At 46.2% G+C, this 144,179-nt stretch overlaps 1 protein-coding gene across 5 annotated transcripts; it reads right to left on the reverse strand.

Annotated features, from left to right (window-relative positions):
- Positions 1 to 11,719: 11,719 nt before the first annotated feature.
- ESRP1 (epithelial splicing regulatory protein 1) lies at positions 11,720 to 95,457 on the reverse strand. 5 transcript variants are annotated; one of them, XM_073679662.1, is made up of 16 exons: positions 95,090 to 95,457; positions 94,743 to 94,871; positions 80,285 to 80,398; positions 54,962 to 55,076; positions 37,522 to 37,620; positions 35,320 to 35,374; positions 33,854 to 33,961; positions 33,099 to 33,231; positions 32,972 to 33,014; positions 31,794 to 32,095; positions 30,858 to 31,076; positions 24,442 to 24,640; positions 20,472 to 20,643; positions 16,587 to 16,740; positions 14,896 to 14,967; positions 11,720 to 13,510 (listed from the first exon to the last, which is right to left on the reverse strand). In XM_073679662.1, exons 1-16 carry the CDS (start codon positions 95,222 to 95,224, stop codon positions 13,469 to 13,471), a joined length of 2,091 nt encoding a protein of 696 aa, XP_073535763.1. In that variant the 5' UTR covers positions 95,225 to 95,457; the 3' UTR covers positions 11,720 to 13,468. The 5 variants fall into 5 exon arrangements, with proteins under 5 accessions (XP_073535763.1, XP_073535764.1, XP_073535766.1 ...); XM_073679663.1 differs by having other exon boundaries at positions 24,454 to 24,640; positions 33,854 to 33,964; XM_073679665.1 differs by having other exon boundaries at positions 14,856 to 14,967; positions 24,454 to 24,640; positions 33,854 to 33,964.
- Positions 95,458 to 144,179: the final 48,722 nt, after the last annotated feature.

Below are 144,179 nucleotides of genomic sequence, written 5' to 3' on the forward strand. Positions count from 1 at the left end.
TAAATAGTACACGCAAAACGCCAGTGTCAACGTCTACAGTGAAGAGGCAACTCCGGGTTGCTGGCCTTCAGGGCAAAGTGGCAAAGAAAAAGCCATATCTGAGACTGGCTAATAAAAGGAAAAGATTAATATGGGAAAAAGAACACAGACATTGGACAGAGGAAGATTGGAAAAAAGTTTTATGGACAGACGAATCAAAGTTTGAGGTGTTTGAACCACACAGAAGAACATTTGTGAGACGCAGAACAACTGAAAAGATGCTGGAAGAGTGCCTGACGCCATCTGTCAAGCATGGTGGAGGTAATGTGATGGTCTGGGGTTGCTTTGGTGCTGGTAAAGTGGGAAATTTGTGCAAGGTAAATGGAATTTTGAATAAGGAAGGCTATCACTCCATTTTGCAACGCCATGCCATACCCTGTGGACAGCGCTTGATTGGAGCCAATTTCATCCTACAACAGGACAATGACCCAAAGCACACCTCCAAATTATACATGAACTATTTAGGGAAGAAGCAGGCAGCTGGCATTTATCTGTAATGGAGTGGCCAGCGCAGTCACCAGATCTCAACCCCATTGAGCTGTTGTGGGAGCAGCTTGACCATATGGTGCAAAAAGTGCCCATCAAGCCAATCCAACTTGTGGAGGGGCTTCGGGAAGCATGGGGGGAAATGTCTCAAGATTACCTCAGAAAATTAACAACTAGAAGCTAAAGGTCTGCAATGCTGTAATTGCTGCAATAGGAGCATTCTGTGATGAAAGCAAAGTTTGAAGGAGAAAAGTATTCTTTCAAATAAAAATCATTATTTCTAACCTTGTCGATGTCTGGACTATATTTTCTATTCATTTTGCAACTCATTTGATAAATAGAAGTATGAGTTTTCATGGAAAACACAAAATTGTCTGAGTGACCCCAAACTTTTGAACAGTAATGAACATAATGAACCTTGCAGTCCCCCCCCCCCAAAAAAAAAGGTTTGTAGCATTGGTCCTGCACTGAAGAGTTCCTGTACATCATTCAAGTGAGCACTGCAGCCAATCACTGGCCTTGGTGTTGACATTTGCATGACATGCGACCGCTTAGATGAGTTAATAGCTGCATCAGTTACATTACTGTTGTACAAGACGTCATCACCGCAGGACCAGCGGGGACCACATGTTATCCTTATCTGTGGAGACTTTGGATTCTAAAATTACTTCTAGATATATCCATGGTGGTTTAGGGTGGTGCAATGGTTATATTAATTCCATTTACATGTCACTTTTATAGGTACACACACATATATATATATATACGTATTGAAGTGACATGTAAATAGAATTAATATAAATATATATATACAAATATATAGTCATGGCCGAGAGTGTTGGCACCCTTGAAGTTGTTCCAGAAAAAGAAGCATTTCTCCATGAAAATTATTGCAATTACAGATATCTTGTTATACACATGTTTATTTACTTTGTGTGTTTTTGAAAACACAAATAAAACAGAAAAAAGGCAAATTGGACATAATTTCACACAAAGCTCCAACAATGGGCCGGACAAAATTGTTGCCACATTTCCAAAATTGTGGGTGAACAACTATGTTTCTAGCATGTGATGTTTGTTCAAACTCCCCAGTGGCAAGTAACAGATGTGGGAAATATGAAAATCACACCTGAAGCCAGATAAAAAGGGGAGAAGTTGGCTCAATCTTTGCATTGTGTGTTTGTGTGTGCCACACTAAGCATGGAGAACAGAAAGAGGAGAAGAGAAATGTCTGAGGATTTGAGAACCAAAATTGATTAAAAATATCAATAATCTCAAGGTTACAAGTCCATCTCCAGAGATCTTGATGTTCCTTTGTCCACGGTGTGCAACATAATCAAAAGTTTACAGCCAATGGCACTTTAGCTACTCTCCCTGGACGTGGAGAAAAGTTGATGAAAGGTTGCAACACATGATAGTCTGGATGGTGGATATGCAGCTCCAATCAAGTTCCAAAGAAATTCAAGTTGTCCTGCAGGCTCAGGGTGCATCAGTGTCAGCGAGAACTATCCGTCAACATTTGAATGAAATTAAATGCTATGGCAGGAGACCTACGAGGACCCCACTGCTGACACAGAGACATAAAAAGCTAGACTGCAAAGAAAAGAACACAGTCCCTACAGTCAAATATGGTAGAGGTTTAAATATGTTTTGTGGTTGTTTTTCTGCCTTTGGCACTGGCTGCATTGACTGTGTGCCAGGCATCATGAAATCTGAAGATTACCAAAGGATTTTGAGTTGCAATGTAGTGCCCAGTGTCAGAAAGCTGGGTCTGCGTCTTAGGTCATGGGTCTTCCAGCAGGACAATGACCCCAAACAATACTTCAAGAAGCACCCAGAAATGGATGGAAACAAAGCGCTAGAGAGTTCTGAAGTGGCCAGCAATGACTCCGGATCTAAATCCCATTGAAAATCTGTGTAGAGATCTTAAAATTGATGTTGGGAGAAGGCGCCTTCAAATATGAGAGACCTGGAGCAGTTTGCAAAACAAGTGTAGCACCCCGAGGGCTCAGCTGCTACAGGGGTATTGCACCTCAAACCAGAGGTGTGATATTCCACTCCCGGGTAAGGATGGAGTGTGGACCAGGACTCGGTAGGCTGCATGCACCACACACACCCCATTTCTGAGGGACAGTTCAACGGTGCTCCCACGAGACAGGAGTGCAGGCACGACAGCATCTGTCCCTGTCTGGAGTGGGGAGGGGAAGGAAAACCCAGTGGTGTAGGAGCAGATAGGGGTGGGTCTCTGGGCATAGGTAGGAGCCCATTGGTTGCTAGTCACCTGGGCTCATACACAGAGAGGGAGGTATAAGAGGTGGGCACCATCTTAGAACAGTGTTCAGTCCGGGGAGTCTGTTCAGTGAGAGAAGGAGTTCAGCCAGAGAGGGCTGACAGGGAGCTGTGGCTCAGTCTGGGCCCCGCTCCACGAGGCAGGCCTAGGGTGAAGGCCGGAGCCAGAAGGAAGGAACAGAAACAGAAAGGAAAGTAAGAAAGGAACAGGAACACGGAGAAAGGCCCAGAGACACGAGGACAGAAGGAACCCCATAGGCCCAGGAGATTGCGGGTGACGGGTTGGCAGAACAGGGTACCGGAACCCAAATTGGTGGAGGCAATAAATTCCTCAGCCAAAGACCGGAGGTTGTGACCACAACTTGGTGCGACCCCTCACTACATCCACCAGGAAGGCATACCACATAGGGTCAGGGAAACCGGAGATAGGTTTCGCCAAGAGAAGGCCCGAGGAAGCTGGACAAAGGTGGGTCACTGGTGGGGACGGCCAGAAAAAGGAAGAGAAGGGAGCCCTGTGCCACGCTCTGGAATTGCCTGGGAGTTGGTCGAGCCCCTTGCCTGGTGGCCGCAGCACGGCTTGGGCAGTCACCGCCGGTACCGAGGTGACTAGGACCAGTAAAGAACTGTGAGTAAAGCATTGGAAACTGCAACCACACGTCTCTGTGTTTCATCGCCGCACCAGCACCATCAGTACTGGGACGCTCACACCATCACTCTCATCATCCACATTAGCTGCCCTGAGGCAATACTTCTCCCGTGGGGAGTTATCCCATACTTGGCTGCGCATACAGCATCAGCCTCAGCGGTCTGCAGCGCAGCGGCGGTCCCCACTGATCGCAATCCACGGGTGGCGTAGTCGGACTATTATCTCACTAATAAGACTGCCACTGAATTGACCACCCTGGGCACGGGCCGGGTCAGCGCCACGGAGACTACAACCCCCCAGCGATCCGGCTCCGGGTATTCCCTCCACAACACAGGCCCAGGGGGCGCGTCAGAAGCGTGGTCCAAAATTCCAGTTGAGAAGTGTAAAAAGCTTGTTGATGGTTATAGGAAGTGATTGATTGCAGTTATTTATTCCATAGGGTGTGCAACCACATAGTAAGTTGAGGGTGCCAACAATTTTGCCCGGTCCATTTTTGGGGTTTTGTGTGAAATTATGTCCAATTTGCCTAATTTTCTCTTTTTTTTGTGTTGTTCAAATACATACAAAGGAAATAAACATGTTGTAAGGTGGCTACCAGACACACAGTGGATGGGAGATATGTATCACAGAGGTGCATGTCCTCTGTGATATAAATCTGGAATAATGCTCTAGTACATATAGTACTAAGATGAGTTAATTGACCATGTTAGGGCCAGGTCTTATTGTGAGCATCTGAAGAGTTAGGGTGGGATGGCTGCTCACCATATCTCCACTCCTGGGTGTGATACACATTGTAAAATGGGACCTGTTTATCTGAAATTTGGTTCTGTGTATGGAGGTGTGTAGACCTCCTGGATTGGCTGGTTTTGCAAAAGGACTAAGAAGCTGAACTTTAAGCCAAGCGGGCAAACCAGCACTATTTTATGGACTGTTTACTTTAAGTTTCACTCTGTTCCGGACAAGGGCTGTATTTAAGTTTTCCTGTGATGTGGTTTGTGAGGACTGAAATAAATCAGCCCGACTTTTAAATAGAAACGGTTTCTGTGATACCTCATATCGCTCTCAAGTGAGTAGCATTGTTACATTTGGTGTTAGAAGTGCAGGCAGCGTTCCCAGGAACATGCGTGACTGCTACAGAAGTACTCCATATCTTGGATGAAGGTGGCTACAAGCCAGGAAGCAACGTCAGACAACATGGAGGACCTGATTAAACATCTGGTGCAAGCCCAGCAGCACCAGCAGCATCTGCAGCAGCAGCAAGAGCTGCAGTAGGAGCAACAACAACAGCTGGCACAACAGGAGACAAATAAGCTGTCTATACAACAGCTCCAACAGCAGTAGCAGCAACAGCAACAGACCTAGCAGCAGGAACAAAACCAGCAAAGAGAACAGCAACAGCAGATTGAATTACTCCCGGAGGCGGTTTATGGCATGGCAGCAGCTCCGACTCCAAGGTCAGCTGATGATTTCTCTGTCCAGTAGGCGGTGAGGAGGGCCTTGCTATAAATGACCGCGGGTGATGACATAGAGACCTTTTTAACCGTTTTTGAAAGAGTCGCTGATAGGAAGAAATTCCCGCCAGAGCAGTGGGCGGAAGTCCTGGCATCATACTTAATGGGGGAGCCACAAAAGGCCTACTATGATTTAGCCTTACAGAACGCCAGAGAATATGCAAAATTGAAAACGGAAATTTTGGCGCACTTGGGGGTGACAATGTCTGTCAGGGCACAACAGGTTCACCGCTGGGCATATCACCATGACAAACCCCCTCGCTCCCAAATGTTTTATCTGCTGCACCTCATCCAAAAGTGGTTGCAGCTAGAGTCCTCTACCCTGGTGTAGATGGTGGAGCGAGTTATAATGGACTGGTTCGTGCACTCCCTTCCAAGGCCGATACAGACTTGGGTTGCCTAGGGAGATCCCTGGAATGCTGATGACTTGGGCGGACTGGTCGAAACGTATCAGGGGGTCGTGGGTTCCTTGAGGTTGCAACCCACTCCATACTGGGGGTCCTATCAGTGGGCGGATGCTCAAAAGGGGGTGGGGCATCCAAAGGGGTGGCGGAATTCATGCCAAAGGTCCCATCAGGGGATGTCATTTGCTGGAAATGTCATGGCCCAGGTCATATAGCTGTCAGTTGTCCCCTGACCACTGAGCAAATGGACTGTAGCACAGGACACCGGTGTTCGTTCTACACATATCTGGCCTGCAGTGCAGACTGTCCACCTGGCAGGGGCCCCAAGCTTGTCCCGTAAAAGTGAATGGTCTGAAAATGATTACTACTAGATTCAGGGAGTTTGGTGACCCTCGTGAGGGCCATACTCCCTCTCTAACTGATCGCTGGGAAGAAGGTGGGCATCCGCTGTTTTCACAGGGATGCTAAAGACTCTCTGGTGGCCAGAGTGGTCATCGAGATGGCCCAAGGTACTGAGTCCCATGAGGTCGATGTGGTCCAGGATTTATTGCAACCAATTACTATAGGCCAGGACTTTGTGTTGTTTTAGGATTTGTGTTGGAGGGAGAGGCCTCGACTGCTCAGATAAAAGACGGGTTGCCCCTAAAGAAGTCTCACCACACCCAGAGACTGACAGGTTTCCCTTCTGTGGAATGGTGGGAGATGAGCAGTTACTATCCCCTGAGGCCAACATTCCTGAGATAGGGGTGACCAGATAAAATTTTGGGTCCACCAATATCGGGACCTAACTCTAAAAGAAGCGTTCAATAATGTAATCGTTATAAACGGCATAGCGCAGGAGCCTAGGACTGACACCAGATTTCCTTATTTTATGAGTGGAGACTTATTGTACTTAAGGTCAGAGAGGAAATAGTGGAACAATTGTTGGTACCAGGACCCTAGAGATGGAGGATGTTGGACATGGTCTATTCACATGTCTTGGGTGGCCATCTGGATGACGACAAAACCCAAGAACAGGTCATGCAGAGCTTCTATTGCCTTGGATGTCACCGAGAAATCTTAAGGTATTGCAAGGCCTGTCCCACCTGCCAGTTAACCGCTCCCACCTCTCACTTCCAATATCCCTTCGTGCTGCTACCCATCATAGAGGTGCTGTTTGAGCAAATTGCCATGGACCTCGTCGGGGTCCTCGATACGTCTGCTCATGGGCATCAATATATATTGGTTGTCCTTGACTATGCTACGCGGTACCCAGAAGTGGTTCCCCTGAGAAACTCCTCTGGAAAAAGTATAGCCCTTGAGTTGGTCCACATCTTTGCTCAGACAAGACTACAGAGGGAGATCCTGACAGATCAAGAAACCCCTTTATGAGTAAGGTGATGAGGGAACTGTGTATGACCTTGCAAATTACACAACTGAAGATGTCAGTTTATCATCCACAGACAGACGGCCTTGTGGAAAGGAGCCCAAAACTGGATCCCATATTCTAGATGTGGCCTTAAAAATGCTTTATAAAGGGGTGATAGTACACTGCTCAAAAAAATAAAGGGAACTCTCAAATAACACATCCTAGATCTGAATGAATGAAATATTCTCATTGAATACTTTATTCTGTACAAAGTTGAATGTGCTGACAACAAAATCACACAAAAATCATCAATGGAAATCAAATTTATTAACCAATGGAGTCCTGGATTTGGAGTCACCCCCAAAATTAAAGTGGAAAAACCCACTACAGGCTGATCCAACTTTGATGCAATGTCCTTAAAACAAGTCAAAATGAGGCTCAGTATTGTGTGTGGCCTCCACGTGCCTGTATGACCTCCCTACAATGCCTGGGCATGCTCCTGATGAGGTTGTGGATGGTCTCCTGTGGGATCTCCTCCCAGACCTGGACTAAAGCATCTGCCAACTCCTGGACAGTCTGTGGAGCAACGTGACGTTGGTGGATGGAGCGAGACATGATGTCCCAGATGTGCTGAATCGGATTCAGGTCTGGGGAACAGGCGGGCCAGTCCATAGCTTCAATGCCTTCATCTCGCAGGAACTGCTGACAAACTCCAGCCATATGAGGTCTGGCATTGTCCTGCATTAGGAGGAACCCAGGGCCAACCGCACCAGCATATGGTCTCACAAGGGGTCTGAGGATCTCATCTCGGTACCTAATGGCAGTCAGGCTAGCTCTGGCGAGCACATGGAGGTCTGTGCGGCCCGCCAAAGAAATGCCACCCCACACCATTACTGACCCACTGCCAAACCGGTCATGCTGAAGGATGTTGCAGACAGCAGATCCAGACTGTGTTACATGTGCTCAGTGTGAACCTGCTTTCATCTGTGAAGAGCACAGGGCGCCAGTGGCGACTTTGCCAATCCTGGTGTTCTGTGGCAAATGGCAAGCGTCCTGCACGGTGTTGGGCTGTGAGCTCAACCCCAATCTGTGGACGTCGGGCCCTCATACCACCCTCATGGAGTCGGTTTCTAACAGTTTATGCAGACACATGCACATTTGTGACCAGCTGGAGGTCATTTTGCAGGGCTCTGGCAGTGCTCCTCCTTGCATAAAGGCGGAGGTAGCGGTCCTGCTGTTGGGTTGTTGCCCTCCTATGGCCCCCTCCACATCTCCTGGTGTACTGGCCTGTCTCCTGGTAGCGCCTCCAGCCTCTGGACACTACGCTGACAGACACAGCAAACCTTCTTGCCACAGCTCGCATTGATGTGCCATCCTGGATGAGCTGCACTATCTGAGCAACTTCTGTGGGTTGTAGAGTCCGTCTCATGCTACCACGAGTGTGAAAGCACAACCAGCATTCAAAAGTGTCCAAATCATCAGCCAGAAAGCATTGGTACTGAGATGTGGTCTGTGGTCCCCACCTGCAGAACCACTGCTTTATTGAGGGTGTCTTGATGATTGCCAATAATTTCCATCTATTGTCTATTCCATTTGCACAACAGCATGTGAAATTGATTGTCAATCAGTGTTGCTTCCTAAGTGGACAGTTTGATTTCACAGAAGTTTGATTTACTTGGAGTAATATACTGTTGTTTAAGTGTTCCTTTTATTTTTTTGAGCAATGTAAATTGGCATCCCAGGATTTTTTCTCTCTTTTGATACCCCCTAAAATCTTGTTTGCTTTTGCAGTTACTGCCTGACATGGAGTACAACTGCTCAGCTTACTTGTAACCAGAATACCGAAGTCATTCTCCTGCTCTGTAATACCAAGTATGCTTCCATTTAATGTACCGTATTTTTCGGACCAGAAAACGCACTTTTTTCCCTCAAATTTGGGAGGAAAATGGGAGGTGCGTCTTATGGTTCGAACATTACCTGTGGTGGTAAAGCGGGCTCATAGGGACCTCCCTCCTTCAGGAACGCGGTGGTGGTAGCGGTGGCAGCAGAGATGAGGCAGAGCGTCTGGGGCCGGGACCTGTGCCTGGCCGGTACTGGGGCTGGTGTCGGGCTGTGAGCGGCGAAGCAGATCTGCCATCATCCTAGAGCTATGATCTCACGGAAAATGGCTGCCTGAGCCAGCACATGTGCAGACCGGGAGCTCTGGCAGCCATTTTCTTGTAGATCACAGCTCTAGGAAGATGGCCACGCACACAGGAAACTGGCGCAGGCCACTCTGCTTGGCCGCCCGGACAGGCCCCAGCAGCCGCCACAAGCCCCTTCACAGGAACCGGCCAGGCTAAGGGCCCCAGCCACGCACAGGCTCCACAGCATCTCACCTCTTCTGCTGCAGCCGCCGGCTTCCTGAGGGACCCTGCCTCCAGTGACCCTCGTTCCACCGGCCCCAGGTAAGATACCGGACCTATTCAGACTATAAGATAGACCCCCATCTTATAAAAAATATTTTTTTCTATTTTCCACCCCAAAATTTGGGGTGCATCTTATAGAAAAATACGGTATATGCAGAAATACGATTACTCTGGCTGCGATGCATTACTCCACATTTATCAACATTAAACCTCATCTTTCATGTGTTTGCTCATGCAGACATCTTATCCAGATCATTCCATAATATAGCTCTGCCAAGCTGTTTTTATTATCCTACATAGTTTGGGGTCATCAAAGTGTGACACTTTACTCTCCATCCCATCCCCATGGTCATTAATATGGAGAATAAATGTAATTGTTTCCAATACAGATCTTTGTGGTCCCCACTGCTGAGTTTCTGCCATTTAGAGAATGTACCATTTACAATGATTTTTTGAATCCTGTCCCTTAACCAGTTTTTTACCCATGTGCATATAATGTCACCTATGTATACAAATAACCAGGGCTGCCATCAGGGAATTACTAGCCTAGGGGGCCCAGTGAGCAGAAGCAAAGAGTGGGGGGCTCACACTGTGTGAGATACGCTGACAGCATATCTCAGCCAGTCCTGGCCACCCCTTTTTTTACTTCTGCTCAGCGGGCCCCAGGGGCAGGGGTGGGTTGGACCAGTTTAGTATTCAACTGAACGTACATCCTAGGATCACTGCCATGTGCCTACTCATCCACACTGCATAAGAAGGAAGAGGCAGACAGGTAAGAAGAAACTTCCTTTTTTTGTTTTAATTAGTGAAAAGCAGCAATATGGTGGACAGGGAGACATCATGGATGTGGGGCCAGGAGGATGGAGACTAGATGGACGGACAGATGGATGTGGGGCCAGGAGGATGGAGACTAGATGAACGGACGGATGGACATGAGGCCAGAAGGATGGAGACACGATAGACGGATGGACGTGAGGTCAGGAGGATGACGACACGATAGACGGATGGACGTGAGGTCAGGAGGATGACGACACGATAGACGGATGGACGTGAGGCCAGGAGGATGGCGACACGATAGACGGATGGACGTGAGGCCAGGAGGATGGCGACACGATAGACGGATGGACGTGAGGCCAGGAGGATGGCGACACGATAGACGGATGGACGTGAGGCCAGGAGGATGGCGACACGATAGACGGATGGACGTGAGGCCAGGAGGATGGCGACACGATAGACGGATGGACGTGAGGCCAGGAGGATGGCGACACGATAGACGTGAGGCCAGGAGGATGGCGACACGATAGACGTGAGGCCAGGAGGATGGCGACACGATAGACGTGAGGCCAGGAGGATGGCGACACGATAGACGTGAGGCCAGGAGGATGGCGACACGATAGACGGATGGACGTGAGGCCAGGAGGATGGCGACACGATAGACGGATGGACGTGAGGCCAGGAGGATGGCGACACGATAGACGGATGGACGTGAGGCCAGGAGGATGGCGACACGATAGACGGATGGACGTGAGGCCAGGAGGATGGCGACACGATAGACGGATGGACGTGAGGCCAGGAGGATGGCGACACGATAGACGGATGGACGTGAGGCCAGGAGGATGGCGACACGATAGACGGATGGACGTGAGGCCAGGAGGATGGCGACACGATAGACGGATGGACGTGAGGCCAGGAGGATGGCGACACGATAGACGGATGGACGTGAGGCCAGGAGGATGGCGACACGATAGACGGATGGACGTGAGGCCAGGAGGATGGCGACACGATAGACGGATGGACGTGAGGCCAGGAGGATGGCGACACGATAGACGGATGGACGTGAGGCCAGGAGGATGGCGACACGATAGACGGATGGACGTGAGGCCAGGAGGATGGCGACACGATAGACGGATGGACGTGAGGCCAGGAGGATGGTGACACGATAGACGGATGGACGTGAGGCCAGGAGGATGGCGACACTGAGTGATGGGCTGTGGGCGGGGTTACCCCGCTCATCACACCCAGCATCCACCGTGCACTTTCCCAATGATTGAGGAGAAGGAGAGCACGCGGTGGATGCTGGGTGTGACCCCGCCCTCAAGCCATCACTCACCGTGGAACGCAGCACTGGGTCACGCCCGGCTGCAGACGGAACTTGAATTGACATCAGCGGATGTCAGAGCCGGCTTCAGCCGGGGGTCACGTGATGCCTGCGAGCGGCCAGTGATAGCGCCGCTCACAGGCTGTAACAGAAGCGCAAGGTAATTACAAATAAACTTATTTTCAACATAAAAATACATTGGGCCATTATCAAGAGTACTGGACAACCCCTTTAAGATAAACATTACGTGCTGTAGATGGGTTTTTTTGCAACACGTTTCCTCTTACATTATGATTTACATACTAAATTTTAATGTCTAACAACCCCTTTAGTTGAAGCAGCAGACGAACAGAATTTTATAAGAAATTATGTTTTTTGATCATTTAGCTGTCCTAATGCTGGAAAAGGTCTGTAAATTGTCTGCAGATACAAATAGACAATATTAATTCTTTAGTCACTGTGATTACAAGGAGCACTGAGGATCCAGAAGTATTTGGACAAGCAGAAAAAAAGCATTTTATTATGTGCACATGTAAACAGTTTATTCACAGACAATTATTTTATCCTATTTGTTTGCAGTTCGTTTGTGCAATACAGCATTAATAAAACAGTCATGTAATCGGTACAGAGCATAAACAGAAACAAAACTACTTTTTATAGCACAAACTATGATAAACTTATCTAGACATGCAAAGACACACAAATTTATATAGTCACTTAGAATTGTTCACTTTTTTTGCCTTGAAACCATCTGGTCAATGTTCTCAATGATGGTTTAACAAAAGTGGTGTAAATGTGACAAGAACATGCAAGTAGCTTCCAAGTCTTCAAGACGATTGGATCAGGGGTTGACACCATTGGGTTTCATTGGCTTCCCACCATGCCTGGATGCCAGCGACAGGGAATCTGCTTCATGGTGTATCCATAAATTCCCCAAGTCTTGGTTTATAGAGATACGAACAACCTAAATCTCAGCATTCACTAAATCATCGCTCCGTGAAAACCCAAAGAGCTCAGGTAGTGTCCTGTGTAGGGGAATCTTTATATGAAGAACATCCGTACAGTATTGTATATACACGTCCTCCTTTCTTATGTTGCTGGACTATAAGTGGCTTCTCACCATGGATGTACGTGGAGTATGGACCAGGAAAAAAAAAAATTCAGAGGAAGCACAATGTTTGCTCCATGGACAGGACCCTCAGCACAGAATGATCCAAATATCTCATGGCAGTAAATAGGTGCACAAGGGGGTTTCTTTTGATGAAACCCAGAAAAAAAAAAAGTTTTTTATTTAGAGAATTATATTAATAAAAAAAATTTAAGTGAATAATTAAAGCGCTAATTCATACTTAAGCCACTTTACTATAATATAATGTTCACAAGAGGTTCACAAAATATGTACAAATATTTAATATATAAATGTAACAAATAGTGTTTGACAAAAAGCAAAAATAAATGACGGGAGTGCATCATGCGAGGGCATTTGCATTCACAGGTAGAAATCTGCTTCATGTTGCCAGCACACAAATTCATAATTTTTTTTTTTTGTATTTTTTTTTCTTATTTTAAACTTTTTTTTCCACCTTTATTTTTTTATTATCATAAACTAAAAAGGTTACATAGAATATTTCAAAGCTTTTTAGAAATTTTAAATTCTGATGTAGAAAAAAAAAAATGTATGTTGCATCATATACAACACACAATGTATGCAGATATGGAACAGCCAGCCAGTCTTCTCTTAGCAGGGCAAGTGGTCTTATTCTACAGAAAGTGAACCTCTCGTTTCCTAAATTGAACAAATAAAATATGCATAAAAAATATCATCACCCGCTGTATTAACACTTTTGGTGCAGCAGTGGAAAAGACTTAACAGGAAGTTCAAAAATAAAGGTTTTTTTTTTTTTTTTTTTTTTTTTTTTTGGGTGTAGAAATTCCTCATACTTGGTGGTTAGTGCCGCTTCTCAACATGTCAAAAGAGGTTGATAGAGAAGTTATCCCGCCCTAAAATGGAGCGATGAGGTCATCATTAAACGTCTGATCTCATCTCGGGGTTAAACCATCTTACACATTGAAAGATCTGTCCATCCGCCCGGTCTACGTTACATATAAATCTACATCAAATCTTGGGATAGGCTGCTTTTTCCATGGAGTCATTCTGCCCAAAATTCTTTTCTGGCCGGGTTAAGAAATTTAAAAAAAAAAAAAAAAAAAAAAAAAAAAATGGCCAGGTGCTTGCTGCTTAGCAAAGTGACAATGTAGGATTAATCTGGTTGAGGAAAACCTGTAGAAAAAGAAAAAAAAAAAAGATGATAAACATGTGAGGTCAAAGGGACATTCAGTGAGAACACCAACCTTGCTCCCTTTGGGCCACTCGTCAGGACTACAAATTAGTGCAACAGCATACAATAGTGCAACTTGAAGCTCGTGGGCCTCAATGCCAAATCTCTAACAGGGTTCCCCCAACTTTGAATTAACATTGCCCTAAAACCCCTGCACCCACTATAATTACACCCCCCCTGAAAGCAGGGACATACGATCCATGGCGGTAGATCACGTTGCCAGTATGGGGTCTCCTCCACCTGGCTTCTGGATTTCAACAGTATCAGAAAGGTGACCGCTGAATCCCTCCTCTGCCATTCAGCCTGTGCATCTGAGGCTCTATGCAGCAGGCGCGATGATGTCACTAGAGCACACCTGCAGAGTGGAGTGTCAGACCTCACGCTGCACAGAGCAGAGCATAGGGGCCTTTGGCTAGGTTTTTTTTTTAATATTATATTTAGTCGGTCATCACTTGTGGAGACCATCAGTGCATGTACATGAATCGTAAACCATAGAGGTTTACGGGTATCATACTTTAGTGGGGGCTCCCTCTAGGGACATCATAACTTGCTATGGTCACAGAGTATCACACTCTATGGAAGCCATGAAACATTGTATTGTAGTGAGCGAGAACACTAATGGGTTTCAGTAGAGGCACAATTACGGTGTATGTGCCACAACAAAATGTCCTTCTCCCAGTCTATGAAAGTTGGGAGACGTGTCCCTCTGTGACTGCGTATATGCAGTGTGACTTCACTAATTATAAAAAAAAATTTTAAAAAAATTAAAGCACATGTAAATTAAATGGACTAGGAGTCCAGTGGGTGGTCCTACTCTCTATGCAGTGTGATTCAAGGAAGACCCACTGGACTTTTAGGTATAGAAACCGGTGACAAAAGTACAAATTTTTCGTTCATATTTAATTTCCTAGAGGTCAAGTGTTTTTTTTTTTTTCTTAACCACCAGAGCAATGTTTAAATGACACTTGCCCTGTGGATTTTTCCTACTTTTAGCCTAGACCAGAACACTGGTGCTTTAAAGGAAAATATTTTTTTCGCTGTAGACCGTTCTCCTGTGTGTGGCCCTCGTGGTTTATTATATAGTCATACATCTATATATTGTAAATCTTAAATATTCCAAAATCATGGAAATAACTTCTTATTGACTCCTGTGATAACCAGGCGGTTGCCAGTACCATCTACCGTACTTTGCATTTATGTAATATACTTTGCAAGCGGTGAAGCTTCTCGACATGACCGCAGAAACGACATGGATATCAGTTAAGCGCGAAGCATGATTTAACATACCACTTCTTTATAAGCGCTGAAAAGACCTCTATATACAGACCCATTCTTTTGGGTGGGTGATCAAGGTCCTGGCTTGGTCAGTGACTGGGAGTAGACCTTCTTCCGGAGAGTACTAGGGTAAAAGAATAAGTACAAGTGAATATACAGATTTATTAGAGTCACTTCTCTTAGCAGGGACTGCAGACTTGGGGCAGGAAATATAACTATACATAAAAGGTGGAGTGCAGCTAGATACCAGCAGTGGAAATGCAAAAAAAAAAAAAAAAATCCCTTGAAATTATAAATAAATGGGTGGTTGAAGGGGGAGTTTATTATCACTGGGGGCCGACCACTGGGATCCCCAGTGATCCAAAAATCTGGGCTGTAGAAGCCAGCTGTTTTAAATGGAGTGGCGGTGCGCTCAAAGTCCTCTACATACATTGTCTATGGGACTGATGGAAATAGTGGAGTGCTGCACTCAGCTTTCCCCCGCAGTCCCTTACACAATGAATGGAGCAAGGGTTAAGCGTGTGCACTTCTCGATGGGGCTCTGCAGAGGCAGATTCCAGAGCCCAGATCTTGGGGTAGCTGGTTCCTTGCAATTGAAACCCTCCCAGAGATCAGCAAATTATTCCCTTTCCTATAGTTATTATTTCCGGCATAACCCTCTTTACATAAATCTAACCATTACAGGATCATGAAAAAGCTCTACAACTTTTGGTTCCTCACCATTTTCAGCTTTGCTTGCTGACTTGTTTACATTCAGAGACTTTTCTAGGCAATGCTCTGTGAGCTAAACCAATTGTAGCAAACCCCTAAAGAGCAATTGTTGATGTATTTAGCTCACAGAGCATTGCCTAGACTGAACATAACTGTATCCACTGCTTCACTAACAGCAGCATGCCCCGTAGGGGGTCTGCAACCCCCGAATGTAAACACGTCGGTTCTCATTCACCAACACATATCTTGAAAGTAAGAACCCGAAATACAAAATATATTAAAAAGTTGCAGAACATTAATACTGTGATTAAACGAGAACACTCCTTTAATAAGTTTATTGGAGGTCAGAAATTGACCAGACCACCACACTAATGGGATTATCAGTGGCTCTCTGCACAGAGAAGGGCCAGAATCATTGACACAGGAGTCCGTGCAAGGAAAACTGCACTGTAAAGCTCATGATCGTCATTGTACCGATGCCCAACAGTTAACATAACTTAAAATCAATACATGCTGCAGTGCAAAACACCAATCCAAAAACAGAAGCAACCACATAAGCGAGCTAGCGTCATGTCAATCATCTGTGTGCTGCAACATGAAAACTATTGCTTAGCAGGAAGGTTGTGCCTCCATGTTTGCTGCAATCCCAACCTGTTCAGGTGCATTAAATGGATTTTCGTTTTCAGAAATTTATGGACTAAAGCTGCCCACAAAGACTAACATTTCAAAGTCAAGCACCTATTGGATAGACAGACATACACAAACAGCATTTACTTCAACAACATACCTGCCAAATGTCCTAAGTTTTCCAGGACTGCCCTGATTTTTCCAACACAATCCCAGAAACTTTAGGGCATCCTGGACCGAATGGGAAGGGAGGGGTATCTTCTATAAACCGCACCCAAAAGCGGCCGTTCCAGAGCAAGGAGGGCGTTAAACATCCATATGCCCCTCCCTTCCCCACCAACAGAAATGTATGCAAGTATGTGACAATATAGGGACTAGAGCCTAGTTACACCCCAGGCCGCCTACCTGATAACCTTGGAAGAAATTCAAAATCTCTTTTACACCAGAGTTGTAGGCCAGTCCTTGCATGCGGACCACCGCACCGCCGCTGTGAGGGGGGATACTACTGGCACCAGCTGTGGCTGGGAAGAACCCAAGATTGCTTGGAGAACCTGGAGGGCTGAAGAATAGAGAAGACAACATGAGTGAAAAGAAAAAAGCCTACTGATTGGACATTTCACTCTTATATTCATATAAATATCTGCTGTCCCTCCATGACCAGTGAATCCTAAAGTTTACACAAGTGATTTGTGAAGGAGTCAGCTTAAAGAGAAAACCCAATCCCCATTTCCTTTAATGCCCTTGGTCATTCTGGAGATCTCAGAGGGTCTTTATGCTCTTCACATGCCACTTTATGACTTGACAATGCAGGAAAAGTCTGATGTGCTGCTGCCCTCTACCAGGTACAAAAATCCTTATTATGGCCACCAGGGGGAGCGGTGGAGGAGCTTACTGCATAGCGGTGTATTCAGCCAGCTGGTGGTGGCATCTAGAAATACTTTTATTGTGCAATGTTCAGGCTCTCACCTCTATAATAATCTTATGTCAATAGCAGCAGAAAAAAAAAAAAAGTCAGAACATTTTTTTAAAATTTTTTAAAAAAAAAATAATCTATATTTTCCAGCCCTAATCACTTTCTCCATACTAGCATAAAATCAATGATATCAGTAATCTAAAAATGGCCGAGCGGTTTACTAATATTATATACACAAATATTTTAGAATGTTATTTCAATTGTTTTTTATTCAACTTTGTTTAAAAGTATACTATACCATTGTCAGACAACGTTATTTGATTGAGTTACTGTACCACTCTTAAATGCATATGTTAAATTTCCTCCCTTTCCTTTTTTTTAATGCATCACTGTAGTAGATGGTAGTTATGTTTAGGTTTTGCTTACTTTAAAAAATTTAATAAAATAATTTAAAAAAAGTGGCTGAGCGGTCTGTATAATTAGGGGCATCTGTTTACCCCAATAGGCATCAACATACTTAGAAACACCTTTTTAAAATTAATTCTCTTGACTTGACGCCCCCATGGCTCCACAATACATCTGGTACTTACTTCTACAATTGAAGGCACTATGTGCTTTTCTCATGGCTACATAAAATAAGGTTCTGGGGTAAGACGCAGAGTAATGTAAAAGTCTACATAGGCTAAAAGCGAAGGGCGGGCTTCACTAGAATATACACATTCCAGAACACAAAAAAGGAGATCCAAAAAGGAGAAAAAACCCTTAGGGTCAATCTAACGTCAAAGTCAGGGAGCAAAACACGACCACAAGTCTTCATAAACCAGTGCACACCTTACAGAGCGAACAGCAAGTGAAAAGTGAGAGAATGTTATTTTGCCTCTAGTCAAATGATCCACATTCATAAAAAAAGGTGCAGAAGGAAACAAAAATTGAATTCGGTCCGTTAAAAAAGGTAAAAGTCCCCCATACAAATGAGAGAAAAAAAAAAGTTACCAGGATCGTTCGAACACCTAATGTGTATGGCAGGAAGAGGGACACTCCCAAAAATCTTTCAAGGAACAAGAGGTTGGATAAGTGGAATTCAATGCAGTAGATCTCAGAATACAACATTCCCTGGGAATGGGGAATGGGGAGAGATCGCCATCAGCCCAACAATCGGACACCAGCTTTTTTTCCCCCTCAGCATTTCACGGTTGAGATGGGAATACCTCTGCTGATCCCGTAGTCCCACCTCCAGTGGTAGGAGAGGAGATGGGAAAAGCCCTTTACCAAATTTTAGTTCTACATCTGTGCATTAATCTATGACAATACTTTTAGGCCCAAAAATGACAAAACTATTCTCGGAGTGATACCTTTATTGGCTAACAAGAAAAAAAAAAAAAAATTATATTAATCTTATTATATGTGTATGTATAATATATCTTTCAGAGCACAGAGGCTCCTTCTTCAGGCATTTGTAATCCTGCTTATTTCTGTTAATGTTGATGATTATGGCTTACAGCCAATGAAAACACAAAAGTCATTATCTCAGTAAATTAGAATACTTTATAACAACAGCTTGAAACAAGGTTTTTAAAATTCGAAATGTATGTTCAGTAAATGCCCTCAATACTTGGTCGGGGCTCCTTTTGCATCAATTACTGCATCAATGCGGCAATGTGGCATGGAGGCGATCAGCCTGTGGCACTGCTGAGGTGTTATGGAAGCCCAGGTTGCTTTGATAGCAACCTTCAGCTCGTCTGCATTGTTGGGTCTGGTGTCTCATTTTCCTCTTGACAATACCCCATAGATTCTCTATAATAGATTCTCTATGGGATTAAGGTCAGGCGGGTTTGCTGCCAATCAAGCACAGTGATACTGTTTTTTTAAAAACCCGGTATTGGTACTTTTGTCAGTGTGGACAGGTGCCAAGTCCTGCTGGAGAATGACATTTCCATCTCCAAAAAGCTTGTCGGCAGAGGGAAGCATGAAGTGCTCTAATATGTCCTGGTAGACGGCTGCGTTGACTTTGGTCTTGATAAAACACAGTGGACCTACACCAGCAGATGACATGGCTCCCCAAACCATCACTGATTGTGGAAACTTCACACTAGACCTCAAGCAGCTTGGATTGTGGCCTCTCCACTCTTCCTCCAGACTCTGGGACCTTGATTTCCAAATGAAAATTGGAACTCTGGGACCTTGTGGAGTGTGTCAATGACTGCCTTCTGGACATCTGTCAAGTCAGCAAGTCTTCTCCCATGATTGAGGAGCCTACTGAAACAGACTAAGGGACCTTTTGTAACGCTTAGGAAGCCTTTGCAGGTGTTTATTAATTATTCTAATTTACTGAAATAATGACTTTTGTGTTGTCATTGGCTGTAATGATAATAATCATCAACATTAACAGAAATAAACAAACACTCTGTAATGACTATATAATATAGGAGTTTCACTTTTTGTATTGAAGAACTGAAATAAATTAACTTTTTGATGATATTCTAATTTAGTGAGACACACACACACACACACACACACACACACACACACACACACACACACACACACACACACTATAGAATACTTTTGTAAATTTTGTCCATACAAGTATTTACATCGATTTTTCTGGCCAACACTGTACTACAATATAACTTTGTATTGCACATCGGTGCACCAATCTAGAAATACATTTAAAAAGGGATATTCCAGTTTCAGCAAATAAGTGTTGTGCATTGAATTTTAAGAAGTTATATAAATTTTCCAGTTTTTTTTTTTAATCTTTTTTTCAAGATCGCCGTTTGCAGTCACTGACCGGGAATCTTCATCGTTCACCTGTGTGACCAGTCATCAGAGCTGTATCTTATAAGGAAACTATGTTACAAAAAAAGTGATCATTTGTTGTGTAATGAACAATTTCTACATTTTTTGCTGAAACTGTAATATCTCTACAGAGCGCACCACCAAATGAGGACGACTGTGTCCTAAAGGTCTACCACACCTCAGGAGCTTTGGAAGCGGTCTCCTACATAGGTAACATTCTTCGCTCTGTACAGGAGCTGCACACCTAAGAAACAAAGCCTGACCTCGCACACAACTATTTTAACTCCAGGGCAACAATTTGGCAGGTTGAAAGATTTCTACTCCTTACAGAAGCCTTTACTCCTAGAGATTTATTGCCGCTCGCTCACCCATTAACAGTCACTGCCGCCTTCTGCCCTTGAATTTAATTCTCCAGGGTATGACCCACTACACACCGACCTGGAAGCCTCAGCTACTGTAGGTGCACAGTTGCGGATTTATGCACTACAAGTCCCAGAAGTGTGATGCATCGGCGATATCCATGGAGCATAGCTAACCTGGTATCAGTGCCAGTTCACACTGTTCCTGGCCATTCATACCTTGGGTAGTAAGCAGTGTAGTTCATGAAGAGCTGAGCGCCAGCTGGGTAATACGCTGCCGATGGTTGCAGGGCACGTGGATTGAGGAGTAGGGAAGGCTGGTAAAGGGCAGCTGCATCAGTAGGAATGACGGCGGTGGGTGCTGGAAAGGTGTACGATGGGGGAGACAAACCTAGAGGAAGAGTGAAACGCATCTATGAGAGAAGAATCCTGGCACAGGACATTTTGGATTCTGTAGAGGAGGCCCATAAAATGTAACAAGCAGATTCAAGGGAATTTGTCACCAGGTTTTTGCTATGTAATCTGAGAACAGCATAATGTAGGGGCTGAGACCCTGATTCTAGTGATGTGTCACTTATTGGTCTGCATACTGTCAGTTTGATACAATCCCTGTTTTCTCTACTGCAGGTGTGTGGTTGGACCAGGAGGCAACTAGTCCTCTAGTGATAATCTCCTGCTGATAAAACACGGATTTTACTGAAACTGCAAAACATAGCCCAGTAAGTGACATCACTGAATCGGGATATCTGCCCCTACTTCATGCTGCTCCTAGATTACATATCAAAAACCTGCTGACAGATTTCCTTTAATTTTCAGCTGTCTACACACTCACAGTGATGGGAGGAAATTGTGAAAACATCCACATATATTTCAGTGTACTGTATGCATGCATTTAAATCCTTAAGGGGTTAATACGAGACTATTTTTTCCAACCACATCTGCTGGAAGTTTGTTGCAAACATTTAGTAAGTCAGTTTCCAGATACTCCCCATGATAATAATTGTAAAGTACTAGTAAATAAAAAAATAAAACACCTGCTGTGTACATCACTGTGGAAGTGGAAGACGCTACCTCCCCTTCTTTCACCCCTGAAATCTAACGCTATGAAGGTATGAGACCCACAGGGCACAAACACCAGAACCTAAAACAGGAGTCAACTTGAAAAATCATATACAACTGGAGAGAGATCAGATTGCTAAAAAGAGTCCATCCTCCAGATAAGTTCCACTGCTCGGTTTAAATTACAGCCCTACAAAATAATTTTGGACTCCAGACCCCAGGAGCGTAACTACAGGTGAATACAAGTCCTGGGGCCTCCAGGGGCCCATTATGGCTGGAGTCACCTGTATCCTCAATGGCCATCAGGAAATTGCATAGAATGAAATTCCTTGATATTATTTTAAGACCTTATTGTACAAAAGTATAAGTCGTCATTGACACCTTATTTTTCATTGGCAAAATCAGCAGCAATCATGAGAATCGAAAAATATTTTACTAAAAGATTCATTTAAACATTTTTTAATTGAATCGTGCATGGAAATTAGAGAGGCTGTAACCGCTCCAAACATGATTATTTTAGTAAATACTTCTAATTGTGGAGCATTTTTTCCTAGAGCTCTGCATTGTTCCGTTCCGCTTTTACCCCTTCTGAACAAATGGGTGTTTCCATTCCTGTTGTCAAGGGGGTGTGTCCCTACATGGAGTGTCAGAACTGATTGGACAGTCAGAGTGCACAGGGACCCACCCTTAAGTGGGACACACCCAGTTGTCTATTTATAAAATTTCTAAAAAGAGGAATAACAGGAATGGCACAACACTGAAGTTACTCCGGAAATAAACTAATTATAATTTACTAAGACAGACATGTCAGGATTAGTATCAGGTCTTCATTGAATTGCAAAAATAATAATAGCTACATATTTATTGTGGTGGCGCAGCACAACTAGTCGCTCCCAAGATCAGCATTGAAGAGGAGTAGAAAAATGAAGTAATTTAAACAAGAAAAATCAAAAGAAGCAGTTTGCCTCTGCTCCGGGTGAAAGCTTCTAGACAACTAAAAAGGCACCTAAAGGGGAACTAAATCCAAACAAAATTTAAAAAAAAAAGAAAGTTTTTAAAATAGAAATAAAAAGGATCACACTTAAAAGGGCATCTCCTGTTTATATTTAAACAGGGTACCATGTCATAAAAATGCAAGAAAACGAGACTTACAGCCAGTGACCTTCTGCCCATTAATAATCTATAGTGTATGGTCCCTAGACAAACGAGGGTCAGGGGATACACCATCCAATCTTCATGGAGTTCCGGAGAAATCACGGCACAACATAAATGGAAGTGATTCGCTGTAAAACATTTACAGCGAATCACTCCCATTTATGGAACGTATGACAAATCACATATGATCAGAGCCATATTATCCTCTTACGGGATGAGCTCATTTTTAGTTTTTGCGCTCTCATTTTTTCATCCCCTTCTTCCAAGTTCTATAACAGTTTTGATTTTTTTTTTGTCGACATCGCTATTATGAGGGATTGTTTTCTTTTGGGTCGAGTTGTATTTTTGAAAAACACCATTCACTTAATCCTATAATGCACTGAAAAATCAGGGAGGAGAATTTCCAAGCGGAGAGGCATTTGAGGAGGTGGGGTGGGGAATAAAAAAAATTAAGAAAACCTTGCAATTCCGCTATTGTTTCTAGTTCTTACAAAATTCATTTTGCAGTAAAAAAGGGCAACTTTGTTTTAAGAGTGAGTATATATTTATTGCTTTTTTATTCATTTTTCACTACAATAAATAAATAAATAAATAAAATTGGCTTTCATCGCATTACAACTTTTGTATCTTTAGGGCAGTAAAGTTATATGGGTTTTTTTTTCCCCCCTCTTTTGTGGAGCAAGCTGTAGTATGTAGTTTTTATACCTACTACTTTGGTGTACATATAATAAGGACCTTTCTATTCCATTTTTTGGGGGATATGGTCTGTCAAAAACGCAATTCTGACAATTGTATTTTTTTACCATATTGGTAAATAAGATATTTATACATTTTATTTGCTTGGACAATTGAGCACACCAAACTGCTGAATTTTTGGGGAGTAATTCTTTAGATTTCTTTATTTATACTATGGGAAAAAGGGGTGGGTGTGTAGAGTTCAACTTGTTTTTTTGATTACCTATACAATACAGTATTGCAGTCTACTATATATTTACTGGTCTCCTATGATGCTCAGCCAAAGGCTTCATAGGAGTAGAAACATGGCAGACAGGGCCCTTCATCAGGCCCCCAACAACCCATCAGCAACTTGCAATCACATCATAGATGAAAGTTGGGTATCAGAAGTGACACCTCTCTTCCTAAACTCCCAAATACAACTGTCAAAATTGACTGCGGGATCTGAGAGGTTCGCAAGAGTTACTTTCGAGGGTGCTAGCTGTATACTAGAGCCGGGAACTGCATTGCATGGAGTGGCATATTTTCACCATACACCTATGCCGCGCAATGCCAAGGAATTAAGGTGGGCATTATAATTTTGGCAAACAAAAGTTCTTTTTATAATGAAAAATGACACAATTAAAATCTCCAATTTCAATCATTAAACAGAAACCCGGGGGGGGGGGGGGGGGGGAGCATGTTACTGTCCAGCTATTAGAGGGTTAATCAGCCATGTACCAGCGTCTATAGATTTTTACAGCAGAAATAAACAATGAAGGTTCTTATTGAATGATATCAAGCAGAGATCTTACATGCAAAGCTGCAATAATCATTTATCTGAGCTCCTATATGTCACAGCTCTAGTTGTATGATATGCTCTTGTTATTGTGGTGACCAAACACTTGGTCTTTAAACTTCTCCCCAAAACATAAATTTAAAAAAAAAAAAAAAGGAAATCCCTGTAGTACTTTTCGATTGAAAGATTCTAGAAGCGTTAGTGGAGGCTTCATACTTTAGTCAGTTTTGCTTTAGTTCCCCTTTAAGAAAAATACAAAAAGAATAAAAAGGCTGCATAAACATCCCACTGATGCCCCAAAATCTTATTCACCGCCAAGGAATTGCAGACGTTGATTTGTTACCCTCCCCAACTTCACGAATAATAAGTACAACCGGCCAAAACCCCATAAAGAAGGAAGCAGTTCCAGCACCTACCAGCTCAAAGCGCAGAGAAGCGGCAAGACCCTCAGCCCAAACTTACATGGTAACTTACATGGCGGTGGGGACAAGCCATTGCGATTTAAAGTTCCCCCCATTAAGACAAAGTTCATCTCCTCTGCAGAACACTGAAACACCTCCACATATCTGTCCTTCATGGTCTTCTTGTGACACTTCTGTGAGGCCAGAAAAGCCCTCTCTGCCGACTTCATCTGAATGAATGAGTCTCCCGATGGCCGCCCCTGGAGGCAAAGAAAAGAAATTACAAATGGCATCAACTTTTCGGATGATCAATTTTGCTAACGGGAATCAAAAACATAAAAAGGTGGAAAGCAGAACAGTGGTTCAGTGGTTAGCACTGATGCATTGCATTGCTGGAGTCCTGGTTTCAAGTCCCACCAAGGAAAACATATGCAAGGAGTTTGTATGTTCTCCACGTGTTTGAGTGGGTTTCCTTCGAGTTCTCCAGTTTTTTCCCACACTACAAAAGACATACTGATAAGGAATTTAGATTGTGAGCCACAATGGAGACAGTGATGCGGAATATGATGGTACTACACAGGGCAGTAGATAGAAGTCATGGGGCGCCATAGCAGATGTTCTAAATGGGAGCCCCCATCCCCTCACACCCCCTTCCCCCAAAAAAAGATTTGGCCGGGTCAGAGAAGGGCATCCCTCACGATTTTGCAGCCTTTACAAAGTAAATTTTCCTCCTACTGAAGCCCTAGATTCCCCTTTTATTGACCCCATAAAGAATGATGCCAACAAAAGTGCCCCACAAATGGCTGGATTATACCCCCCCCCTCCAGTGAGTTCCTACACACACACACTGTAATGACCCAACTGTACCCCCACGGCAAAGTATAGTGACCCAGACACCGTATGATCCCCCAACTGTGACCCCCACATAGCCCTCCATGCACGATAATGGGCCTCCATACAGCATACCGCACTCCCCATGGGCCTCCATAAAAAGGTAAAGGGACTGTTGGGACTAATTGCGATGCGAGCACTGCAGTCCTGGGTTGCTTGGAATGGTGGGTCACAAGGTGCGGTGCCGCTGTCCTGACCTGTTACAGTAGCGGTCAGCGAGAATGCTAGTCTTAGCGGTCAGCTAACAGGAAGTGGTGGCAGACATAATCGGCATCCGATCTGACGCTGGCACAGACATGGAGTCGCGGTTAGTTTATATAGGAGTGCATTATAATCTGATTATAGTTAGAGGCACTTTTGAATTTCTCATCTTTGCAATAAACTCAGATTCATAAACTCAAAAACATGCAAAGAATGAAAAGTGCTGTGAAGGTCATGGTGCTATAAAACCCAATAAAACCTATATTTTCCATGTAGTACTGTAGACAGTCTGCAGCTACAACTACCCCACCATTCGTGCGAGTTAGCTGCAGTCACATTTGTGGTCACAGTCACCCAGGAAGCACTAGAGAATACAGTAACGTGTAGAGAATTCTCTCCAGGACTTCCATTCGTCACCGCTCCTTGGCATTCAGCCAACAGGAAATCTTATAATGCATCTGTATCACAATCTACACATTACATAACATCACAAGTGACGGCCACCGCAGACACTAAAGTGTTAAGTGCGGGAGTGTGCGGAAGTAATCATTAAGTAAATGGGAGGTGCCCGATGCCAACAGTCTCTGCTTGGTGACCTTGGATAAGTTATTACACAGCGAGTGCAGCATCTAGACTCCCTGCGCAGAAGGGACGCGGCGGCGATATACCAATAATGGAGGGATGCGCTATACCACACCGACCGTGATCGAATAAACTCACAGTATATAACTAAAGTGACAATTAAGTGTCAGCATCAGATTGTTAATTCCAGAATATTCTAGAATCCCAGCTAAAAACGTATTTGACTTTATATATTCTATAACTTTGTTCGGCAAGCCAAATGTGAACTGTATCTCCTACAAAATTACTCCTGGAAATAGGTGAGTAAATTGACATCTGGGTGGTATATTGTCATACTGTGCAATCAGAGTGGATAATCTCAAAGCGTAATGTAGTGTTTTTTTGGAATGGTAACACCTGGTTGTCACTTTGTTCATAAATTTCTAACAGGAATTACAGAGGAGCGACAAAAATGTAGAATTGTTAAAAAAAATTAAAAAAAGGGTATTTCAGGAGTGGTGAAAAGCCCCCTTCTAAAACCATATAAATCATTAGTAAAACTGTTCTGCCAAATAATAATAGCTAAAGCTGTAGGTAGCCAAAACATTTGATAGGATACAATTGCCCCAATTCAACAAAGCAATTTAATCAGAATTCTAGTGTAAACTGCTTTAATAAAAAAAGCCTAATTTTTGTGCAACCGAGTTTTGGTGTGACCCCACAGCTCATCTAATTCATGACGAGAGGTGGTGTTGACGCGCCCCTGGGCCTGTGTCGCGCTGCGTTGCTCACGCGGGAGCCTACCCGGAGCCGGATCAGTGGAGGGTCGTAGTCTCGTGGCGGTGACCCGGTCCGTGCCCAGGGAGTCAAACTAGACGGCAGTCTATTAGTAGTAAATAGTTGATGACTACGCCACCCGTTGAGTGCAGCCAGGAAGCTGCTGCTGCAGGGCAGACCGCTGAGGCCGGTGGTAGGATTGTGCAGCGTGATAGTATAACCCCCAACGGGAGGGGTATGGCCTCAGGGCAGCCGACGTGGATGATGGGGGTAGCAGGAACCACTCAGAGACGGTACGGTGTAGTTCAGGGTCTTTACTGGTAACAACGACAGACCCTCCCGGAGTACTTGCTAGCAAACGGGGCCTGGTCAGTCTTTGAGCAGATGGGATCTCCCCTGGCCAGGCGTAGTTGTAGGCCTCCCAAACTGACTGTACTCTTCTGGCTACCTTGCTAGAAGCTGATGTAAGTAGCCCACATCCCTGAGTGTACCGTGTGGTGCTCACCCGTATGGCCGGTGACTCGGGGCCTTCTAATGGCTTCCGCTCCACGATGGCAGTGCTGGTCCCACGCGTGTGACCGTGCCTTCGGGCTTCTGGGCCAGAGGACCTGAAATCCCCTGCCTGACGGATTCTGCTGCTGGGTAGGAGTTAGTCCCCACAGCCTCGGACTCCGGGTCCGGTAAAGAATCTTCTTAGTCAGGGCGAGCGCTGCAGCTGCCAGCCCCTGACTCCTTGTAACTCTGCTGTTTCCTATGCTGCTTCTTGTCTCCACTCTCCTTGTCTCACTAACCCTGCCTCAGCCCCGGGTTTATACAGGGGAAGTTCTTCCCCTCCCAAGGCTGGGCAGGAGGTGTGGCATGCACAGGATCCCTGACCAAAGGACCTCCCACCTGCTCTCAGATGTAATATCTCTATCACTGTGACAACCAGACCCCTGGGGTGTCACAGTGTTACTTACACCAGAAATCTTACCGCAGTGAAGAGCAAGTCGCGCTGAGAAATACGCAACTCATCATATGCTCCTGATTAAGAGGTGTGCGCCTCTTAATGAATAAGGAGCACCTGACGCCAACACACGTCCTTCATCAAGACCAGCAAGAGAAATACCAGTCTTGATGACTTGGGGCCAATGACCATTCCAATTTAGTTGCAAATAGTTGGTGTTTCTAATAATTCTTAACCCCATTGATATAATAATTAGATGTAACATGCCATTTCCAGCACTTCTATCCTCTTAAAGTGGAGCTGTCATTTTTCATTAAAATGTAATTTTTCAGTTAGTTACATTGTGTAAGTGTTGTTCTCCTGAATCTGGCGTTGTTTTTCATCTTTTGTTTGTGTGCATCTTCGTTCTTGAGATATGGCTCCCTCTTTCCTCTATATGAATCTAGTCTTTTTTAGCCAAGTGGTTGTGTTTCAATTTTGCAGTTTTCTCGAAAACCACACCTACTTGGATAAAATTACCAGATTTACAAACCGGTAAGAGAAGCCATATCTAAAAGGCGTATGAACAAAAAAAAAAAAAAAAGAAAGAAAGAAATGCCAGAATCAGGAGAACAGCAGCATTTACATGTGGTAAAAAAACACCACATTAATGACAAGTGTCAGGACCTCTTTAGCTGGCTTGCACAATTTCTGCAATGAAGCAGCTCTGACTCCCATAACTTTTTCTTGGAGCCCTGTAAGGAGATGGACATACTGCATACGTTCCCCCTTGAACAAGTGTATTAATATATTATGCAATGAGAAATGTGACATGCGCTAATGTGTGTGGGGAGAGTTAGAGATAATAGTTGGGACTAGCCCATAGTGGGAGGGGCTAAGCTGAAGGAATAGAGACAGATTCCTGTCAATGTCAAATAGGGCCCAGTGTGCATCTGAACTAGAGCTAAGGCCTAGACAGTAGCAGTGTCGCATGACGTGGGAGTCCTGAAGTGAGGGGAGACCATGACTGTGGTTAGCGCGAGTTGAGCAAAGAGGAAAGGAGAACCAATGGAAAGACAGACTTTTTAATCAGAGACGGTTCTCAGGACAGGACGCCAGAGTTTATAACTCTGAGAGGTAACGGGCCAAAATGGGACAGAGGACATGAGACGAAGAGTGCCCCAGGTGGGAGTTCCAAGGAGTCCATGTCGGACAGGATAAGCATCGGTCATACTGGCAACATAGTTCCCTTGAGAGGAAAGACAACACAGAACCGTGAGTTGAGAATAGGACTCGTTAGCTAGACTGTAGTAGCGAGCTGGGCTGTGGTGAAGTAGAGTAAAACCATGAAGGTAGAGCACAAGCGAGAAAAGAGGAAGGCATTGGAATGGTGTGAAAAATGCTCTGTATTGTGAAGGAAACGTTCATAAAGTGGTGTATTCACCATCTACTGTATATGATCCCCACCTTCACGTTACATGAAGAGTACCTCGCCCACTGCTACCGCCCCGCGCCACGTTACACCCCTCATATACCATACTGCACACGCCCCACCATCCTACACCTGAATATTTATATCCTTCCTGCCCCAGACATTACTACAACTATACAGTATCACTGTAACGTGCAGGAATTGATCTATAGTACGTTTATATGGCATCTTCTATACAATTTGCTCTTGAGATGTTGACACATACAATGCAAGAGCAGACAAACCATATAATGTCCATCCACATAAATAATAACAGGAAACAAAGGAACTGGTTTATTGGAAGCCATTTGACATGATCTGGCATGTAGAAGTGGTTGTACTGGTTTTACGCCCTCGTATGAGCAAACACACCAAACATATCGCAAATCCGACACTCAGATAAATATTTCCTGGAAATGTTTTATTATAAATTTTTAACTCTGCCATTTAAAATCAAGACATTGACTACTTAATGTCACCCTTTAATTACAGAGATCACAAAAATATCAGCCAAGGTCTGGTCTATGTAGCTGAAGAAAGGTTGTAGTCGCTTCAAAAAAAATCTCCTTATAGGCGTCGGTTCTCGTCTTTTTACTGTGTGCCTTTAAAGTCGGAGTGTGCACAGTCTCACAAGTCTACGTCATTCCCCATAAAACCCTGACAGCGAAGACCAACTAGAAATCTCACAGGATTAGATATAGGCGTGATGTTAAGGCCAAATACATTACATCGAGCGTTTGTCCAACAGCTATCTCCCCCATACACTCGGCTATTCTCTAGGAGAGAGCTGCTGACTAAGGATGACTGGACTAAAGTTCGACTGAACAAAAAGTATCATGGGTCCTAAGTTCGGGGACCAGAACCCCATATAAGAATGTGGACCTGAACTTTGGCGCTGTAAAATGGTCATAGTAAGGTTTATGGGGCTGCAAAAGGAAGCAAAATGGGGGCAAGAGCAGGACAATTGCCCTGCAAATAAATACAGATAGGGAAATTACTTAAAATAAAAAAACAAATAAAAAATAATCTTGACCCAAGAGGCAGAGGTCCAAGTGGAGAAGTGAAGCAGTGCCTTGGGTGTGTAGTTTACTGTACTGTCAATAAATAATGATAATAAAAAAAAAAAAAAAAAAAACAACACGATGTGAGGTCCCCCCTATTTTTAATAACCAGCCAAGGGAAAGCAGAGAGCTGTGAGCTGGTCTTATGCTCAGAAGGGGCCAATATCCATGGACCTTCCCAGCCTATTAATATCAGGCCCCAGTTGTCTGCTTTGCCTTTGCTAGTTATTAAAGATGCCCCCCCCCAAAAAAAAGCATGTGGCCCCCCTATTTTTTTAAAAAAACAGCTAAGGCAAAGCAGACAGCTGGGGGCTGATATGAACAGGCTTATTAATAGAACTATTTGGGGTCTAAGAGTTATGACAATGGCATGAAAACATGACACAGGAAAGCCCTTGACAGTGCCTTTTTTTTAGTAATTGGGGCTCAGAAGATGTTGTGTTCTCGACCTTATCAACCTGCAACAAGGATATCTTCTAAAACTGTCTTCATGGCATGTCTCATGAAATATACAGGCGAGATTTCACACTTTGTCTTTTTATCCAAACTTATTGAACATTGCTTTTGTGAATCCAGCCTTAGAAATTTACCTGGTGGTTGAGCACCATGTGGACTCCATGTGTCCTGATATCAACTGAGAATTCACCAAGAAACTCCAAAATGTCCTCTATGGTAGCAGCATATGGAAGCCCTCGAAGACGTATGCAGTCTCTGACATTGACCGGGGGAATGAACGGCTGAGGTAGTACAGGGATAATTGGGGGTGTCGGGAGTGGGATTAGAGGTGTAGAAGAGTATCTGTTCAGAACCTGCAGGAATATGAAGCATAGCCTATTAGTTTCATCCCCCCAAATAAAACCTAAGAAAAAAAAATAAAACACTTGCTGAAATCTAGGACAACAGATCTGTTTTAACATCAGAGAGAAAAAAAAGTCAGTCACGGTACTGGACCATTGTTCTATTGTATCTAGTAATACCACTTTTTTTCTACCTCGAAAACAATTGTTGGGTTGGGCTGAAGGGCGTGAAACGTTTCACAAAGTTATCAGTGACTGATTTTGTGCTGTATTAAGACATAACATGTTGCATCCCTAGTCTAATAGGTATACGGCACATGGGTGGAACAATGGTGCGTGCAGAGGCCGAAATCGCACATGAACTGTGGTGGTTGGAGATGTCCCCATGGCTCCACACCTGCATTATAAAAGGGCAATGCTAGGTGACGAACGAGAAGCTTCAGATTACACATATGATGACAGACCTAGTTTGGTATTTTTTTTTTTTTTTTTTAATATAAAAAAGGTGTTGGTCATATATAACTGCCCATGATCTATAAGATGCCCTAAAAAGAAAGAAGTTAACATGTGCACAAAAAAGGTTCTTGGTTCTCCAATTGGTGGACCTTAGATTTTGGTGCACCCACTAGCTCCTACCGTTCACATGTCAAATATATAGCAAATTTCATCAACTATCAACCCAACAGAAGCTTCAAATGCAATAAATCATAGAAATAAAAGCAGACAGACCTGCTGCACCTCCGCTGCGGTGCTCCTGAACAGCTCAATATATCGCTTGCCCAGCAAGTCCTTGTGCTTCTTTAATGCATTCTGTGCGTATTCCTCGCAGGCAAATAACACAAATGCGTCTCCTGTCGGCCTGCCGTCAGGGTAAGTAACAAACAAAATCCCTTCTTTGCCTCCAGTTACGGGACAGTGTTGGCCAAAGAACGTCAGCACTTCCTCGGCGGTGGCAGTAAACGGCAGCCCCCTCATGCGTACAATCACCTGGTTCTCTTTAGACAAAAACTGAGCAACTTCATTGGATGTGCCTAAAGAAAGAAAAGGAGGAGACCTTTATTAAGGACAACTATTAGCGATCAATCTGTATCCAAGCACTGACGGATTACATTCATGGTTATAGACAACCATAAATATTAATGGATACCATGCCACGTTTTGCTGGAATAACAAACAGTACAATCCATTACTAATCCCATACCAGCAACAACTGATCTAGGAGGATACAAGCCAGAAGCTCCGTCATAGTTCGCTTATGGACTAGGAACTGAGAAAATCTAAAAGAGACATCTTAGGGGGTTCTCCGACAGAAAAGGGTCCCCTTCCTTCCAAGAAACCACACCACTAATGATGAGCGCAAGTGCTTGTTACTCGAGTTTGCCTAGGGTGCCCAGGTATGCACCGAGTATCACGTGTGATCAAGTGACATGTTCACGTCCCCGTGGCCAAATGTTTCTTCAGTCTTAAATTTTTTATTTTCTTTCATCTTTCAGGTGGGACAGATCCAAAATCCACATGAAAAAGCGCTAACTAAAATACTCAAAAGACTGAACATATACAATTTTGCTGTCCATATGTTCAGTCTTTGAGAGTTTTTTAACTGCTTCACGTTTCCAAATATGCCAAGAGGTTAAAAGAAGTGACCTGACCATTTCTCAGACATCTTCAGCTCTGAAGACACTCTATATGTTACATTACAAGGCAATAAGATGTCTCAAAAAAAACAAAAAACAAAACACCAACAGCCAAAAATTATGAAAGTCCAGGAAACTATGCCTGCACCCACCCCCTCAAATAAAGGATGCTTTAGGAAAAAGATCACAATGCCATTTCCACTTGGAAAACTTGATAGATTCACCCGCCTGAAAAAGACAGTGCGCGCACATACCCTTAAAGTGAATATTTACCTCCAGCTATTTTCAGGAAATCCTCTCCAGTTGCTTTATACACCTAGGATAAGAGAAGAAATTTTGATTAAAGTTTCTATAGAAGAGAGTTAAGGGAAAATACATTACAAATATTTCTGAAGCATACCTCAATGTATCTGTTGCCCATGTGATGTTTGTGTCTCTGCAGCGCCAAATCTCTGTGTTCCTCGTTGATAAATCGAACCAAAGCTTCGCCATTTCTTCTTCCCTGGGCATTGAGACATAGAGCAGCTCCACCCCTATACATGCATTACATAGGAATTATACATAGGGCACACCGGAATTACAAAGACCCCAAATTGAACCGTGCAAATATGCCAACCCATATGAGAAGTGGACGAGAATGTGCAACAATGAGCTCAATTTGAAGACCACAGTTCACATCATCATTAAGGAAAATAGGCAACCCTCTAAATCAAAAAGATCCAACCAGCAAAAATAGGTTCACAGCAAACTAAAAAAAAATATAAGTTATTACATGCATAGATCAAATAGATCATAGAACTGTCTACAAAATTACGCCAAAAGGAACAAGAACAGAATTTAAAACCATACTAAACACTGCGACCAGAAGAAGTGGAGAAGGGGTGGAAAACGCACACACGCCGCTGAAAAACCAGCAAGGCATCCTGTTTAGCAGAGACCATAACCTGCCTTGTAACCTGCACTAATCTTACCTTCTGTAACGCAGGGTGTATACAAACCACCCCTTTAAGATATGGGAATTTCCCAACTGGGAAAAACAAACAAAAAAAACAAAACAGAAAAATAACTAAATCACATACACACAGCATAAAATACAAAAAAGGAATTTAGGACAGAAATAAAAGTGAGGAGGGAATGGAAGGTGCAAAAACTCACTTTGCGATATTTAAGCCCTTGAAAAACCGGGCAATGTCCTGGTCTGATGACTGCCATGGTAAGCCTCGTGCTCGGATTATGGTGTTATCATCAATTATCTCCAGTTTGCTGCTACAAAAATAAAATAAAGCAAAAGCACAAAGAAAAATGTATCAAGGAAGCACCTCCATTATCAACAAACTTAAAAACGGTCCTTGTACCAATACCAGCCAGAGTAGAATCCCCTTAAGACCCTATGGGCTTAAAGGGAATCAGTCACCAGGTTTTGGGTATGTAATCTGATAGGAGCATGATGTAGGGGGCAAGACCCCGACTGCAGTGACGTGTCACTTACTGGTCTGCATGCTGTAATTATGATACAAATCACTGTTTTCTTTACTGCAGATCTAGCAGAGCTCAGAATGCTGAGCTCTGTATAACCCCGCCCACACCACTGATTGGCAGCTTTCTGCACAGTGTACACAAAGCTGCCAATCAGTGGTGGGGGCGGAGTTACACAGAGCAGTGGACTTAGAGCCACAAGACACCTAGTCCTGTAGGGATAATCTCCTATTAATAAAACACTGATTTTATTGAAACCGTAACATCGCTGGAATCAGGGTCTCTGTTCTTGCATCATGCTGCTCTCAGATTTCATAGCAAAAAGCCTGCTGACAATTCTTTTAAAATCAAAGCCAAGACTTAACAAAAATGTTATATTTATGACAAGTCTTCTACCTGGTGGCAATGACGCTGTTCTGAATCTGGCATGGTTTTTCTTTTGCTCCTGAGAGATTATTTTTTTTATAAAAGGGGAGAGGAAAGGGAAACTTGTCTTGTTAGCCAAGGGTCTGTGGTCCTCAATAAGACAGCTGCAGAAGAGGAGACCATGCCCCCTTGGCTAGCAAGGCTAGATTTATAGGCACAAGAACAAAAAAAAATAAACAATGCTAAATTCAGGAGAACAGCGGCATTTACTCCTAGTTAAAAAAAAAAAATATAAATAAAAAACTTCTAGTAAGTGACAGGTTCTATTTAAAGAGGTTATTTAGTGCCTCTCACTCTTGAATTAGGAAATGTAAGGTGCTACTGACATTGTGTCAGCTGCCACCTGCCCACCTGACCGGCATTGTGCGCCTGTCCTGCTGGAATAGGATGCGGGCACAATACCTGGCAAGTGTCCACCGATTCAATATTAGCAGCGTCTCATTTCATTGTGAAAGTAAGAGGCGCTGGATAACCACTTTGAGGATCCCACCTAAAGCCAAGCTTATGTAAGGCAATTGTGCATTAGGCAAAATTACAAAGGTAAACAATTTTTGAAATCCAATATGTGTGTAATATGGTGATATGAGCCGACATATCACCCCACATGATTTAGACGTAGCAGATGGTTACGTTAGTTTCTCTAAAAATAAAAAAGTTTAGTAATAATTAACATTAAATTTTAATTGCTAGTCATAAAAAAAATTATAATGAGGACTCACCAGGTACCAGACTCAAATTTGTAGTTTACTCTTTCAGGGTCTGAAAATTTGTGACCTAAAAGTTTTAAAAATACACAACTCAGAATTAGAGAATCCATTAAATTTCGAACCAAAAGAAAAATTACAGAAAAGTGTTCCCAAAAGACACCCAATATTCTTCAGCACAGGGGTGAAATTACCTTAATACCATAGAGATTTGACAAAAGAAAGGATAGGTCTGGTTTAGAAAGCTCTTTTTAGATTGCCCCTTTTGGGAATCCTCAATGATTGGGGGGACATCATTCAGAACCCTCTAATCGGTGCCCTGAAGTTGGCAGTGAGCTTACAAAAGAAGGTTTTGGTTTAGGAGGACCCGATATTTTGCCCATGTATCGCACACACAGCTCATTTATTTTCATAGGATCTCTATAATCGTTAGAAGCTCACCAGAATTCATAATACAAACTGCATGCATTATTAGATTGGTCTTAGACCTGATGGGGCTAGTGTACTCACTTTGTAAGATCAGTTCTACCAAAGCTCAAAATGCTCAGGATTATACAGCCAGGTACTCTGACAAGGATTTTCAAAACTGCATACTCCAGCCTCATCAGGTCAGAGATCATTTAAACATTGCACACAGGTTTGGGTTGTGAAATTTTGTGACGGGCCCACTTTAATTTCAGTAGAGGCGCTGTAGGTATATTAAGAGGGGGTGTGTCAACGTCAATAATGGTTAAAATTACAAAGTGCTTGTAAAAAAAAAAAAAAACCCCCAAAAAAACAAAACTTTGCAATTTTAATCTCATTTAAAATTCTCTTTTCAAGAACAGCGGGAAATTTACATTTTATTGTTTAGATTACCAACCATAGCTGTAGTCTAACAGGATGGCTGAGCAAGCGCAGTGCTTACATTACCAAAGAGGGCGGAGATGTCCTGCGCTGCTGGGATGACAACTGAATCCAAGGATAGATGGGATGCAAGTGGTTTAATTGTCAACGTGTTTCAAAGTCAACCCGAGTCCTTCCTCAGGATTACCACATCTCTTTTCAATAGAGCCCTGTAAGCAACGACCTAAACCTGGTACAAGCACATGATTTGGCAAGCTTTAGTGTCCCTGCTTTATTCTGATGCTGTTGCAGCATTAGGGAAGGACACTGTTCAGACCAGAGGAGCAACCATGCCGCTGGTTCTGACTATTAATCTTCAAGAGCGCACTGTCACTGGCAAACCGGAAGCTAGGAGGCAGAGCAGCGGTGCGCTCCCAAACACTAAACCTGAGAACAAAAAACTTTAAATACTATTTGCATTGCTCCTCCATTCGATTGTAGCGGATAACAGGATGTCCCGCTGTTTGGAGCACCAGCTATCAACTTGTTAAAAGGACTGTCAGCACAGAATGACTGTTCAAAGTACAGGCACTCTTTCGTGGTAGACTTGGCTCCCCTAATCTTTAGGATCTGATAATATTTTAGGGCCTGATTAACAGTTCTACCTCCTCTATCCAAAAATTGTTATAAAAAGGTTAAAGAATATTGTTTAAAGAATGACTTAAAGGGACTCTGTCGGCACAGAATCCTTGGCTTGGCCAACATTTTAGCCAAGGAAAACAATCTTCTCCCACCCACTTGTTTTCCCTCCAGCGCCAACCCCATCTTTATAGAGGCAGAGAAGAGAGGAGATAGAGAGAAGACAAGCAGGTGGGAAGGCGCACTAAAATGTTTGGCCACGCCAAGGATTCTGTGCCGACAGTCCCTTTAAATCATGCTCTAAACATTTTTCCTTTTTTAACCTTTATAAGAATATTTTAGGCCTGATTAACAGTTCTGCCTCCACTATCCAAAAATTATCAGATCCTAAAGATTAGGGGAGCTAAGTCTACCACGAAATACAGCATCATTGACATGGACATCATTTTTTTGCCTGGCATCAGAGCAGGAGGTAATTTCAAGCTTGTGATGAACAAGGTTTGCAAATAAGATGAAAAAAAAAAAAAAAAAAAAAGTCAGCCTGATCTTGCAGAACAATTCTGCCATTCAATCAAAAAAAATATATATTTTGGTTGCCCATGTAAGCAAGTTGACACGTGACAGATCTGCTCTAAACTTCTACAAAGGGTTTGTAGAAATCAGTGCACATGCTGTAGAAGCAACCTTGCTCATATGTATGGAACAGATCTAGAAATAGGCAACTATGTGAAGGCAATATACATCATAACTTACTGTAAGGCTTTGAAATCAGCGTCACAATAATGTCTGCCATAGCGTCCACTTCTGAGGCTCCATGGGGCATCAGCATGTCCTGTTCTTCCAGACCCAAGTCTGAAGATTTTGGGGTTAAGGAGAACTACTGCAATAACTTTTTATTCTATCATCAGTGATGGGATAAGGCAAGTGGCTACAAGGTGGCATCAATGTCTGGAGCAAAAGGCGTTAAACTTTGGCTACTTTTTAATATCCCAGCACAAATACTAAGTATAGGTGAACATTACTACAAGGGAAACATTTCTCCTTGTGGAGTGTGACATGCAAGTGTAAGGAAATTTTTTGGCCATGCAATGCTCCTTTGAGAAATAAAATATGCAAATTGCATCTTTAGAGAGGAAGAGGACTAGAACTATTAGAAACAGCAATCCTAACAGTCAATATCGACCCTTTAACGAGCCTAGTCACATAACTTAGGATAAAAACCAAACCAGAATCTCAATTTGCAGACACGCGTTTAGGGAGTGTTGCCCCTCCTCAGTACAAAGCAAGAGATCGAATTTGTCTGTATGAGAGGCCTCTGATGACTGCACATCTAATACAAGTTTGTCATAGAGACCCAGAGCTGTAACAAAGCACCTATGCACAATCCCTAACATGGCCCCCACTTAAGTGCAATTTATAAAACTCATGTAGCAGAAAGACCTTGGAGCTCCTTAAGATGCTGGGGCATTGATGCAATGACTACCTGTGCACCCCCCCCTGTACAGACCTCTCCTCCAGAAAAACTAGTATAATAATTCTACATTAGATATGGGAAGCATCCAGGGAAAAACAGTACCGATAGTATCCACATATAAAAGGAAGAATGACATTGTAAAAATTGCCTACCTAGGACATGGCAGTCATCATGCTACAACTGAAGATAGGAGGAGGGGGAGGGGGGGGGGGAGCCAGAGCCACCCAGGGATGAAGCAAAAACCAAAGTAAATTACAAGAAGCATTATTAAAATTTCACAGATAAACAGGTGGGGTGAGATAAAACACATACACGGACCTCACTGTAAATAAACAGCAGCGCACAATCACCATAATTGGTCAAATAAGGTCATGGCACAAAATAAATCACCTATATAATCTACTTAGACACCAAATGTGGGCACAAAAACCATATGCCATAGGGGGTCACCCAGACAAAGAGGTCCACCATCCATGTGGGTGGATAACCGCAAAAGTGCAAGATGAGGTTACCTGACTAGGCTGGGGACCCGAAGGCAGACAAGGCACCGGCGCTGCAACCCTGACACGCACGGTTGAGGAAGGCATTCCTGACGAAACGCGCGTTGGGGTTGCAGCGCCAGTGCCCTGTCTGCCTCCAGGTCCCCAGCCTAGTCAGGTAACCTCATCTTGCACTTTTGCGGTTATCCACCCACATGGATGGTGGACCTCTGTGTCTGGGTGACCCCTATGGCATATGGTTTTTGTGCCCACATTTGGAGTCTAAGTAGATTATATAGGCAATTTATTTTGTGCCATGACATTATTTGACCAATTATGGTGATTGTATGCTGTGCGCTGCTGTTTATTTACAGTGAGGTCCGTGTATGTGTTTTGTCTCACCCCACCTGTTTATCTGTGCAATATTAATAAAAAAGTTTTTTTGTAATTTTCTTTGGTGTTTGCTTCATCCCTGGGTGGCTCTGGCTACCCCCCCCCCCCTCCTATCTTCAATAATTCTACCTTGTATGCATCTTTAACTCACAGAGTCCATCCTCTGTCCTTTCAGCTTTCTCAAGTCACAGAACACAGGGGTCATAAATCTGCTAATTGCGCTTGGGAGAAAAAAAAAAAAAAAGTAACAAGGAATTTTAACCACTATCAAGCCAAACTAATAGTCTCCAACTTCTTAAGGCTCTGTTCATGGCAGGGTTCTTTTAATAAAGGAGCCATGACAGATGCTGGCAAATTAGGGATGCCACCTATCAGTAGAAGGCTCCGAAGCTCCTCCACCCCACATATCTATAGTGAAGAGAAGTGTTTATGAGAAGAGATGCCACACCATTCAAAACCAGTAGCACGCTCAAAAGAGCCAAATACAATGCTTTAGCTTTCAACGGACGGATCTGCAGAATGCATGCACCATTCAAACTATGGGGGAAGATCGTGGGGACTCAACCAACTTTTTTTTTTTAGTGAGTGGTGGGAGTCCTGTGTATATGATTTGGGTGGGGTTTCCCTTGAACAGTGGTTTTGCATAGGACTGCAGAAAAGTCTACTATAGAATCCCAATCCAGGCAGAATTGACAAATTCTTCTCTACTACATCGAAGAATAAAACTCAGCATTTATAGAAGATTCTATGTGCAACACGACAAATGTCAATTAGTAATCTGATTATTTTTAGACTTTCTTCATAGGTTTATGGTTTGACTTTAATTCATCGTTCTGATTAATAAAAAAAAAAAAAAAAAAAGTACAAGATGTGGTAGGAGTGAGCTCTACCCAGACTTGTTCTCGGCATAACACATTAGCATGTACCGAGACCCAACCCTTCCCATTATTACCACCACTATCTTGTCTCTGCCTGTACAAGTCAAACACATCAATTGGGTTTTCAGGACATTTGTTGTGCAATGATGCAGATAAACAAGTTTTTTTTTTTTCCCCTTCATCATCATCTGGCAGCTTAACTAGAAGCTAAAATGTTAATCTTGGCTGTGAGAATAAAGACCAAGTGCACCTTGACATGCAACAGAGTCACTAACAGAGCCTTTACAATGAAGGTCTTCAGAGTATTGTTAGCACTTGAGTCATCTATACAGTGCAAACCTGTAAGGGATTCTTCACACGTTGCAGATTTTTCAGCCACTAAAAATCAGTTCTGTTCACCTGAATGTGGTTGTTTTGGTGGCAAACCCAGATATACAGGTGCCTTTCTGCAATGTATGAATTACGCCTTATTGCAGCTGCTCGTTGGATATGAAAAAAACAAACAAAAAAAAAACACTACAGGGAAAATTTGTATGCATGCATTTTATGCTAAAAATCATTTTTTATTTTTTGCATTATTTGGCTTTTAAAGGCTTTGTGCGGCTACCGGCTGAACTATTTAATAAGAATTACAAACTCTCCCATAACACGGAGCCCAGCTAACTCATGCGAATAGATAAAAACTGGACAGACAATGAGCAATAGGGTCTTATCCGAGTTAAAAAGTTAAGATAAAAAGCAGAATGTGCTCACCTTGTGTGGTTGTGAAAGTCACAACCCCCACGTCAGCTGAAGAAATTGGCTGCTGCAGATCCACAGTATGGAGTAACATGTGAGACTGGAGGTGGATATAAATCCACGCTGCCAATGGTCCAGGATGTAGGAGACTGAATAGGTTTGACTGTGGTTTTAATGCGACAACGCGTTTCGAAGTACACATAATTATTGTGATTTGTCCTAATGAAGCAAGTACAGCTTACAAAGTTATGGGTAGAAAGTAAAAAACGTATCCAAATAAAAGAGCTCAAAAAACAGCCCTCTGTAATATGACCAAGGCCAATGTCATTGTGCGAAAAAAAAAAAAAAAGTGAAAATCTTGCAACAATGGAGAATGTGTACTTCGAAACGCGTTGCATAAAAAAAAAAAAAAAAAAAAAAAAAAAAAAGGTCGCATTCAAACCTATTCGGTCTCCTACTACATTGTGGACCATTGACCATGCAGCTTTAGTCTTACTTCCAGTCTCCCATGCAGCTAACTCAATCGGCAGTCAGCAATAGGCAGTATAACGGAGGCGAAGAGTTTTAACGAAGAAAATTGCAAAAATTTGTTAAAAAAAAAAAAACACAAAAACAAACGCCCCTAAAAGGTGTCCCTCCCCTTTAATTTATTAGGTTATTGCATTCTTTAGAGTGTCACCTACAGAACTTGCAGAAGTTGTAGTCACACCCTGGTCCTCAAGTTTGTGATGGACCAGAAGGCTCCTCTGCCACAAAAGACACCACTATCCTAATTAAGTGGTGTGCCTAAAAAGTGTACCTCTGCACCCCCTCCAAATCCATCAGGGTATGTGACAATCACCGTATGAATGTCTGAAAGAACTGGTTAAAAAAGGTGTACCAATTAATAAATATATATTTAACCAAATTTGCTGACATCTAATGTGTATGGAGGGGCTCCCAACTCTCCTAGCCCACAACATCATGGAGACAAGAATCGGACAGTCAAGATTTCAACATGGCCAATACTTGTGTTCTCAGATATAATAGCCATCGGGGTACGGAAGCAACTTACTCCCTATAGAGAACATACGTAGGCCGGACTAAGCAGAGCATTTATGTGTATGGTGGGGGTAGGGGAAAAATAGCCACCAACAAAAAGCGTTCAGCCCAAAGTCTTCTGATGTATATGGTCACCTTTAGTCTCGAAATAAAAAGCTTCAACAAAAAATGTAACACCAAAGGAGAGAAAATAATTCTCACATCTGCTGATGCTGTGAATAAATTGGGTGGATCACAGGGATCCAATTACGCACTTAAACAACATTTTCTTCTTCAGGGAAAGGCGGTTGCAAGCTAGGTGGAGTGACTCACAGGAACAGCCAAGAAAACTCCACTCACCCGCCACAAGGCATCTATAAACAAACCAAACTCGCTCAGCAGGATTGACACATATAGGACCTGTCATGTTGAATGCTGCGCTGTCCCTACCCAAATGTCTCCAGTAATAATTCATCTGACATGAGAGCACCTGAAGGGGGTGCAAGACATTATTCACCCCCTGTTTCACATTGAATATAATACTGCCTGTACGTTATAGTACCATAAAGAGCCTGACCCTCATATCCCATCTAGAACGGCTGACCAATCAGGGCTGGATTTAAAGCACAAAATGTGACACGGATGAATAAGTACCCCCTCATTAGTTGGTGCTCAACATACTAGTACCCTGTTCACTGCAGAGCAATCAACAGAAATGGGTTTCTTTCCTGCTGGTCAGAAAAGTCTTAGCTGTAACAGAGGGAAACTAAGCAGGTATTATATTGCCAGCGGCCAGAGGGTGGAGGAGACTGATTCTATCCAGAATTCTCAAAGTGGTGCAGATAAGCAGCATTACCAAGAGGGGAACATGAAATCAAAAATAACCGGAATTGTTTCAAGTCATCTTAAAAACGGGAATAAAATAACTGCAATTTAAGATAATTTGTAGCAACTCATTTTTTGTTTTCAAATGTCCCTCTTGGTGGTGTTCCTGCTAATCTGCTCCACTTTGGGAAGCTTTTGGATAGAGTCAGTCAGTCTCCTTTGCCCTCTGGCAGATAACAAAAATAAATATTATGATATATCTTGAGACTTAACTTTTGGTTTAAACATCTGCGTTATTTCAGTTTTTTCTTCAGTCATTAAAACAAAAAAATTTCTAACTGCAGTGCTGGACACATTGCATGATGATACTGAATACAGTCGAAGGGCTCATTGACCAAGGTTTGTCTTGTTTCCATTATTTAGAAACATGCTGTGCCATTTTCTGACTTTTTGCCAGAATTTGCACCCAGCACGTCATACACAAATTGTTAAACGGTTTATAAAATCAGGAATAAACACAAATATCTCCATAATCATCATCATCACCGATGCCACCTTGAACTGTAATTTCCTTCCAGCGGCAATTATTTACCAGGAACAACAAATATTACGATGATAAACATTCATCTTCCTTACTGTACACATCCAAACAATGACAGTGACTCGCCCCCACCCCAACCTCCCGTGCAATGAAAATGGAGACATGAATAAGGTTCAAAGATGGAAGGTCATCGACAGCCCGACCACAATGAAGACCTACAAGTAAAGTAGTAGTGATTACTTTTTAAAAGTTACTTCTTATTAACACCTGGGGATTAAGATATGTTGGAAGGAATCTTTCTATGACTTCTTGTAAGGTTTTCTTTTTAAAAGCAAAAACTCCAGACCAAAGAAAAAAAAAAAAAAAGAAGAAGCTGAAACTAAACCCAAGGTGGAAACTCAAACTGGAAAACAAAACAGGGATGACAAACATGGAAAAATGAGATTTACTTGAAGATTAAATCCAAAAAAAGAGTCCAGAACCAGCATCAAGACTGCAGCATTTTTTTTTTTGCCCTCGAGGAAGCCACCCAGAACATTTCTTAGCAAGAACGCTCACTGTGCAAACAAAAACCCAACACATCCGGGATGTGACAACCTAAAGTATTTAAACAGAAAGACACCAATAGCAATAGGCATTAACTCCTAGGATTATAGTCAAAAAAACATTCATTCAGAAATGTAATCCTAATGTGAAAAAAAATATATATATATATATAAAAAAGGAAAGGCTTAGGCAATTTGGAGTTGCGAATACTAATGCAAAATTGCTACGCTGTAATTATAAACAGAAATTAACAATTTCTACTGTCTTATATGAAATATCGCATATGAAAGCAAGGCCCAATTGTCTATATAGAGGTGTGAAAAGCTGGTTGGCTCCAGAGTAAATAGCTTCTGCAGTAACCGGCTTTGCCAAGAGATAATGCAATAGAGGTAAAGCAAATAATATCTCAAGGTGTGGATTTTTCCTGCACATGAGAAAAATCCACCCAATTTTTTTTCTCCAGAAGCTCAAAGTTCCTGCATGAGAGGACAGATCGTATTACTCCTTACCATTAAACAGACTCCCAAGCTCCATTCTGTGGCCATAGAAGTGCGGTCGGCAAATCTAAACAAGCCATTAAGTGTCCAATTGGCGGTCGTTTACCAACCCCAATTCTGCCATGTAAAGGGCACATTATTCAAACATATTATAATCATTTTATGTATAAAATGGACTAAGGAGTTAAACCCTTAAACATTTCTAAAATAACATTTCTATAGCGCCAACATATTCCGCAGTACTTCACATTTTAGAGGGGACTTGTACGGATAATAAAGACATTACAGAATAACACAACTGAGATACTAAAAAGAGTGAGGACCCTGCTTGCAAGCTACAGTCTATGAAGAGGATAATGACGCAAGCCAGTAATCGTTAGGCATTCCCATATTCAATATTTAATCTGCAAACATGAATAAAAGATGAACTTCAGGAATTGGCCGATGCTCAATGAGAACCATTGTTCGAGTTACTAGATTTAATTTTTTCTTAAAAAAAAAAAAAACACCTTTCCTCTATTATTTTAATAAGCTTGTACACACTGCAAACAATCCCAATAAATATAATTTTTTTCACATTAAGTGATTTATATACAGAAAAAAATATAACTTAAAATGTTTAAGATCCTGGTGATAAAAAATAAATAAAATATAGAAAATAATTAAAGACATTCAGGTTCTCACAAAATCCTTGATAGCTATTTACACATTAGATAAAAGTCGTCCAAAATGGCAAGTGTTAACCAAAACTAGCAATTCTCAGGTGGCTCGGGGACACAATCGTCTGTTTTAACCGATGCCCAACCACTGGCCGTCCATTATTGAAGACACTGGTTCATCCAGGTTGAATATTTTCCTCAATAATAAGCCATGGCCAAACAAAACAAAATACGGGAGAAAATGGTGTTTTTGCTGCTGACGAACGACCATTCATTGGACCATTTATTTTTTGGTCTATGGTGCATGGGGACCTTTACTATAAAATCTCTATTTGGCAACTAGGTATAGGCAGGATTTAATTGATGCAGGTAAAACCAGATATGTCGGGCAGCGATCAACCTTGCCGATATGTTACCAGATCAACCTATATAACACACTGCTACCCCTGATGATTCAAGCAGTGAACACTGAAGAAAAGGATAGGGTCATCTCTCTAGGGTGGCTAGTCAGCTTCCAATTGAGTTAGAGTAAGCCTTCCTTCTAGATGGGTCACATAGCAGTAACATGAATTCAATAATGCTATAGGGACGCCATAATCAGTGTTTGGAGGACCATGATTTTTAAATTTTCCATAAAAACCATTAAAGATGTCATAATTCATCAATAACCAAGTCACCAAGCAACTCCATTATGAAAAATGTTGGCTTTTGTACTGGGTACCGCCTGGGGATCATCACCCTCCCCACCTGCAAGACTGACATTACAGCTCTTGATGGAGACAATGGGCTAATGCATGGCTGACCCCGATCCATACAACCCTAACCCTACCTCAGGGCAGGCATGTGATCACTATAGGTATATGAAACTGATCTCAAGTTTTCAAGGATATATAACTAGCACCTTGGTGTCGCCCTGTATCATTAGATTATTTTCCTTGGCACATTGTTACCAGCTTGTTACATGTAAAAGGACATTGTGTGAAGGCTTGATAGATTCTGTATTGGCAGCCGTTGGTAGCAGTAAAAAGCTGTGGTATGTGGAGAAACCGGACAAGATTCTTTTCTGACAATGAACTTAGTGACATTTCAATAAGAAAATCCCCCAGAGGTGACAGCATTTTAAATTCCCCCGAAGTCAGAAATTCAGTCATTTACGGTATTCTTTTGCTGTAAGCCAATGGCTTATGTGGCACCCCAGGGGTCTGGTTTCCACAGTAACAAGCAATATTATGTCTGAGAGCAGGTGGGAGGTCTCTTGGTCAGGGATCCTGTGCATGCCACACCTCCTGCCCAGTCCTGGGAGGGGAAGAACTTCCCCTATATAAACCTAGGGCTGAGGCAGGGTTAGTGAGTAGAAGAAGAAGTAGAGACAGAGAAGCAGATATAGGAAAAGAACATCAGGAGCTCTGTGGGAGCAGTACTACAAGGAGTCAGGGGCTGGCAGCTGCAGAGCTCGCCCTGACTGGAAAGTTATCACCGGACCCGGAGTCCGAGGCTGTGGGGACTAACTCCTATCCAGCAGCAGAAACCGACCGGCAGGGGATTGCAGGTCCTCTGGCCCAGAAACCCGAAGGCACGGTCACACGCGTGGGACCAGCACCGCCGTCGTGGAGCGGAAGCTACTAGAAGGCCCCGAGTCACCGGCCATACGGGTGAGCACCACACGGTACACTCAGGGACATGGGCTACTTATACCCGCCTCTAGCAAGGTAGCCGGAAGAGTATCGTTAGTTTGGGAGGCCTACAACTCCGCCTGGCCAGGGGAGATCCCATCTGCTCAAGGACTGACCAGGCCCCAATCACTAGCCAATACTCCGGGAGGGTCTATCTTTGTCACCAGTAAAGACCCTGAACTACACCGTACCGTCTCCGAGTGGTTCCTGCTACCCCCATCATCCACGTCGGCTGCCCTGAGGCCATACCCCTCCCGTTGGGGGTTATACTATCACGCTGCACAATCCTACCACCGGCCTCAGCGGTCTGCCCTGCAGCGGCAGCTCCTTAGCTGTACTCAACGGGTGGCGTAGTCGTCCAACATCTACCGCTAATACAGCGCCACTTAGTCTGACTCCCTGGGCACGGACCGGATCACCGCCACGAGACTACAACCCTCAAGAGATCCGGCTCCGGGTAAGCTCCCGCGTGCGCAACGCAGCGCGACACAGGCCCAGGGGCGCGTCAACTTTTGGCGTAGTCGGCAGGATTCCGTGCCCGCAACCACCGGGTACTGCGTGCCTGGAAAAAAAAAAAAAAAAAAGAGACTTTTAAACTTACCATCGGTGAAGATTCCCGCCATCCGGCGCCATCTTCAGCCTTCTTCCCGCCTTCCGTGGAGTTTTCCCGCCGTTGGACGCCATCTTGAAGACGCCGCGCGGGAAGAAGATAGGCGTGGACTCCGAAAGCGCGCGAGAACTGAAGCCCCGCCTCACGTCCGGACGTTGCGTAAGGTCCTGGAAGGGGCCCAGCAGACGCCGACGTCACAGGAGCGCGACGGAAGGTCCTCAACCCTGACGATCCACTGCGGAGCAGCGGCCTACGGAAGAGGATCATCGCAAGGTAGGCCACGGTCCACTAGGGGGGAGAAGGATGTCGGATACGGAGGAGAGCTTCACCGCTTCAACCCCCGCCAGCGCCACGGCTGTTGCGGTCATGCCTTTCACCATGCCCTATATCCCGGGGGCAGCCTGGCTACCCCAGTACTCAGGGGAGTCACATACCCTGCATGACTTTAGAGAAAAGCTGGATAGCCTCTTCCAGGTGTACCCCCTCACAGAGGAGCAAAAAGTGAGCATCCTGGTGGCCCAATTAACCGGGGCAGCCCAAAGGGAGGTAAAGTCCTGGCCACCTGGGGGGAGGACTGTCGCAGGGATACTAACCCGGCTGAGGGACACCTTTGATACCCGCACCTCAGCCGAGATCAAGCTTAGATTCTACGGGTGCAAACAGCGGGCACATGACAGTATAAGGGACTATGCCCTGAACCTACAAGAGGCCCTGAGAGCCATTAAGCAGACCGACCCTGACGGCGTGGGAGACTAGGACAGGCTGTTGACTGAACAATTTATAGAGGGTTTATATTGCAATGCCCACCGAACCCAGTTAAGGGCAATGGCCTTACAGGACCCTCATCTGGGATTTGCACAGTTCAAGGACAGAGCCATCCGGGTGCTTCGAGAACCGGCACCAGGTGGCGTTGTGACCCCCAGACGCCCCACTGCCACTTACCACCAGGAGGCGGCGCCCTTGTCGGCAGGGCCTGTGGGGGCTGATGCGCAGGCTTTGAACAATGACCCGGCTCCAGACCTGCACCATCAGGTCCAAGAGCTCGCTAAAAGCGTTGCTGCGCTAACCCAAACTGTGCAGTCTTTACAGGTTTCCACTCCAGGGAAGATCCAGCTGGCATCCGGACCGGAGGACATCCCGTGGCGTCGACCAAGGAGGACCCCACCGGCCAGAGGAAGACCCAGCGACCGATACAACGAGGACGGACGACCCATCTGCCGCCGCTGCAATCAACCCAGACATATGGCAAGGTACTGTCCTTTAAACTGGCACAACCTGGGGTAGAGGGCCAACCCCCAGGAAAAAGATCACCAGGCCCATCGAACTGGCGCGACAAATATGTGGGAGGACGTCCAGTCTTACCCGTGGTACTGGATGGCATTCCTATGAGTGCCCTACTGGACACCGGGTCACAGGTCACCACCATCCCGTACATGCTCTTCAAGCGGTACTGGAATGACTCGGATATCACCCGCTACCCTGACGACGACTTGAGTATCATCGCCAGCAATGGTCAGCCCGTGCCACAGATTGGATTTAAAGAGGTGACCATTAAAATCGGTAGAGTCGAACTGGCAGCACAGGGACTGATCATTGTAGACATTGACAAACACGAGAGTCACCCAAAGATAACTCTAGGAACTAATGTAATTGAAAATTGTCTTGCAGAGGTGATTTTCCTTTTACAGCAGGTTGCCAAGAACGCCAGCTCCGGCCAGCAGCGAGTGCTCCAGAAAGAGATCCGGGCACTGATGCGACGGCAACAGCTAGAACTCTCCGGTGGTGAGATTGGTAGCGTGCGAATGTGTGACCCTTTCCCTATTGCCATGCCCCCGAAAAGTGAAATGATGATTTGGTGCCGGGCAGCTATTGGTCTGAGAGGTAGAGATTACCAGGCAATGGTAGAACCAGTTTACTCGGACAGTAGGCCCACCATTTTGACAGCACGGGGGGTGGTCAATGTACGCCATGGGAGGGTGCCCGTTCGCATAATAAATATCGGGAAGAGGGAAGTGTACCTGCCCCGGTATGCCACGCTAGCCAAATTGTATACCATCAATCAAGATTCCATACAGTCCGTAGAACCCTTGCCTCCATCTTCCCCGGAGGAAGGTAACGGCTCTCAGAAAACAATGGAGGACTGGTGTCAGCAACTACATTTGGGTACTGACTCCACTCCCTCACACCAGAAACAGGGAGTCTATCGGGTGGTTCAAGAGTACGAGAGAGTGTTTAGTAAACACCCGTTAGACTTCGGGCGAGTCAAGGGGGTAGAACACCACATCCCCACGGGAGACCATCCTCCCATAAAAGAGAGGTATCGACCCGTACCCCCTGCACACTACCAACACGCCAAGGGGATGCTTAGAGACATGAAGGAGGCTGGGGTGATCAGGGATAGCTGTAGCCCCTGGGCAGCTCCACTAGTCTTAGTCAAAAAGAAAGACAACACCATGAGGATGTGTGTAGATTACCAGAAAATCAACCGTATCACACACAAGGATGCGTACCCCTTACCAAGGATAGAGGAGTCTTTGGCTGCTTTAAGATCTGCTAACTTCTTCTCTACCTTGGATCTCACTAGTGGGTACTGGCAGGTTCCTGTAGCAGAGGCGGACCGGGAGAAGACCGCATTCACCACCCCGATGGGACTTAGCGAGTTTACCTGCATGCCGTTCGGACTCTGCAACGCACCAGGAACCTTCCAACGATTAATGGAGTGCTGTCTGGGCCACAGAAACTTCGAGACGGTCCTGCTGTACCTGGACGATGTCATCGTATATTCCAAGACGTATGAGGACCACCTGAAACACCTGGCGGAAGTGTTCGAAGCTCTGGCAAGCTACAGCCTAAAGGTGAAACCCTCCAAGTGTCACCTCCTGAAACCAAAGGTGCAGTACCTGGGACACGTGGTGAGCGCTGATGGAGTGGCTCCCGACCTTGATAAGATCACCGCAATTAAGGAATGGCCAAGTCCCTCCAGTGTAAAGGAAGTGCGGCAGTTCCTCGGGTTGGTAGGCTATTACCGCAGATTCATCCCCGGTTTCACCAAAAAGGCAGCTCCTATGCAGGACCTCCTGATGGCCAGTCCCGGAAGGCCAAGAACCAGAAGCCACCCTTCAGATGGGAGAAGTTAGAAGAAGAGTCCTTCCGCCAGCTGAAGATGGCCCTCACGGGGGATGAAATCCTGGCGTACCCTGATTACAGCCAGCCCTTTATCCTCTACACCGACGCAAGTAACATCGGGCTAGGAGCCGTACTGTCCCAGATCCAGCAGGGGAAAGAACGAGTAATCGCTTACGCTAGCCGAAAACTGCGACCCACCGAAAGAAACCCTGAGAATTACAGCTCATTTAAGCTAGAGTTCCTGGCAGTGGTGTGGGCAGTCACCGAACGCTTTAAGCACTACCTCGCTTCTTCCCGGTTCACCGTGTACACGGATAACAACCCGTTGACACACCTGGACACGGCAAGACTCGGTGCCCTAGAGCAGAGATGGATGGCCCGTCTGTCCAACTACGAGTTCACAATCAAATACCGGGCAGGACGCTCCAATACCAACGCGGACGCCCTGTCCAGGATGCCAAACCTACCGGACGAAGGAGAAGATCCAGAGGGACTCTAAGAAGTCGAACTCCCCGCGTTCCACCGTCATGGGACTATCCAGTATTCCCATCGGGTAAGGAGTAAGCAAGCCGCTACGTTTAACCCCTTGCCTCACTACAACTGGGAGGAAACGCAAGACAGTGACCCTGCCGTCCGGCTGGTGAAGGAGATGCTGACTCTGCCAGAGGTTCGCCTTGACCCAGACGCTCCGGAGGAAGCCAAGCAACTGTGGGCTGAGAAGAGTCGACTGTTCCTTTACAAGGGGAAGTTGTGCCGCAGAATGGTTAACTCCCGGACGCATGAACTAATCTGGCAAGTAGTGGTGCCACGGAGAGACGCAGCCATGGTGATGGAAGCATACCACGACGGGGCTGGACACTTCGGATGGAAGAAGCTGGAGTTCCTGCTGCGTGGGCGGTTCCACTGGGTAGGCATGAGGGGAACCATCGAGAGGTGGTGCAGAGACTGTGGCCCGTGCAACCTAAGAAGGAAGGACCGTGCCAGCCAGAAGACTCCCCTGCAGTCCATCGTCACCCGGCAGCCGTTGGAACTGGTAGCCTTGGATCATGTAAAACTGACCCCAAGCAGAAGTGGCTACGTCTACGCGTTAACCATTGTGGATCATTACTCCCGGTTCTTGGCTGTCGTCCCCGTTAAGGACTTAACGGCTCAAACAGCAGCTAGAGCCTTCCAGCAGCACTTCTGCCGTCCACACGGATACCCGGACTAAGTGCTGACGGACCAGGGACCTGCCTTTGAAGCGGAGATCTTCCAAGAATTCTGCAATCTGTATGGCTGCCGGAAGATAAGGACGACACCCTATCATCCGCAAACTAATGGACTTTGTGAGAAAATGAACCAGGTGGTAATGGATCTCCTGAAAACGTTGCCCCTGGAAGAACGCAGTCTGTGGCCTGAGAAGCTGCCCGATCTGGTGGACCTATACAACCACATCCCGGTAGGTTCCACCAACTGTACCCCGGCTTACCTAATGAGGGCGAGACCTGGTAAGTTACCTGTTGACCTGGAAATGGGAGTCCTGACACCCGAGGACACTTCACCGGAAACAGACTGGGACACAGAGAGGCAGCAGCAGTACCGGAAAGTACAAGAGAGCGTGGAGCGAAGTCTCTGTCTCGCTAGGGAAAGACAAGAGAAAAATTACAACCAGTATGCTCCCGCTGTTCCCCTGGTACCCGGAGAGCAGGTCTTGAAGAGGAAGAGACGGCTCCACAAGTTGGACGACCAGTGGGAGAAGGACCCGTACACCGTACTGCCCTCAAGCCACGACAACCCAAAGGTTTGTACCATCAGTAAAGACGGAGGGGAAACCACAGCCATTGTATCCCGGGATCACCTGAAGAAGTGTCCCGAACAGCTACGGAACCCAGAAGGAGAGCAAGAAGACCCTCGACCCGTAGAGGAAAGGGAAGATATGGTTAGTACTGTGCTCGGAGACTTCCCTCGATCCTGGACTCAAGTCAATGGTGCAGTTGTGGTACCCGTCCTCACGTTCCTCCAACCAGCATCCCAAGTGCCTACGGAGCAACAGGTAGAGCTGGAAGAGCAGCCGGTCCAGGAGGCAGCAGACTCCACACAAGCAGAACAGGAGGATCAACCCTCTGCTCATAGTGAGCCTGCCATACCCCTAGTGAGCCAAAGAGCCCGTAGACAGCTGCCCAGTTTATCCTTGATAGCTCCTACACCCTGTAGTTCAGGGCCAGACAGTCAGCTCCGTAGGTCCACTAGGGCCACTAGAGGCCAGTTACCCGCACGTTGGAGGATTTGAAGTGTTTAAATTGTTTTATTTGTGGTCACCTGTCTGTTACTTGTAAATAATTATGTGTTTCTAGTTATTTTTAGGAGTCCTTGGTGGATTTACCGGGAATCCTTGTACAATTGGTTGGAGCGTAACCCAGGAATGGACTAAAAGACTGTTAAGGACTCGGGGCAGGACAGACCCCTACCTGGTTACATCTCCCTGTTTTGGTGAAATGGACACCTTTGTTTTCTTCAAAGACTGCACCCGGTTGCGGACACGCCGTAACCATCTTTATGTGTTTTTCTTATTGTATTATTATTGTTTATACCTTGTTATGTTTTTCTAAAAATATGTTTAGTCCCGGAGTACTAAATTTCACTAGGGGGGAATGTGGCACCCCAGGGGTCTGGTTGCCACAGTAACAAGCAATGTTATGTCTGAGAGCAGGTGGGAGGTCTCTTGGTCAGGGATCCTGTGCATGCCACACCTCCTGCCCAGTCCTGGGAGGGGAAGAACTTCCCCTATATAAACCTAGGGCTGAGGCAGGGTTAGTGAGTAGAGAAGAAGTAGAGACAGAGAAGCAGATATAGGAAAAGAACATCAGGAGCTCTGTGGGAGCACTACTACAAGGAGTCAGGGGCTGGCAGCTGCAGAGCTCGCCCTGACTGGAAAGTTATCACCGGACCCGGAGTCCGAGGCTGTGGGGACTAACTCCTATCCAGCAGCAGAAACCGACCGGCAGGGGATTGCAGGTCCTCTGGCCCAGAAACCCGAAGGCACGGTCACACGCGTGGGACCAGCACCGCCGTCGTGAAGCGGAAGCTACTAGAAGGCCCCGAGTCACCGGCCATACGGGTGAGCACCACACGGTACACTCAGGGACATGGGCTACTTATACCCGCCTCTAGCAAGGTAGCCGGAAGAGTATCGTTAGTTTGGGAGGCCTACAACTCCGCCTGGCCAGGGGAGATCCCATCTGCTCAAGGACTGACCAGGCCCCAATCGCTAGCCAGTACTCCGGGAGGGTCTATCTTTGTCACCAGTAAAGACCCTGAACTACACCGTACCGTCTCCGAGTGGTTCCTGCTACCCCCATCATCCACGTCGGCTGCCCTGAGGCCATACCCCTCCCGTTGGGGGTTATACTATCATGCTGCACAATCCTACCACCGGCCTCAGCGGTCTGCCCTGCAGCGGCAGCTCCTTAGCTGTACTCAACGGGTGGCGTAGTCGTCCAACATCTACCGCTAATACAGCGCCACTTAGTCTGACTCCCTGGGCACGGACCGGATCACCGCCACGAGACTACAACCCTCAAGAGATCCGGCTCCGGGTAAGCTCCCGCGTGCGCAACGCAGCGCGACACAGGCCCAGGGGCGCGTCACTTACATACCATAGATGCTGCAACGGGGCGCTTCAAGATGGAAAGCCCAGCTCAAATAATATAATATATAATATAATATAATATATATATATATTCACAGTATGGTGCAATGAAAGCCCTCTTTTCTCTGTATACCCCTGGAATAAAATATTTATAATCTCTTCAAATTCATCCTAGATTTAATTTACTGTACACAAAGGGAACTGTCCTAAAAAAATAAAAATAAATAAATAACGGTTGGACAGTATATAAAATGTAACTGCAGCGTATGCAGCTGAGAAGCTGGAAAGTTTGTAGCCCTGCATTGTGAGAATTCCTGTCGTCATAGGGATTCATGGCTTTATCTCCACCTTTAGGTAATTGTTATTTGAGCAATTTCTTCATCTTTGTTCTGGCATACCAATATGAACCATGTCAGGGGAGGGGGGGGACAAAAGGAAAAAAGTTGAGCAGTGCACCATTGCAGGACAAAGAACACGGATATAGCACATGACAAAAATCAACAGAGGAGTGTCGGAGCTGAACTCCTAGTGCAGGCTGTGAACAGAACAGTAACACTTTCCAGATATTCACTAAATAAGAGATTAAAATTAGAAGAACAAATAAAATATTTGATAGAGACACGGTTACCTTTCAACTTTTTTTTTTTTTTAAACAAATACATAGGGCCAAATACTGATACTGTAAAGCTTGAGAGCTGGGGCGCAGAATCTAATCTCTGCCAGAGCCCCTTGATTGTCTCCTGCCCACAGTGCCCTGACGGACATCGTATACCAAAATTAGCAAGATGGCCATGCCCAAGGTTATAACAGTTTAGGAATGGCCTATGCACCCTCCATTTATGACATTGTGGTTCTCTTCTATGGCGCCTGAGCCGTATCAGAGATAGACTCGTGATCACCAAATCAAGAATCACTGCTAGTCAATGGCTCTCAGCTCTGGCTCATAGAAGAATTGTCCTGATGGGCAAGCCCTCTGGTATTTGTGGCTACAAACTGTGCTGCACCTATAGGAACACCACTGCAGTCAAGCAATTTCCCTCCTTGCCAGCCATTATCAAAGTGAAATCCACCAGTTATTGGTTAGGAGTCTTACACACAAAGGATACAACTTGCCATTGCTGTGACATCAAGGTCGCCCGTTTCATCGGATCCTGGGCAGCATTTCATGAATTCTTTCCTCAAGTCAAAGAAGGAGTAAAAACATTCAGGAAGAAGGATATTCTGCAAGGAATAAAACAAACTTTAAAATGCGTATAGGCATAAGTAATGCAGTGAAATGCATAATTTATTCCAGTCTCCAAAATTTCAAACAAATGGTTCACATGAGATTTTAGCCTAAATCTCTACCTGTTACCCAATCTCAAAAATAAAATAAGCTACGAAACTGCGGAGCAGCTGGTTCTGATGTTACATTTTTGCATAGTGGGCCTTATAATTACACGGTATCGCCCATCTTAGGGAAGCGATGAGCGGTGATTAATTACCTATTGTCAGGTTTTTGCTATGTAATCACCAAATTACTTGGCTGCGTGATTCGGAGCTTATTAGACATGGTGATCAGTATGAAAATAAAAAGTTTTTAGGATTAATTTTTTTTAATGCACATATGGAAAAAAATTGAAAAAAAAAAAAAAATAGGAGAAATTTGTTTTTCCACCCCCCCCCCCCAATACATATTATAAAATTAAGTTAATTTTCTTTGATAAATGCCCTTTAAAAAAATATGTCTTTAAAAAAAACAAAAACAACCAACCTCAGGATTTTTTTTTAGTTGGAACAAACCAAACATTTTTTTTTTAATTTTTTTATTTTATATCAAGGCCTTAACATCCTTAAGGATAAGTTTAGACAATCTGCAAACTTGTGGACCAGTCACATCTACAAATAGCAGACCCAACTGGCCGAGGTGTGCAGGAGCTGACAGCTACTTACATACATTAGTCTGGTCCATAAATTGGACCAGTTTAGCACATTCTGCAAGTTATCTAATTGGACCTGAGGTTTATGGGGAAATTAGAACATGGGCTGCAATTGGTCTGTATTTGGTCAACTGCACGCATGTACAAAAAACAAAAACTTAGCCTTGGGCTGTATTCTTACAGTGACAATTGTGGTCAAAAACCTTCATGTGGTTTTATCTTAACTACTAAGGTGTTTTTTTTTTTTTTTTCTGCTCTAAGGTTAAATTTTTTTCCTTCATGTCCTCCCTGTAAAAACGGTTAGAGGTCAACGTGGCCTCTACTATAACTAACTTCTTGCAGAGGTTTTTTGTTCTTATTCCATGCAAATTTCTGCTCTCAGAATCCATATGGCCAGAGATTCTTCCCTGAAGGTATTTCCAGCTATATAGTCAGACATATCCTATACGCAAGTGCACGGCTCAGTTCACACTACGGACAAAGCTTCAGGTATGAAAGATCAGTTAGGAAATGTCACATCTTAACATTTTAAAAGATGTTTTAGCAAAATTTCTTTTTTGCCTAAACCCTCCTAATTATGGAAGTTCTTAAAAAATACCAAGTTTAAATCTTCCCCGCTCCTCTTCTTGCCCACAGGACTTAAAAAGCAGCCTATCCGGCTGTGTGGAGGGAAGTTGTGCTCTCGATACAAGTCTAGGGAGCCCAGTATTGAGTCTTATATTTGGAAGGCAGCACCGACCCACAAAATGAGCAGTCAAAGCTTAAACGAAGTCACGTGGGTCAGAAGAGGACCAGAATGGCGCTAGAAACCTAGGAAGATTGTGATCGGTAAATATTTTGATATACTTATGCTATATTACATACATAATTAGAAGGGATTATGGGGAGAAAAAAAAAAAGATTGACGAGACTACCACTTTAACATGGGGCTCGCAGATTTACATCAGGTTTCCGGTGTTTTTGACCACAGATATTGGAACTCTGAACAGAACCCGGCCCAGATAAGAAACCACAGAACCACTTACAATTCTACAACTGGTTGGAATATCACATTCATCCGGCAAATCCTGCTACACACAGTGTTACTGTGGCACCCCAGGGGTCTGGTTTCCACAGTAACGGCAATGTTATGTCTGAGAGCAGGTGGGAGGTCTCTTGGTCAAGGATCCTGTGCATGCCACACCTCCTGCCCAGTCCTGGGAGGGGAAGAACTTCCCCTATATAAACCTAGGGCTGAGGCAGGGTTAGTGAGTAGAGAAGAAGTAGAGACAGAGAAGAGAAGCAGCATAGGAAGAAACAACAGGAGCTCTGTGGGAGCAGTACTACAAAGAGTCAGGGGCTGGCAGCTGCAGAGCTCGCCCTGACTGAGAAGCTATCACCGGACCCGGAATCCGAGGCTGTGGGGACTAACTCCTATCCAGCAGCAGAAACCGACCGGCAGGGGAATTCAGGTCCTCTGGCCAAGAAACCCGAAGGCACGGTCACACGCGTGGGACCAGCACCGCCGTCGTGGAGCGGAAGCTACTAGAAGGCCCCGAGTCACCGGCCATACGGGTGAGCACCACACGGTACACTCAGGGACGTGGGCTACTTATACCCGCCTCTAGCAAGGTAGCCAGAAGAGTACAGTTAGTTTGGGAGGCCTACAACTCCGCCTGGCCAGGGGAGATCCCATCTGCTCAAGGACTGACCTGGCCCCAATCGCTAGCCAGTACTCCGGGAGGGTCTATCTTTGTCACCAGTAAAGACCCTGAACTACACCGTACCGTCTCCGAGTGGTTCCTGCTACCCCCATCATCCACGTCGGCTGCCCTGAGGCCATACCCCTCCCGTTGGGGGTGATACTATCACGCTGCACAATCCTACCACCGGCCTCAGCAGTCTGCCCTGCAGCGGCAGCTCCTTCGCTGCATTCAACGGGTGGCGTAGTCGTACAACATCTACCACCAATACAGCGCCACTTAGTCTGACTCCCTGGGCACGGACCGGGTCACCGCCACGAGACTACAACCCTCAACAGATCCGGCTCCGGGTAAGCTCCCGCGTGCGCAACGCTGCGCGACACAGGCCCAGGGGTGCGTCAACTTTTGGCGTAGTCGGCAGGATTTCGTGCCCGCAACCACCGGGTACTGCGTGCCTGAAAAAGACTGTTCAAACTTACCTGTGGTGAAGATTCCCGCCATCCGGCGCCATCTTCAGCCTTCCTCCCGCCATCGGTGAAGATTCCCGCCATCCGGCGCCATTTTCAGCCTTCTTCCCGCCTTCCGTGGAGTTTTCCCGCCGTTGGACGCCATCTTGAAGACGCCGCGCGGGAAGAAGAGGGGCGTGGACTCCGAAAGCGCGCGAGAACTGAAGCCCCGCCTCACGTCCAGACGTCGTGTAAGGTCCTGGAAGGAGCCCAGCAGACGCTGACGTCACAGGAGCGAGACGGAAGGTCCTCAACCCTGACGATCCACTGCGGAGCCGCGGCCTACGGAAGAGGATCATCGCAAGGTAGGCCACGGTCCACTAGGGGGGAGAAGGATGTCGGATACGGAGGAGAGCTTCACCGCTTCAACCCCCGCCAGCGCCACGGCTGTTGCGGTCATGCCTTTCACCATGCCCTATATCCCGGGGGCAGCCTGGCTACCCCAGTACTCAGGGGAGTCACATACCCTGCATGACTTTAGAGAAAAGCTGGATAGCCTCTTCCAGGTGTATCCCCTCACAGAGGAGCAAAAAGTGAGCATCCTGGTGGCCCAATTAACCGGGGCAGCCCAAAGGGAGGTAAAGTCCTGGCCACCTGGGAGGAGGACTGTCGCAGAGATACTAACCCGGCTGAGGGACACCTTTGATACCCGCACCTCAGCCGAGATCAAGCTTAGATTCTACGGGTGCAAACAGCGGGCACATGACAGTATAAGGGACTATGCCCTGAACCTACAAGAGGCCCTGAGAGCCATTAAGCAGACCGACCCTGACGGCGTGGGAGACGAGGACAGGCTGTTGACTGAACAATTTATAGAGGGTTTATATTGCAATGCCCACCGAACACAGTTGCGGGCAATGGCCTTACAGGACCCTCATCTGGGATTTGCACAGTTCAAGGACAGAGCCATCCGGGTGCTCCGAGAACCGGCACCAGGTGGCGTTGTGACCCACAGACGCCCCACTACCACTTACCACCAGGAGGCGGCACCCTTGTCGGCAGGGCCTGTGGGAGCTGATGGGCAGGCTTTGAACAATGACCCGGCTCCAGACCTGCACCATCAGGTCCAAGAGCTAGCTAAAAGCGTTGCCGCGCTAACCCGAACTGTGCAGTCTTTACAGGTTTCCACTCCAGGGAAGATCCAGCTGGCATCCGGACCGGAGGACATCCCGTGGCGTCGACCAAGGAGGACCCCACCGGCCAGAGGAAGACCCAGCGACCGATACAACGAGGACGGACGACCCATCTGCCGCCGCTGCAATCAACCCGGACATATGGCAAGGTACTGTCCTTTAAACTGGCACAACCTGGGGTAGAGGGCCAACCCCCAGGAAAAAGATCACCAGGCCCATCGAACTGGCGCGACAGATATGTGGGAGGACGTCCAGTCTTGCCTGTGGTAATGGATGGCATCCCTATGAGTGCCCTATTGGACACCGGGTCACAGGTCACCACTATCCCGTACGTGCTCTTCAAGCAGTACTGGAATGACTCGGATATCACCCGCTACCCTGACGACGACTTGAGTATCATCGCCAGCAATGGTCAGCCCGTGCCACAGATTGGATTTAAAGAGGTGACCATTAGAGTCGAACTGGCAGCACAGGGACTGATCATTGTAGACATTGACAAACACGAGAGTCACCCAAAGATAACTCTAGGAACTAATGTAATTGAAAATTGTCTTGCAGAGGTGATTTTCCTTTTACAACAGGTTGCCAAGAACGCCAGCTCTGGCCAGCAGCGAGTGCTCCAGAAAGAGATCCGGGCACTAATGCGACGGCAACAGATAGAACTCTCCGGTGGTGAGATTGGTAGCGTAAGAATGTGTGACCCTTTCCCTATTGCCATGCCCCCAAAAAGTGAAATGATAATTTGGTGCCGGGCAGCTATTGGTCTGAGAGGTAGAGATTACCAGGCAATGGTAGAACCAGTTTACTCGGACAGTAGGCCCACCATTTTGACAGCACGGGGGGTGGTCAATGTACGCCATGGGAGGGTGCCCGTTCGCATAATAAATATCGGGAAGAGGGAAGTGTACCTGCCCCGGTATGCCACGCTAGCCAAATTGTATACCATCAATCAAAATTCCATACAGTCCGTAGAACCCTTGCCTCCATCTTCCCCGGAGGAAGGTAACGGCTCTAAAGAAACAATGGAGGACTGGTGTCAGCAACTACATTTGGGTACTGACTCCACTCCCTCACACCAGAAACAGGGAGTCTATCGGGTGGTTCAAGAGTACGAGAGAGTGTTTAGTAAACACCCGTTAGACTTCGGGCGAGTCAAGGGGGTAGAACACCACATCCCCACGGGAGACCATCTTCCCATAAAAGAGAGGTATCGACCCGTACCCCCTGCACACTACCAACACGCCAAGGGGATGCTTAGGGACATGAAGGAGGCTGGGGTGATCAGGGATAGCTGTAGCCCCTGGGCAGCTCCACTAGTCTTAGTCAAAAAGAAAGACAACACCATGAGGATGTGTGTAGATTACCGGAAAATTAACCGTATCACACAAGGATGCGTACCCCTTACCAAGGATAGAGGAGTCTTTGGCTGCTTTAAGATCTGCTAACTTCTTCTCTACCTTGGATCTCACTAGCGGGTACTGGCAGGTTCCTGTAGCAGAGGCGGACCGGGAGAAGACCGCATTCACCACCCCAATGGGACTTAGCGAGTTTACCTGTATGCCGTTCGGACTCTGCAGCGCACCGGGAACCTTCCAACGATTAATGGAGTGCTGTCTGGGCCACAGAAACTTCGAGACGGTCCTGTTGTACCTGGACGATGTCATCGTATATTCCAAGACTTATGAGGACCACCTGAAACACCTGGCGGAAGTGTTCGAAGCTCTGGCAAGCTACGTCTTAAAGGTAAAACCCTCCAAGTGTCACCTCTTGAAACCAAAGGTGCAGTACCTGGGACACGTGGTGAGCGCTGACGGAGTGGCTCCCGACCCCGATAAGATCACCGCAATTAAGGAATGGCCAAGTCCCTCCAGTGTAAAGGAAGTGCGGCAGTTCCTCGGGTTGGTAGGCTATTACCGCAGATTCATCCCCGGTTTCACCAAAAAGGCAGCTCCTATGCAGGACCTCCTGATGGCCAGTCCCGGAAGGCCAAGAACCAGAAGCCACCCTTCAGATGGGAGAAGTTAGAAGAAGAGTCCTTCCGCCAGCTGAAGATGGCCCTCACGGGGGATGAAATCCTGGCGTACCCTGATTACAGCCAGCCCTTTATCCTCTACACCGACGCAAGTAACATCGGGCTAGGAGCCGTACTGTCCCAGATCCAGCAGGGGAAAGAACGAGTAATCGCTTACGCTAGCCGAAAACTGCGACCCACCGAAAGAAACCCTGAGAATTACAGCTCATTTAAGCTAGAGTTCCTGGCAGTGGTGTGGGCAGTCACCGAACGCTTTAAGCACTACCTCGCTTCTTCCCGGTTCACCGTGTACATGGATAACAACCCGTTGACACACCTGGACACGGCAAGACTCGGTGCCCTAGAGCAGAGATGGATGGCCCGTCTGTCCAACTACGAGTTCACAATCAAATACCGGGCAGGACGCTCCAATACCAACGCGGACGCCCTGTCCAGGATGCCAAACCTGCCGGACGTAGGAGAAGATCCAGAGGGACTGGAAGAAGTCGAATTCCCCGCGTTCCACCGTCATGGGACTATCCAGTATTCCCATCGGGTAAGGAGTAAGCAAGCCGCTACGTTTAACCCCTTGCCTCACTACAACTGGGAGGAAACGCAAGACAGTGACCCTGCCGTCCGGCTGGTAAAGGAGATGCTGACTCGGCCAGAGGCTCGCCTTGACCCAGACGCTCCGGAGGAAGCCAAGCAACTGTGGGCTGAGAAGAGTCGACTGTTCCTTTACAAGGGGAAGTTGTGCCGCAGAATGGTTAACTCCCGGACGCATGAACTAATCTGGCAAGTAGTGGTGCCACGGAGAGACGCAGCCATGGTGATGGAGGCATACCACGACGGGGCTGGACACTTCGGATGGAAGAAGCTGGAGTTCCTGCTGCGTGGGCGGTTCCACTGGGTAGGCATGAGGGGAACCATCGAGAGGTGGTGCAGAGACTGTGGCCCGTGCAACCTAAGAAGGAAGGACCGTGCCAGCCAGAAGACTCCCCTGCAGTCCATCGTCACCCGGCAGCCGTTGGAACTGGTAGCCTTGGATCATGTAAAACTGACCCCAAGCAGAAGTGGCTACGTCTACGCGTTAACCATTTTGGATCATTACTCCCGGTTCTTGGCGGTCGTCCCCGTTAAGGACTTAACGGCTCAAACAGCAGCTAGAGCCTTCCAGCAGCACTTCTGCCGTCCACACGGGTACCCGGACCAAGTGCTGACGGACCAGGGACCTGCCTTTGAAGCGGAGGTCTTCCAGGAATTCTGCAATCTGTATGGCTGCCGGAAGATAAGGACGACACCCTATCATCCGCAAACTAATGGACTTTGTGAGAAAATGAACCAGGTGGTAATGGATCTCCTGAAAACGTTGCCCCTGGAAGAACGCAGTCTGTGGCCTGAGAAGCTGCCCGATCTGGTGGACCTATACAACCACATCCCGGTAGGTTCCACCAACTGTACCCCGGCTTACCTAATGAGGGCGAGACCTGGTAAGTTACCTGTTGACCTGGAAATGGGAGTCCTGACACCCGAGGACACTTCACCGGAAACAGACTGGGACACAGAGAGGCAGCAGCAGTACCGGAAAGTACAGGAGAGCGTGGAGCGAAGTCTCTGTCAGGCTAGGGAAAGACAAGAGAAAACTTACAACCAGTATGCTCCCGCTGTTCCCCTGGTACCCGGAGAGCAGGTCTTGAAGAAGAAAAGACGGCTCCACAAGTTGGACGACCAGTGGGAGAAGGACCCGTACACCGTACTGCCCTCAAGCCACGAGAACCCGAAAGTCTGTACCATCAGTAAAGACGGAGGGGAGACCATAGCCATTGTATCCCGGGATCACCTGAAGAAGTGTCCTGAACAGCTACGGAACCCTGAAGAGGAACAAGAAGACCATCGACCCGTAGAGGAAAGGAAGGATATGGTTAGTACTGTGCTCGGAGACTTCCCTCGGTCCTGGACTCAAGTCAATGGTGCAGTTGTGGTACCCGTCCTCACGTTCCTCCAACCAGCATCCCAAGTGCCTACGGAGCAACAGGTAGAGCTGGAAGAGCAGCCGGTCCAGGAGGCAGAAGACTCCACACAAGCAGAACAGGAGGATCAACCCTCTGCTTATAGTGAGCCTGCCGTACCCCTAGTGAGCCAAAGAGCCGGTAGACAGTTGCCCAGTTTACCCTTGACAGCTCCTACACCCTGTAGTTCAGGGCTAGACAGTCAGCTCCGTAGGTCCACTAGGGCCACTAGAGGCCAGTTACCCGCACGTTGGAGGATTTGAAGTGTATAAATTGTTTTATTTGTGGTTACCTGTTTTTCTTGGTGCTTGTGCATAATTATGTGTTTCTAGTTATTTATAGGAGTCCTTGGTGGATTTACCGGGAATCCTTGTACATGGTTGGAGCGTAACCTAGGAATGGACTAAAGACTGTTAAGGACTCGGGGCAGGACAGACCCCTACCTGGTTACGTCTCCCTGTTTTGGTGAAATGGACACCTTGCTTTTCTTCAAAGACTGCACCCGGTTGTGGACATGCCGTAACCATCTTTATGTGTTTTTCTTATTGTATTATTATTGTTTATACCTTGTTATGTTTTTCTAAAAATATGTTTAGTCCCGGAGTACTAAATTTCACTAGGGGGGAATGTGGCACCCCAGGGGTCTGGTTTCCACAGTAACGGCAATGTTATGTCAGAGCAGGTGGGAGGTCTCTTGGTCAAGGATCCTGTGCATGCCACACCTCCTGCCCAGTCCTGGGAGGGGAAGAACTTCCCCTATATAAACCTAGGGCTGAGGCAGGGTTAGGGAGTAGAGAAGTAGTAGAGACAGAGAAGAGAAGCAGCATAGGAAGAAACAACAGGAGCTCTGTGGGAGCAGTACTACAAAGAGTCAGGGGCTGGCAGCTGCAGAGCTCGCCCTGACTGAGAAGCTATCACCGGACCCGGAGTCCAAGGCTGTGGGGACTAACTCCTATCTGTAGCACCCTGAGGATTCGGCTGCTACAGGGGTATTACACCTCAAGCCAGAGGTGTGGTATTCCACTCCCGGGTAAGGATGGAGTGTGGAACTGAGCTAGTAGGCTGCATGCACTACATACATCCCATTTCCGGGGGACAGAACTACGGTACTCCCACCAGTATATGTGCAGGTACGACAGCGTCTGTCCCTGGCTGGAGTGGGAGGGGGGTGGAACATCCCAGTAGTGTAGGGGCAGATAGGGGGAGTAGTCTGGGTAAAGATAGGAGCTCATTGGGTGCTGGTCACCTGAGCTCACACATAGAGGGAGTATATAAGGTGGGCACCATCTTAGGACAGGGTCAGTCAGTCAGTCAGTGAGTCAGCAGTAACTCCAAGAGAGAGAGAGAAGAAGGGAGCTCAGGATCATACTCAGGAATTGCCCGGGAGTTGACCGAGTCCCACACCTGGTGGACGCAGCACGGCTTGGGTGGTCACTGCTGTACAGAGTGACCCGAGCAACACCAGTGAGTAAAAACCCTGAAACTGCATTTCATGCCTCTGAGTCTCCTTGCTGCACCTTCACAACCACCATCCTCCACGTCTGACCCCCTGAGGCTATACCCCTCCCGTTGGGGGTTATACTACCACAGCTGCACACACACCACCAGCCTCAGCGGACCATCCTGCAGCGGCGGCCTTTTGACCGCAAATCAACGGGTGGCGTAGTCGACACTAAGAACATCTGCAAGGACTGCCGCACACCGAGTTTGACACCCTGGGCACGGACCGGGTCACAGCCACTCGGAGACTACAACCCCCATCTGATCCGGCTCCGGGTATCCCTAACAACATGGCCCAGGGGGCGCGTCACTATCCAGCAGCAGAAACCGACCGGCAGGGGAATTCAGGTCCTCTGGCCAAGAAACCCGAAGGCACGGTCACACGCGTGGGACCAGCACCGCCGTCGTGGAGCGGAAGCTACTAGAAGGCCCCGAGTCACCGGCCATACGGGTGAGCACCACACGGTACACTCAGGGACGTGGGCTACTTATACCCGCCTCTAGCAAGGTAGCCAGAAGAGTACAGTTAGTTTGGGAGGCCTACAACTCCGCCTGGCCAGGGGAGATCCCATCTGCTCAAGGACTGACCAGGCCCCAATCGCTAGCCAGTACTCCGGGAGGGTCTATCTTTGTCACCAGTAAAGACCCTGAACTACACCGTACCGTCTCCGAGTGGTTCCTGCTACCCCCATCATCCACGTCGGCTGCCCTGAGGCCATACCCCTCCCGTTGGGGGTGATACTATCACGCTGCACAATCCTACCACCGGCCTCAGGGGTCTGCCCTGCAGCGGCAGCTCCTTCGCTGCATTCAACGGGTGGCGTAGTCGTACAACATCTACCACCAATACAGCGCCACTTAGTCTGACTCCCTGGGCACGGACCGGGTCACCGCCACGAGACTACAACCCTCAACAGATCCGGCTCCGGGTAAGCTCCCGCGTGCGCAACGCTGCGCGACACAGGCCCAGGGGTGCATCATTACAATAGACCATGTAGCCAGATAAACTTGTCTTTGTGACACTTGTGTAAATGTAAGCCAAGGCAAGGTTACCAGACTCCTGGAAAATGGAGGACCCGGTGGAAAAAGAGCAGGGAGAAAGCAATCAGGTCACTTGTTTAATTTTCCATACATCATGGAGAAGGATAACATAAAATGGCAGCGTATTATGTAGAGGATGTCCGTCAGAAGTAATATTTCTAAAAGGAGAATCTAATACAAAGTACAACAGAACATGGAACATGTCTGTCAGATTCATAGAGTTCAAACAGGAAAAATCCTTAAAACAAAATTAAAAAATAAATCAGGAGGTGTTGTACATCCTAAATAGATGTGTCGATGTTGTATTATAACTAGAGGTTGTTCATGCATATGTGCAACACATTCACAAATAGAACATTGAAATGAGGTTGATCATAGCAGCGAACGTGAAAGCCACCATATTACCAGAGACCGGTGTTCTACAGGAACAATTCTATCCATTCACAAAAGTAACTGACACTTAAGATGAATCTGCAAATAGAGATATAGGATATACAGTTGAAACCAGAAGTTAACATACACTACAGTATATTAAAAAGACAAATGTTTTTCTCAATATCTGACATGAAATCAAAATAAACCTTTCCCGTTTTAGGTCACTTAGGATTACCATCATTTTTAATATTTGCCAAATGCCAGAATAATAAGAAAGAGAATGTTTTAAAGGCATTTTTATTACTGAAAAGTCAAAAGTTTACATACATTTCATTAGTATTTGGTACCATTGCCCTTAGCCTGAACGACTTGGGTCAAAAGTTTGGGATATCCTTCCACAAGCTTCTCACAATAGTTGGTTGGAATTTGGGCCCATTCCTCCTGACAAAACTGGTGTAACTGATCCAGGTTTGTTGGTTGCCTTGCTCGCAGCCTTTTCAGCTTCGCTCATAACTTTTCAATAGGATTGAGATCAGGGCTTTGTGATGGCCACTCCAAAACATTGACTTTGTTATCCTTAAGCCACTTTGTTACCATTTTGGCAGTATGCTTCAGGTCATTGTCCATTTGCAAGACCCATTTCCACCCAAGCTTTAATTTCCTGGTTGATGTCTTGAGATGTTGCTTCAGTATTGCCACATAATCTTCTTTTCTCATGATGCCATCTATTTCATGAAGTGCACCAGTCCCTCCTACAGCAAAACAACCCCACAACATGATGCTGCCACCCCTGTGTTTCACAGTTGGGATGGTGTTCTTAGGTTTCTAGGCTTTTCCCTTTTTTTCTCCAAACGTAACGATTGTCATTATGCCCAAACAGTAAAATTTTCGTTTCATCGGACCGCATGACATGTCTCCAAAAGTTAAGGTCTTAGTTCCTGTGTGCATTTGCAAACATTAAATTGGCTTTTTTATGTTTCTTTTGGAGTAAAGGCTTCTTCCTGGCAGACTGGCCTTTCAGCCCATGTTGATACAGTACTCGTTTCACTGTGGATATTGACACAATCTTACCAGCTTCGGCCATCATCTTCACAAGGCCTTTTGCTTTTGTACTTGGGCTGATATGCACATGTCGGACTAAAGCATGTTCATCTCTGGAACACAGAATCCGTCTCCTTCCTGAGTGGTATGAAGGCTTGACATTCCCATCTGGTTTGTACATGCGTATAATTGTTTGTATAGATGAACGATGCACCTTCAGGTATCTTGAAATTGTACCCAAGGATGAGCCAGACTTGTGCTCATCCAGACTTTCCCATGTTGTTAGCCAAAGAAGCAGTGTGTTTCAGGTGTGCATTAAAATACACTGCTCAAAAAAATAACAGGAACACTCAAATAACACATCCAAGATCTGAATGAATGAAATATTCTCATTGAATACTTTGTTCTGTACAAATTTGAATGTGCTGACAACACAATCACACAAAAATCATCAATGGGAATCAAATTTATTAACCAATGGAGGCCTGGATTTGGAGTCACACCCAAAATTAAAAGTGGAAAAAACCACTACAGGCTGACCCAACTTTGATGTAATGTCCCTAAAACAAGTCAAAATGAGGCTCAGCATTGTGTGTGGCCTCCACGTGCCTGCATGACCTCCCTACAACGCCTGGGCATGCTCCTGATGAGGTTGCGGATGGTCTCCTGTGGGATCTCCTTCCAGACCTGGACTAAAGCAACAACTCCTGGACAGTCTGTGGTGCAACGTGCTGTTGGTGGATGGAACGAGACATGATGTCGCAGATGTGCTCAATCGGATTCAGGTCTGGGGAACGGGCGGGCCAGTCCATAGCTTCAACGCCTTCATCTTGCAGGAACTGCTGACACACTCCAGCCACATGAGGTCTGGCATTGTCCTGCATTAGGAAGAACCCAGGGCCAACCACACCAGCATATGGTCTCACAAGGGGTCTGAGGATCTCATCTCAGTACCTAATGACAGTCAGGCTACCTCTGGCGAGCACATGGAGGGCTGTGCGGCCCTCCAAAGAAATGCTACCCCACACCATTACTGACCCACTGCCAAACCGGTCATGCTGAAGGATGTTGCAGGCAGATCGCTCTCCACGGCGTCTCCAGACTGTCACATGTGCTCAGTGTGAACCCGCTTTCATCTGTGAAGAGCACAGGGCGCCAGAGGCGACTTTGCCAATCCTGGTGTTCTGTGGCAAATGCCAAGCATCCTGCATGGTGTTGGGCTGTGAGCACAACCCCCATCTGTGGACGTCGGGCCCTCATACCACCCTCATGGAATCGGTTTCTAACCGTTTGTGCAGACCCATGCACATTTGTGGCCTGCTGGAGGTCATTTTGCAGGGTTCTGGCAGGGCTCCTCCTGTTTCTCCTTGCTCAAAGGAGGAGGCAACGGTCCTGCTGCTGGGTTGTTGCCCTCCTATGGCTCCCTCCACATCTCCTGGTATCTGCTCCATGCTCTGGACACTGTGCTGACAGACACAGCTACCCTTCTTGCCAGAGCTCGCACTGATGTGCCATCCTGGATGAAATGCACTACCTGAGCAACTTCTGTGGTTTGTACTGTAGACACCGCCTCATGCTACTGTACCACTAGGGGTGAGAGCAATGGCAAAATGAAAAAAGTGACCAAAACAGCAGCCAAAAAGGAAGAGAACAGAGAAATTGTCTGTGGTCACCAGCTGCAGAACCACTCCTTTATAGTGAGTATCTTGTTAATTGCCGATCATTTCTACCAGCTGTCTGTTCCATTTGCACAACAGCATGTGAAATTGATTGTCAGGCTATGTGCCCACGATGCAGAAATGCTCCGGATTTTTTCCTGAGCGTTTCTGCATCTCCCTGGCAGAAAAACGCATGCGGATTGTACATGCGTTTTTCCTGCCAGGGACAAGCGGATGTGAAGAGCTCACATGCATTTCCGCATGCGGGTTGACAAGCGCTTTCCAAGCGATTTTAGAATCACTTGGAAAGTGCTTGACAACTTGGTCACACTATATAAAGCCATGCAAACGACATGCATTTATATAGTGTGACCGTAAAGAATGGTAAAAAATAAAAAAAAACAAATCTATACTTAGCTTTTGATGGCCCCCGCAGTCTTTATTCGCTCCGTCCTGGCTTGCCGGCAGCTCGCGGTACACTGAAGGACCTGCTGTCACATGACTAAATGAAGTCAGCGCAAGTCCTTCAGTCCACCGCAATCTGCCGGCAAGCGAAGACAATCACACCGCGGGCCATCAGATGGCAAGTATCTTTTTTTTTTTTTTTTTTTTTTTTTTTTTTTTACAGGTTCTATGGCACCCGAGTCCGGAGGAGAGTCTCCTCTTCTCCAGACCCAGGTACCATCCGCACATTGAAACGCATGGATTCCGCATGGAGATGTGTCACCCAGGGGGGATATAGGGGACTCGGTATCCGGGCCTTTTACCTTGCTTAGGATGTCACGGCAGTCGGCTCCCGGGCCCGTACTCTGGGGTCTCTCTTGAAAAAGGGGTTTTTAGTGTATGCTTTGCTTCGTGACGCCACCTGTGGTTTCCGGTAATGGTTACCGGCGCTGCTGCAGACCTCCGGGGGTGATGAGATGGCAGCGGGAATGTTTCTGCTCCCCACAGGCGGAGCGGACCCCTGGGGCAGAGTTGATGGAAGGGATGCAGGTGAAAGATGGCCAGGTCGAGGGGAATGACGGAAACGCACACAAGGGGATCGCTTCAGTACCTTTACTGGAGTAATGGCAGGTATCGTCCAGGGTACTTGCTAGGAAGGGTGCACTTCAGGACTTCTCCCCAGTGAGCGGGTATAAGGCTTCCTGATCAGTGTCTCCCTCTCTCTAAGCTTCTAGCCAGCCTGAAACTTGGCCTAGCTTCTGTGTTGTGTTGCTCTCTCACCTGACCGCTTGGTAGTAGGACCTTTCTTTGGCAACCACTATCCCTAGTCCGGTTAGTTGTTGGTAGCTTCAGGATGACCAGGGGTCTGGAAGCCTCCTGGTAAGCCGGTAGTCCCTACTGGGTATAGAGGGCCCTGTAGGCGCGGACCCGGTGTCCTGTTTCTGTCTTGGGGTGAGTATATGATGCTCCTCTGCCCCCTCAACTCCTCTCTCCTCTTTACTACCTCCGGCCACACTAGGGGCCCTCAATCCAGCAGCAGACGTGCTGCGTCTTCACTGCTCTCAGTGGCAGCACACTCTCTGACTAACTGCTTAACTCCACCCTCCATATATATATATCCCTAACAGGGCTCCCTCTGGTGGTATGAGGTGGAAGGGTGGAGGTGTTTGTAATGTAATGAGGGCCTCTTGTGGAGGAGTCCGTCCATGCACCCTTTTGGGTCCTGTGGTACTTGTGAACAGCAGGGTGCCACATACAGATCCAGTGATACGGATTCCATGTGTTCCAATGCAAGTCAATGGCGGCGAAAACGCAGCGCTTCCGCAAAATTGGTAGTGCTGTGTTTTTTTCCGCAATGATAATCCGCAGCAGAAATTTCTGCAGCATGTGCACAGAACATGCGGATTATCATTGAGGAACATAGCAGACCTTCTACCAAGCGTTTAAGCGTTTCTGCAGCAGAATTGCCGCTGCGGAAACGCTTAAAAAAAAACGCATCGTGGGCACACAGCCTCAGTGTTGCTTCATAACTGGACAGGTAGATTTCACAGAAGTGTTATTGACTTTGAGTTAAACACAATGTAAGTGTTACCTTTATTTTTTTGAGCAGTGTACATCCACAGGTGTGCAACTCAGATGTTGCCAAAAAAAAAAAAAAAAAAAAAAAACACTATCAGAAGCTTTCAAACACATGACATCATCATATGGGCAGTCCAGAATTGTTTAAAGGCATAGTAATCTTAGTGTATGTAAACTTTTGACTTTGCAGTAAGTAATAAAAATGCCTTCTTTCTCTCTCTATTTGACAAATATTAAAAATGATAGTAATCCTAATTGATCAAAACGGGAAAGGTTTATTCTGATTTCATGTCAGATATTAAGAAAAACATGCAGATGTGTCTTTTTATATATTGTATGTAAAACTTCTAGTTTCAACTGTATATTCATAAAAATATAGAAAGCTGACACTCTCGGGTGGGGAGACCCGCCGGCCAGTCCATGCATTCTAGTCAGATTTATACAGTCGTCTGACAACGCCCTAATAGTCACTCATCCAATTCACCATGATCATCCATCATAGTTAAGTTGCGTTCACACATTGCAGCTGCAATGTGATTTGCCACGGTTTTCCAAAATAGAGTTTGGAAAACCACAGCAAAATGGAGGTCGCAGCGTGTAGGCTTTATGCACACAGTGTACTTTGAGAATTTTCTGTGCAATTTTCCACAGCATAAAATCTACATGGCTAGTATTGTAACTCACACAATTTTGCTGCAGATTTCCTTTGCAAAATCTGTAAGCAATGTGAAAAGCTTGTTCAGCCCAAAGCCATCTGTCCACCACACATGAATGCTGTGTTTGGCCAATCAAACTTTTTTTTGTTCTTCGAGAAGTCACTGGCAGAGATGTCTTCTATAAGAACAAAAAAAAAAAGTTAGGTATTTGAATTAAAACAGTCTGATGCTCATTTCCCCCAAAAATCATCTGTCAGGGGAGAGTCTGGTGTTCCCCATACAAATGTGAATCTGACCTAATAAATTGGTCTGCAGACACATGTCTTATGTGTTGGGAGGCATGTCAAAAATGCATGCAAGAGACTGTGCCGTAAATCAAACTACATTTTTTCCCCCCAAAAAAACACGACTAAATGGTCTGATTTATTAAAACAGGCATTGTGGATGCCAGACTTATGGAGGCATTTTGAAGAATTTGCTGACCGACCTTTGCCACCCTCTATCCAAGGTCTGCCCAATTTGTGACATTTCAATGTGCTTTACGCCAGAAAAAACACCCAGATGAATCGGACTTAGTGTTTAATCTTTTCTAAACTAGCTTTTAAAAAAATGGTACATACTATAAAAGTATACATTTTCCTGACATATTGAAGTGTATTGCTATACATCTAATAAATTTTTTTTTTTTTGGGGGGGGCGGCTTAAAAAAGCACCATTCATTCCACAGCGATTTACAGACATTTTTCATCATTGTCCCCATTGTGGCTCACAATCTACTTGCCGCATCACTATGTCTTTAGAGTGTGGGAGGAAACCCACGAAAACACGGGGAGAACAAACTCCTTGCAGATTTTGTCCTTGGTGGGATTTGAACCCAGGACCCCAGCACTGCAAAGCTACAGTGCTAGCCACTGAGCCACCAATGTAGTCAAAAGAATATTTGATTATGGGTAATAAGCTGCTGTATGCGTCTGAATACTGCTTCTTTGCAATTCAGGTGTATACGTCCAGCAGAACGCCCTGTCCTATATAAATGTAGCTTTAGTTGGTCATCTAATTCCACCAACTTTAATCTAATGTGCATGAGGGCCTTTAAAATGGCTAAATGTTAGCCAAAATATGCAATATATGATCACTGGAGGTTTATCACCATCAAGACACCAAAATACACAATTTACCATCCATCCTCTGATTAGGTGATAAATGTTGTGCTTTGGTCAATCACATTCACGCTCCTTTCCTATGATGAGCTCTTGATGTTGCAGATTTTCTGTACCTATTAAGTAAATTAGGTTACTTGCACTTACGCGGATGCAACAGCGCAGAGGATGAGGACACAGTGGTAACTTAACCAGCAAATATTTGATTAACACAAGTATAAGTGGTGCCTACGGCACAATATAAAGGGTAAAGCAAACGGTGGAAGAACCTCAAGTTACTGTACAACAGAATACAGCAATTCAGCTATACAGGATATCAACAATCCTAATCACACACTATTGTTCTATTATTACAAATAAATATCATCAGGGATGTCTTGTTCCTAAAGCCTTATTGCTGGGGTGTGTCACGGTCACCATTGGGCCCGTTACTCTCTAGGTAATATAAGCCACAACGAAGGCCTATGATACCACGCAGTTAGGCATGACTTAGCGATTAGTCACTTTGAACACCAGTTACACTGGAAGCCTTCGTCCCCTGAAGCACGGCCTCGTGTACCGTACGTCTACACCGGAAGTCATAACTCACATGAACGTCATTCAACGGCCTTGTCATCTCGTCTCTGGTTCCGGCTACCCAGCTCTGGCACAATACGTCCATCCTGCTACAGGTTCCCAGCAAAGAAGGTCGCCTTGTCGTTGGTTGCTGGGCACACATGAATTGGCCAGTTTATGCACCAAGTAACTTCATTTTTTATTCCAATTTCAAATATTCCATATTTGTATACTACAGAGTTACAGAGTGCAGCATTAATTTGTTGGTCTGCTTTAGGTTCAGGCGCCGACTAACCCCCCCCCCTCCCCCTTTACTGCCCTCCTGGGCCTTTTATAATGACTAACCGTGCCATATCTGTCACCTGACCTGGTGTCTCCTGGAATCTCTTCCCCCTCAGGAAACAGGCCCTTCGTTATGAAGTTCCTGCTGATGCAATCCTTTCCACTTTTTCTTGTCCTACAATCTTTGGCCAGTAAATGGCGGCGCTGCCTTCCGGACATTCTGTTATACACGAGCTATGGAAATCTTCCCTTTGTCCATCTCCTTACACATGATCGCTGGAGGTTTACCACCATCAAGACACCAAAATACACATTTACCAAGTGATAAAAGTTGTGCATTGGTCAACCCCTTTCAGGCTATTTTTCCACTAGCATCTTTTGGTGAGTTTTTGAATTTCCGCACCAATTACGTAAATTAGGTTACTTGCGTTTTTTTCATTCCATTTTTGACGCTGCTTTTTTTGTCTATGGTTGGAATGTTGTGTTTTAATTAAAGGGACTTCATTTTTTATACTCCCTGGTATTTGGCTTTGACAAAACTTTTGACAGTTATGTGCATTTTAAATGAGTCACCGCACATTTGCTTCTCAACATCCTCCACAACAAATGTCCACCAACCAGTGCTGGTACAATCCCTCATCTCAGCATTCAATCTCATCTACATGAAAGGAACAGCAGTAACATCTTTACATGTATTCTGGTAACGACTATCCATTGACAGATCAGTGAAATTGAGTCATCATTTATTCCACCACACGTTAGAGAGATTCCATGAAAGCTAGATAAAAGCTCTTCCGCTCCTACACCTTACATTATGTGCGCAAGAGGAAAAAAGAAAGCAATAAGATAGCCTAACATTATGCATACGGTTATGTGTGACATGCAGAAGTAGTGCTGTTGCTTTAAAAGCATTCAGCAACTATTAGAAGTAACAGAAGCACCAGACAGGAAGTGTTGTGCTCCAGAAGCATCCAGCAACTAGAGGGGTTAACAGTCACAGGAGAAGGCCAGTGTTTTAGCAGAGCCCCCGGGGGATTGTGGGGAAGTTGTTTACCGTCTGGCTGGAGCTAAGAGAAAGGTGGTGTGTGTGTTCCGTATCTCACAGAAGCGCCCCTGCAAGTGAAAAGGATTCAAGTCAGGAGTGAAGCTAAGCAAAGGTCAGGTAGAGTTCCAGAACTAGCAGTACAGAGTACTGTGAGGCAGAAAGATAAGGACTGGAAGATAGTGTCGCAGGGATCATCTCCCTCAGCAAACCCTCCCCCCCCCCCTCCTCCATCTCATTGTGCTGTAAAGAATGCGGTGTTCATTAATGTGCCTTTGCATTACAACTGTGCTGTCCTGTACTACTGGGAAGACTGTGAACTGCTGTGCTGCTAAGGAAACTGTACTGTTTGTCACTGGAGCCTGTTGCTCATAAGATTTAACTTGCACTGGCTGTGCGGCTTCTTATTAAATGCTACTGTTCTACCGTTTATGAGGACTCTTGTTAAGTGTGTCCGGTCAGCAAGTGAAACAACCTACAGGTCTGTGCCTGGAGGGTCAATACCCCTGTGTGTCTGAGAGAAGCTGCAGCACATGGTCTATGGTCGCCCTGAGTAACAGTTTCCCCAGGATTCCAAAGAATTCATGTAACCTGTCTCGCCCCTATCTGAACCTAGCGGCGTGCATGTAACATATGTGCACAGTCTTTTTGCTGAGTTTTCAGACCAGAAACTCAAAGTTTTAGAGAAGTTTGAGAGAGTTTCCACTGTCTGCGCCAAAAATGGTTTGCATATAGCTTTCAAAAACCATAAAAAACAAAACAAAAAACCCCAACACTGAAAGAAGGTTAGCCTGTCTGGTCTCCATCTATGACTGAGCAAAGTCGTAGAGGTTTCTGCTACAGTAAGCAGCTTCTCAGCCAAAAGAGAAAAAGTTTCATCCCCAAATTTGTTTCACATGCACAATAGTTGAAGAAAGGAGAAACCAAAATGGATACCGCCTAAAAAAAAAAAAAAATTCCTCCGCCCATGAGTTGTCAGGCATACAGGTCTATCAAGTTGTCATGAAGGGGTAATCCCAACACACATTAATTACACTGTGTAAAGTTTAAAAATATTCTCTTTCTATTCAGGTGTCCCAGCAGGACAATAAAACCAATCAGCACAGATTTGCTGGAGTCTCTTCTGCATCACGCTTGCATCAGCTACAGATAAAAAGAACAATCCTCGTGTGTGTCGGTCGCGTTTTCAGGAGGTAAAGCTCATTCTAACACTACGCCAAGCAAAGAAACCAGTCATGCTTGTCAAACCCGCTCTGACCATCTCACTTTTTGATGCACCTGCCTGAACGGCCAGAACCAAGGAAAGGGAGGTATGGTTTACTTCTCCACGTGGCTGTCTCTGGTTACACGGACTATTCTCTCTAGATATATCTACATCTGATATTTACAAGGTTGGCAAAAAGAGAAGAAGGGAGGAAGAAGCAAAGCTGTAAGGAGAAGCAGAGCTTGCTGTCATTACAGGTTGCTGTTACCAGAGTGATAATATAATTTAATATACACACACGCAGGGTTGGACTGGCCCACCAGAGAACTGGAGAATCTTCTGGTGGGCCCTGGCTTCTTCACTAGAGTTCAGAGTGCAAACCTTGCAGCTGCTATGGGGCTGTTGAGTGGGGAAGAAAGGTGGGCCCAATGTTCTTCAGTCTAACACTGGGTATGCGTTACAGATTCCGCATTTATGTCCAGGAGCTTTAAAGGAGTACCTTTCACAAAATCTGGGTTCTGAGACCCTCATTGAAGACCACCTACTCAAGACACTGCTCTAATTCACTTACTCTTGCAGGAGCCTGTGCAAAGACTGGGGCATGAGCCTGTACACACATATATGCATTTTCAATAAATGAATGGGGTAGTAGAATACAGATTGCCCAAATACAGAGTTGACAAAATTCAGAAAACCCCACTTTTAGGACTATTCATTCATGGAACTTAAGGGAATCAGTCAGTATTATTTTACTACTGAATCTGTATCACCCCCTGATCAAGCGAGGTGAAACGTGTGTCAGGTGTTTCACAATTATGGGGTTTGTGTGAATATTTTTTTATTTACTTATTTTGTGATTCTAATTGTTTTTTTATAGCGATATCCTGACCCACTATATGACAGAGGGGGCTTACTGCTTACAAGTATCGATTTAACGCTTTATATGGCGACTTGTTGTGCGACACAGAAATAACAGCAACACTGGATGTACCGATTACCTATATTGTTGTGTTGCGACCTGCATCACACAGACTGTCACAAAAGTTTCCAAAATATGTTGGATTTTCTGTCGCAGGGTAGTAAATGGCACGCAACACTTCCCATAGACTTCAATGCGACTGGACCATTTTATTTACAGCAAAATCAGAGCTCTAAAACAGTTGTGTGTCAAAGTCGCAGACGAATTGCTCCAATGTTTTTCGAACTATTGCGTGAACCTGGTCGCTATGTATACCCAGCCTTACCCCACTGGTTTTCATAGTAACTTTCTATAATATATATATATATATTCATCAACATGGTTTTGGTTTTGTTTTTGATATAGTGCAATAGTCCTGAACCAGATACAACAGTGATTGGCTCTCTCTCCTATAGGTGCTTGTTTGTTCTTAGGGACATGGCTGGATAGGTCCTAGAATAATAAAAAGGGATCTCAGTTTTGTAGTTATCCTATATGTCAGTGCTGAGAAATTGTACTTTGAATCATCCTTAAAGCACGTTTCCGGAGGTTTTTGCTGTCTTAAGTGCATTGACACAACCCCAATGCACTTCCAGGTTAATCTGCATGTGGCTTCAAAGCACAATTTCTCAGCGATGCTACAAAGGTGTACTAGTAGTCCAGTATCACTTTATTACTGTTGTACTATGACCTATGCCGCCATACGATTAGTTTCTGGAGAAAAAACAAAAACAAACCTCCAGATAGTTGCCTCTAAATGCATTTTCTAGGTCTGATATTGAAACCCTATGCATCGTACTGTATATGGAATACCCCTATAATAAGTAAAAAAACTTCCTTACTCCTTTATAAAAAAAAGTTACAAGAGTTAAATAGTTTTGCAAGGAATGTGCGAAATTATAGACGACTGTGTTCCGACACGAAGTCAGTTCTGCTGGCTACATACATTATATATCAGAAAGGACCTAAGGGCGAGTTCTGAAAAGGGAAGAAAGTGGAAGTAACTGACATACGAGTAATGCTGTAATAAAGCCTAGAAGGATTGGCGACAACGTGATAAGAGGACAGAATGACTAAGGATCTGTTCATTGTGGAGCCAATATCACTGTCAGCAATATTATAAACAATGCAAATCGGGATGCAAAAAGAAAAAAACAAAATACTGGTTAACCCAGTTATTGGCATAGAGATAGTAGCTGAAGAAGAATAAGCCCCCACCATGGAGAAAAACAAAAAACAAGAAATATCCAAGAGAAAGTATATAGTGTACTCTGGGGTCTGAAATTATTAGTGTGGGTGTAGAGTCAAAATACTTAGTGGGTCCCATAATAAATAGACCTGATGCGGTATCAAATGTTATTACCTGGGTTTTGATTATATTTAGGGGGAAGGGGTTAAGCATCACCCAAGAAGAAACTCTCTCAAGTTGACATCAAAGTCTCAAAAGACTGGATTCATAATACTTAGGGGTTTTTTTTGTTTATTTTAAGGTTTTGCTGTTTTAGCCAAAAATCACAACTATCTCCAGAGAATAAAACGCTCTTGCACGCTGCTGTTCTTGGCATGCAAAAACATAAGAAAAACTGTCTGAACTAAATCCACTTCCTACTTCCAGGAAGGTATTCCATACAGTGGGAATCATCGGTGCGTGTCTCTGCCCCACAACTTTACATCTACAAATGATATGATGCATATTTTATTATATATTTTTATGCCTTGAAGACAGCTTTGCTTTATGTACAGGGCAGATAAATCACCAGCAATAGGATTAGACAATTACTGTAGAATTATTGTGAGACTGTAAACAAAGATCATCTAACATCTCTCCGTCCCCGGGGACCGCTGCCTTGTAATAAATTATAATTAGAGATTCTATTTTGAGCATTTCATGTTGTCAAACACCTAAAAATGCCGGATTATCCAGCACACTTCTATATCTATATAATTAACTAACTAAGCTACTGGTTCTAACGAGGAAAAAAATATATAAAATAAATAAATATGGGCATATCTACAGTAAGCGAGAGACCCTAGAGAGTGTAAAAATCCAGCTGTTATTGTTACATGCTCGGGGGTTAAATCCCACCTGATCAGTATACGCCACAATTATGTAGATTTCAACAAGATATCACACTTGAGCCTTCTGTCATACATAGAGTATAGGTGGTCATTAAAGCCCATGTACACTTTAAAACACAATTGTCAATTTGCTTCAGATCTCCAGCTCCTGGCTTGGACTACTCGCTCCCATCTCTTCTCAGTGTAAGGCCATGGCCCCACTATCAGTATTTGGTCAGTATTTTTTCTCAGGAGTGGGAGCCAAAACCAGGAGTGGGTGATAAATGCAGAATTGATGACTTGTTTCTATTAGACCTTTTCTCTGATTGTTCCTCACCTGGTTTTGGCTCCAACTCCTGAGAAAAAATATTGACCAAATACTGTTAATGGGGCTGGGGCCTTAGGGCGCAGTTAGACTGTCATAACATGGAGGATGATCACATCGCAGTACTCGGACCGGCTGGCAGCTCTCCTGACGCGAGTGTGACAACATGATTTCTATGCAGATGTCACTCCTGAAGAGCCGCTGGCCAGTCCATGCATTGCGATGCGATTGTCGTCTGGGTTATACGGCCGTCTGACTGAGCCTTTAGACATAGCAGCGGGAAGGAGTGGGGTGGTAAACAGGAGAAAGCAACTAAAGTTTTATGGAGAACAGAGAAAAACAGTCTAAACGGAGTAATGCTAATTGAGAGGCAATAAGTGCAGGATAGATGCTGTGTTGATATATTAAAGCACATGAAGATAGCAGTTCACATCCAGCCTATATTACAGGAAGGGACACTCTCAAAGAAAAAAAAAAAAATTTGAAACTCAGATCAAGCAGCAAACTATATATTAGAGGGTCTGAAGAAATGAAGATGGCAGATTCAAACTTAAGAAAATTGCACTAACTAAATGGTTAGAACATGCATAGAAAAAAAAAAAGTATTTTACATATGTTAAAAGGTGTCCAGAGCCTTTAAAGCGCTACAAAACCCAATACATATATTTGGTTAACTTGTCTGTCTCCCAAGTGCCACAATTTCAGTTGCGGTCCTGCCGTGTGTCTGGTGCGCTCACATCTAGCACCCCCTGACATACACCAGCCTTCTGCAGTCCCTCTTTCCATGTATATTGTCTTCTTCTAAAGGGCACCTTGACAATCAGTATTGGATAAACTAGACCACAGCACCGTGCGCTTCATGCAAATTTGTAGTCCTGAGCTTATTTCCTTAGAGAGCAATGCAATTGTGAACAATGTAAAAACTTCACACCATGTGCCTGCCCCAAGCTAATGTTATATGGCGGAAAGCGAGAACTTCCAGTAAGCCATATTGGAGACGTGGCTTGCCATTCATTAAGAGTTAGGAGATGCTTGTACAGTGGGTGGACCAGGTGAAGTTGTCATACTACGGATGAGAAAGGATGAGATGAACGTAGAGAGGTGCTTTAATGACCAATTGTTATTAATAGGGGGATCAGCTGCATAAGCAAGGACGTAGCTATAGAGGGCATGGAGATGGAAATCACACCTGGCCCCCAGGGATGTCCAAAACAGGCAACATATTGTAGATATAAAATATTTATACAAATGAATTAAAGCAGATATGCAGGTAGTGAAAGAGTGCACAATACCTTTTTGGAGGCCTCGGGGTGTAACACTTGTCTGATGTGAAGCTGTCCATCAGTGCACAAGCAGAAAGAAGTCCCCACACCGATGTTGATCTCATTTCCTACTGACTGGTTGAACTGTAAGGCAAGATGGGTGAACAATGTTAAATCCAGTAATGAAAAATAACATCTAATGAGCACATTATACTAAACACAAAAGTACCTACACTTTTTCCTCAACACAGTCAACGTAGTACAAGGTGTTGTGCATGCTCTACACTGGTGGTCCACAACCTACGACCCCTACAACTAGGGTTGTAGTTCTGCAGATGGAGAGCCACTTTAGTAAAGACACATTGTTGGTCTATAATGATTGATCCTACACACGACCAGACTCCTACAGAAACTTGACAGTGGGTGTCCCAACCTTTAGAAAATTCACAATTGTTATTGATTAATTGAAAAATGTAAAGTATTTTTCTGTGCTTAGTTTTAGTTGCGCAAAGTATCGTTCGCAACGTTTCTAAAAGGTCCATCCATGACCACCTTGAAAGACATACAACCACTGATCTCCCCATGCTTATATACAGTTTGCCATGTATCTCCTGACACCCTTCACTCAGGTCGAGTTAGCCCTCTTGACCCTTAGTCTGCCAAGCTTCCCCCTGTCATTTAACTCACACCTAGGGACGGTAACACCATGGATAAATGGATATAAATGTTAGAGGACATGCATGATGACACTACGTGCTTAGGGCACCTCTGTATGCACTCAGTTTTCCCAAGTAAGCATGTATTCTTGAAGTGTTTTTCCCTTGAAATTTAAGTGATCAGGTATTGAAAGTCAACATTTCTGATCCTTCTTTCCATCAGATTTGGGAGGCCTTCATTTCATGTAAAATAGGAGAGTAGGGTTCAGCCATCTTTGCCCATACGTACGGCATTCCCTTCTATAATGTTTGGTTACCAATGAAATGTATCATAGGTATTCTGATGATCCCTGAATGTGTAGGTGTAAAATGGTCAAAATATGCAGTCACATTGCACATTAATTCACACACACAGGATTTGTTGCAGAATGTTCTGCAGAAAACCCATGTGCTTATTGTTAAAACAACCCTTTTCACATATATGAAAGCAAATTTCGGTGCCGAAACTTCTGCCACATTTGCTTCAGCATAATACCACAATTTATCGCCACATCTAAATGCAGCCTAGAGCAGTATCCTCAGACATATTAGCCTCGGTTGATTGGCAAGAGCTCCATAATTACGGTAATCTTCAGGTCAGAAGAATGTGGAACAAATGTACAGTACAGACCAAAAGTTTGGACACACCTCATTTAAAGATTTTTCTGTATTTTCATGGCTATGAAAATTGTACATTCACACTGAATGCATCAAAACTATGAATTAACACATGTGGAATTATATACTTAAAAAAAGTGTGACACAACTGAAAATATGTCTTATATTCTAGGTTCTTCAAAGTAGCCACCTTTTTCTTTGATGACTGCTTTGCACACTCTTGGCATTCTCTTGATGAGCTTCAAGAGGTAGTCACTGGAAATGGTCTTTCAACAATCTTGAAGGAGTTCCCAGAGATACTTAACACTTGTTGGCCCTTTTGCCTTCACTCTGCGGTCCAGCTCACCCCAAACCATCTCGATTGGGTTCAGGTCTGGTGACTGTGGGGGACAGGTGATCTTGAGTAGCACCCCATCACTCTCCTTCTTGGTCAAATAGCCCTTACACAGCCTGGAGGTGTGTTTGGGGTCATTGTCCTGTTGAAAAATAAATGATGGTCCAACTAAACGCAAACCGGATGGAATAGCATGCCGCTGCAAGATGCTGTGGTAGCCATGCTGGTTCAGTATGCCTTCAATTTTGAATAAATCCCCAACAGTGTCACCAGCAAAGCACCCCCACACCATCACACCTCCTCCTCCATGCTTCACGGTGGGAACCAGGCATGTAGAGTCCATCCGTTCATCTTTTCTGCGTCGCACAAAGACACGGTGGTTGGAACCAAAGATCGCAAATTTTGACTCCTCAGACCAAAGCACAGATTTCCACTGGTCTAATGTCCATTCCTTGTGTTCTTTAGCCCAAACAAGTCTCTTCTGCTTGTTGCCTGTCCTTAGCAGTGGTTTCCTAGAAGCTATTTTACCATGAAGGCCTGCTGCACAAAGTCTCCTCTTAACAGTTGTTGAAGAGATGTGTCTGCTGCTAGAACTCTGTGGCATTGACCTGGTCTCTAATCTGAGCTGCTGGCAACCTGCGATTTCTGAAGCTGGTGACTAGGATAAACTTATCCTCAGAAGCAGAGGTGACTCTTGGTCTTCCTTTCCTGTGGCAGTCCTCATGTGAGCCAGTTTCTCTGTAGCCCTTGATTGTTTTTTGCAACTGCACTTGGGGACACTTTCAAAGTTTTCCCAATTTTTCACAATGACTGACCTTCATTTCTTAAAGTAATGATAGGCACTCGTTTTTCTTTACTTAGAATTTGTATTATGGCAAGAAAAAAGCAGCTAACACTCTATTCAGTAGGACTATCAGCTGTGTATCCACCAGACTTCTGCACAACACAACTGATGGTCCCAACCCCATTTATAAGGCAAGAAATCCCACTTATTAAACCTGACAGGGCACATCTGTGAAGTGAAAACCATTTCCGGTGACTACCTCTTGAAGCTCATCAAGAGAATGCCAAGAGTGTGCAAAGCAGTCATCAAAGCAAAAGGTGGCTACTTTGAAGAACCTAGAATATAAGACATATTTTCAGTTGTTTCACACTTTTTTGTTAAGTATATAATTCCACATGTGTTAATTCATAGTTTTGATGCCTTCAGTGTGAATGTACAATTTTCATAGTCATGAAAATACAGAAAAATCTTTAAATGAGAAGGTGTGTCCAAACTTTTGGTCTGTACTGTATTTCCTGTTTTAGGGTCAATTTTGAGCATAAAGACTAAACTTTCACAAATAGAAATGCAATCTATATAAAATACATTCACTCGCCGTATGATGCACCATAAAATGTTTCTTCCTTCGCCCAATCGTAATAAAATTATCTGATCACGTTTAAAATCAATTTATTCTTATTATTAATATAAATGTGCATATTGTATTTATTCAATGCAAATACATTTAACCTAGATTCACAAAGCGTTAACCACCATGGTGCCCTAAAGGCATCTTATACACCTGTACTATACTAAGCGTGTGGATGTACTAATATTCTTATTCAGTCTGGCCACTTAGAGAAGCATGTTTGAGCATGTACAAGCCAAAGAAGCAAAAAAGACCAGACCCCTCTTAAAAAAAAGAGTGCAAATACAAAAAAAAACACACTTGATGGAAAACAGAGTTCGGACAAATGTACAAACTAGTATAGATATTGGATGAAAATATTCTGCACTGTACTGTTCTGCCTACCCTATTTCATAATGGGTGCCATTTATCATCCATTAGATTTACTGCATATATTTATGTTACTCACTTATATAGCGCCATTAATTCCACAGCGCTTTACAGACATTATCATCACTGTCCCCATTGGGGACACCACAATGTTTCAGAGAAAAACAACATACGTTAAAAGCCAACGATGACCGAGCCACACTGGAGACTAGTCAGACAGCAGGGTCCTCGGCGGCTTCTCCCCACTCGCTGCCCTGAATTGACAGATCTCTGCCTACCTACACAAATAGGGAGAGACCTGTCACTCCAGGGCAGCGGGAGGGGAGAAGCCTGTCCGCCTTGTCTGCAGCACGGCTCCGCCTTCAGTGGCTTTGAAAGTATGTTTTTCTCCAAAACACTGCAGCGTTTCAGAGTCAAATATACCTGGCTGAGATCATACAGCCAGTGCCTGATGCTGCCCTTGGATAGGCAGCATGTATGAGCTGTCAGGTTCCCTCTAAGCAACTTTTTAAATAGTTTTTAATTCAAACTATTTTGCTGCTGCAAAGTAACCAAGTCCTTTATCGTTCAGACACCACACCTGGACAGCTGCTCCACAAAAATGCTGGTGGTTTTGCCATAGTTCTTGAGGTGGCTCCACCGCTGGTGTCTTTCACTCTTACTGTGAATTAGAGAGAGCAGGTGGTTTCTCAGCATAAGCATGTCATTTAATTGCTTCAGGTTTGGAAACCCTGAAGTGGTTAAAAAGCAACACAAGACTAAGCTTTTGGGGCTTTCAGGTGCAAAATTCACCTTAAAAAGACAACATGTGCACATAGCTGCAGCTCAGTTCTGATGGATTTCAACTCCTCCCCCCTCCATTTTCTCAGTGGTAAAGATATCAGGAGGGAGAGGGAGGGGGTTGTATAGATATAGGAGGATAATTAATACAATTAACTAAATTAAGGGAAAATAACCAAGTAAAATGTCTAGAGAAGTGTACCCACATCTCCAGAGTGCAATGACGCCGATAATTTGCATGGAGATCTCAGAATTGTGTTCAGCTGCCTTTCCTAGGAAATCTGATTCATGAACCTCTTGATAAAGCTTGGTCTGAAGCTCTGCAGTAGGCATTAAGCGGCATTGAAGGACCAGCCGTGGGTCCTGACCCAAACTCAATAACTTCATATATGCCCATGATGCTGCTGCGTTCAGGTCAGAGCACCCAAAGTAATCCCTTTTTCAGCTTTTGTTTGGCTTACGGTCCTGCAACTGAACTGCTCCTAGAAGTTTCCACCTTCTCTCACCACCACTTACTGTGGACGGGGTAGCAATAGCAGGTTAGAAATATGACGGAATCATCCTCCGATCAGTTCAGCTTATTTTGCTCCATTCTTATGTATATCAATGTAAATCACATGGTTTTATGAGTGGCCAAATAAGCTAAATCAACTAACTTGAGGACAAGACCATATACACGAATGGCTCCGTACACAATAAGACTTAAAGTTGGCCAAACGTGTTTGGTCTCCTGCTAAACAAAAAGACCTCTGGCAGCACCTTTCCCTCCTTTTCCCAATGAAAATCCATCAATGTTTAGCAGAGCCTAGGCTTTAAATGTATGGAGGATTCGGGAGAGAAAGCCATTTGCCAAAGAAGGGTCCCAAGGCCTTAAGCCCCCAATGTATGTTGGATAGCTGTCTGTCGAACAATGGTTTGGCCAATCATTCAGATGGAAACCTGTATATGGCCATTTTGGGCATAATGGAGTGGTCACCCTGCCATGAACTCCTGTATTTTCTATGCGAGAGCTACTTCCACACATCCCTGGCGTTGGCTTATCTCATACTATCCTTATTGAAAGAATTACCAAGTATGGGACTGACAAAGCTACGGTTAGGCTGTGTGCCCACTATGCGTTGAAGCGTTTCTGCAGCGGCAATTCCGCTGCAGAAACGTTTAAAAAACGCTAGGTAGAAGGTCTGCCATGTTCCCCAATGATAATCCGCATGTGCTGTGCACATGCTGTGGAAATTTCCGCTGTGGATTATCATTGCGGAAAAATGAGCAGCACTACCAATTATTTTGCGGAATCGCGGCATTTTCACCGCCATTGACTTGCATTGAATCGCATAATCTGCATCACAACATGTGTACATGCGGATATCATGCGGTTCAATGTGCGGATGGTACCCGGGTTTGGAGAAGAGGAGACTCCCCTCCAGACCCGGGTACCATAGTACCTGTAAAGAATAAGATAAAAAAAATATACATTATACTTACCATCTGATAGCCCGCGGTCTTCATAGCGATTCGTCCTGGCTTCCCGGCAGCTCGCGATGGTCTAAAAGGACCTGCCATAACGTCATTTAGTCATGTGATGGGTCGCATGACCCGTCACATGACTAAATGACGTCATGGAAGGTCCTTTTAGACCACCGCGAGACACCAAACGGATCGGATAAGGACACTGGGGGCCATCAGAAGGTAAGTATATTCATTTTTTACCATTCTTTTACGGTCACAATATATAAATCCATGCCGGTTGCATGGATTTATATAGTGTGACCAAGTTGTCAAGCCCTTTCCAAGTGATGCTAAAAATCGCTTGGAAAGCGCTTGCCAACCCGCATTCGGAAATGCATGTGAAGAACGCTTCACATCCGCATGTCCCTGGCAGGAAAAACGCATGTACAATCCGCATGCGTTTTTTCTGCCAGGGAGAAGCAGAAACGCTCAAAAAAATCCGGAGCATTTCTGCATCGTGGGTACTTAGCCTTAAGTGGATCTGTCCTGGCCCCAGTGTTGTTCAACATTTTTATAAATGATCTAGACAAGGGAATTGAAGGTAAACTAATCAAATTTTCAGACGATGCAAAGCTAAAAGCGATAGCTAACGCTAGAGAATACAAAAGATTCACAAGAATCCAGATAAGCTTCAACAATGGGCCCTTGTGGATTGTGAGCCCTCGCGGGCAGGGTCCTCGCTCCTCCTGTACCAGTCGCGGTCACATTGTGTTCAAGATTATTGTACTTGTATTTGCTATGCATACCCCTTTTCACATGTAAAGCGCCAAGGAATAAATGGCGCTATAATAATAAATAATAATAGTAATGGGCAGCGACTAATAGAATGGTATTTAACAGGGAGAAATGCAAGAAGAAAAACAAAACGGATATCTACAGAATGGGAGGAATAGAATTAAGCAACAGCAAGTGTGAAAAAGACTTGGGTATACTAATAGATCACAGACTGCACACGAGTCAACAGTGATCATCCTTATTCTCATTTGCATATGGAAGCAATGGAATGAAACTGAAAGGGAGATGACACATTAGAAAAAACTTTTTGACAGTGATCAATGAGTGGAACAGGCGGCCACGAGAGATGGCGATGTGGCGCCCCTGAAGGTTCGGTCGCCACAGGGGTACTGCATCTCTTTAATGAGGTGTGGTATCTCTCCTTCGAGGTAAGGATGGTGCAATTGTCAGGACCTCACCTCTCATCCAACACCACACTACTCCCACCTGTGGGGGGCTCATATGCACCAGGGTGCTGCCCCAGCCAGGATAAGTGGAGATGGGGGAACCAAAAGATAGGGGGAACCTAGTAGTGGGTGAGGGTGGAGGACACACTTAGAGGTTGCACAACAAAAATTCATATTTAATAAACAGCCATCTTGGGCTTATGGTCTTTTGATTGTGATCTTCATCACTGAACGTGGCTTTCTATGTGAACCTGCAGTTGATGGGGACACGGTCCTCGTACTCTGGCCTTGAGTCGAGTAGAGGGCAAGAGTTAACGGCTGTCTCTACCCGGTCAAGGTCCCTACCCAAGAAGGCCTGGAGGGGAGTAGAGGAGACAAGCTCCACAGGCAAAAGGATCCCAGGGGGATGCAGACGGAGCGGCATACGCCACCTGTCCTCACTATTCTGGCCTAGTCAGAGGGATTCCTGCTGCAAAAGGGGTACCGGCCCCCGATATCTGACTGTCACTTCACGTCTTAGTCGGAGAAGCCCGGAGGCTCAGTGGATCCCACCGGGTAACGGACGGAGCGGAGTCGCCACCCGTACCCATGTTCTGTGCATAGACCAGAGGGAGACCCGGCCTTAGTACACGCACCAAATACGGACAGGAGAGAACTTAGTGGGAAAAGTCTAGGAACACTCTGGTGCGGGGTCCTGACCAAAGCACCTGAACTACTCCGAGGTTGTCGGACCCCCGGTCCTGGTGGCCGCAGCGCGCCGTGAGGAGCAGGGAGAAGCCTTGCAGCTGTGCATTCTACCGTGAGTAAAGCTTGGAAGACTACCCCTATGGCCTCCGGTTTCTTATTGCAACGCGGCGCCGCACCACATCTCCCACTACGGTTCCCATCCTCATGTTCTCTCTGCCCTGAGGCCCTGCTCCGCCTGTGGGGAGTAGTATCATCTCCGGCTGCCAGTACATCCCACCTCAGAGGACTGAACGCAGCGCTGGTGGGGAAATCACCAGACACCACGGGTGGCGTAGTCAATATAACCACTCGATTAACACCAACCCTGAAAGCCCATTACACCCTTTTAAATGTGATGGCCCTGGGCACGGAACGGGTGCAGGCCACGGCTACAATCCACCAAACATCTGACACAGCTCCGAGTACCCCCATCTCTCAGGGCATAGCTGCGAGCGTCACACAGCGAGATATCCTTCAATGGAAGTCTTCGAATAGAGGCTGGACAGATATCTGTCTGAGATGGTTTAGTGAATCCTGCATTGAGCAGGGGGTTGGACAAGATGACCCTGGAGGTCCCCTCCAACTCTAACATTTTATGGTTCTATAATCTCTGTAGAACAAGAGGATCTTTAGTTGTAAATTGTATATTCTGTATCTTTAAGTTCCTAGATATCACCTGTTGGGGGACCCATCAATAGTAACAGGTTCGCCCGACATTCGTCTAATGTGTATGAGGCCTTTATTCTCATATCAACACTTGTAATCTAAAAACCAAAAGTGTAAAACTATGACAGACTATAATTAGAAGTTTCACACCTGATCTGTGCTCTGGGTCCACTCCTGATTTTGACTACAAAAATACTGATGTGTGAATAAGACCTAAGGCTACATTCAAATGGACGGTACAGGTACCCATAGGATGTCATTGATCTATCCATCCATCCTCTCTCATCCATTTTAAAAATGAATCGGGTGACCTTTTCTCCAGCCCCTGGGCAGATTCCTGGGAACCGCAATGCTCAGACTGGAGGACCAGTTTTACCAGTCGCTGGCCCCTTAACTCTTTCTTGCTCTGCAAGCACGCAGTGTTCACTACTGAACATTGCGAAGCATGCAATGAAGAAGTACATCTCAATGCTGGTCAGTGGCAGCTTAGGACGTTCTTTGCAGGCAGAGATAGCGTGCAACATGCTCCCATACCAAGGATGAAGACAGCAGTGGCAGCCCCAGAGTCTCCCATGTGATGCCTATGCCCATGCCCCAGCCCCTTCCATGTGATGCCTCCCACTGCTTGAGTTCTATAGTGTGAGCAGTGATTCATTTTGCACTTTTAGGAGACCTGCAGTGTAATATACATCAGTGTGTTTAGTACAACTTACTGCTGCGAGTTCTTTACAAAACTTATTACAAAGAGTCGACTGCGCTCCGGAACAATATAAACCTGGGAAAGCAGTTGTGAGTAGCAGCACACCACCTAACATCAAAGCCTCAGAGAGGAGCAGCTCCAGCCATCAAATTAGGGAGGGGGGAGTTAATTAAATTGTTTTATCAAATATGGCTGGGTAATTTTTAAGTTAATAATTTTGTACGACCCTCGAATGATTGTATAAATATCCAAATGGACCTTGAAGAAAAAAGGTTCCCCATCCATGGTCTAAACTCAGACTTTGAGAATGTCCTAGTCATCTGTTTAGTGGATCAGACTGCCTTAATTACAGAATATAGAAAAAAAAAAAAAAAAAAGTTTAAAAATGGATGACACGAGAGAATAATTGTCCATTTTTCTGATGGATTAAAAAACCAACATATGTGTGAATGCAGCTTAGTGGGCATCTTATGGCCCAACGTGATCTATGGGTCTGTTCTGTGCGGACCCACAAAAGCATCATCTAGTACACAAGACAGCTAGACACATACTAAAACATAAAACTCTCTCTAACTCCACTCTATTCCAATGTTTTCATTAATGCATATGTAGAAAAAAAAAAAAAAACACCAATAGCACTTGTACGTGAAAATGACATCTGAATTAGGCTTAAACAATCATTTGCCAAATATAAACCTGTACCATGAGCGACACTTAAAATCAACTGCACCTTTACCTAGGCCTTCTAAAAATATCCATCAATAAAAAGGTCATTCTAAGCATGCACAGGTTTGACATTTCTCTTTCCTATAATTCCACAAAGAGTTAACATATCAGAAGTATTGAATACAATGAGACCGGGTAGAGTTACATGTTGGGTGCCAGGTAGTTGCTCAGCACAACGTACAATGTACCAAACAAAATACTGAGCACGTGCCCCAAACCATTCCACATGGTAAATACTCCAGGCTCATCTGACCATGCACAGTGCAGTCATGTCAGAATAAGCTTCATTTAAGCAAGTGTGAAGACGCACAATGCAAAACCCAAAAAAAAAAAAAAAAAAAAAAAAAAAAAAAAAAAAGTATATAATTTACACTTCGCCTTGTTCTAAACTATAGAAATAAAGTGCAGAGATACTCAAATAAGCATTTATAAGGAAACAGCAATCTAATTTTTTTAATGAGAAACTATAATGCAGAAAATAGTGCAATGCAAAAATAGGGGCTACAATAAGTAGCGGTTTACAGGCCCCTTCATTATGCTAATGACAATCACCTGCACATGCTAAAAGGAATTTCTGCAGATGCCCTGCTCTATCTGGCCAATTCTATACATTGTCATACATACACTTTTCAAATAGCCATGTATATCAACATCCTCAGTGCTGTCTGTATGAAGGGGGCTGGCTGACTGCTTGTTTCTATAGCATAACCAGCCCATTTCTCTGTCTACTCATTACCTGTGACAGAAGGGGGCTAGCATAGCTACTAAAAAGGTCAGTCAGCACCCTCCACTGTCATAGCCAATGCACAGACACAAGGGGAGTCTCGAATGGCTTCTTTTGATAGCTTGATAGAGATAGAGATATTATATATATATATATATATATATATATATATATATATATATATATATATATATATATATATATATATATATATATATAATTTTTCTTTTAGTTAAAAAAATAAATAAATAGAAAAGTGCCCAAATTGAATGGTCCTGGCTGTTAAAGCACACCTGTCAGCAGGATTGTGCTCTGTAAACTACATACACTGTCAGGTAGGCAACATTACACTGATTAAAATGATACCTTGGTTGATGAAATCCATCCTGTGGTTCTTGTGTAATCTTTACTTTCAGTTTGGAGATAATGATATGCTCGTGCTTCCGGGCGGTGCACTATCTGGTGCTCTGCTTACATATTCATCTGTATGCTCTTATGACAGGTCACTGATCCTTCACTGACCTGCCTCCTATTTTACATAATGCATCTAGTAGTGTGGGGCTAAGTAAAATAGGAGACAGGTCAGTGAAGGCACAGTAAGCTGTCATAAGAGCATACAGATGAATAAGTAATAGAGCGCCCCCCCACAGGCCGCCCCGAAGCACGAGCATATCATTATCTCCAACCTGAAAGTAAAGATTACACAAGAACCACAGAGCGGATTTCATCAACCAAGGTATCATTTTAATCAGTGTAATGTCACCCACCTGACAGTGTATGTAGTATACTGACCACAATCCTGCTGACAGGTGCTCACACAGTCTATATATTCATGTAAAACAGTGGTTTTACAATGGAAAATTTAGATGGTCCAATATCGCAGGTACATTTGTCTATTACAGTGGCCTGTGAGTTTAGGCACGTTGGAAGCTGCAGCCACAATGTATAGACGAGGAGTCCATAGCTGGTCACAAATGTAGCGGGGATTTTAAATCAACATACAGTCAAAATGATTTTCTGGCAAGTCACAGATACATCGCTGAAGACCTATGCTGGACCACTAATTAATTCCTAAATAAAACGTGCTTTATAGGATGTCAAAAATATGAAACAAATATGGACAGTAATGGGGGCAAACACTCTGCCAACAGGTGGTTGAAGTGCAAATTGGAATGATTGTTAGCTTCCACAAATTTTGCATGTAGATGCATCATTACACATCAACAAAACAATGTTTATAAAAAAAAAAAAAGCTAAAGACCTAAAATCTGCTAGTCATCAAGAGGATGTTTAGACTGACACTGATTTCTCCCGAGAATGTGCCACTGATGATCCGTTCAAGAATTATCCTTTGTGTTGTACGCTATACAATGATGCTAATCCTAGATTTTCCATGTTCAAAATTTCTGTGGCAAATAGTTTTTATTCTGGCACACAAACAGCTGGATTTTTCTTGGAGCGCATGTATTGGCATGACAATAACCCCAATGACAGATTGGATAAGGTTTGCTGCTTGCACAGAATCCACACCTAAAAACGGTGCTTCCATGCTGCATAAATACAGCATCAAAAACCCTGCAGTATTTTTTCCTGTGCACAAAATCTGCGCATAAGATTTCATGGAAACTCACGCCCACTGCGCGTTTAAAGATGCTGGTAAACTGGGATTTATTTATTTTTCCCCATGGACTTCTATGGGCAAGCTGAAAAAAAAAAAAAAAAAAAACACACAAGTGTAGACGCAAAGCTTTTCTGTACTAAACATAAAAAAAAAATTGAAAGAAAAAATAAATGTGTGTATTTGAGTGAACACGTGCGGATAAAAAGCAACATTCAATATTATTCAAACTTGTAACTTGTGAATATACCCTTATAACATGACCTGCAAACTGAACATAGCACAGGGGTTATTTGCATGGTGGTATTATGTATCCGGTTCCCTTGGAAAAGTCTTATGTTAGCAATAACAACAAATGACAGGGCAGAGAAAACGATAGGGAGAAGAAACATTAGCACTTGCATTAAAACCACTGAACGTAGTGGGTAAAATATAGAATGTATACATTTTATACACAAAGATACATATTCTAAAACCGGTGCCATATTACAGTACTAGAATACATCGGATAACAATGACATGCCGTGGTGCCCACTACTGGAGAATAAAACCTCTGGAGACTTCACGTCCCAGAGGTGTGAGATAGTCATCCGGAATAATCCGTCCCACCTCCAGGAAAGGCGGCACCACCCGGATCTCTGCGCTTGTGCGATTACGGGCTACCAACAGACGGATTATGGGCGAACAACGCCACAGCTGTAGTTGTGCAAAGCCACCTGTTTAGTTAATGACTTTGTGGGTGGAATGACACTCCGCACAAGAAAAAAATAAAAAAATCCAAAAACCTTGTCAATCACGTGTGAAACGAAAAGCAAAAAAAAAAGGGGGGGGGGGGGCACGCCTTAAGGTAAACTCTACAGCTGGAGGGGGTCCAGGACATAACCCTACCATACATATCTATTCAGCAGGTAAAGGGTTAATTACAGAGCACGAGCGAGTGCAGCAGACGGCACCGACAGCCGCCATGTTCCTAACCTGCGTGTAATGAAAGGCTTTCAGCAGTGGAAGAGTTAATGTGAGCACACACTGGAGCTCACTCATTTCACTTACTAACAAGGAGGTCCTGACAACCGCCATGACCATTACTACTCCAGTATAACCAGCAAGTAACCCTACAGAGAATGGGGCATTGCCCAAAATGGACGCTTTTGTTGGTTGCAGTTTCTGAAAATGATTCCAAATATGGCGCAAATCTTAACTTTTATGGATACAAATTTACCAAAGTTTTGCACCAAGCAAGACCATTACGTTTGGTGACGAGAATTGCAGCCAGGAATTCACCGAATTGAATGATACGTGTTACACGGGTAACTTCCTCCCCTTTCTCATAAGCAGACAGGAACCTCAAAGTTTGGAGCAATGCTACAAAAATAATGGTGCCGCCATATTATTTCTCATTTCACATGCGAGGACGATGTGACAGGTCTGACCTGTCCACCATCCATGGAGATTTTACCTCAGGCAGAACCCTTCCCCGACTGCAGGGGGGATGATATGCTGCACGCTCCTCAGTGTAAGGAGGGGGCATTTCACTTTTTTCACCTCAAACAACAAAAGAACTAAAGGCCTCCGTCACACAGTTTAATTACGGCTTGTAAAACAAAAGATCCATAAATTTCGTGAGTTTTTGGCTGTTTATTTTTATCCAGACCTGTGTTTTTCAAGTCCTTTATAAAAACCTACATGAAAGCACCTGTTAAACACCACATCGAAATTTTTGGAAACTACAGCCTCATACAGATTTTTTTCTTGCCTAGGTTTCTCATCCATTTTTGGCCAGTGTGTCTATTTCAAATAGGAGGGGTTATAAAAAAAAAATTTAAGAAAAAAAAAAAAATAAAAAATCAGAATAATCATCATGCTATCTCAAGTGAGGAGGAGGGGTGGGGATATAAAAAAAATAAGAAAAATCTAAGGTCCTCCCACCCATTATACAATAATACATAAAAATTAAAATGAACTGCACCCATCTTTTATTTCATGGGTCTATTACTTTGAACGGGCAAGTTTGACCCATGTGTCTTTTTTTTTTTGCAGTCACATTGAAGCCCCCACTCCCCCGAATAAAAAACAAAACTTGAACAGCCCTATACACTATAAAGGGTATGTTGTCTATGCGTGGAAGAAACACGTACCCAAAAAAATGGGTCTACAGTAATGAAGTTCAGTAGCATCCCCCCCCCCCCCCCGAAAAATGGGTATAATTAATGTATAATATATATTTTTTTTTATTAGCAGGTTTTTACATTCATTTTATGCACCTCTATAGGTTGACATGATATATAATTATAGGTAGATATAAAATCACACACATATGTAGCACTTTGGTGTCAGGATATAGTGGTGATAAGTGCCATGCTGTCACAATAGCCCCATATCCCAGGTGCTGAGCTCCCAGGAGGGGGCTGTCTGGAGGCTCAGGGGGCTCCTCACCTGCTGCAGGGCTTGCTCCAGCTGTGGGGCCAGGTACAGGCTCTCGGCCTCGATCTTTGTGGCTTCTTTGCATTCTTCTGTCAGGTCCAGGTGGTCAGGTCTGACCTTCACGTCGTGCAGCTCCCCCACCTGCAACAGAAAGCAGCACAGAGGCACTTCAGCAAATGCTCTGCCCTCACCAATTATGGGCACTGCTGCAGGGTGACCCGTGCATGGTGTCTCCAGGGCCCAGGTGCAGCTCTGCAGACTCCATTTTGCAGATGATGTGCCCCTCTCAGGTATCCTTCCTGCTCCCCCCCCAGCAGCAGCAGGTATAGGCATAGGGGGGTCTCCTGGTGGGCACTCACCTTCCTGTTGGCCAGATCTATCACTTTCCACAAGAGCTGGATGACTTCTTTCTCATCAGAGCCCAGCTTAGCACAGTTTGCCCCCGCAGTGCTTGTGAACAGAATCACCAGGTAATCCGGGGAAGCCGCAGTCATGATGGTTAACAAGTGGCAAAACAATTATATACAAAAAATATATAGAAAAAAAACATAAACTTTCACCTTCCCCCCAAAAAAAGTGAAAGAAAAGCCCCCCAAATACAGCACCACCCTACACCTTGAATCACCTCCACCTATAGATATGGAAGAGGACACCCTGGGGACCTGCACTCACTCTGCAGGAGGATCCAGGTTGGGGGGAGGGGAGGGAGAGGCCGGTTTTGCCTCTTTTTTGTTTTGCACTCCTGGAAGTGAACCAATACAATGCAGGCTGCGCCCCCAGCAGGCGTCCAGCAGTGGCTGCTGACTTGTCATTGGGATGGGTCGGCGCCGCCCCCTCCCACGTGGTCTCCAGGTAAGAGATACCTGGCCAGGTCGCTTCGGCTATTTTCGTACATTCCATTCGGCAGTTCTCGGCTACAGTCTCTCTGGCTCCCCCTACAGGCACTGATAAAAAGAAAATTCTGCTACCAATCTGTATAGTACACGTAAGATTTATGGTCATTGTGCAAAGGATGAAGAAGTTCTATTATTTATAGGACAAGGTCACAGAGGGCAATGTGCTGGTATCTGATGGCTGTAACCATCACTAGGGTATGTTATAATTATATATTATTATTAGTAGTAGTATATGTTATAATATCCAAAGCAGTCAGCAGTAAAAACACTGTATGATTGACCACAGGAGAAGTGTCATGTTTTTATTAATTGTACATTTAAAGAGTAACTAAATGTTTGCCCCTAAAAAAAATTATATATTTTTTCTATCCCTTTAAGTGCCTGCAGATTAGCGAGGGTCCGGGTCCTGAGTCTCCCACCGATCGCTTAAAAGACCACCTGATAAGTGCGCAGGTTAGAAGAGGAGAGCTCATAGCGCCTGCCTGAGGGGCTACGGATTCAATAGAAAGCATAGACTAGATTTAAAGGGGCAGCAGACAAGTCTGGAAATGTTTGGCAAATGTTTAGTTATTATTAATATTTATTATTATAGCGCCATTTATTCCATGGCACTTTACATGTGAATTACTCTTTAAATAAGGGTTCCCGTAGACGAGCGTATAATTCAGACGTGTGCTATCCGATTTTTAATTGGACAGCACATTGACCCATGTTATTTAATCGGGCTGTTCAGACAAATTATTTTTTTCTCGGTCCGAGTATCCGTGAGAACAAAATCGCTGCGTGCCTTCATCATAGTCTCGGATGAGACTCACACATTCAAGTCTATGGGTGAGAAAAAAAAATCGGATCCCGCACTGAACATCAGAGCGACATATGATTTTTACAGATAGATTTCTATTACAAACCTAGGACACTGCATGGGATCATGTGCTTGTTTTAATGTAGTTGTGTGAAAACGGATCATACACGGACGTAAAAAAAACCAGACACACGGACGGCACATGGATGAAAATCCGATATAAAGTAGATGACAATCATCTGAGTTTTCTGGTCGATTTTTCCTATACTCGTCTGTAGGCGCCATAAATTGCATTTCAGGAGCATTGATCATTGTGTTGTGTTGTTGTGTTCATGGACAGTTCCTTAAAAATAAGGACATTTTTTTTTACAGCGTCCTGGAATATTTAAAAAAAAGTGATCTTTGTGAAGCTGAAAGATCTTGAAGGAATTATTGTGATTGTAATCATCATCTTTTTGCAGCTTTTATAGTAAGTGAAATATATGTCTTCATATAAGTATTATGGCCAATAGACAGATATCACTTGTAATCTCTCGGTCCGAAGAAAGACAATGTGCATTGAGCTTTTTAGCGTTTCTAACAGGTTTTTCAAGAAATGTTTCTCTTTTGAGAAGTTTTTGAGGGAGTTTGTCTTTTTCCGAAGTCATTTTTGCAGCCTTTTCATTGGACTTCAGAGAAGTGATAAACACAAGTCTTTTTTCAAAACCTGAGGGAAAAAAAAGCTAAAAAAGCTCATCATATGAACCCCAATATGGATTTTCCATAGAAATGAGCAGAAAGGGCATGTGCACAGATGTCTTTTGGACGCCGGCGTACCGTCTGAGTTTTTGAAGCAGAAAAGCGGTGGCAGTGTTTTCCCTGAAGCATCTTTTCTCTTGTCGTTTTGGTCAGCAACTTTTTTTTTTCATTGTATTTATAAACTAGTGAGCGGCTTCCAAGTGATACTCGAAAAAATGTATGCCAAAATGTACCAGCCAAGCAGAAACCAAAAATACACATGTTTAGTCCATGTTCACACGTTCAGTTTTTGTAAGCCAAAACCAGGAGTGGGTGATAAATACAGAAGTGGTGACGTGTTTCTATTATACTTTTCCTCTGATTGTTCCTCTCCTGATTTTGGCTTACAAATACTGATGTAAAATACTGACCAAATACTGACCGTGTGAACGTGGCTTAAGTGAATAAATGGTGCCAGTGGCATCAGTGTTGTGCATCAGTGTTTTTCACGGATGGATAAAGAAAGAAATAAATGACAAAGCTTCTCCTATATTTTCCAATATTAAACACGAACCGCACACGGATGGCACACGGATGACATCAGTTTGCTGTATATGTTTTTCATGGGCTCGTAGACTTGTATTTTCCCTTTTCATCGCTACTGTAGGAAAAAAATGGACGTGTCACAGTCCATGAAAAACACATACATGTGAACAGCACCATAGATTATAATGGGTACGTGTTGTATCAGTGAAAAAAAACGGATATAACACGTAGGTGCAACACGGTCGTGTGAATGAGGCCTTAGTAGGAGCGCTCTGTACAGGAGTCGCCATAATCCCTGGGATGGGTCGCACTGACCCGTCATGTCTCTGGAGTTGGGCGTGGGCATTTTCCATGAATTGTAGTCAGACACAACTTTCGTTCTCACTTTCGCTCTGCTCATTATGTGCTTATGCCAATGAGCGGTACGGTAGCTCTGAAAGGCATTATAGTCTCACAGTGTCCTGATAGAAGATGATGCTAATCATAGGGCTGGGCCCCATTACATTACCATTTTATTAAAGCAAGCATTGTAGTATATATTCCTCACGTGTCATCAGCATCAAATTAGAAGGGATCCAGTTGCTAGTGCCCCATTGATCAAGACCAACAGGTTCCTGTCCCTAATTCACCCTGTAAGGGGTTAGGGATATGAAGCTCCCTCTCCAATAAATATGACGCCCTTGTTTTGGGTCCAGACTAGAACTAATTGGACAAATCTACAAAAACTTATGGTGGGAATTTTTACGGGGACCATAAACTGAGGGTGTCCTCATATGTAAACATACAATGGAGGACATTTATCAAAAGTGCTGCCAAGCAACAGTAGTAAACGTAGTAGCTGAAGACGACCAATCAGAGTTCACCTTTCACTTTTCACAGGCTCGTTGGACAATGAAAGAAGAAGCCTGATTGGTTGCCATAGCACCACTGGGGGAATTCTCCTTTATGTAGAATATCTGATTTATGTCTTTATTATCCATATCCGTTTGATTTCTTCCCAAGAGAAGTAAAACCATTTATGCTGCTGCTTCATTACTACTCCTCAGTTTACGGTCTCTAAGGTGGAGGAAGGTCCATTGCTGACTTTGCTATGTGGCCACAGATGTAGCTTGAAGCTCTAGGGCCCCAATGACTAATCTATAGCAGGGACCCCATCTGGGTGCAACAGCTACCTCTGCTCCCATTACACCTCTGGGATAGGTCTATTATCCTTAAATTGGATGACAACCCCTGTGGATTTTTAAAAGCATCCATGTTGACTTTCATTCAGCTTTAGACCTTATTCAGACATCTGTTTTTCTCACGTCCGAGTGACATTTTGATCAGAGATTGAGTGTGGTCCGAGTGTCATCCATTTTTCTCAGAGGTGGAAGAAAAAAAAGTTTCTCCATCTTCTCCTTTCTGACAGTACGAGGGAAAAATCGGGCCACACTCGGAAGTCAACTACAGTGGGGGCCAAAAGTATTGGCACCCCTGCAATTCTGTCAGATAATACTCAGTTTCTTCCTGAAAATGATTGCGATCACAAATTCTTTGGTATTATTATCTTCATTTAATTTGTCTTCAATGAAAAAACACAAAAAGAATTGTCCTAAAGCCAAATTGGATATAATTCCACACCAAACCTAAAAAAGGGGGTGGACAAAAGTATTGGCACTGTTTGAAAAATCATGTGATGCTTCTCTAATTCGTGTAATTAACAGCACCTGTAACTTACCTGTGGCACCTAACAGGTGTTGGCAATAACTAAATCACACTTGCAGCCAGTTAAGATGGATTAAAGTTGACTCAACCTCTGTCCTGTGTCCTTGTGTGTACCACACTGAGCATGGAGAAAAGAAAGAAGACAAAAGAACTGTCTGAGGACTTGAGAAACCAAATTGTGAGGAAGCATGAGCAATCTCAAGGCTACAAGTCCATCTCCAAAGACCTGAATGTTCCTGTGTCTTCCGTGCGCAGTGTCATCAAGAAGTTTAAAGCCCATGGCACTGTGGCTAACCTCCCTAGATGTGGACGGAAAAGAAAAATTGACGAGAGATTTCAACGCAAGATTGTGCGGATGGTGGATAAAGAACCTCGACTAACATCCAAACAAGTTCAAGCTGCCCTGCAGTCCGAGGGTACAACAGTGTCAACCCGTACTATCCATTGGCGTCTGAATGAAAAGGGACTGTATGGTAGGATACCCAGGAAGACCCCACTTCTTACCCCGAGACATAAAAAAGCCAGGCTGGAGTTTGCCAAAACTTACCTGAGAAAGCCTAAAACGTTTTGGAAGAATGTTCTCTGGTCAGATCAGACAAAAGTAGAGCTTTTTGTGAAAAAGCATCAACATAGAGTGTACAAGAAAAAAAAAGAGGCATTCAAAGAAAAGAACACGGTCCCTACAGTCAAACATGGCGGAGGTTCCCTGATGTTTTGGGGTTGCTTTGCTGACTCTGGCGCTGGACTGCTTGACCGTGTGCATGGCATTATGAAGTCTGAAGACTACCAACAAATTTTGCAGCATAATGTAGGGCCCAGTGTGAGAAAGCTGGGTCTCCCTCAGAGGTCATGGGTCTTCCAGCAGGACAATGACCCAAAACACACTTCCAAAAGCACTATAAAATGGTTTGAGAGAAAGCACTGGAGACTTCTAAGGTGGCCAGCAATGAGTCCAGACCTGAATCCCATAGAACACCTGTGGAGAGATCTCAAAATGGCAGTTTGGAGAAGGCACCCTTCAAATATCAGGGACCTGGAGCAGTTTGCCAAAGAAGAATGGTCTACAATTCCAGCAGAGCATTGTAAGAAACTCATTGATGGTTACTGGAAGCGGTTGTTCGCAGTTATTTTGGCTAAAGGTTGTGCAACCAAGTATTAGGCTGAGGGTGCCAATACTTTTGTCTGGCCCATTTTTGGAGTTTTGTGTGAAATGATTAATGATTTGATTTTTGCTTCATTCTCTTTTGTGCTTTTTCCTTGCAAGCAAATTAAATGAAGATAATAATACCAAAGAATTTGTGATTGCAATCATTTTCAGGAAGAAACTGAGTATTATCTGACAGAATTGCAGGGGTGCCAATACTTTTGGCCCCCACTGTATGTGTGTTTTGATTTTTTCATGGACCTATATTGCCCATTTTGAGCAGACTCTCAGATCAAAATTTTACATGTCTGTTTTTTTCAACAAACCACTTTGTCCGAGGAAAAAATCGGACATGTCAAAAACCCCATAGAATATCATAGGTACGAGTGCTATCAGTGAAAAACACGGATAGCACTCATACGAGACAAACCGAAGTCTGAATGAGCTCTTAAAGTGATAGTCCAGCAGGAGAAAGACGTTCCCACCTATGCATGGGATAATTTATTGCTTGATGGGGTTTAGACTACTGGGACCACATATGATTGCCAGAACAGGCTACTTTTATCCCCATAAAGGTGCAGTCAGTCTATGAATTGGACCAAGATCAGACCGCAGTACTTGGAGTGGCCATGGCTCTCCCATCCTGAGGGTGACAGTTGCATAGAAATTTATAAAGCTGTCATGCTCGGGTCGGGAGAGCCACCGGCATTGCGGTCCAATCTCAGTCCAATTTGTATGGCCTCCTGACTGCGCCCTTAGAATGGAGTAGTAGTGCAGCCGCTCTACCCATTCTCCATAGGACTGTCGGAGGGATGAACTCGACTTTCTTCAGCAGTCTCACAGGGAATAAATGGAGCGATATTTGCACTGCCACTCAATTCTAAGGCCACGGCCCCACTATCAGTAGTTGGTCAGTATTCGGTCAGTATATTTTCTCAGGAGTGGGAAATAAAACCTGGAGTCGGTGATAAATGCAGAATTGGTGACTTATTTCTATTATACCTTTTCTCTGATTGTTCCTCACCGGGTTTTGGCTCCCACTGCTGAGAAAAAATACTGACCGAATACTGACCAAATACTGATAATGGGGTCGTGGCCTAACAGGGATAAAAGTGCCCCATTCTAGTAATCTGAGGGTGTCCCAACAGTTGGACGTCCACCAGTATATAAGATATCACCTATCATGTTGAGAGGTAATCACAATGTCCTACCAAACATCCCCTTTAAGGACATGTTCACATCAAATTATGGACCTATGCTTTCTTTATACACCAGAAAAAGATCCTTCTTTTGTGGAATAGAATAATATAGAAGTCTGCACTCTCCCACCATATGGCCATTTTTCACTTTTGCCCTCCGTTTCTTTTATCCTTATCGTCTTCCAAGAGCCATAACGTTATGTTTTCTGCTCCTACATAGCCATATAAACTGTAGTTTTTAACAGCATTTTACCATATAATGTACTGAAAAAGAGGAAAAAAGAATCCAAGTGCAATGAAATGATAAAATATAGCAAAAATTCTGCCATTTTTTGGTTTTTATTTTGTTCAGTGTGAGGTATAAATAACCTAGCTACATGATTCTTTAGGTACAGTTATGACAATACCAAAGTTGTATATGAATTTTAATAGTTAAAAAAAAAAAAAAAATTTTTCTTAGAGCCATAACTTGATCAATGGAGCTGAGTGAGTGTTTGGCTTTTTGCATGGCGAGCTCTCGTTTTCATGGTTATCATTTTGGGGTACATAAATGGTTTTAATTGCTTTTTATTGCATTCTTTGAGGGAGGTGCCCGGAAAAAAAGCAAATTCTGGCATTTTGATTTGTAACAATTTGGCCTGCGGATGTCATGGTTATAACATTGAGTTCTTATTTTGTGACAGCAAAATTGCTCTGTAAACCTTTATCATACAAATGCAAAGTTTTTGTAGCAACTGACTAATTAGCTGTCAGTCAGGTCTATTTGAGGTGAAGTGAACAAGGATTCTACCCTTCAAGGTGAGAAGTCATTGAGTTGAGCGTCTTGACCCCTGAATAACTTACATATATAACTTATATATATATATATTATAACTTAGCTTGTATATTCTGCTGCCTTCAGACCGGGAAAATTGTCAAGTTTACTCTTTGGTCTTCCTTTAAAATTCTATTGGCATCAAATAATGATGATTTTTTTTTTCCAAACACCCATTATAATACGGTACATACTGATCATTGACTGAGCATGGAGTGCCAAAGGTGTCCTGATCTTACATAAAGTCCTAATACCCCATGGGCTCACTCTGAGAAGTTGTCTGTGTTGCACCCACATGCACAGCTGGGATGCACAGCTGTAAAATTTGTTTGGGAATAGGAAACATTGATCCTAAACATGTTAAATGGCTGTCTGCCGAACAATGGTTGAGCCGACCGTTTGGCCTACAGCTCTCCCATACACAGGAGTGCTAGCTCAGCCATAGCCTCCTTTATTCTCTATAAGACAGCTACTGCCAGACTCCTTTGTAGCGGTTTATCTCTTAGAGAACAAAAGGATAGACAGTCCAAAATCAGACATGCTGGATCCTTATCTCCCTGACAATCAATTGTCAGGGGCCCCCATACAGATTAGGTTGTCAAGCCAACCCATCAATATCGGTGTTTTCGGTTGACATTAGTCTAATGTCTATAAGGACATTAATATTTAATCGTATCTGCCAATCAGATGAAGTGTTCCGCCATCAAGTAGGTTCTAATGCCTACTATGGATACCAAAATATTCAGATACGATGGACCTGTTCAGGGTCTACACCTCTGTTCATCTGATTAGTAGAGTCTTTGAGATAAGTGGTTTGAATACTGGAGCTTAAAACCAAAGAGCTGGGGCTACACGGTCATGATGCCATAAAAGACCATTTACATAACAACGCTTGTTACTGATCATCGCCATTTGTAAACATTCTGCAGATCAGACGACAAGAGAGCAAAACTCTTACTCATCAGCTCATCGAAACGTTTTTGTAGGCCACTTAATCATCTTTGTGGGGAACACATTGTCCCGTGTAAAAAGGAATGTGCTGCTGACAAAATGCATGTTGTATTGGGACAAAAAGATAATATTAACAATCGTTATGTCCATGTACAGTTTGTAATGACCTCCGAGTGCTGATCGACTTGGATATAGCAGATTGGTCCTCGTTCATCTGTCTAAATCAGTGTTTCTCAAAGTCCAGTCCTGACGGCCCCAAAAGGTCATGTTTCAGGATTTCCTTAGTATTACACAGGTGATGGAAGTATCATCAAGTCATCAGGAATTTTATCACTTGTGCAATACTATGGAAATCCTGAAAATATGACCTGTGGGGGCCGTGAGGACTGGAGTTTGGGAAATACTGGTCTAAATGAACCTTGAGGAGTCGTTAAAACGAGCATATAACCGTTCCGTGTGCTGTCCATGTGTACCACGGACCGCACATGGACCCATTATAACCTGTGTGCTAGTGAACATTGTAGATTTTCCAACAAAAATTTGCAGCATGCACAACTTTGGCTTGTTTTACAGACCAGAATAATTCATGCAATGTAAATGCAACTCCTGCACCCGTCCGCAATGCGGGCGAGCACACGGAGCCATCCAATTTCCAAAACTTCTGTCAGAACCGTTGGTTGTGGTTGAATTGCCAGGCAAATGTGGTCAAAATACATCTTTAACTACATGTTGCCTATAGGGAAAAAGTGACCTTATGATTGTGACTCGCCCCCTGGGCCTAGTGTGGACGTGTGTGGGATACCCGGAGCCGGGTCTCTGGGGGTTGTAGAATCCGTGGAGGTGACCCGGTCCCGGGGCTCGGGGTGGTCAGGCCGATGGGGGTATTTTGTGGGGGTTTTAGGTTAATTGTCCGACTACGCCACCCGTGGATTGCGGTCAGCGCGGACCGCCGCTGCAAGGCAGACCGCTGGGGCTGATGGTGTGTGCAGCTGAGGTAGTGTGACTCCCCACGGGAAGAGTGGAGCCCCAGGGCAGTGTAGTTGATGGTGAGGGTGATAGTGCACGGGAGTCTCAGCACTAGTAGTGCTGGTGCGGCAATGAAGCAGGAACGACTCAGAGTCTTTGCAGTGCAGTTCAGGGTCTTTACTGGTGATATTAAGGCAGACCCTCCCGGGAGTACTGGCTAACATAAGGGGCCTGGTCAGTCTGCGAGCAAACAGGAGTTCCCCTGGCCAGGTGGAGTTGTAGGCCTCTCCGTCTATCTGCACTCTTTCTGGCTACCTTGCTGTAAGCGGGTAGAAGTAGCCCACGTCCCTGAGTATACCGTGTGGTGCTCACCCGTATGGCTGGTGACTTGGGGCCTTCTGTTAGCCTCCGCTCCTGGATGGCAGTGCTGGTCCCTTCCTTGTGACTGAGCCTCCGGGCTTCTATGGCCAGAGGACCTGGAATCCCCTGCCGGCTGGTTTCTGCTGCTGGGTGAATATCAGTCCCCACAGCCTCGGACTCCTGTGTCCGGGTCCTAGATTCTTCTGCCAGGGCGAGCTCTGCTCAGCTCCAGCCCCTGGTCTTCAGCTACTGCTTCTACTGAGCTCCTGCTGTTTCTTTCCCTGTGTCTGGAACTGTCTCCAGGCTCTGACTGAACTCCCTAATCCTGCCCCAGACCCAGTTTATAAGGGCAGATTCCTCCCCTCCCAGGTCTGGGCAGGAAGCGTTGCATGCTTAAGGGCTCCTGACCAGAGAAACCTCCCACTTGCTCTCAGACGTAATATTTCTATTACTGTGGCAACCAGACCCCTGGGGTGCCACAATTGTAGTACTGGCAGGATTTCTGTTCTTCATAGGAAGATTTGCAAACTGCTTTAAAAGGAGAAACCAAAAGATCCCCATACACATTAAAGGGAATTTTTTCCCCATTAAGCAACCTCCGATCCGCTACATGCAAACCAATCAAAGGTTGTTTAGGATGGAAGGATGATGTGTAAGCAACTTGAAAAATCATTTCACTTGTCGAACGAGCGTTTTATCGATCATCAAGTGATTGGCTGTCTAGTTAGACAGGTAAACTTCCGGGAACACTTGTTCCCAGGAACGCTTGTTCCCGATAATCGGCCAGTGTAAATGCAGCCAAAGCCTTTGTGTTCATCTCCACAATGATGGTAAATCTGTGAGGGAGGGATCTGGCCAACATCTACCCTGGCAAAAATTATAGAATCACCGGGCTCGGAGGATGTTCATTCAGTTGTTTAATGTTGTTTAAAAAAAGTGTGGCGCCACTGAGGGTTCAGTCGCCAAAGAGGTACTGCACCTCACCCAGAGATGTGGTGTCTCCCTTCTCTCAGGTAAGATGGGAGTGCTGCACGGAACCCCAAAACACCTGCATCCAACACTACACTGCTCCAGGCCGGCTGGAGGGGCAAGACGCAATGTATGTTTCTGCTGAGCCCTGACCCTGGCTGGAGTGGGGGGAACCCAAAGGTAGGGGGAACCAGTAGTGGGTGTGGGTGGAGGAAGTAGATAGAGGAAGCACTTTTCATAGGAGTATAAATAGAGAAGCCATCTTAGAGTTCAAGGCAGTTCAGTGCTGACCAAGGTTCAGTTCTAGGGAGCTGTTCAGAAGAACAGCTCGGGACTGTTCAGAAGAAGAGTGCGGGAGCAGAGTCTCATTAGGAGATCTGCTCCACGGTTAGGGCCAAGTGTGAAGGCCCCGGAGGGGAGCAGGGAGTAGGCTCCGTTCTACAGAAAGGATCCCAGGGGGTGCGGCGCGTGCAGGACGGCACCCGTACGCCCCGCATCTGTCAGAAGACAGAGGGATTGCTGCGGCATTCTAATCCCCCAGGAGAGTCAAGTAGGTCCCGGATCCGACGTATAGGAAGGACTTCAGAGCACCCGAGCGGGATTGAGAGTGGGCAGCGCAGAGCAGGAGGGAGAAGGACCAGAGTAAAGACGGTCAAAGTAGGAACACGAGAAAGTGGGGTTCTGCCAGGTATTCCCGAATTGCCTGAGGAAGGATTGAACCCCTGACCGGTGAACGCAGCGCGACGAGGGAGGCCTTTACCTGTAAAGTGCACCTGTGAAGTGTCTAAAGAACTGTGAGTAAAATCTTGGATGACTGTACTGCACTGCCTCTGTCCATTCCTTCATCGGCGCCATTGTTCCCCCTGCACTACAACACCCAGCGCAACCACAACCTGCATCGTTTTCACTGCCCTGAGGCCTGCTCCACCAGTGGGGAGCCATTCCATCTCTAGCTGCCCTAACATCTGCCTCAGAGGACTGTCGCAGCGCTGGTGATCCTCACCAGACACCACAGGTGGCGTCACGACAAATCCCCTAAAAATAACCCCCTTTTGCACTGACCGCCCTGGGTCACGGACCGGGCCAGCCACCGTGATATTCCCCTATCCCCCAGCAACCAGAGGCCCGGCTGCCGAGTGTCCCACGGCCCTGGGGGCGAGTCATGTCTTGGCGTCACGAACAGGATGCGTGACCAGCCCGTACCAGCGGGTGAAGTGTACCTAAAGTATTGTGATATGTTACTGAATGTGGCACCCGCCCCAGAAGAACGGGTGCCATTTTGTGCGTGATCAAGGACAACAGTATGGAACCTCCCATCGTGGGCCAGGTCCCAGAATGGCGCCAAAAGCATACCCTACCCCTTGCAACAGTGACTGTCCGCATAGATGTGTCCGTCAAGGCAGGAAGGCCGTCACAGGGAGTGACCGACAGCAAATCGCCATGGGACCGCCCCAAAAGAGGAGAGGAGGAGGAGAAAAGAAATGGAGACAGGGTGTGGTCTCAACCCGTCTAGCCAGACCGCACCCGGCAGCCAGAATGGAAGGAAGCAAGAGTCCAGCCTCCGCCTCTGGCCTGCCACAGCATCCAGTCACCCCCCCTCACTATAGAGGAAGAAGTGGAAAAGTTGTCCCCGGAGGACGTGGAGTTCCTAGAGAGCGAGGTTCTCGAGCTGGGCCAGCAGGTGGAACAAGCCCAGCAGGCAGCGGTCGCCAGATGGAAAAGTGAGCTGCTGGAAATATTGGCAGCACGCCGGAAAGTGACACCGGATGCCAGCAGCCGCACACCAGCCCTGGCGGAGCCAGCGGAGAACCAGGATGCCGTGTGGAGTACAGGAGCAGGTAGGAGAGAATCCCCAGTCCTGGGCGCTGCCAGCGCCAACCTGCTCCTGGGCCTCTTCCCCCAGCCTTTGCCGTATGCTGCCGTACCCTGGCTGGAACAGCCATACAGCCCGGAACCTCCAACCCCGGGCGCTGAACCGGAGGATCCCCCATATAGTGCCCTCCCGGAACCTCAAATACCGGGCGCTGAAGCTGTAGGCCTACTGCTGGAAGCCCTCCTGCCACCTCCGCCTCCGGAGTGGATCAACGGCCCGCCGGTCTTTGACTGGTCCGCCCGCTTCGAGGATCAGCAGCCGTGCCCGCTCCTCCCAATACCAGCGCCCCCGGTTGCCTGCCCCGGCAGAGAGGAGTTATGCTGGGACAACCGGGGGGAGGGACCTGATGGGGTTCTCCCAAGAAACCGAGGCCGCCGCCCAGCAGAGGAAAGAGTTCTGCAGGCGGGAGCTCCGGCAATTGGAAGGGGAGCGACACGCGCGGGAAGCGCGCAGTGAACGCCTGGAGGCCCGAGACAAGGCCGCCAAAGCGCAAGTACGCCAGGCGGAGACAGCCCAGCCCCCGCGAGGAAGGCCTCATCGTGAAGTTCAACTTAAAGGCTGGGTGGGGCTTCATCCGCAGTCCCGATTTCAACAGGGACATATTTGTCAACCTGCGGGATGTGGAGCCCCAGCTGGAGGAAGGCCATCACGACCGGAGCCTGTATCCGGGAGATCATGTCATGTTCACCCGTCACCATGTTGAACGTGGCTGGTATGCCCTGCATGTGTACCATGTCAACAAGGACGCACCGCTGCAGGAAGTCCCTCGTGACCCGCCTGGGTCAGGGAAAAAGGAGGAGTACCCCAGGCGGGGTCCCCACTATTGATCCGGAGAGTGGGACTGAACAGTGTTATTATAGTCACTCGTGTGAGTGCAATAGTTAAAGTTGAGAATAATGTTATAGTGTGTGTTTACTTAAGTACCCGCCAGGGTATACAGGCTGAGGACTGTGAGCAGCCGGATGTTGACATTGTAAATAGTTCAGCACTTCTTAAAGTGCACCCTATTGGTTTTATAATAATGCCCATGACCACAGAACAAAAACCCGTTTGGCGTGGCGGAAGCCGTGGTCCAACTCAGGATCGCCTATGCCCCCTGCAGCCACGCCCAGGGCCTACGTTGAGGGTTTGCGGACGGGTCCCTCATGCTCATGCTGCTACCTGTTGCACTTGGAAAAGAAAAATGTTATTTAACAAAGTTTTATACTGTTTCTAAAAATGTAACCTGCAACCTAAAAGTGATGTGCCTCCCATAAAGGGAAGGATGTTTTTCTAATCTTATATGCGGATGCATCTCAAAAATTTTTGCATGTCATATATCCCTGTTTTGCTCTGTTCCAGCCTGCAGACGTGCTGTGTTTTACCGGTGGGGAATGTGGCGCCCCTGAGGGTTCAGTCACCACAGAGGTACTGCACCTCACCCAGAGGTGTGGTGTCTCTGACGCGCCCCCTGGGCCGTGTGTGTGTGGGGATACCCGGAACCGGACCTTTTGTGGATGCTGGGGGTTGCAGTCTCCGTGGCGGCGACCCGGTCCGTGCCCAGGGCGGTCAAACCAAATAGCAGTCTATATGCTGAATGTCCGACTACGCCAGCCGTGGATTGCGGTCAGAGTGAACCGCCGCTGCAGGGCAGACCGCTGAGGCTGGTGTTGTGGGTGCAGCAGAGTATAGCCTCAGGGCAGCGAGTGCGGATGTTGGGGGTGATGGTGCGCGGGAGCAGCAGTAACGACACAGAGTCCTGTAATGCAGTCCAGGGTATTTACTCACAGCCCTTTATCCACGTTACTCCAGCTGGTCATAACGTCCCACGTCGCACTGTGCTCACCAGGTGAGGGGCTCGGTCTACTCCCAGATAACTTTGGAACGTTTCACAGGACCCCCTTTATGTGTCCTTTCTCTGGCCTGTCATACCCCACCAGTGACCTCGTTTCTGTCCGGCTGCCTCTGGCCTTCTCGGGTAAATGTTGGTGCCGTTTCCCTGACCCTATGTGGTGCCTTCCTAGCGGGTGTAGTGAGGGGCTGCGCCACATAAAATGTCACAGCCTCCGGTTTCTAGCTGAGGGTAGTTCCCCGCCTCCACTAGTTTTGGGGACCGATCTCCCCCTTTGGCATGACCCCCCTACGCAGGTAGATTCGGGCGTGCGGTGGTGACTCGCCGGTCCACACCCCTGGGGTTCCATCGTTGCTTGTTCCTGGAGCCTCCTCTGCTCCTCTTCCTTCCTTCTCCTTCCTCCAGGCTCCGGCCGCTCTCCCAGGCCTGCCTGCGGAGCAGAGCTCGGTCTGAGCCTCTGCTCCCTGTCTTCTCCTCTTACTGAACTGACTACTGAACTAAGATGGTGCCCACCTTTTATACCTCCTTCTCAGTGCACCCAGGAACTGCCCGCTCCCTCCTATGCACTACAGGGTCCCCCCTTCCTCGGTGTTCCCTCCCCCCCACTCCAGCCAGGGACAGGGACTGTCATGCTCCACTTGGAGCATACTGGTCGCCCTGCCCCCTGGAAATGTGGTGTAATGCATGCAGGTGTCAGGGTCCTGATCCACACTCCATCCTTACCTGGAAGTGAGATATCGCACATCTGGTTGCAATACCTCTGTAGCGGCCGAACCCTCGGGGCGCTACATTCCCCCCTGGTAAATCACAGCACGTCCGCGGGCTGGAACAGAGCAAAAGACAATGCAAATTAGGACATGCAAATTTTTTTAAATTTATTTATTTATTTATTTTTTAAAAAACTTTTCACACCATAAAACTGCCAACTGCACACAACTTCCCTTTATGGGATACATTTTCTCTTTTCACCAACATATAAAACATTCTTTTTAGTAGAAAACATATCAAACATCATCAGCTGCATATCATCGGCGAAGTCTCTTTTCAACAGGTCACAGTTCTTTCTGCGACCAGGTGTCCATTCTCCTTAAGGTGCAAACTTGGCAAAACTTTTGATCATGAGGGACCTCAGGAGCGGACCTACCGCCCGTGCAGCCGGTTCATTGAACGGGGGCCCCCGGCCCCATGCTGAGCGCAAGGACATCTCCGGTCATGTGACGGCGCCGGCACAATACTTACCCCTCCCCGTGCCTCCGCAGCGTCTTCCGCGTCCTCTGACTGACGTCTCAGGTCAGAGGGCGCGGTGATATGTTTACACCACGCGCGATCTCTCCTGAGCTGCCACAGCGGGAAGACGTGGGCGACGCTGTGGAGTCCGGATCAGCATCAGGTGAGAAGCGAGGTGAGTATTTGATTTTTTTTTTTTTTATGTGTGGGGGCATGGGGCATTATATGGTAGGGGGAGAGTGGGCGTGACATCCTGCATGGGGCATTATAATGGGGGGGTGACATACCGCATGGGACATTATATGGGGGGGGTGACATACCGCATAGGGCATTATATGGGGGGGTGACATACTGCATGGGGCATTATATGGGGGGGTTACCTACCGCATGGGGCATTATATGGGGGGGTGACATACCGCATGGGGCATTAAATGGGGGGGAGAGGTGACATCCTGTATGGAGCATTATATGGGGGGAGAGGTGACTTCCTGCATGGGGCATTATATGGGGGGTGACATACCGCATGGGGCATTATATGGGGGGGAGAGGTGACATCCTGCATGGGGCATTATATGGGGGGGTGACATACCGCATGGGGCATTATATGGGGGGGTGTGACATACTGCATGGGGCATTATAAGAGGGGAAGGGGGGAAGTGACATCCTGCATGGGGCATTATAAGAGGGGGAGGGGGGGTGACATCCTGCATGGGGCTTTATATGGGGGAGGGGGGAATTGACATCCTGCATGGGGCATTATTTGGAGGTGGGGGTGTGTGACATCCTGCATGGGGCATTATAAGAGGGGGAGGGGGGAATTGACATCCTGCATGGGGCATTATTTGGGGGTGGGGGGTGTGACATCCTGCATGGGGCATTATAAGAGGGGAAAAGGGGAAGTGACATCCTGCAATGGGCATTATATGGGGGTGGGGAGGAGTGTGACATCCTGCATGGGGCATTATAAGAGGGGGAGGGGGGAATTGACATCCTGCATGGGGCTTTATATGGGGGTGGGGGTGTGTGACATCCTGCATGGGGCATTATAAGAGGGGGAGGGGGGAATTGACATCCTGCATGGGGCATTATATGGCGGTGGGGGGGGAGTGTGACATCCTGCATAGGGCATTATAAGAGGGGAAGGGGGGAAGTGACATCCTGCATGGGGCATTATAAGGAGGGTGGGTGTGTGACATACTGCATGGGGCATTATAAGGAGGGGGGGGTGACCTCCTGCATGGGGCATTATAAGGGAGGGGGTGGTCTGACATACTGCATGGGGCATTGAAAAGGGGGGAAGTGACATCCTGCAAGGGGCATTATATGGGGGGGGGAGGTGACATCCTGCATGGGGCATTTTATGGGGGGTAGAGGTGACATCCTGCATAGGGCATTAAAAGGGGGGTGTCATCCTGCATGGGGCATTATAAGGGGGGAACAGCCTGCATGGAGCGTTACATGGGGGCCAATATTCTGTATGGAGTGGTATATGCGGGACAGTATCCTGTATGGGGCGTTATATGGGGACCAGTATCCTGTATGGAGCATTATATGGGGATCAGTATCTTGTATGGAGCATTATAAGGGGGTCAGTATCCTGTATGGAGCATTATATGGTGCCCATAATACTGTATGGAGGACTATACTGTCCGGTCTCCACTGTGCGCTGTGAGGATTCGCCGGTTTCTGAGCTATTGTAGAATTTACAATAGATATCGCTCGTGTAATGTGGCATTATAAGGGGGGAACAGCCTGCATGGAGCATTATATGGGGGCCAATATTCTGTATGGAGCGTTATGTGGGGGTCAGTATTCTGTATGGAGCGTTATATGGGGGACAGTATTCTGTATGGAGCGTTATATGGGGGTCAGTATTCTGTATGCAGTGTTATATGGGGACCAGTATCCTGTATGGAGCATTGTATGGGGACCAGTATCCTGTATGGAGCATTATATGGGGACCAGTATCCTGTATGGAGCATTATAAGGGGGTCAGTATCCTGTATGGGGCATTATATGGTGCCCAAAATACTGTATGGAGGACTATACTGTCCGGTCTGCACTGTGCGCTGTGAGGATTCGCCGGTTTCTAAGCTGTTGTAGAATTTACAATAGATATCGCTCGTGTAATGGGGCATTATAAGGGGGGAACAGCCTGCATGGAGCGTTATATGGGAGCCAATATTCTGTATGGAGCGTTATATGGGGGTCAGTATTCTGTATGGAGCGTTATATGGGGGACAGTATTCTGTATGGAGCGTTATATGGGGGCCAGTATTCTGTATGCAGTGTTATATGGGGACCAGTATCCTGTATGAAGCGTTATATGGGGACCAGTATCCTGTATTGAGCATTATATGGGGACGAGTATCCTGTATGGAGCATTATAAGGGGGTCAGTATCCTGTATGGAGCATTATATGGTGCCCATAATACTGTATGGAAGACTATATTGTCCGGTCTGCACTGTGCGCTGTGAGGATTCGCCGGTTTCTGAGCTATTGTAGAATTTGCAATAGATATCGCTCGTGTAATGGGGCATTATAAGGGGGATACAGCCTGCATGGAGCGTTATATGGGAGCCAATATTCTGTATGGAGCGTTATATGGGGGTCAGTATTCTGTATGGAGCGTTATATGGGGGTCAGTATTCTGTATGGAGCGTTATATGGGGGACAGTATTCTGTATGGAGCGTTATATGGGGGACAGTATTCTGTATGGAGCGTTATATGGGGACGAGTATCCTGTATGGAGCATTATAAGGGGGTCAGTATCCTGTATGGAGCATTATATGGTGCCCATAATACTGTATGGAAGACTATATTGTCCGGTCAGCACTGTGCGCTGTGAGGATTCGCCGGTTTCTGAGCTATTGTAGAATTTACAATAGATATCGCTCATGTAATGTAGTAAGTGAAATCCTTGGCCTTGTACTATATACAGTACAGACCAAAAGTTTGGACACACCTTCTCATTTAAAGATTTTTCTGTATTTTCATGACTATGAAAATTGTACATTCACACTGAAGGCATCAAAACTATGAATTAACACATGTGGAATTATATACTTAACAAAAAAATGTGAAACAACTGAAAATATGTCTTATATTCTAGGTTCTTCAAAAGTAGCCACATTTTGCTTTGATGACTGCTTTGCACACTCTTGGCATTCTCTCGATGAGCTTCAAGAGGTAGTCACCGGAAATTGTCTTCCAACAATCTTGAAGGAGTTCCCAGAGATGCTTAGCACTTGTTGGCCCTTTTGCCTTCACTCTGCTGTCAAGCTCACCCCAAACCATCTCGATTGGGTTCAGGTCTGGTGACTGTGGAGGCCAGGTCATCTGGCATAGCACCCCATCACTCTCCTTCTTGGTCAAATAGCCCTTACACAGCCTGGAGGTGTGTTTGGGGTCATTGTCTTGTTGAAAAATAAATGATGGTCCAACTAAACGCAAACCGGATGGAATAGCATGCCTCTGCAAGATGCTGTGGTAGCTATGCTGGTTCAGTATGCCTTCAATTTTTAATAAATCCCCAACAGTGTCACCAGCAAAGCACCCCCACACCATCACACCTCCTCCTCCATGCTTCACGGTGGGAACCAGGCATGTAGAGTCCATCCGTTCACCTTTTCTGCGTCGCACAAAGACACGGTGGTTGGAACCAAAGATCTCAAATTTGGACTCATCAGACCAAAGCACAGATTTCCACTGGTCTAATGTCCATTCCTTGTGTTCTTTATCCCAAACAAGTCTCTTCTGCTTGTTGCCTGTCCTTAGCAGTGGTTTCCTAGCAGCTATTTTACTATGAAGGCCTGCTGCACAAAGTCTCCTCTTAACAGTTGTTGAAGAGATGTCTCTGCTGCTAGAACTCTGTGTGGCATTGACCCGGTCTCTAATCTAAGCTGCTGTTAACCTGCGATTTCTGAGGCTGGTGACTCGGATAAACTTATCCTCAGAAGCAGAGGTGACTCTTGGTCTTCCTTTCCTGGGGCGGTCCTCATGTGAGCCAGTTTCTTTGTAGCGCTTGATGGTTTTTGCAACTGCACTTGGGGACACTTTCAAAGTTTTCCCAATTTTTTGCAATGACTGACCTTCATTTCTTAAAGTAATGATGGCCACTCATTTTTCCTTACTTAGCTGCTTTTTTCTTGCCATAATACAAATTCTAACAGTCTATTCAGTAGGACTATCAGCTGTGTTTCCACCAGACTTCTGCACAACACAACTGATGGTCCCAACCCCATTTATAAGGCAAGAAATCCCACTTATTAAACCTGACAGGGCACACATGTGAAGTGAAAACCATTTCCGGTGACTACATCTTGAAGTTCATCAAGAGAATGCCAAGAGTGTGCAAAGCAGTCATCAAAGCAAAAAGTAGCTACTTTGAAGAATCTAGAATATAAGACAAATTTCAAGTTGTTTAACACTTTTTTGTTAAGCATATAATTCCACATGTGTTAATTCATAATTTTGATGCCTTCAGTGTGAATGTACAATTTTCATAGTCATGAAAATACAGAAAAATCTTTAAATGAGAAGGTGTGTCCAAACTTTTGGTCTGTACTGTATATATATATATATATATATATATATATATATATATATATATATTTCTCTGTGGTATCTTTGCATCATGAATCATGGTATTTGTTAAAGGGGCCCACTGAAACTCTGTCACCCAGGGCCCACAAAAACCTGGGGCCGGCCCTGGGGGTAAGTATAACAAGTTTTATTTTTTTTAAATACAATTAATTAACTAGGAGTGGGGGGAATCAGAGATGCACGGGGGGATGAGAGATGCACGGGGGGGGGGGGCTTCATGCCCCCTATGAAGGGCAGGGGGGGCCCCAAAAAAATTCTTGCACAGGGGCCCACTACAGTCTGTGTCCGCCCCTGAGGGACCCGTTCGTAAACCCTCAACGTAGGCCCTGGGCGTGACTGCAGGGCATAGGTGATCCGGCCGTTGGACCACGTCTTCCTCCACGCCAAACGGGTTTTTGTTCTGAGGTCTGTTGTTGCAACGTTTATAAAACCAATAGAGGGCACTTTAGGAAGTGCAACTATTTACATGGATTGGCTGCTCCCAGTCCTCAGCCGGATATTACTGACCCGTTTCCGGGTAACTTTTATCAAAACAACAGGTAACAGTCCCCAGCCGGGGTGAACTTTTATTAAACTTTTTTTTTTTTTTTTCTCTCTTACCCTGACGTGTAACTATGTACAGTCAGGCTGTCGCTCATTAGTAGCGATGTCCCCCTTGTGGACGCTCCTCCTCCTCACCGTACTCTTCAGACCCGTCCGGGTCCTCTGGGTAGTAGGGTTCAGGGTAGTGTTCTTCCTCTACCCGCTGGACATTGAGGGCGTACCACCCCCACAGGCCTCGATGTCGGGTGTAGGACACCAAGTCCCCCGGAAACAGATCCCATCCCCTTTGACCCTCGGGCAGGTGGCTCTCTACGTCCCTCCGGGTAACAAACACGTCAGTGTCTGTGGTGGGGTCCCGGATGAAACCCCACCCCTTCTCCTGATGGAATTTAACCACGGTCCCGGTAATTTTGGGACCGCGTGCAGCTTGGGGGTTTCGGCGGGTCCGCATCTTCTCCTCCGCGCTCCGGGCCTGCAGCTGCTCCCTCTTGCGGCGCCGCGTCTGCTCCTCCTTCTCCAGCTGCGCCACCTCCCGGCGACAGAATTCTTGCCTGCGGGCCGCAGCCGCCCGCGTCTCCTGCGAGAACCCCATCAGGTCTTCCCCGATCTGGTCCCACTCAACCTGAACCTCCTCATCCGGGAGCTGGGGGACGGTGGTTGGCTGGGAAGCTGGAGGGAGCGGAGGAAGTGGGGCTAGGGCCTCCGCGGACGGATCCCTCCGTTGGCTGGGGTGGACCCATCCGTGCCGCAGGGGGACCGGCTCTCCCTCAGGACCGGTAAGCTGGGCGTATAAGTCCATGCCCAGGGGTGGTAGTTTTGGGAGCGGGGACGCTCGTGGGTGGAAAGTGCCCGGGGGTTTCAGGCCTTGCAACCAGGCTTGGGGTGGGCCGCTCCCGGTTGCACCCGGGTCAGGGGGCACGGCCTGGGGCGTGGTCCGGCAGCTGTGCTCGCGACTTGGGGCCTAGGTGCCGGCGGCGGGAGCGGGGGAGGCGCAGCGACTCCCGGGACGTCTGGCTCCACGACGGGGTCCAGAGGCAGGTCTGCAGCATCAGGGCTTGGGGCAGGGGTGTCCCCCTTACCTGCTTCCAGGGCTGCGCTGTTCTCGGCTTCCGGCCTCCGCTCCTCGTCCTCAGGGGCTGGCTCGCTGTCCGGTGCTGGCGGCGTCACTTGCTGCCGGGTCGCGACCCGCCGGGCCATCTCCTCTCTCCATTCCGCTATGGCCTCCCGCTGCGCCTGGACCATCTTCCGGGTCTTCTCCAGGGAGCTGAGCCATCAGCTCCGTGAGGCTGTACGGGACCGCCTCGGCCTGCAGCAGGCCACCCGTCAGGGTGCTGGAGTTGGTGCTGCTCACCATCTCCGGGTGTGGTCTGCCGAGACTGATCCAAACCACACCCTGCCCCCCGGTTTTCTTCTCCTTCCGCCCCTGTTGGGGGTGATCCCGGGGCAACCTGCTGACAATCACTCTCAGGGGCAGCCTCCCCACGTTGATGGACATCTCTACAGCCGCACTCAAGGCTGTTGGGGGTGGGCTCCTTCTTTGGCGCCATTCTGGGACCTGGCCCACGATGGGAGGTAGCTTCTTGTCTTTTGGCGCGCACATAATGGCGTCCGTTCTGCTGGGGCGGGCGCCACATTCAATACAGTAAAACAGTCTCTTTTCAGGCACGCAGTACCCGGTGGTTGCGGGCACGAAATCCTGCCGACTACACCAAAGTTGACGCACCCCCTGGGCCGTGTGTGTGTGGGGATACCCGGAACCAGACCTTTTGTGGATGCTGGGGGTTGCAGTCTCCGTGGCGGCGACCCGGTCCGTGCCCAGGGCGGTCAAACCAAATGGCAGTCTATATGCTGAATGTCCGACTACGCCACCCGTGGATTGCGGTCAGAGTGAACCGCCGCTGCAGGGCAGACCGCTGAGGCTGGTGTTGTGGGTGCAGCAGAGGGTAGCCTCAGGGCAGCGAGGAATATAGCCTCAGGGCAGCGAGTGCGGATGTTGGGGGTGATGGTGCGCGGGAGCAGCAGTAACGACACAGAGTCCTGTAATGCAGTCCAGGGTATTTACTCACAGTTCTTTATCCACGTCACTCCAGCTGGTCATAACGTACCACGTCGCACTGTGCTCACCAGGTGAGGGGCTCGGCCTACTCCCAGATAACTTTGGAACGTTTCACAGGACCCCCTTTGTGTGTCCTTTCTCTGGCCTGTCATACCCCACCAGTGACCTCGTTTCTGTCCGGCTGCCTCGGGCCTTCTCGGGTAAACGTTGGTGCCGTTTCCCTGACCCTATGTGGTGCCTTCCTAGTGGGTGAAGTGAGGGGCTGCGCCACATAAAATGTCACAGCCTCCGGTTTCTAGCTGAGGGTAGTTCCCCGCCTCCACTAGTTTTGGGGACCGATCTCCCCCTTTGGCCTGACCCCCCTACGCAGGTAGATTCGGGTGTGCGGTGGTGACTCGCCGGTCCACACCCCTGGGGTCCCTTCGTTGCTTGTTCCTGGAGCCTCCTCTGCTCCTCTTCCTTCCTTCTCCTTCCTCCAGACTCCGGCCGCTCTCCCAGGCCTGCCTGCGGAGCAGAGCTCGGTCTGAGCCTCTGCTCCCTGTCTTCTCCTCTTACTGAACTGACTACTGAACTAACATGGTGCCCACCTTTTATACCTCCTTCTCAGTGCACCCAGGAACTGCCCTCTCCCTCCTATGCACTACAGGGTCCCCCCTTCCTCGGTGTTCCCTCCCCCCCACTCCAGCCAGGGACAGGGACTGTCGTGCTCCACTTGGAGCATACTGGTCGCCCTGCCCCCCGGAAATGTGGTGTAATGCATGCTGGTGTCAGGGTCCTGATCCACACTCCATCCTTACCTGGAAGTGAGATATCGCACATCTGGTTGAGATGCAATACCTCTGTAGCGGCCGAACCCTCGGGGCGCTACATCTCCCTTCTCTCAGGTAAGATGGGAGTGCTGCACGGAACCCCAAAACACCTGCATCCAACATTACACTGCTCCAGGCCGGCTGGAGGGGCAAGACGCAATGTATGTTTCTGCTGATCCCTGACCCTGGCTGGAGTGGGGGGAACCCAAAGGTAGGGGGAACCAATAGTGGGTGTGGGTGGAGGAAGTAGATAGAGGAAGCACTTTACATAGGAGTATAAATAGGGAAGCCATCTTAGAGTTCAAGGCAGTTCAGTGCTGAGCACGGTTCAGTTCTAGGGAGCGTTTCAGAAGAACAGCTCGGGACTGTTCAGAAGAACAGTTCGGGAGCAGAGTCTCATTAGGAGATCTGCTCCACGGTTAGGGCCAAGTGTGAAGGCCCCGGAGGGGAGCAGGGAGTAGGCTCCGCTCTACAGAAAGGATCCCAGGGGGTGCGGCGTGTGCAGGACGACACCTGTACGCCCCGCATCTGTCAGAAGACAGATGGATTGATGCGGCATTCTAATCCCCTAGGAGGGTCAAGTAGGTCCCGGATCCGACGTACAGGAAGGACTTCAGAGCACCCGAGCGAGATTGAGAGTGGGCAGCGTAAAGCAGGAGGGAGAAGGACCAGAGTAAAGACGGTCAAAGTAGGAACACGAGAAAGTGGGGTTCTGCCAGGTATTCCCGAATTTCCTGAGGAAGGATTGAACACCTCACCGGTGAACGCAGCGTGACGAGGGAGGCCTTTACCTGTAAAGTGCACCTGTGAAGTGTCTAAAGAACTGTGAGTAAAATCTTGGATGACTGCACTGCACTGCCTCTGTCCTTTCCTTCATCGGCGCCATTGTTCCCCCTGCACTACAACGCCCAGCGCAACCACAACCTGCATCGTTTTCACTGCCCTGAGGCCTGCTCCACCTGTGGGGAGCAGTTCCATCTCAAGCTGCCCTAACATCTGCCTCAGAGGACTGTCGCAGCGCTGGTGATTCTCACCAGACACCACAGGTGGCGTCACGACTAGTGTTGAGCATTCCGATACTGAAATATCGGGTATCGGCCGATATTCGCGGTATCGGAATTCCGATACTTAATTCCGATACTTTTGCAATATCGTATACCGGAATCGGAAGTTCCCATAATGCAATGAGACATTTTCATTTTATTCAGCCAATGAGGATCCTAAGAAGTGTGGGCACATCCTGTTAGGCATGTAGGCATCTTAACTAATGGCATGGCTGTGATTGGCTGCTGAAATGATGTCATGATGCACTATAAAAGCCACCGCCGCCATTTTGAGCTCACTCTGCTGTGAATTCAGTTAGGGATAGGACGCTGTTGTTCTGAGGGACAGTTTTAGCTACTTATTTGCTCTATACTGCTTTACCCAAGCTACTTTCTAAATCACTGTGCCTTGCAGTGCTAGTGCACAGTTCTCTGTGCTGTTCACCGCTGTCTGCAAGGTCTGTGTGTGTGAGTGCAGCTCACCCTGTAGTGTGTGCTTCAGCCAAGTCTGGTTGTAGTGCACTCAGTGTGTGTCACTGCCTCATACATTGTCCTTTTTTGCCAATTCATAATTTTTCCTGATATCTCCTATTAGTGTGGTGGTTCCATCTGTATTCAGCTAAATTGATTCCAAACACACTATATAGGAGTAGATAGAGACATTTTTTTCCGTCTTGCAGCACTAGTGCACAGTGCTCTGCATCTGTACTGTTCACCGCTGTCTGCAAGGTCTGGTGTGTGAGTGCAGCTCACCCTGTAGTGTGTGCTTCAACCCCGTCTGGTTGTAGTGCACTCAGTGTGTGTCACTGCCTCATACATTGTCCTTTTTTGCCAATTCATAATTTTTCCTGATATCTCCTATTAGTGTGGTGGTTCCATCCGTATTCAGCTAAATTGGTTCCAAACACACTATATAGGAGTAGATAGAGAAATTTTTTTGGTCTTGCAGCGCTAGTGCACAGTGCTCTGCATCTGCACTGTTCACCGCTGTCTGCAAGGTCTGGTGTGTGAGTGCAGCTCACCCTGTAGTGTGTGCTTCAACCCCGTCTGGTTGTAGTGCACTCAGTGTGTGTCACTGCCTCATACATTGTCGTTTTTTGCCAATTCATAATTTTTCCTGATATCTCCTATTAGTGTGGTGGTTCCATCTGTATTCAGCTAAATTGGTTCCAAACACACTATATAGGAGTAGTTAGAGAAATTTTTTTCCGTCTTGCAGCGCTAGTGCACAGTGCTCTGCATCTGTACTGTTCACCGCTGTCTGCAAGGTCTGGTGTGTGAGTGCAGCTCACCCTGTAGTGTGTGCTTCAACCCCGTCTGGTTGTAGTGCACTCAGTGTGTGTCACTGCCTCATACATTGTCCTTTTTTGCCAATTCATAATTTTTCCTGATATCTCCTATTAGTGTGGTGGTTCCATCCGTATTCAGCTAAATTGGTTCCAAACACACTATATAGGAGTAGATAGAGAAATTTTTTTGGTCTTGCAGCGCTAGTGCACAGTGCTCTGCATCTGTACTGTTCACCGCTGTCTGCAAGGTCTGGTGTGTGAGTGCAGCTCACCCTGTAGTGTGTGCTTCAACCCCGTCTGGTTGTAGTGCACTCAGTGTGTGTCACTGCCTCATACATTGTCCTTTATTGCCAATTCATAATTTTTCCTGATATCTCCTATTAGTGTGGTGGTTCCATCCGTATTCAGCTAAATTGATTCCAAACACACTATATAGGAGTAGATAGAGGAGCCTTTCTGCAGCCTTGGGCCCTGCAGCCCCAGCCAGATTAGTATTAGCCTATTTTTTGCAGCCTCATCTATTGCATTGTAGGTTACCTTCCTACATTGTAATAGCTACAAAAAGTTTGTGATACTATCGTTATTACATCTTTAGGCACATCCAGTGTCTTTTTGTGACAAAAAAAAACCTAAATAAAGTTCACCAAACACTCCACTTTACAGTTGTGTAGGCCACATTAGCTCATATTAAAGTCTAGTCCACACTTTATAAAATTAGTGTTTCTTATACCTGTTAGCAGCTGTTCAGGAATAAGCACACTAAGCCCTTAGTACTTTTCTGCCTATCTTTATCAGTCTACCAAGATGAAGAAGGCAGGGAGTAAGGCATGTGGTCGTGGGCATGGGCGTGGGCGTGGAGTTTCTGCAGGGAGAGGACGTGAGGATTCTGTGCCTGCAGGGAGAGGACGTGGGGATTCTGTGCCTGCTGCAGGCACCAGTGACTCAGCATCCCCCAGTTTTACCAGGGAACAGTCCTTTATGCGCAGCTTTGTAGGAGCTAGCCGTACCCCACTGCTGCGCGAGGACCAAATTGAAGCCGTTGTCGGATGGATGGCAGCTAACGCATCGACTTCAATTAGTTCCAGATCCTCTCAGGTCCTGAGCACTGAAGAGCACCCATCTGTCTCTTCACCACCTGCCAAATTGCCCAGGCAGTCAGAGAGGCCTGGACAGGAGCCATCTCTACTTCTGTTCTCTGAATCTCTTGGCTTGGAAAGAGGGGGCCAGCCAAGCAGAATTCGAGAATTTGAAGAAGAGGTAGTATGCAGTGATGCGCAACCGTTTTGTCTCTCTGAATCTGAAGAGGCGGGTGGGCCAGTGCCTATGGTCAGCAGCACACCTCAGTACGCATCTGATGATGAGACTCAGGTGCCACTTTCTGGTGCGTACTGTGCTGTCGAGACTACCCAGGAGAAGCAGTTGTTTGAAGAGGGTGGTGTAGATGATGAGGTCCTTGACCCATCATGGCGTGAGGGACAGGAAGGTGGTGGGAGCAGCTCTGAGGAAGAGATTCCCCGAACGGCCCAAAAAGGAGGGAGAGGGAGGGGGCAGACTTGGTTGCCTGTAGCCTCCACTTCGGCACCCATTAGGAGCATGGCTCTTCCAAAATCCAAAGCGGGCGCTCCCAAGACTTGCAGTGCCTGGTCCTTTTTTGACACAGTTGCAGATGACATTTGCTTTGTCAAATGCAAGCTGTGTAATCAGAAGGTGAAAAGAGGGAAAAGTGTCAGCAACCTCAATACCACAAATATGTGGAAACATGTGCGGACCAAGCACGTGGTGGAGTTACACAAACACACTGAAGACCTAGGCCAACCTACAGCGCCACCTACCACCTCTTCAGCTCGTGTTGTAGCCTCTTCCTCCAGCTCACACACAGCTGGTTCGGCTTCCTCACAGGATCGCCATGGAAGAATCTCTGGCACTGTTGTACAGAGACACAGTGTAATTCCACCGACAGCACCACTTTCCCAGTCATCCTCACACTCCCAGGCCAGTCTACAGCCATCGTTAGCACAGGCATGGGAGAAAAGGCGCCCATACTCGGCAAACCACCCCCGAGCACAGGCTCGGAATGCTGGGATTGCTAAACTACTGGCCCTTGAAATGCTATCATTCAGGCTGGTGGAGACTGACACATTCCGTAACTTTATGGCATTGGCAGTCCCACAATACAACGTGCCCAGCCGCTTTTATTTCAGCAGGCAAGCCGTCCCTGCCCTGCAACATCATGTGGAGGGAAAAATTAAACATGCGCTACAAAACGCCGTCAGTAGCAAGGTCCACCTGACCACTGATGCGTGGACCAGTAAGCATGGACAGGGACGATACCTTTCCCTCACTGCCCATTGGGTAAATGTTGTGGAGCCGGGTACAGATCTTGAGAGTGGCGCTGTACGTGTTCTGCCAACTCCAAGGATTGCAGGAATCCAGTCTGTACACATTGACTCCTCCTCATACTCCAGTTCCTCTGAATCAGCGCTGCAGGAGCCGTCACGGTCTACCTCCACATCGACCCGTGAACGGTTACCTATTATGATGACCGATATGAGCACAGCCGTGGCCAAACGTCAACAGACCGTATTAAAATTAATTTCTTTGGGGAATCGAAGCCACACAGCGCAGGAGCTCTGGAATGCCATCAAGCAGCAGAGTGACGTGTGGTTTGTGCCAGCGAATCTCCAGCCAGGCATGGTAGTGTGTGACAATGGCCGAAATCTGGTGGCAGCTCTGGGCCTAGGCAACCTCACTCACATCCCATGTCTGGCACATGTGCTCAACTTGGTCGTGCAGAGTTTTTTGAGGGACTATCCGGATCTTGATGCACTGCTTCACAAGGTCCGCATAGAGTGCGCTCACTTGCGGCGTTCCAGCAATGCAAGATCACGCATTGCAGCTCTGCAGCGCCGATTATGTCTTCCGGAACATCGCATCATATGTGACCTACCCACCAGGTGGAATTCAACGTTACATATGTTGGAGAGGTTGTGTGAGCAGCAGGCAGCAGTAATGGAGTACCAGCTGCAGCAGGCGCAAACAAGTCGCAGTGCGCGCCGTTCACACTTCACCACCACTGAGTGGGCCTCTATGAAGGACATTTGCCACGTTTTGCGTGCCTTCGATTATTCCACGCGGATGGCGAGTGCAGATGATGCACTAGTCAGCATGACTATCCCCCTTATCTGCCTGCTTGAAAAAACACTGCAAGCACTAAGGGACGAGGTTTTGGAAGAGGTGGAGGATGAGGAGTCACAAATGCCATCTGCTTCTCTACAGTCTGCGCAACGTGGTTCCTCACAAAGGCCTAGGCAGGGGACACTTTGTGAGGAGGATGAGGAGGAGTCAATGGATGAGGAAGACATCTGTCCAGAGGAGGGAGGTACACAATGCTCTAGTAGTCAGTATCTAGAGCGAGGGTGGGGTGATGCAGAGCAGGCAGAGATCACGCCTCAAGCAGGGGACAGCGTTTCTTGGCCAGTTGGCAGTCTGCAGCACATGGTTGATTTCATGCTGCAGTGCCTGAGAAACGACCGCCGCATCGCCCACATTCTCAACACGGCTGATTATTGGGTGTCCACCCTCCTAGATCCTCGCTACCGGGACAACTTACAAAGCCTCATAACACCGTTGAACCGGGAGCGTAAAATGCGGGAGTACCAAGACGCACTGGTGCATTCCATCATGTTCTCCATTCCAACCGAGAGCAGTGCTGCTAGTGCTTTACAAAGCAGCTCAGTGCGTCGAGGCAGTGGAGGAAGCTCTGCACAAAGAGGGAGCAGAAGCAGCGCCTCAGCACAAGGCAAGACCAGTATGGCCGAAATGTGGCAAAGTTTTGTGTCCCCGCCGCCACAAATATCTACACCATCACAGACGGCTCCAGTCAGCAGGAGGCAACGTTTCCGTCAGATGGTGACAGACTACATGTCTTGCCCTCTTAGTGTACTCCCAGACGGCTCTTCTCCCTTCAAGTTTTGGGTCTGTAAGCTGGATACATGGCCAGAGCTTAGTCAGTATGCACTGGAGGTGCTAGCTTGCCCTGCTGCTAGTGTATTATCGGTACGCGTCTTTAGTGCCGCAGGTGGTGTACTAACAGACCGTCGCATGCGACTATCCTCCGATAACGTTGACCGGCTTACTTTTCTCAAAATGAACAAGGCCTGGATCTCTCATGAATTTGCCAGTCCTCTTCCAGAATAAATAATTGGTTGGCAACAGTATCCAGGTCTCCTGTTCTGTTCATGTTTCTACCACCTGAACTGTAATCCCTGAGCTCCAACACCGCCAGTTGGCGCTCGGAAGTGCCGTCTGCACAGTCAACACTTGCTGCCGTGTTATTGGGGTTCAGTAACGTCAGCTGTTCCCCTGCTGTGCGGACGGCAATTTCTCCTGCTCTGTCCACATCCACTGTACTACTGATTTAAAACTTCCTCCAAATACACCTCTGGCTCCTCTGTTTTCAGTATTATCCCTGAGCTCCAACACCGCCAGTTGGCGCTCGGAAGTGCCGTCTGCACATTCAACACTTGCTACCATGTTATTGGGGTTCAGTAACGTCAGCTGTTCCCCTGCTGTGCGGATGGCAATTTCTCCTGCTCTGTCCACATTCTCACTACTATAGATTTTAAAGTTGCTCCAATTACACCTCTGGCTCCTCTGTTTTCAGTATTATCCCTGAGCTCGAACACCGCCAGTTGGCGCTCGGAAGTGCCGTCTGCACAGTCAACACTTGCTGCCGTGTTATTGGGGTTCAGTAACGTCAGCTGTTCCCCTGCTGTGCGGACGGCAATTTCTCCTGCTCTGTCCACATCCACTGTACTACTGATTTAAAACCTCCTCCAAATACACCTCTGGCTCCTCTGTTTTCAGTATTATCCCTGAGCTCCAACACCGCCAGTTGGCGCTCGGAAGTGCCGTCTGCACAGTCAACACTTGCTACCATGTTATTGGGGTTCAGTAACGTCAGCTGTTCCCCTGCTGTGCGGATGGCAATTTCTCCTGCTCTGTCCACATTCTCACTACTACAGATTTTAAAGTTGCTCCAATTACACCTCTGGCTCCTCTGTTTTCAGTATTATCCCTGAGCTCCAACACCGTCAGTTGGCGCACGGAAGTGCCATCTGCACAGTCAACGCTTGCTCCAGTGTTATTGGGGTTCAGTAACGTCAGCTGTTCCCCTGCTGTGCGGACGGCAATTTCTCCTGCTTTGTCCACATCCACTGTACTACACATTTTAAAGTTGCTCCAATTACACCTCTGGCTCCTCTGTTTTCATTCTTATCCCTGGGCTCCAGCACCGCCAGTTGGCGCTCGGAAGTGCCGTCTGCACAGTCAACACTTGCTGCGGTGTTATTGGGGTTCGGTAACGTCAGCTGTTCCCCTGCTGTGTTCACGGCAATTTCTCCTGCTCTGTCCATATTCACTGTGCTACTTATTTAAAACTTGCTCCAATTACACCTCTGGCTCCTCCGTTTTTAGTATTTACCCTGGGCTCCAATACCGCTAGTTGCTGCTCAGAAGTGCCGTCTGCACAGTCAACGCTTGCTCCAGTGTTATTGGGGTTCAGTAACGTCAGCTGTTCCCCTGCTGTGCGGACGGCAATTTCTCCTGCTTTGTCCACATCCACTGTACTACACATTTTAAAGTTGCTCCAATTACACCTCTGGCTCCTCTGTTTTCATTCTTATCCCTGGGCTCCAACACCGCCAGTTGGCGCTCGGAAGTGCCGTCTGCACAGTCAACACTTGCTGCGGTGTTATTGGGGTTCGGTAACGTCAGCTGTTCCCCTGCTGTGTTCACGGCAATTTCTCCTGCTCTGTCCATATTCACTGTGCTACTTATTTAAAACTTGCTCCAATTACACCTCTGGCTCCTCTCTATTTTTATTCTTATCCCTGGGCTCCAGCACCGCCAGTTGGCGCTCGGAAGTGCTGTCTGCACAGTCAACACTTGCTGCCGTGTTATTGGGGTTCGGTAACGTCAGCTGTTCCCCTGCTGTGTTCACGGCAATTTCTCCTGCTCTGTCCATATTCACTGTGCTACTTATTTAAAACTTGCTCCAATTACACCTCTGGCTCCTCTCTATTTTTATTCTTATCCCTGGGCTCCAGCACCGCCAGTTGGCGCTCGGAAGTGCTGTCTGCACAGTCAACACTTGCTGCCGTGTTATTGGGGTTCGGTAACGTCAGCTGTTCCCCTGCTGTACGGACGGCAATTTCTCCTGCTTTGTCCACATCCACTGTACTACACATTTTAAAGTTGCTCCAATTACACCTCTGGCTCCTCTGTTTTCATTCTTATCCCTGGGCTCCAGCACCGCCAGTTGGCGCTCGGAAGTGCCGTCTGCACAGTCAACACTTGCTGCGGTGTTATTGGGGTTCGGTAACGTCAGCTGTTCCCCTGCTGTGTTCACGGCAATTTCTCCTGCTCTGTCCATATTCACTGTGCTACTTATTTAAAACTTGCTCCAATTACACCTCTGGCTCCTCCGTTTTTAGTATTTACCCTGGGCTCCAATACCGCTAGTTGCTGCTCAGAAGTGCCGTCTGCACAGTCAACGCTTGCTCCAGTGTTATTGGGGTTCAGTAACGTCAGCTGATCCCCAGCTGTGTGTCCGGCAAATTCTCCTGCTTTGTCCACATCCACTGTACTACGGATTTAAAACCTCCTCCAAATACACCTCTGGCTCCTCTGTTTTTAGTATTTGCCCTGGGCTCCAGCACCGCCAGCTGGTTCTCGGCAGTTCCATTGGCTCTTGTACCTTCTGCTACCCATCCGGGTTCCAGTACCGTCAGCTGGTTCTCGGCAGTGTCTTTGGCACGGGTACTCCCTCCTGCCCAGCCTGGTTCCAGCACGCCAGCTGTTTCCGGGTAGTGTCAACGTCACTTTGCCTCCAATGCGTTGTCCTGTCGTGTTGCGGTCGGGTTAGCCGACTCTATGGTGCCTGCAGTTTAGGTGACTCCTATGTGGGCTGCGGGATCTGGCAATGAAGGCTGGTTCCATAGTGCCAATAGGACAAGCACCCCCTGTAGGACTGTGGGTTTTGGTAACTGCGGCCGGCTCGCGGCCTTGAACTTTTTTTTACATGGGTACCTTCTGCTACCCATCCGGGTTCCAGTACCGTCAGCTGGTTCTCGGCAGTGCCTTTGGATTAGGTGCCTCCTTCTCGGTATCCAAGTTCCACCAACGTCTGCTGGTCCTTGGTAGTGCTTTCTGGCACAGGTACCTCCTGCTTAGTAACCGAGTTCCAGTAACATCAGCTGGTCCTCGGTAGTTCCATTGGCTCTTGTACCTTCTGCTACCCATCCGGGTTCCAGTACCGTCAGCTGGTCCTCGGTAGTTCCTCAGCTTTCTTGTACCTTCTGCTACATTTCCAAGTTCAAGCTTTTTGAAATGGTTCTTGGTAATCACTCTGGATCTCCCTGACGAGGACCCTGAAGACGAGGACCCTGAAGACCAACCCTAAGAAGACGAGGACCCCGAAGACAATGACCCTGAAGACGAGGACCCTGAAGACCACCCCGAAGAAGACGAGGACCCTGAAGACCACCCCGAAGAAGACGAGGACCCTGAAGACCACCCGAAGAAGACGAGGACCCTGAAGACGAGGACCCAGAAGACCAACCCGAAGAAGACGAGGACCCCGAAGACGAGGACCCCCGAAGACGACGACCCTGAAGACCACCCCGAAGAAGACCAAGAAGATGACCCTGAAGAAGTTGACCAAGAAGACAAAGAAGAGAAGACAAGCACCAAGATACAGAAGAACAAGAGACAGAAAACCAAGAAGCAGAAATACAAGAAGCTGCAGAACAAAAAGCGGAAGAACATTAAGCATAAGACTAAAAATCAGAGCAAAAGATAATATCTAAATTATAAGCAGAAGATGACTAAGCAGTGTATGGGGGTGAGTCCGTTCCTCCTCGTGGTGCCCCTGGAAAAGACCTGCTGCTGCAGGCCAAACTGAACGCGGACAAATCCTGTTGTAAATCTTTTGTGACGGGCAGAACGAAAGGTGTAATGTCCAACCTTTTATAGATAACAACTACAGGAATGCCTGTCACAAATAAGAATATGATGAAGAAGAAGAATATGAAGAAGATGAAGAAGTAGAATATGAAGAATGTAAAAAAAAGAATAATACGAAGAAGGTGAAGAAGAAGAAGGTGAAGAAGAAGTGGATGAAAAAGATGCTGAGGATGATGAAGGAGAAAGTGTGGAAGAAGTAAAAAAGAAGGTGAAGAGCATGGAAGTAGTGAAACATAAATATCTGACAAAATATAAAAATACTTAACATAGTTAATATTTCCGTAACTCAGAACATAATAAAAAAATATTAATTCCTGCTATTCCATTTGACTGGGCTAAACCTCTATGCCTTTATTGTCTCCCCCACCTCCCCCAATACATTCTACATTATTCTTAGTTGTTTTCCTTCATGTAGAAATAACCTACAAGGAAAGAAAGGGTTTATTTTAATTTCGATATTTATGTCCCATTGACTTGCATTGGTTTCCGGTATCGGAATCGGCGATATCCGATACTTTTTCGGTATCGGTCCGATCCAATCCGATCCGATATTTCCCGATATCGGAAGGTATCGCTCAACACTAGTCACGACAAATCCCCTAAAAATAACCCCCTTTTGCACTGACCACCCTGGGTCACGGACTGGGCCAGCCACCGTGATATTCCCCTACCCCCAGCAACCAGAGGCCCGGCTGCCGAGTGTCCCACGGCCCTGGGGGCGAGTCAAAAGCAGATCACAGACATGGCACACTTTCTGACACAATTTGTATGGAATCAGATCCCTTCAACAGATGGTTTTGCAAAATCAGTCTTGTTTACTGAGTTTAGAACATGTATACAATGGGTAGGAGGAACAATACTTGGCCTTTTCTTCAGCATTACATGACAAAAGTTTACACTCAGTGGGAAAAGCAAGACAATCTTGTAGTTATGATACCTTCTAAAGGCTAACAAAAATAAGATAAATGATGTTACAAGGCAAGCTTTCGAGGCAACTTAGGTCTCTTCCTCAGGCATGGTATAACAAAATATATGAAGAAACACAAATATATGCACATAAAAAAAGTAGAGGCATGGCTTAATAAAATGTCTGTATATTGTCTTTTGCGTCCTCCCCTGCCCAGGAGCTGTGGTATGATCAGACCATGTTCCTGTATGGTCAGACACAGCCATTACACAGCACACAGCAGGGGCACATTTATAAGATTATCTCAGCACAGGAACATTTTATTTAAACACATCCAATTGTGGAACTTATTATTATTCCAAGATCTATTGATTAAAATCAACTTTCGTTCATGGGAAAATCCCTTTAAGACTCTTCAAAGAGGGTATTCGACATTTTCTACAGAATTTGTTGCAGTGTGGTGCCACCAGCTAAAACTGCATAAGGCTGAGTTCACATGATGCGTTTTTAATGCGTTTCCGCGGCGTTTTTGCAGTTGCGTAAACGCAGCGGAAACGCATTAAAAACGCATGGTAGAAGGGCAGCAATGTTCCCCAATTGAAATCCGCATGTGCTGTGCCCATGATGCGGATTTTTCCGCAGCGTAAACGCTGAGCTCAAAAATCCGCAGCATGTCAATTAATTTTGTGGAAACGCGGCGTTTTTACCACCATTGACTTGCATTAGAACGCGCCAATTCCGCAAGACTGCATCTGTACTTGCGCTATTGGCGCGTTCTAATATGCGGATGGTACCCGGGTGTAGAGGAGAGGAGAGTCTCATCCACACCCAGGTACCATTAAAAAAGCTGTAAAAGAAGAATAAAATAAAAAATAAATGTATACTTACCTTCTGTCGGCCCGCGCAGCGCTCCTGCTTGGTTCCCGGCAATTTGCAGTGAGTTGAAGGACCTGCGCTGACGTCAGAGTCATGGGACGGGTCACGTGACGCTGACGTCGGCAGGTCTTTCAATTCAAAGTTGCCGGCGAGGGAGAACGGAGTGTAAAGCAGGACACCGGAGGCCATCAGAGGGTAAAGTATACATTTATTTTTTATTTTTACCATTCTCTCGGGTCACACTATATAAATCCATGCTGGTTGCATGGATTTATATAGTGTGACCTAGTTGTCAAGCACTTTCCAAGTGATGCTATCGCCTGGAAAGCGCTTGTCAATCTGCATGCGGAAACGCATGTGGAAACGCATGTGAATCCGCATGTATTCCGCACTAAAAACGCATGCACAATCTGCATGCATTTTTTCTGCCAGGGAGATGCAGAAATGATGCAGAAATTTTCTGCTTCATTTCTGCATCGTGTACCCTAACATGGGAAGTCACACATAAAGTGCAATACATTTCCTGTCTGCAGCTTTAGGATATACTGTATGTCAGGGTCTCCTTCATACAATGAATTACATGGATTTGTAGCCAAGGTGATGATGTTGTGGTGTGCAAATTACTTCATCTGCAGTTGTGAGCAGCTGCTTTGTGTTGGGGATCCTTGATGGAAGCAGGCTAAACATAGGCAAAACTTGTGGGTTCAACTTTTTTACTATGAAAAAAAAATAGATAAGTTGAATCAGGGTTGCCAACCGTCCAGTAATTCCAGGACAGTCCATAAAAATAGTGCAATTTTTTTCCCTCTTTGTAAAAAAATAATTGAGGCGTGATTTTTTTTGAAGCTGAAGAAACTTATATAGATTATTTTCACTGTAATTATCCTCATTTTACTTTTTACAGTGAATGCAGTCTTCATTTCAGAATTATAGGCAGTAGACATATATCACTTATAATCACAATGATTTATAATGGCTTTCCAAATGTGTCCATAATATTGTCCGTACATGATCTTTTGATAAGCCGTTAAGAAAAAATAAAAAGTCAAGTTGGCAACTCTGACCTGAATAATGTCTCCAAATAGGAAGAAAATAACTTTCTTTTGATCCATTAAACTCTCCATAAATAAGCACTCATAAGCATCCCTTCAAAAACTATTGTGTTGGATCGAGTGGGGGTGAATTTTAGGTTCCATGAACTTTGCCCGTAACTGAGCATGTTGTATAGCTGCCAAGATGTTTATAGAGCGTCATAAGCGTTCCACGCCCCTGAAGTTCATTTCATTGTCCCTCCCCTAGGCAACAAACATGACCGGTTGTACTGTGGCATCTAAACAGAGCAAATAACAATTATAAGCCATAAACAAAATGAACATAAAAGAACAATTCAAAACATAAGAAAAAGGCAACTTGTGCCATGTAAATAGCTGTAGGGCTTATAAAATGCAGTAATTGGCCAACCCTCTTAAACTTAACCACTTTGCACCAGAGCCTGTTTTCGCCTTCATGACCAGGCCAATTTTTTCAATTCTGACCACTGTCACTTTATGAGGTAATTACTCTGGAACGCTTCAACGGATTCCCCTGATTCTGAGAATGTTTTTTCATGACATATTGTACTTCATGATAGTGGTAAAATTTCTTCGATATCACTTGCGTTTATTTGTGAAAAAATCGGAAATTTGGCAAAAATTTTAAACATTTTGCAATTTTCAAGCTTTGAATTTTCATGCCCTTAAATCAGAGAGATATATCACACAAAATAGTTAATAAATAACATTTCCCACATGTCTACTTCACATCAGCACAATTTTGGAACCAAAATTTTTTTTTGTTAGGAAGCTATAAGGGTTAAAAGTTGACCAGCGATTTCTCATTTTTACAACAAAATTTACAAAAACATTTTTTTAGGGACTACATCTTATTTGAAGTGACTTTGAGGGGCCTTTATGACAGAAAATACCCAAAAGTGATACCATTCTAAAAACTGCACCCCTCAAGGTGCTCAAAACCACATTCAAGAAGTTTATTAACCCTTCAGGTGCTTCACAGGAATTTTTGGAATGTGGAAGAAAACAATGAACATTTAACTTTTTTTCACAAAACTGCTACTTTAACCTCAAATTTTTAATTTTCACAAGGGCAGCCAGAAAAAATGGACCCCAAAATGTGTTGTGCAATTTCTTCTGAGCACGCTGATACCCCATATGTGGTGCAAAACCACTGTTTGGGCGCACGGCATGGCTCGGAAGGTAAGGAGCGCCATTTGACTTTTGGAATGGAAATTTGGCTGGGATCGATAGCGGACGCCATGTTGCATTTGGAGAGCCCCTGGGGTGCCTAAACAGAGGAAACCCCCAACAAGTGACCGAATTTTACAATCTACTCCTCTGTATAAATTAATCTAGTGGTGGGAAAATAAGTAGATAGGTAAATGGTCACTAAACCCATAGATGAATTCCCAGAGAGGTGTCATTTCCAAAATGGGGTCACTTCAGCGGGGATTCTGCTGTTCTGGCACTTTTCAGAGGCGCTAAGTACCAGAATTAAAGAATCCCCCCTGAAGTGACCCCATTTTGGAAATGACACCCCTCTGGGAATTCATCTATGGGTTTAGTGACCATTTTAACTCAATGGATGATTTCCAGAAACAAGCACATAATGGAAGGTTTAGATTCTGGAGAACCCCCACCCCTGGAAATTAAGTGAGCTCTACTCGAATGTGTCATTCACTAAATGAACCAAATGTTTGAATGACAAATTGGGATACATTTTTACAGTTTAAAAACGTGGTTCTGTGTGGAAGATTTTAAAGCAGTCAGTGACGCATAAGGCTGGCAATGATGGGCATTGTGGGCAATAGTAGCGGGTATCACGCCTCATTCCTCTCTTAGTACATATGTAGCACCCCGAGGACTCGGCTGCTACAGGGGTATTGCACCTCGAACCAGAGGTGTGGTATTCCACTCCCGGGTAAGGATGGAGTGTGGAATAGAGCTCAGTTAGCTGCATGCACCACATACACCCCATTTCCGGGGGACAGAACAACGGTACTCCCACCAGATAGTTGTGCAGGTACGACAGCGTCTGTCCCTGGCTGGAGTGGGGGGGGGGAGGAACATCCCAGTGGTGTAGGAGCAGACAGGGGAGGGACTCTGGGCATAGGTAGGAGCCCATTGGTTGCATTGTCACCAGGGCTCGGGTGTCAGAGGGAGTATAAAAGGTGGGCACCATCTTGGATCAGGGTCTGTTCAGAGAGGAGCTCAGCCAGAGAGGGCTGACAGGGAGCTGTGGCTCCGTCTGGGCCCAGCTCCAGAGCTAGGCCTGAAGCTGAGAGAGGGAGAGAGAGAAGGAAGAAGAAGAAGGAACAGAAAGGAGCAGGAACACGAAGAAAGGCCCAGAGACGCAAGCATAGAGGGAACCCTGAGATCCCACGAGTGAACTAAAACGGGTGAAGGGTTGGCAGAGAAGGGTACCGGATCCCAAACTGGTGGAGGTCAATCATCCTTAGCCAAGAACCGGAGGTCGTGGTCAAGCTTTGGCACGACCCCTTGCCACATCCACCAGGAAGGCACGCCACATAGGGTCAGGAAAGCCAGAGAGAGGTTTTGCCCCATAAGGCCCGAGGAAGCCGGACATAGGTGGGTCCCTGGTGAGGACGGCCAGTAGGAAGGAAGATAGGGGAGCTCTGGACCACGCTCTGGAACTGCCTGGGAGTTGGCCGAGTCCCGTACCTGGTGGACGCAGCACGGCTCGGGTGGTCACTGCTGGCCAAAGTGACCGGAGCAACAACTGTGAGTAAAGCTTTATGAAACTGCACTACCAGACTCCGTGTTTCGTCGTCGCACCTGCACCACCAGTGCTGGGACGTCCGCACCATCACCCCCATCATCAACTCTACAATAGCTGCCCTGAGGCAATACTCCTCCCGTGGGGAGTCATCCCATCTTCAGCTGCACAAACAACACCAGCCTCAGCGGTCTGCCCTGCAGCGGCGGTTTCATAACCGCAATCCACGGGTGGCGTAGTCGAACATTCTAACATCTACTGCTAAATACTGCCACTCAGTTTGACTCCCTGGGCACGGACCGGGTCACCGCCACGAGACTACTACCCCTATCTGATCCGGCTCCGGGTAAGCCCCCGTGCGCGCGATGCCGCACGACTCAGGCCCAGGGGCGCGTCACATACACGACATCTTTTCTGGGGGTTCCTTCTTGTTTCCGTTGCTGGAATAAGTGCAATAAAATGTCGCTCAGTGAGTCTTTTCACATCCTCAGATTCTAATGGATGAGCGGGGCTAACACTTTGAAAAACAAGATTTTCAATTACCTTTTCTTGATAGTCAAGAAAAGGATCTGAATTTCCTGCTTTTTTGTACAACACAAAAGAATTGTATGTGTCCACCTGAAACAAATAAATAACCAACTTTTTATACCAGGTATAGGACTTTCTTGATACCTGGTATGGCTGTAGAACCTGGTCTGCAAGGTCCACCCCCCCCATGTGTTTGTTGTAGTCAATGACTGACACAGGTTTTTGCTTCGGAGTGGTGGATCCTAGTTCTACAGTGGCCCTTGTGGCATCTGTGTGGATCGAGCTGAGGACAAAAATATCCCTCTTATCCCTATATTTCAGGGCAAGCAGCTCTCCGTTGCGTACAGCCCCTGACTGCCCCTTTTGAAACTTTTGGTTGACCAATGGTTGTGGAAACCCCTGACGGTTTTTACGGATGGTCCCACAAGCCCCGATGTTGTGTTCAACCAGACTCTTAAATAGGGGTATGCTGGTGTAATAATTGTCCACATATAGATTGTAGCCTTTTTGAAAAAATGGACTTATCAGCTCCCAAACAATTTTTCCAGATGTCCCCAGATAAGTAGGGCATCCTGGTGGGTTTAGTTGGCTATCTTTCCCCTCATATATGCGGAAAGCGGATGTGTATCCGGTTGAACTTTCACACATTTTATAGATCTTTATTCCAAACCTTGCCCTTTTAGATGGGATATATTGCTTGAGGTGCAGTCTTCCTTTGAATTTTACAAGGGACTCATCTATAGAAATATTTTGTGTTGGGGTGTAGAGCCTTAAGAATTTTTCTGACAAATTTTCAATGATGGGTCTAATTTTATATAACCTGTCATGTTCTGGGGCATTTCTGGGCAGGCATTGACTATTGTCGATAAAATGCCAAAACCGCATGAGCATTTCATAACGGGTCCTAGGCAGAATGACTGAAAACATAGGGGTGGCTTGAACAGGGTGGTTGGACCAGTAGGATCGAATGCTCGGTTTTTTAACAAGCCCCATGGCAAATGTAAGTCCTAAAAATTTTTTTATTTCCGGGACATTAGTTGGTGTCCATAAATTTGCACTAGCATAGTAAGATCGGGGATTCTGGCTTATGAATTGGGATGCATATAAATTTGTTTGCACGACAATATGCTCTAGCAAGCTGTCTGTAAAAAACAAATTAAAAAAATGAATTGGTCCAAAATCTTCCACCTCCACATTTATACCAGGAATCAAAACCAAGAGAAACAGAAAGGTACATATGTAGAAATGCGCACACCTCAATACATTTTAAGTAAAAAAATATACAAGCTTTATTATACACTTTTAAAAACACTAAAACACAACACACATGATTAACAACATCCAAATACCACAATGCATGATTGGCAGTATATAGAATATAGATATAATAAATAATTTAAATTGATATAATAATCACATATCACAGTACTCCAATATTACTCAATATACACTGTAAGCCCTCATTGTATATCAGCCCAAACCGTGGACAAACCTTGCATATAGCAATTGCATGAATCTGTGTCCCTTAAGCATAGTCCAAATAAACAATACCACAGTCAAATCAAATGCATATAAGTAATTATATCACTGCCCAATAACCAGATGAGGGTTGATTGGTAAAACCAATCATTGCATATACATAGCCATATCACCACTTATGGATCATGTGTGGATCGATTGATAAGCCCCACGCGTATCGCTGTGTAACACAGCTTCATCAGGGAGGTTATGAATTTATACCAGGAATAGCGTTGAAATCAGGGCTGAATGGAGCAGCCGAATCCGAAGCCTCCCATCTGGGAAATGCTAGATCATGTGGCAAAGCCCCTTGTACACTGGCGTGCGCCAATTCACTGGTAGCAGGGACAGCGCTTGTACTGGGCAGTGTTCCCTGATTTGGAGACGTTTCTCCAGTAGCGCTATTTGCCCCTATTGCTGTACTTTTCCTTGGGCTTGAGGATGGACCAGAATCACTGCTCATTTCTGAGCTCTCAGTGTCACCGCTACTAAAGCCCTCAAAATCCACATCTCCATCTGAGATTGCACTGTCATCACTATCAGAACACAGCAGGGCATACACCTCCTCTGCGGTATAAGTCTGACGGGCCATTTTATTTTTATATTTTTTGACTGGACTGAACGGACCGGACTGAACGGACTGGACTGGACTGGACTGACCGGACTGGACTGACCGGACTGGACTGATCTGACAGGACTGACTGACAGGACTGACTGGACTGATCTGACAGGACTGACTGACTGACAGGACTGACTGACAGGACTGACTGACTGACAGGACTGACTGACTGATCTGACAGGACTGACTGACTGACAGGACTGACTGGACTGATCTGACAGGACTGACTGACTGACAGGACTGACTGACAGGACTGACTGATCTGACAGGACTGACTGACTGACAGATCTGACAGGACTGACTGATCTGACAGGACTGACTGATCTGACAGGACTGACTAACCCTAACCTTACTTTCTTTTTTATTTATTTTTTTCACTTTTACTGTGGCAAGGCTGACAGCTCTTGTCACACTGTTTCTCCACTGCTCTCTCACTGAGATCGGAGGAGAAACAGTGTATTTATCAGCCAGATTGTTGCTAAAACAAACTTCCCTAGTGATCTCTCTGATTGGCTGGTGTGACGCTGACATCATCGAGACCTGAGCCAATCAGGTCTCGATGATGACAGAGGTCACAGCACCGGGATCCCCGCCGCTACTAAGGTATGTGGGGGGTCCCGATCGCAACCACCGGCTATCACTATCTTTTAAATGCCGCGATCGCTATGGATCGCGGCATCTAGAAGATAGGAACAGGTTAACATCATGGGGACCTGATCCAATCAGGTCCCCATGATGCCACATGTCAACATGTCAGAGCTATCGCTCTGAACCGGTACCGCAGCGCTTGCAGGACCCTGGGGGTCCTGAGCGCTGCGGGACCACCCACCGTTTTTAAACGTCGGCGCTGCACAGAGCCCAGCAAGCGCCGACGTTTATCTACAGTGGGGCGTCGCGAAGCGGTTAAGGGCTCGTTCAGATGATCATATTTTTGGTCTGACTGCTGTCCGGGAAAAAATAAAAAAATTGGGCAGAACTTGAATCAATGTTATTCAATAAGACAGTAAAGATGAGCAATTTTTTTTCACTGACTGAATCTGTGTTTGAAAAAAATTGCAAGATATGCTAGTTTTTTCCGTAAATCAGATGAGACTCGCCCATCCAAGTATAAGGGTGTGTAAAAAATATCGGATGCATACGGAGCCACAGTATTATAGATCCAATTTTTATAGATATATTGCAATTCTGTAACATTGGAAATGTAAAGCTGTAAAAAAAAATAGATTTTACGAATGACAAGTGAAAAAAAAAAATTGCCTGAGTTTTCTGGGTGAAACTCTCAACAATTTTTTATAGCTGTTGTGAACCTGCCCTAATACAAAAAAAACATATTCCCCTAGAAGACAAACATTACCAGTGGTGTCTGGTTTGGTAGCTGCTTATTCTTCAGTCTAGATGAAAGAGGTTGTCTCTGACCGCTATTGGACAGTTCCAACATAATCAATTCAGGGTCCCAGTAAAAATTAAAAACAATGTACACTCACCTCTAGAAACAACGCCGTTCCGATAGTGTTGATGCTGCTGTTCCCAGAGGGTGACATGACATTGCCGCCTTTATGATATCATCAGAACAGATGTCTGATGAGTTGCAGGCAATCAGTGGCAGCTGATTGGCCGCTTGGCTGCAGCAGTCACGTGACATGACAATGTCATGCCGCAAGCCAGGAACAGCAGCAATGACATCACTGGAATGGCACCGCTGCAGGAATGGCGACCGTGAATTGATTAAGCTAGGGTTATCTTTGCAGTAGTGAACAACCATTTAAGAGCTTCATGCTCCATGACGTACTATTATGTCATGTCAGGGACTATCGAGCGGATTCTTAAGCAGAGCCAAATGGCTATGTAGCGCCCCGAGGGTTCGGCCACTACAGGGGTATTGCACCTCTGCCAGAGGTGTGATATTCCACTTCCGGGTAAGGATGGAGTGTGGACCAGGGCTGGGGCTTCATCAGAGATCCTGAAACCACAGACGACGTCTTTGTGACCCGAAGGGACGTCGAGAGCCACCTGCCAGAGGGACATCGCGGACGAGATCTGTACCCTGGTGACGTGGTCACCTACACCCGGCACAAGGGCGCAAAGGGATTGTACGCCCTCCGCATCCACCGGCTCGCAGAGGAGGAGCTGCAATACTACTACGGAGAGAGACAAGAGGGTCCGGACGGGCCTGAAGATTACCCAGAGGAACAAGGCGCATACGGAGGACACAGTCAGTAGTAAGAAGGAGAAAATGTGCCTATGTAAATAGTTACCCGTCAGGGTATAAGAACTGTTTAAGGGACTCTTCCCGCTTAGAGTGTGGTCCCCATTGGGACTGATAAAGAACTGATGTTGACTGTTTGAAAGTTGCCCCCTATATCCCTTATCTGGCTGGGGACTGAGAACAGCCATCCCCCTCCCCAACTGGCCGAGGACTGAGAGCGGCCGTACCTGTATATAGTTGCGCTTTTTAAGGCGCCCCTACTGGTTTTATAAAAGAACTGCAACATCTACCTCAAAAGAAGTTGTTGCACCCTTCAGAAGAAAAAGAACACCTGGTCGCAAGTTGCACCTTGGCCAGTACACAAGAATATGTTTTACTTGAAAATGTTTGAAAAGTTTTATATGCTGATAGATAATAATGCAAAAGTTTTGTATAGTGTTTTATAAAAGAGTTCCGGAGGCATTGGCCAAATGTTTTGTGAAGGTGTAACCAGGGAGAAAAGTGTTTTCCCATAAAGGGGCTTTACCTGACAACAGTGGTAAAAATGTTTTTGCATGTCTTGTACAATTAACTGTTTTTACTCTTTTCCAGCCCGAGGACGTGCTGTGGTTTACCTGGGGGGAATGTAGCGCCCCGAGGGTTCGGCCGCTACAGGGGTATTGCACCTCTGCCAGAGGTGTGAAATTCCACTTCCGGGTAAGGATGGAGTGTGGACCAGGGCTCAGGTAGCTGCACACATTTCACTCCTCATTCAGGGGGGGGGGGCAGCTCGATGGTGCTCCCATTAATATAAATGCAGGCACGAGTGACCTTGTTCCCTGCCTGGAGTGAGGAGGGGGGGGGCCTAGTGATGTGGGAGCAGATAGGGGCTGGTTTCTGGGCATAGGTAGGAGCCCATTGGTTGCAGGTCACCTGGGCTCATTCACAGAGAGGGAGGTATAAAAGGTGGGCACCATCTTAGATCAGGATTGTTGTTGTTGAGAGAAGAAGTGCAGTCTGTGAGGAGAGGTGACAGGGGGCAGAGGCTCTGCAGGAGCTCTGCTCCAGGGCCAGGCCTAGAGTAGAGGCCGGGGCCTGAGAGAAGAGAAAAGAACAGAAAGGAAAGTAAGAAGGAACAGAACACCAGGAGAGGCCCAGAGACACGAAGGCAGAAGGAACCCTAAGGACCCAGGAGATTGCGGATGACGGGTTGGCAGAACAGGGTACCGGATCCCCAGTTGGTGGAGGTGACTAATCCTTAGCCAAGAACCGGTGGTCGTGATCATTTACTGGTGCGACCCCTCACTACACCTACTAGGAAGGCACACCACATAGGGTCAGGGAAGTGGGCACCTAGCCCTCCCAGGAGAAGACCCGAGGCAGCTGGACAGAAGTAGTGTCACTGGTGGGGCACGGCTGACGAAAGGATAGAAGGGAGTCCTGTGCCACACTCCGGAATTGCCTGGGGGTTGATCGAGCCCCCTGCCTGGTGGACGCAGCACGGCTCAGGTGGTCCTACCTGTGCACAAGTGACCTGGATGAGAACTGTGAGTAAAGAACCTGAACTGCAACACCTTGTCTCTGTGCTTTCTCACCGTGTACAGCACTACTAGTACTGTGACGCCCCGCACCACAACCAACGTCATCGCTCTACATTGCCCTGAGGCTAAACTCTTCCCATGGGGAGTTATACTACACTCTGCTGCCCTCACAACATCAGCCTCAGAGGTCGGCTCAGCAGCGGCGGTTCTTATTGACCGCAATCCACGGGTGACGTAGTCGGATATTAAATCATAAAAACCCTATAAAAGACTGCCACTGGTCTGACCACCCTTAGCCACGGGACCGGGTTGCCACTACTACTCCCAGCATTGCCCTAAAGCCCGGTCCTGAGTGCCCCACGGTCCAGGGGGCGAGTCAGCTATGTTAAAGAAGTTGTGCAGTACTTTTTTTAAATTGCCCAATGTATTTGACGCGCCCCCTGGGCCAGTGTTGTTTGGGGGATACCCGGAGCCGGATCGGATGGGGGTTGTAGTCTCCGAGTGGCGGTGACCCGGTCCGTGCCCAGGGTGTCAAGCTCAGTGTGTGGCAGTCCTACAGATGTTGCTGGATGTTCTTTTGTGTCGACTACGCCACCCGTTGATTTGCGGTCACTACGGCCGCCGCTGCAGCAGGGTCCGCTGAGGCTGGTGGTGTGTGTGCAGCTCAGGTAGTATAACCCCCAACGGGAGGGGTATAGCCTCAGGGGGTCAGGTGTAGAGGATGGTGGTTGTGGAGGTGCAGTGAGGATGGTAATGAGACTCAGAGTCGGGCTGTGCAGTTCAGGGTCTTTACTTACTGCTGTTATTCTGGTCACTCCGGCCTTGAGCGACCGCCCGAGCCGTGCTGCGTCCACCAGGTCCTGGACTCGGCCAACTCCCAAGTAATTCTGGAGCGTGATCCTGAGCTCCCTTTCTGACGTTCCTTCTCTCTGGCCTTCCCCACCAGGGATCCACCTAAGTCCGGCTCCCTCGGGCCTCTTGTTGGTAAACCCTTGTCTCTGGGTTCCCTGACCCTATTCTTGGTCTGCCTTCCGGGTGGATTTAGTGGGTGGTCGTGGCAGATCCTGCCCACGACCTCCGGTCTCTGGCTGAGGATTAGTGCCCTCCACCAGCTTGGGATCCGGTACCCTTGTGCCAACTCTTCACCCTCTGGTCTAATTTTGGGATCTTGGAGTTCTCTCTTCTCCCCCTCTGGGTCCTTCTTTCTCCTCTCTCTCTCTGGGCCTTGGAGCTGGCTGAGCTTCTCTGCTCTGCTCCTCAGGTTACACTCTGACAGACTGACCAAACCTCTACAAAAGACCCTGATCTAAGATGGTTCCCACCTTATATACTCCCTCTATGTGTGAGCTCAGGTGACCAGCACCCAATGAGCTCCTAGCATTACCCAGACTGCTCCCCCTATCTGCCCCTACACTACTGGGATGTTCCACCCCCCTCCCACTCCAGCCAGGGACAGACACTGTCGTACCTGCACATTTCTCTAGTGGGAGTACCATTGGTCTGTCCCCCGGAAATGGGATGTGTGTAGTGCATGCAGCCTACTGAGCTCAGTTCCACACTCCATCCTTACCCGGGAGTGGAATATCACACCTCTGGCTGAGGTGCAATACCCCTGTAGCAGCCGAATCCTCAGGGTGCTACATATTCAGCATGTGGGCATAAGTATATTTGTAAATACCTTCTGGTACTGATAATGCCTGTGAGTGGCGCTATCGGTGGCCGCTCACAGGCATCAGGTGACCCCGCTCTGACGTCACGACAAGTGAGGCGTAACTCAGCGCTGGGGTCCCCGCGGTGGCTGCTGGGTTGTGGGCTGGGTTATTCCCCGCATCACACCCGGCAACCACCGCGCGCTTTCCCAATGAATGGGGAGAGGCAGAGCGCGCGGTGGATGCCGGGTGTGACGCAGGGGAATAACCCCGCCCACAGCCTGGCATCCACCTGGAACGCGGAAGAGGGACCCTCAGCTGCAGCCTGGACTTGTCGTGACGTCAACAGATGTCAGCGCCGACTGCAGCTGGGGGTCTTGTGATGCCAGTGAGCGGCCACCGAAAGGGCCGCTCACAGGTACTATCTGCAACACAAGGTATTTACAGAGATAGTTAAGCCCATATGCTGAATACATTGGGCAACTTAAAAAAAGTACCAGACAACCCCTTTAAGTAACTGACCTCTGCCTCTAACAATAGTGATCGGAGCATCCACTGATTGCTGCTGTTGACCTCTTAAATGTGACTTCCAATCACTGACTGTGTCGCTTAAATGTCGCTATCTCGGGCAGACGATGGTCTGCTATGAAGGTGCCGTTGCCTGTCGTGATCTTTTTGGTGATATCCAGCCTGCGGCTGGTGTCATAGTGTCACGGGTGTGTCAGAAGTGACAGACAGTCGCCCCGGAAGTTGGATGCAGGAGATCTCTACGTTTGGCATTACAGACATCTTCTTAAAGGCTGGCTGTCTCTAGGACCCATCAGCTACCTTCCTCTGGCTAATTAACACCCTGGCCTGGGTGTATAAATACCTGCTGTGTTCCAGAGGGAGGTGCCGGCAATATTCATTACTCCTTGTGAAGGCTTGAGCAAGAGCAGTACTTCTTCTTCTCTGGTGTTGAGGACGTGTGCGCAGTTGTCTGAAGTCGTCTAAAGCTAAGCAATTGCTCTTTGTTTGTCTCCCCTTGTTGTCTTTAGTGTCAGTGGGGATTGACTAGTGCTCATCTCCTCCCTTCCCTAGCCTTAGCCAAATGCCAGGGAAAGACAGGGCGAGGAATGCGTGCGGCGATTGGTGAAAGGCCAATATATGGACGTTGGGGGAGACAGGGTAATATTCTATCAGCCAGGAGGTCTCCACTCCCCCCTTTCCCTAGAGCCTGGGCTTCCTTTCCCTCTTCCCTTTGTGTTGCATTAAGTCTTTCCCACACCTTGAGTGACACATAGGCTGTGATTTTCACTATATACAGCAATACTCTGGCATCACTGTATAATAGTATTAGAGATTAGACTATTGCAGGTTTAAGTTCCTCAACGGAATTAATAAATAAAGTAAGAAATATAAAAAAAAGTTTTAAAAAAATATAAAACTTTGAATCACCCCCTCTTTCTCTCAGTTAACACCTTCAC

This window comes from Phyllobates terribilis, unplaced genomic scaffold, assembly GCF_046119375.1.
Source record: "Phyllobates terribilis strain yellow unplaced genomic scaffold, ASM4611937v1 Scaffold_4__5_contigs__length_816908805, whole genome shotgun sequence".
Lineage (NCBI taxonomy): Eukaryota > Metazoa > Chordata > Amphibia > Anura > Dendrobatidae > Phyllobates > Phyllobates terribilis.

What these genes read in the sequence shown, in the direction of transcription:
- ESRP1 (XM_073679661.1), bottom strand. Translation starts at nt 95,224, where the DNA reads ATGACTGCGGCTTCCCCGGATTACCTGGTGATTCTGTTCACAAGCACT. An exon ending in AAGGGCTTAAATATCGCAAA is followed by an intron (nt 33,232 to 33,853) that starts GTGAGTTTTTGC and finishes ATGCATGTATAG; the next exon opens with GGGTGGAGCTGCTCTATGTC. An exon ending in ATTTCTTCCAAGGTTATCAG is followed by an intron (nt 14,968 to 16,586) that starts GTAGGCGGCCTG and finishes CTTTTACCCTAG; the next exon opens with TACTCTCCGGAAGAAGGTCT.